The sequence below is a fragment of the Nomascus leucogenys genome, chromosome 8 (assembly GCF_006542625.1).
Source record: "Nomascus leucogenys isolate Asia chromosome 8, Asia_NLE_v1, whole genome shotgun sequence".
NCBI lineage: Eukaryota > Metazoa > Chordata > Mammalia > Primates > Hylobatidae > Nomascus > Nomascus leucogenys.
Window position 1 is genome coordinate 71,050,228 of NC_044388.1, and position 144,179 is coordinate 71,194,406.

The 144,179-nt window shown below is 37.1% G+C and overlaps 1 long non-coding RNA gene across 1 annotated transcript; it reads right to left on the reverse strand.

Moving 5' to 3' along the window:
* Nucleotides 1–43,895: 43,895 nt before the first annotated feature.
* Nucleotides 43,896–108,053, reverse strand: LOC101176245. The gene is made up of 2 exons (XR_178648.3): nucleotides 107,850–108,053; nucleotides 43,896–44,437 (listed from the first exon to the last, which is right to left on the reverse strand). It is a non-coding gene; the product is annotated as an uncharacterized LOC101176245 (long non-coding RNA).
* Between the last annotated feature and the right edge of the window lie 36,126 nt (nucleotides 108,054–144,179).

Here is a 144,179-nt window from a genome sequence, read left to right on the forward strand (position 1 = left end):
TTTTAGTAGGGATGGGGTTTCTCCATGTTGGCCAGGCGGGTCACGAACTCCTAGCCTCAAGTGATCAACCTGCTTCAGCCTCACAAAGTGTTGGGATTACAGGCGTGAGCCACCGCGCCCGGCCCAACACAATGGATATTTATAAAGTCAATTTTGTTATGGGGTTGAGAAAGATAACTTTTAAAAATAATTGGAAAATATTCTATTTGTACACAGAGATAAAGAATATGTACGATGATCTTGAAAAATGACTTGCTTATCAGCCTGGGACAGTACGGATTGATCAGGTAACTAGGAAAAGCATCCAATCTCCAAAAATGTACTAGAGGAGAGATAGGAAGAAAAATTCATTGACTAGTAAATGTTCTGTATTTCAAGTCTATTACATAAAAATTAAGAACTTAAAAATTCAGTGATGTTTCAAATTAAATTAGACTAAGTCCCAATATACAAACATTTAAAATATATACACAAGTCTTTGAGACTATTTGGATATACCTGGATATATTTTCCTTGTGGCAGAATGTGGGTCATGAAAAATAATAATCTTTCATTTTCAAAGTAGAAATATACTAATGCATAAATGTATTGCTTATAATGTATCAGTCTGCAGGGTATTATTTTTCTCATAATAGGAAATGGCAAATGTAGGTAACTATATTCTTCTGGTGTAAAATGGAACAGAACAATCTTTTGCAATTACAATGCATAGACTATACCGGCCCTAGTGTAGGAAGCATAACAATTTGCATATTTTAATTTGGAGGTTAGGGACCCCTGTCAAAGTAACAGCTTGGACCAGGTCAGCATGGAGAAATCGAGAAGAGAGAAATAATTGAAAAGGCAGTTCCCAACAAAATGAAATTTGTCTCGTTGTCACTTAAGGTTGTCTTCTTGTCTTTTTGAGAGAGCAAGGTCAGCTTAAGAATGAAGGGAGAGTAGAGCATGGTAGATCACTGAGGACCAAAGGATAATTTTTTAAATAACAGTGGCAATTGCAATATATATTTATGAAGGGAAGAGGAAAAGAATGCACATCGCTTTCCAGTTAAGAGTCAGCAGGTGTCCTTTGAGTAGAAATATTGCAGATGTGTACATGGCAGCTCTAAAGTTTGTCCTCAAAGACAAGCAGGTTACAAAGGAGATGAAGTACTTAATGAAATAATTTAGTGTGACATATTGATATTGAAGGCTGGAAGGCAGAAAAGGATTTGCAACAAAATTAAGGTATGTCTTTCTTGAAACAGTTGCCCGTTCCTTTCTCCGAGGGCTGATATGAGATTTTCACAAGAAAACAAGCTCGTTTTATTTCTCTCTCCAAGTTTATGCCAAAACATAGATGCCAATGTGAAGCTCAACATCTGCACCACATGAAAATCTCATTGGAATATAGTCCAGAGAAAAGTCAAGTTATGAAATGTTTCTTCGGTTATGTATTGGAGGGGTTTTAATCTCTCCAGTGTCATGTGTTTTCAGTTAGAATGTATATTAGTAAAAAAAACTTAGAGCACTAGCAGTGAAGGGAATTAGGCCTGGGAAATGTTAGTTTTAGATAGAGGGAGTGGGGGTGGCTAGTGCTGTTATCAGGGCATAAAAACAGCAGCCAAACTTCTATTCTGAGTAAGGATAAACAAGGTCACAAGTTTCTGAGTATACTATAAAGTCATTGCTTGAGAAAATGAAGAAATGTATTTCATGTTCATGATATGGTGTCATCATTTACATAAAAAGGAAAGAAAAATACCCGCAAAAAAAGCTATATTCTGTGATTGCCAAGTTATTTTCTGCCTTCACACATCTGAAGGAGACCCATTCCACAGTAATGATGGCTCACTATGTCAGTGACTCTCAACTGGCAGTAAGTAGCGAATGAAAGTTTGCAGGAAGGCAGGTAGGAAGGATGAAATGTAACAGTTCCCTTTTCCCTCCTATGTATAGAATCAAGAGTACAGCATAAATCACCAGGTGAAGAATCAAAATACTGGGCTTAGAGTACTAACTCTCTAGCTGTGCAACCTTGGACAAATCAATTAGCATTAATAACTCCAAGTTTCATTTTTCTCGTGTTGAAACAATACATTGCTCTGCACAGTTTTTGTGAAACTACATACATGAATGTGCTGTTTTAGACTGTAAAGTGTGCTGAAAATTTAAGTTTTTCTTATTAATTGGCAGAGATGAATGTTCCTACTTGGTCTTGAGATTCTTGCAAACCCATTTGTTTAGTCATTTTCCCTAGAGCTGAGTCTCAAACACCTATGTGCGTTCTCTCTGGTCCCAATCAGATAAACAATGTTATGACCTGCTTCTACACACTTACCTGCCCAGGGCATCCCTTCGGGAGGAATGCACTTGTCCTCACAGATGCATTTTTAATATGAAGAACAACTGTTACTCCAAAAACAGTCCTGAAATTTCTGTCACCTAGTGACTCCTAAATTGATTTTTCCCTTTTGAAAAATAATAAGAAAATGTGTCAAACAACATATCTAATCCTGAGGTAATGTGAAACTCATGTAGCTCCTGGTGAGAAGCTGCAAAGTGGCAATTCTGAAGAGAAAGTTTATAGAATATGCTTGGCAATCTTGAGAATTTTCATTAAAAAAAAGCCCACACAACACTTGCTATGAAAAGATATTACATTTTCTCCAGAGAAGTAACACTTCCTCCTTTGTTCTGGAGGTTCTCCAAAGACGTCAAAGCTATTTTGCAGGTTATGTTACCTAAAGTTATTAAAACTCACAAAATATCCATGAAGTAATAAAATGGAAACTATTCGTATGCCAATCAAGCAGATACTGAAACAGTGGTCCTAAGAAAATATGACCTGTCTAAAGCCTCCTAACAAAAAACTGATGGGTCCAGAAATAGAATCTAGGCAGCTGACTCTAGACATTCCAAAACACTTCCTCTCTTCAGAATTATTATTGTTAATTCCCTCTACACATAAACAACCTCCAGCTCCTGGAGGATGGATGAGATCATGCTAACAAGTCATCCATTCTTTCCATAAGAAATACAGCAGTCATAGCCAATGAGCTAATTCATAGAATGTGCATGTGCCATACTGAACACACACACACACACACACACACACACACCCCACACTCCCATTCTACATACAGATTGTTTTTGCTTTCTTCAGCTAAGCTGTAGTTGAGATTTTAATTTCAAGCTTTAGCCCATGATTTTTGCCTAAATTTCACACTATATGCTTTTCTGTTTCTACTTGTTCTTTCCTTCCTGTACCAAATAATAAAGAACTAGACCATGGTAAAACGGATTTTTGACAGATTTTATAATTTAGCTATTGTCACTTCCACAAAGGCCATTCATTAAACTAACATGTATTATGGACATGAAATAGAATTTGAAAAGTTGAAAGTCATTGAACCCTGACCATAAAAAATACTTTCATAATTTAAACTTACCATATCAGAATTAAACTTGATTTGAAGATGTTAAAAAATGAATATATTTGAGAAAGAAATCCTTGCAAATAGCATCTCAATATAATGTAGGCAATTTGCACAATTTATGTATACTTTCTCCCGCCAAGATACTTCTAAGAAAAGACAATGGTAAAGACAATGGTAGTAGGAAACAGGAATTGGGTCTCCAAAGACCAGCTGCAGTTATCGGCAAAAGATACTTTGTCTATGTGTGCAGTTTAAAAAAGACTGGTAGCCTATACTGGATTTTAGGTCAGAATGGAGCATGTGGTGTTGAGGGGGAAAGCATTACCAGCTTTGTCTTCTTCAAATATGAAAGAGGATATTCTGGCTACGTTGTTGGTGATCAGCAGTGTCTGACTCAGCCTCTGCAATTTGTCCATTATAATGCTCATGAAAATAGGGAAAGAGATACAGTTTCAACAGTGGAAACTAGAAATGTGGGTCAAAAATGTGTCATGAAAAAGTTGGAGAGTCAACTAAGGAAAACTTAGCCTGGAGGCAGAGTGAGAAAGGCACATGGGTTAACGAGGTAGGGGATTTCCATCTATGCTGACTCATGGAGGCACAAACCCACCTTTCTGCTTTGTAAAAGCCCCACTCTATTTAATCCAAATACACTGTTTCACCCCTTGGCCCTGCTTCAATCTCTAATGCATCTCTCCACCCCAATATTCCTCAGGAATGAAATGCTAATGAGGTCAAAATGGATGTGAGTAATATTTTAGATTTTCTTCACTATTTGGGATTTTTCTGCAATGCAAGAAATACAGAGAACTTCAGACTAGACAGAATAAGATTCTTCCCTTATGTCTAGACAAGGTCACCTAGTCATAACACCATGAGATTGTTTCTCAGACCAACAAATACTAAATAAAGACAACACGGTACCAGAAATTTGACCGGTGTGAACAGTGATACCTCCTATATCTTAAGATTTGAAAGGATGATTCTAATTAGATTCAGATAAAACTGAATAATACTAAAACAGAATAATCCATTTGTTTCAAGGATGAGGCAATCTCTTTTCAAAACAAGTAAGTACTGTATGAAGTGATTGTATAACTCAAAACACAGACACTAGCACTAGAGAAGGAGCAGAAGGATATTTTTTGAAATCATTTATAATTTTAAAAGCTTATAAATTATTGTATTTGTTTTTTGCTGTAAAAAATGTAAGGAAACAAGGCTTCTATGCAATAAGCCAATAATGGTAAATTTGTTAAAATTACAGACTGACATTTGAATTGGAAAGACAGAAAGTAGCATGATGGTTTCTAGAGGCTGAGAAAAGGAAGGAGGAGAGAATTGTTTAATGAGTACAGAGTTTCAAGTTTGCAAAATGAAAAGAGTTTTGGGGATTGGTTACCCAGCAATTTGTATTTAACACTACTGAACTGTCACTTAAAATAGTTAAGATGGTAAACTTCATATTATATAAATTTTATAATTAAAAATTTTTAGAAAGAAAGATAATAACTGATGTAAAAAACAAAAATAACTTGAATGAGAGGCAAGCTAACTATGTCAGAGAAAAAGAAAGGTCTCTGTGTAGCTTAGTGGATAAGAGCACAGGATTTGGATTAAAAAATGTCTTATTACATACTATAGTTCCACTATTTTCCAACTTTTTTATTTTGGAAAAGTTCCTTAATCTGTGAAAGCCTTATTATCTTCATTTTAGAAGGCACAATAATAGCACATTGTTCATAGGATTTCTGGTAAACATTCATTGAGATAATGCATTCAAAGTGATTGAATGGTGTTTGGCACATAGTTAAGTGCTCAATAAATATTATTGTTAATTTATTCAAAACCCAAAATGTAATCACATAATTAAAATCAATATTAAAAATAATAAAGAGCTATATCAACATTACAAAGATTGAACTATTAATAATTAATAAAAACTTCAGTGATTCTCATAGAACATAGAAGAAATAAATAAGAAAATGAAAACAATTTGAGAAAAGATGATAGATATGGAGGGCAGAGAAAAATCTTCAACATATCTTAACTGGTGGCTTAATAAGGAATTTAAAATCATAAACAAATTATAATAGAAGCCAAAGTTTCTATACTAAATACTTTGGTTTTAAATAAATGAAAAGAAAAACCAGTCAAATAAATGGAGAAAAACAGACACAGGTTTGTAAAATTTTGTTTACTTTTTCATATATTTTTAGTTTCAACTTTTAAAGAAAGTTCTTTAATTCCATCTAGGCAAAGCATTAACAATAATTTTTAAAAGTCACAACACCAAACCAAACAACAAAAGCCAGAATTGTTCCACATTTTTTTTTGAATTTACAAAATTCTAGAACCCTATTGAACAACATCAGGCCTCACAATCTCAATTGCCATCCCAAGTCAGATAGGTAATGCAAAATAATGAAGTAGGGCAAGTAAGTACTATGGCAAATTGGAGACTGCAGGTCCAGCTTAAGGGCAGAAGTCGCGATTCAATTCTAATTCTGAATTGCTGTGTGAGAATGCTCCAGTGTTGCCAACTGCTCTACCTGGTGAGCAAAGCCTACAAGTAGGGATTTTTATGTGAAATCTTCAGATTTGTTTAAAGTCATCAACCAATTCACATTATCAGTTAGTGCTCTGCAGGCCAAGCAAAACAGATCAACACACAATATGGTCTGTAAGCAATACCTTGTCAACAGTTTATAAAGAACAAGGCTGTAACCTAAATAAAAGAGCTCCATTTCTAGTCAAGTTTTTGCTCATGTGTAAAAGAAAAATATATTTCCATGTATTTAAACTGAGTATACATTTTATATATCTATCCTTTGTTAAAAATAAAAACCACAAATGTATATTATTGCTGACAAATCAATGAAACACAATAAAAAATTCAAAATGAATAAGCAGTAAGATAAAGTTGTTGGTAAAAAACATGGTTAATAATGATAAAAATTATAAAATATAGAAGGAAGTCATAATATTTCTTGTAAATTATATATGTTAAATGTATACATTAAGGAAAACAAATGAATATGAATTTATATGGAAAATCAATTTATATAAAGTTTTAAATTGGAGAAATTTAAAGCATTTTGATTTTAAAATTTACCAATAGTCAAATTAGCTCAGAATATGTAATATCCAATTCAACTTCCAAATTTCTCATAAAAGGAGACATTATCCTTAATGGGAAAGACAGTGATAAAGCAAAAGACATAAAAAATGGAAAACCAGAAAACATAAGCAATGCTAAAATGCAGAGTCTCAAATAGATCAATAATATCAAATTACATATGAAGGATACATATCAAAAGTCCAAAAATATTTTAAAAGTAAAATTTGAGATGAAGTTATATTAGAAAAGCAGAAATGATATAGTGGCAGTTGTTTCCTCTGCCTAATCTAGGAGTAAAATTAATGCTCCATAAGAAAAGTCTGAAAACTATAGTTGTGAGCCAAATACTGCCCATTTCCTGTTTTGTAAATAAAGTTTTATTGGACAATATATCATTTATTGATGTATTGTCTATGGTAGAGTTGAGTATTTGTAACAGAGAGCATATGGCTCATGGTACTGAAAATATTTACTTTCTGGCCCTTTATATAGAAAATTTGCTGATCCCCAACTTTACAATATGCATAATGTCATTATTCTGTGGCTTATCGCTCTCCTTGTGTACAGAGGCATAGCATTAGAGATATAAATCCCCCAATTTAATAAATCTGAAATTAATGCATTACTGTCCTTTAATAAATAAATTATTATGCCACAATCAAATTGTTTCCAATACAACCTATATTAAATTGATTTTTAAAATTATTCTACAACTAGGAATTATTTGCACTGGAAGTTGAACATGTCAGCAAAGGTCATAATTTTTGTGTCTCTCATTTGTCATAGTGAAATATTACAAATTATATAAACATTGTAATGCCTGCAATTTTTTGTTTACATTGCTTAGTTTCATAATAATTTTGAATTTTTAAATTTATTTCATTTGATTTTTACAGCCTCCTCCATCTCTTCTGTTTGTAAAGAATAATTCTAGTGTATGTATTATGCATTGATGTTACATAAAGTTCAATAATATTGCACAAAGTAGAAAAACAGTACACAAAGTCCAGGAATAAAGAGTCATCTTAAAATGATAAAGGGATCAATTCATCGAAAAGACATAATGACCCTAAACATTTATTTACCAAATATTTATGTGATATTAATAGAGCCACCCTTTGATTAGTGTTAGCATGGCACATCCTTTCCCATCCTTTTACTTCTAGCTTATCTATTTCTCTATATTTATATAATGGGTTTCTTCTAGGGAGCATATCTTGCTTTAAAAAAAAAAAATCATATGCTCTTTGCCTTTCTAACTGGGAATTAGCCCCTTTATATTTGGTGTGATTATTGACATGGTTGGTATAAATCTATTATTTTGCCATTTATTTTTCATTAATCTCTTTTTTGTTCCTTTTTTATTTTTTCTGCCTTTTTTTGGATTATTTTTTATGATTCCATACTATTTCTTTTGTTGCACAATTAGTAATAACTGATCATTGTGTTAATGTCTACTTTAGTGTTTAAAGTACACATCTGTAACTTATCACAGGCTATCTTCAAGTGATATTATATAAATTAATGTGTACTATAAGAAACTTAAAAATTATATTTCCATTTCTTCCCTCCCAGCCTTTATGCAATGTAATCATATATTTTGCTTTGGTATCTTTTATAACTCATAGTATACATTGTTACTGATTTTTTTAGAGTAGATTATCTTTGAAGAAGATTTAAATAATTTTTAAAGAAAGCTTTGTATGTGCTACATAGTTGTCATTCCTAAAGTTCTTCATTGTTTTCAGATATTTATGTTTGAAAATCCTTCATTTAATCCATGTTTTCTAAAGATATTTTCAGTAGGTAAATAATTTTCTGCTGATTACTTGTTTTTTTTTTTAGTGTAGTTTGCATTATTTCCAATGAGAATTCTGCTGAGATACTTAACTTTTTAAAAACATATATGTACATCTCCACACCCCTGCCAACTGCCCCCAGCCGATGTTATAATTTTTTTTTCTTTATCATCAACTTTAAGTAATTTGAATGAGATGTGACTTGCTAAAGTTTTGGGTGTTTGCTTTTTCCTGGCACTTGCTCTTGAGGTTTGTTGAGTTTCTTGAATCAGGAGATCTGTGGTTTTCAGCAAATTTGAAAAAATTGTGCCCATTATTTCTTTAAATATCCTGTGTATATCCTGATTTCTTGTGTTTCAGGAGCTCCAATCATATAAATATATATGATTATATATATATATATAGAACTTTATATATATATGCTTGTTCCAGAGCTCACTGATGCTCTGTTCAATTTTTAAAAGGCTTTATCTTTTTTTATTTCAGATGGTTTCTATTAATATGTCTTCTTCCTCAATGTTTAATCAGCCATGAATTTCAATCAGTGAATTTTTTAATCTCAGATATTATAGGTTTTATTGGTACAAGTGCAATGTAGGTCTTTTTATATCTTGTGTTTCTACTTAACAAGTTTTAGTTTTCCTCTGGATATTTGAATATATAGAATACAGATAGGATATTAAGGTTGGTGCAAAAGTAATTATGGTTTTTGGCATTACTTTCTTTTTTTTTTTTGAGACGGAGTCTAGCTCTGTCACCCAGGCTGGAGTGCAATGCCGTGATCTCGGCTCACTACAACCTCCGCCTCCTAGGTTTAAGGAATTCTCCTCTCTCAGCCTCCCGAGTAGCTGGGATCACAGGCGCCTGCCACTACACCCAGCTAATTTTTGTATTTTTAGTAGAGACAGAGTTTCACTGTGTTGGCCAGGCTGGTCCCGAACTCCTGACCTTGTGATCTGCCTGCCTCGGCCTCCCAAAATGCTGGGATTACAAGCATGAGCCACCCTGCCCGGCTGCCATTACTTTCAATGGCAAAAAAAACTGCAATTACTTTTGCACCAACCTAGCTGTTTTAATATCCCTGCCTGTTATCATTTGTGTTATTCTGGCTCTCTTCAAATATTAGTTTCGCTCATTTCATTTCCTCTTTCTTTCCTCCTAAGACTCAGTTGTATATATTAGGAGTTGCTAAACTTTTTCTGTAAAATGCAAGATAGTAAGTACTTTAGAAGGTACTCAACTCTGCCAGTGTAGTGGCATAGAAAGCAGCCACAGACAATATCTATGTGAGACATGAATTATGATAAATATACCTTCTTGTCCTAATGTTTCTTTTAGCAGCAGATAAGATTCTTCCTGGCATTAAATTATATTTTTCGTATAATAAGATTACTATGTCACTTCTCTTTTGCTTTATATTTGCCTGATACATCTTAGGTTGGTTTTTTTTAGACAACTTACCGTTGAATTAAAAAAAATGCATCATTAGAGTCTCCACCGTTTAACTCATATGTTTAATCAAATTTTATAGTTAACAACGGTGATATTGGAAAGTATTTTTCATGTAAACTTCACATTTTGTTTTTCCTTTTTCTCCACCTGTGCTTTCTATTTAAGAGAGAGTGATTTGTTCTGCTGCTGAAAATTTACTGATGGCATTTTTTTCTCATTATGGCAGGTGTCTTTCTCCAAAGACCCATTATCATGATTATTTTCCTGTAATCAATTCTTAAACTTATATATGTAAACATACACACACACACACACACATATATGTGTATGCATTTAAGAATTTTATATATATTTCTGCTAACAACATAAGTAATATAATTTTCCCAAGAGGACATTTTTCTTGAGGAGACAAATAACGTAATTCACTCTCATTCCTCATGTTCCCTACCTTATCAAATTGAATCATGTTGAATTTTAGTTCTGGCTATTGTAAATATACTTCTCCATTTGGTCTAAAATTTTTCCCCTTTCCTTCTCTTTCCCCCCACCCACCTCATTCTCAGTCTTTGCCAAACTATGATCAAATATGTAGCAACTTATCATACCTCTTCCATCATTTCCTGGCATTGTTCTTTTCTAATTTGATTTCTTCTAAAATTATATTCAACTGGGGTATTTGTTCCTTTCTTTGCTTTCTATTTAGCAGTATTCAAATTTTTCTGTTTTTGATAATTTTAAGTTTAATTATAGTCTAAGTGTGAATTTTTTCTTATCAATACTATTTGACATTCGATGATCTTTCTAAATCCAAGATCTTTAATCTTTCTTTAATTATGAGAAACATACGTAAATTTTTATGTATAATATTCCCATGTGGAACTTAATAATTCATTGTTTCTCTTTCATATGGTTAAACTTTCTAATATCTTCATAACTATATTTATTATTCTATTTATAATTCTTAATCTGTCAGTTCTAGTATTTATACTTAAGATAGTGTATGTTGTCCAGTTGGTGCATTTTCTTTTGGTAATTATAGTCCTTTGCATCTAGTCATTTTGGTGAGTAAGTTCTCCCCTGTATATCAGCTGCTCTGTTTCAGCAGGATCTCTGAATAGAAAAGATGTCTGCATTTCTGAAAATGTGTTTTGGGTAAGGGCCAATATCCAGGCTGCAATTTATATGAATTTCGGGGAGGTTAAAAATAGAGACGAGGATAAGCCCCTAGGCAGAGAGTCAGAGAGTCCCAGGCACTGCAGAACCTCTGTGGATTCCAGGCTGTAACAGTCAGTCCTCCAACAGTTTCATCTGGTCAGGAATTCATGTCTCATCTTTAATGGTAATACAACAATGGGGGTGGTGGTGGGGGAGGGCAGTTTCCTTAGATTATTATTTATCAGTGAATGCGTATTTGGAGGGAAAGGAGGAGGAAGGGTCAATGCCCAAGGGCAGCTGGTCAGTCTTCTCTTATTTTTAAAGATTTGTCACCCAAAGAGGGCCTTCCTGCTACCCAAATATTACTCCAGAGACACCACACAAGCGATCTAAGCTGCTGTAGCAGATTTTTGGGTAAATGGGAAGAAGATAATTGTCCAAAGACAATGTAGGGGAAAGGCAAGTGCAAAATTGAAAAGGCTCTTCTCTGCTTTATCTTGTCAAGGCCATCTGTGGAGCACTTCCACAGGAAAATGCAAATTCCTATCCTTTCCACACCCAGAAATTACAATTTTCAATCTTCTCAAGGTCTTCTGTTCATTGCTTTGGTTAGTATCTCAGAGATGTTTTCCGGTAATGAATATTATAAAGTAAACTTTAAGGTTAAGTTGAGGAAGCTGAGTCTAGCACAAGCCAGTTCACAGTTCTACCAGGGACTAGAACTCTCCAGTCTGTCCTTTGTTAATTTTACAGGTAGGCCAGGCGCGGTGGCTCATGCCTGTAATCCGAGCACTTTGGGAGGCCGAGGTGGGTGGATCACTTGAGGTCGGGAGTTTCAGACCAGCCTGACCAACATGGTGAAACCCCATCTCTACTAAAAGTACAAAAATTAGCCTGGCATGGTGGCAGGTGCCTGTAATCCCAGCTGCTCGGGAGGCTGAGGCATGAGAATTGGTTGAACCCAGGAGGCAGAGATTGCAGTGAGCCGGGATCATATCACTGAACTACAGCCTGGATGACAGAGTGAAACTCCGTCTCAAAAAAAAAAAAAAAAAAAATTTGCTTTTGTTTCATTTTCTTTGTGTAGTTCAAAAGCCCTTCTCCCAACCTGAGTCAATTTGCATAGTTTTCTGCTCAAGGGCTCTAATATACTCACGGGTATATGCACACCCCGTTATAACTTTAAAAGAGTTCTGTTCCAAAAAGTGGTCAATAAGAACTATACCAGCTTTAAATTCTGATTTTTTTAAAGTGAAGGAAAATAGGAGAGCTTGAGATGATTTCCTGTTCCTGAATCTCTAATTTAGTATAGTGCTCTCCTGCTAGTAGTTTGAGCTGACAAAAGAATTGACTATGGTGTGAAAGAAGTTGAATTACATCTTTGCCTCCCCCCACCTTCAATTTAGGAGCATTTTCAAAATTAGGCATCAAAATGCAAAAACATCATAAAATAAATTTGAAATGCAGAAATTACTACTTGCACAGTGTCTGTACAATTTTAATTCTAAACATTTCTAAAAACTCAGTTCTAAGATAGCATTTTCATGTGTGTGAAGGGAGGTGGAATGGATAATTTGAATTACAAAAAAGACTTGATAACCCCCCACACATCAATTTACCTGTGAACAAAAAGACTCACACTGAGAAAATGGGACTTGGGACTATTTGATAAATTACTACAGACTACTTGAATATTCCATTAGCAAAATAATAGCTCGTTATGGAATCTCAGAAGAATGTAGTATAATTACAATAGTACTATCCTCCCTTGGAGATTGGGAGGAATGCAAATGTTAAAAATGATAGCTATTTAACCAATGTTAGAGAAAAATGCCTCAAAACAAACTCGGAGGGTATATGATTTATGGACTTAGGGAAATTATTATAGTTTCCACCAGCTTTAATTAGTTGAATGTGTTTCTACTAAATGAAGGTTATTCACATTATTGGACCATATAAATGTATATATGCACACCCCACATGTGAGTAATGATAGAATTGCCTTAGTCTCTGTTAAAATTTTCTGTAAACTGCACCTGGATGTATTTGAGAAGTGATGACATGTTCACATTTTCAGTACCAGGTGAGAACATTTTGAGAAGTTGATTATTGGACAGAAGTGCTAAAGTATAAGATTAGAAAGGGTATATGTTGGAGGGAAAGAATGGAGGGTGGGAATGAAGGATGAAAGAGAAAGAAAAAATGGAATAATGAAAAGAAGTCTAATGTCTAACTTATAAATATGATGACCTCTATCACAAACTAAAGTACAAAATAACAAAATTGCCCAAGTTTTTGAACTAATTAATATGTATCGAGTGCCCTTCTCTTGCTACTGGACCCAAATGATATATAAATGGATAAACAAAACTAATTTTTCTTTAACAATTTAGCTTTTTCAGCCATAAGATGTTGTGACATCCAATAAACGAATCAAGCCATTTAATTTTTAATCAAGCCATTTAATCTCTTAAAATTAAAAAGTTGCTTTAGGAAAATAAAAGGTATAATAATTACTGATGTCGGCCATGAGAGCACATTCAACACATGGCTTTTATTCCTTTTGTAAAGCTGGCATGTCCCAAATTTAGGAAATTTGCAAAATATTTCTAGGCAAGAATTTTACAGTGAGTGTTATGCTCAATGAGCAGGGATATTCATACCTAAACCACGTTGGTATGTTTAATGTCACTTAGTTGAAAATGAAGTTTACAATGGCTCAAATTTCCCCATGTGAAGTAGATATTTGTCTAGGTTCCCATCCTTTTGTAAAGATCACCAGAGACAAAGTCAACTTAGAGAATATTTAAGGAAAAACATTTCCATATTAAAAGCAATAATATAGAATAGTTGTGCTTATCGGAATGCCCAGAATCTTTTATTCAAATGTCTTAATATTATTCAAATACTTAATAGTATGAACACAGGACTTTACCCAATGTATTCACTACCAGACTGTCAAGGCTAGAACTTGGCAAATAAACACTCAATATTTGCAGAATGAATATAATAAAGAAAACATAAAATAACATGTTAAGTAAGACTGTATATGTTTTCCCAACATACAGCCAACTTTTAATTATTTGTTGATAATCAGTGGCATTGATAGCCCAAAATCATGATGAAATTTGGAAAGTTTATATGTTTAGAGGAAAATGCTTTAACTTTCTAAATGAAGATTCTTTTGGGCACAAAATATCCTTCTAGTTCTTCTACACATACGCAGTGTTATGGGAAACAGTGACTAGGAATATAACTAAAGAAATAAGATTCCTTTGAGTAACCTATAAACAGAAAACCAAATGTAACTTATTTAGCATTAGTCTGTGACAATAGTATTCAGTGATTCGACAAGTAACATTCTGTAATATTTAGTAATTATTCCAAAATTTTTTCTTAACCTTGGTTGGTTCTGGGTAACATGGAGTAAGCATTCCTCCTCCCTCCTATTGAAACTAACTACAAAGCCTAGGGAGACTGCATGGAGCAGCTATTTGTGGACTCTGTAAATACCAGCAAGAGGACTGGAGAAGTTCAGAATTCCAAATTCACCAAACCCAAACCAGTAGTGACGTTTTTCTTTCTTCCCTTCTGACGTCCTTGTCGTGGATTTAACACAGCCAGAAACTTGGAAGTGAGCACTCCTATAGAGACAGAAAATTCCAGCAGGAGCCAAAAAAGGGGAACCTATCACCCCTGAGAGAGATGTCCAGGCCCCACCCTCCCTTCCTATGCCAGGCCCTAGGCCAACCTTGTCCAACCTGCCGCCTATGGACCGCATACGGCCCAGGATGGCTTTGAATGTGGCCCAACACAAATTTGCAAACTTTCTTAAAACATAATGGGATTTTTTTTTTGGCTTTTTTTTTTTTTCGCCCAGCTCATAGGCTATCATTAGTGTTAGTGTATTTTACGTGTGGCCCAGGATATTTCTTCTTCTTTTAATGTGGCCCAGGGAAGCCAAAAAATTGGACATCCCCGCCTAGGCTATCCCATGGCAGCCCTGGCAGTTATAGTATGGAAACCCAGAAGAGACAAACTAACTCCAAGCAAGGAGAACCTTTCTGCGCCTTCCCAGCAGCTGCAATTTCAAGAAGGTGGGGCTAATTCCCATCACTTGTTTTCTCTTTCTCCTGCTCCTTTTGCTTGGCCCAGGTTGGAGGCAGAATCTTCTGTAGACACTCTTCACCAAATTTAGGGTGTTTTCAGCCATGATTCCTTCAAATATTTTTTCAACTTCACTCTTTTTTTCCCTGCCCGCCCTGACACTCTAATGATATAAATGTTAGACCTTTTGGTATTACTCTACAAGTTTGTGATGTTCATTAGTTGTTTTCTTTATGTGATTTTTCTCGGTTGTACAGATTGAATGGTATCTACTTATCAATTGTCAAGTTTACTGACTCTTTCCTCTGCCATCTCCACTGTTATTAATACCACCCTATGAGATTCTTATTTCTCATAGTGTAGTTTTCAATTCTAAAATTTCCATTTGTATCTTCTTTGTCTTCTGTTTGTTTGCTGAGATTTTTCTGTGTTTTCATTTGTTGGAAGGATGTTTCTGTCATCCTTTTTTATTGGAGAAGTCATAAAACTGCTTTCAAATTTCTATGAGATAATTCTAACATCTGTGCCATCTCAGTGGTGACCACTGTTGATTGTCTTTTTCTAAGCAAGTTGGTATTTTTTGGGTTTCTATGTATGCTAACTAACTTCAAATTATGTGGTGGGCATTTTGAGTCTCTGGGTTTTTTTTGTTTTTGGTTTTTTGTTTTTTTTTTTAGACGAAGTCTTGCTTTGTAGCCCAGGCTGGAGTGCGATGATGTGATCTTGGCTCACTGCAACCCCCACCTCCCAGGTTCAAGCGATTCTCCTACCTCAGCCTCCCAAGTAGCTGGGACTACAGGTGTGCACCACCACACCCAGCTAATTTTTGTATGTTTAGTAGGGACGGGGTTTCACCATGTTGGCCAGGATGGAGTCTCTGGATTTTGTTGAAATTCTATGAAGAATGTGGATATTTTTGCTTTAATAGCAAGCAACCTGCTTGGGTCAGGTCACAAGTTCTGACCAGGCTTCTTTGGTCAATTTGACTTTCAAGGTCTTTGCAGTGTGATTCCAATCTGTCCTCCAAGTCCTGCATGCAGCCAGTCTAGGACTTGAGCAGTGGTCTATCCCCTAGTTCAATTCTCAAAGTCTATGCATTCTATTCAGGTTTACATCCGTGCACACACAGCTCGGGGTTAGTAGTTAGGAGTTCATGTGCAACTAAAAGGAATTGTTTTCCCAAGCTCTTACCTCTTTGAAATCTTGGTACTTTCTGGTTTCTTGAGGGTCCTCTTTTTAGTCATCTGGCCAGAAATCTAAAGCATCCTGTTTCCGCTCTGCTTCACACTGTACTTGATTGTAGCCACGTCAGAAACAAGTGTGGGCAGTGGGAGCTGGGTAGGGGAAGTAACACCATTGCTCTAAGATTATGTGATGGCTGAGGCACCAGAAAACAGAGCAAAGAAAACAAAACAAAGCAAAAAGCAAACATGGACTTCCACACTTTCTCTGAGCATTAGGAGGTCCTTTTAGCTTTCCTTGAGCCGGAACCAGAGTGATTTTCCTGAATTTCTATCTGTGCCAGTGATTCCTTCTGGTCCTCAGGCTACCTTGAGTTCAGGCAACGGAATTCCAGAGAGGAAAAAATTTGGTGAATTCACTGTAGTTTTGATGGTTCTTGACTTCTGGACTTCTGATTCAATCCACCTGCCCCTATTTTCTTTATTCTTTTCTTTTTTTTTAACTTTTAAGTTCAGGTGTACAAGTTCAGGCTTGTTACACAGGTAAACTTGCGTGATGGGGGTTTTTTGTACAGATTATTTTATCACCCAGATATTAAGCCTACTTATTTTTCCTGATCCTCTCCCTCTTCCCATCCTCCACCCTCTGATAGGTCCCAGTGTGTGTTGTTCCCCTTTATCTGTCCATTTGTTCTCATCATTTAGCTCCCACTTGTAAGCGAGAACATGCAGTATTTGGTTTTCTGTTCCGGCATTAGTTTGCTAAGGATAATGACCTCCAGCACCATCCATGTCCCTGCAAAGGACGTGAGCTAATTCTTTGTTATGGCTGCATAATATTCCAAGGTGAATATGTATCGCATTTCCTTTAGTAGTTTCTCTTCAGATCGTATAAATCTTTCACCTGCCCCTATTTTCTTTTCAGAGTCATCTGCTTCATCCACATTCTTTCTAGGTACATTGTTTTACACCTACATTCAGTGAAAGAGATGGTTGGAGTGGAGTGTGCTTCATCCATCTTAGCTAGAAATAAATCTTTCTCTCTCTTGTATCTATATCTGCATTTATATTTACCTGTATCTTTCCATGTCTCTCACTCTCTAATTTCTTATATATGTATTATCTACCTATCTATCTAATCTATCTACCCATCCATATATTTGACTGGCTTAGATGCTAGAGTGTAAATCTGTGAGTTGTTAACATTTTGTTTTTGCAGTGTTTTTAACTGTTTAGATTAAAGCTTCTTAATCCAAAAGCTAGCTTCAGAATTAGTAAATATAAGGTATTAAAGCTTTAATGGGGAGGTTTAGGAAATTGAGTTAGTCAAATATAATGCATAAATGTTCAGTTGTATGTTTTTCATCCTGCTGTAGAGACAAAAGATTTAGACCTGTGGTACGGTTCATTATTCTGAATGAATCTGTGTTCAGATTCTGTGTGTCCAGGAACATAACAAATTGAACCATCTATTCACCACATGCTTGAATCCCCATGATCTTATCTATGCTAAGTGGCAATCGTTCTAGGATGAATTTAGAACTACTGCTTTATAATGCTGTCCAGTCTGACTGCTAGAAAATTCTCCTCTAAATTTGAAGCCAATTCTATTTTTTTCTGCAATTTTAACCCAGTTTCCATTTTTCTTCCTCTTTGGGTCTTAAAGAAGAGGGTTTTTAAAAAATCTATTTACTTTTTTTCCCCCAACCAGGAAAGCCCTTTAAATATTTGAACACAGTTTAGCTTTCTCCTCCTAAACATTCCTGGTTTTTCTGAAAGGTTTTCCTATAACAGTCTATGACCATGTTTCTCTGGGTGGTCTGCAGGCCATCTGTTGCAGAATATTCTGAGGTTCCTATTAAAAAATGCCGACCTGTAGGTTTCACCTCAGATGTACTGAATCAGACTGTCAGATTGGAGAGTCATTGCTCTCTGCTGTTGGAGTTGGGCCCCAGCTGGGCTCAGTGTCAGCCTGCTCTGTTCTCCTTTTAACTGAGTTTTCTCTGCCCATCAAGTGAATACCAGTGGGGAACTTACCCTTAGAATCTCAAAAGTACTGTACTTTGAAAATGTTTCCAGAAATTGGCAAGGGCATATGCCTTGGGATTCCTGTATTCTCTGATGGATAATATAATTTATAGCAAGCAATGTAGTGAGAGCCAGGATCTCTGAGAGTGTAAGACACTGAAGTTACAAGTTTAAGGGGCCATTTGTGGGTCAAAAAGACTAATTAGGGAGAAAGAGAGCTAGAGATGTGGAGCTTGGTAAAGTGATTTTTATTGTTATTGCTGCTGTTATATTCCACGGGCGCTTACACACTATGTTGGTGGAGTCCATTCCTCCAAAGGAGAGAGTCAGTAAAAGTTTAGTTCAAATTCTTTCTTTGGGTCCTAATGGAAATCCTTTTGTATAAATGTTGATCCTCAACCACGAAGAAGTGGCAACTCCCTGTGAGAAGAAATTTGCAGCCGACTTTCCCATGAAATTCAATTGAAAGTTGAAAAACAAAATAGCAATGCCGAGGTTCTATGTCTAGAGATTCTGATCTGGGAGGCCTGCAATAAGGCCCAAACGCCTATTTACTTTAAGCTTTCCAGTGATTTGCATATGCATCTAGGGCTGAGAACGGCTCTCCTAAATATTTATGTAGACATTCCTTTTGCTATTATCAAAAGTGATGTGGACACTTCCAGCTAATTCATAACAGAATCATAAAAAATCCTGGTAACTATTTGGGAACAAAACTCCTCTCTTCTAGTCCATTTATTTTGAAAGAAAAAAATCCGATTTAAATTTCTAGAGAAGAGAGAGACATGTTTGCATTAATTGGGGAGAAAATCTCTTTGCAACAGGGAATAAATAAAAGCAAATAAGTTGAATTCAGGGAGGAAAATTCTTTATTTTGCTTCAGAATCAGTAGCATATAATGAAAATCTGTCACTTTAAAAAATAATAAGTTTGTTTCACTAACCTGTATAACATTTAGCCCCCTCCTCCTACTAGTCAGGCCCATGAGATAAAAAGAAAACTAAAAGCGGTGAGTGTTTTTGGAGCTATAAGCTAAAACGTATTCTAGAGCATCTCAAAGACAAGTAGCTATTATTCATTCTGCTTCTAGAAGCATATATGTAATTGGGACTGTGAGCCCCAATCACTTTAACTTGAAATACAACTAACATGTTTTTTTTTTCACTCTCTTCATATTCATACATAGTGTTTTTTCCCCTTTCCCTCTTCTGAAAACAATACACTTTAGCAAAACCACATTATAACCAGTCTTGACCTTATTTATTCCCACCCTCCTACCTCCCTACCCCCTACCCCCCTACCCCCCTACTCCTGCTACAAGATTCAACTTTCACAGCTGTCGTGATCTGTGGGCCAAATCAAAGCTAAGAGAAGCTTTGTAGTTTCTGAAATTTTCCCTTCTTTCCAGAAAGGAACAAGAAGTCTTGGAATGACTGAGCCACTGCCAGCCAGCAACAGATCTCGCAAACCCAGCCTCCCCTCTCATCTCTCAGGAACTCAGCTGACTGAAGAAAGCCACCTGTTCCTAGGCCACCCGACTTTCTCTGTAATCAAGAAATAATGACCACATTTGAGAGAAGAACCTCTTTGTTGGTTCTGATAAGTGCCCTAGGAATTTGTGGGGCAACCAAACTGAGCAAACTTCAGCTGAAATGAATGCCAAGGGCAGAACAGAGGCATGCTAATGGCCAGTTTTCATTTTTCTGTTTTTAATACCGTCTGCATCTCTTTTGATATTTGAGTTACTACTTCATGTTACGTAGCTATATTTTTAAAAAGGATTTTTTCTTCCCCTTTGGAGTTTCAGCTTTTTATTAAGAAAGTCTTTTAAGGGAGGATGTTCTAGTAGTATTAGGTTGGTGCAAAAGTCATTGTGGTTTTTGCCTCTCCTTTCAAAAACCATAATGACTTTTGCACCAACTTTAATAACTTGTGTAAGGGGTTTGTGTGAGGAGTCAGCAGCAGACTGGACACTAGGGCATGACCTAGGTTTGGCCAATTAGATGTTTCAGCCTGGGAATTTTTATCTGGAGCCAGTGATGCAGAGAGAGAGAGAGAGAGAGAGATTTAAAATGTGTTTATAGCTCTCAAGGTGTCCAGTGAGGGTGCAGCATCGAGCAACATCAGTGTTCCATGGCTGCAGAAGTGACAGCTCAGCAGGGTATCTCTGCTAAAAAGCAGTTGTTCTCGCTTCTTTTGCTACCAAGTTCTCATTCTTTCCATCTATTTCCTAAGTCTGAGTGCCTAGCCTGCTGTAGATTCTGTGAGCCCCGTTATCTTTCCAGTAAGTATTTTTCTATTTAAATTAGCCAGAATCACTTTCTGCTGCCTGCGACCAAGGATCCTGTCTGATACATGTAAGATGAGAAGGGTGTGGTCATTAGAATGAGAAGTGATCATTTTAATTCCAAGGCTGGGAATATTCCTTTGGAAAATTTCTGCAGTTTTACAGTGTATGTGGAATTATCATCTGGAGCATAGATACAAGACTGGAGATAAATATTAGAAGACTCAACTCTAGGGTACTGTAAAAAGTTTATGGGGTTTTTTAGTTGTAAGAGTAAATATACTTTTCTAGAGCTTCTTAAAATTAAATAAATGCTCATTTTTTTCTAAAGTAAGGTGGATGCAATCCTCCTTTGAAGCCAAAGCTCCTGTTTGCAATCTTTCATGCATTACGTGTGTTAGAGGCTCTTAACAATAATGCTTAATATGAGAATTACTGCTATTTTTTTGTCTTAATATTGGATTGAAAGTCTTATCTTCTTCTGATTATTTGAATCTGGGTCAGGTATTCTCCACTATTGTGGGATTGAGGGAAGCAAGTAATAGCCACTCTATCTTTGGAATGTTCTGGCCCCTTTATCAATCACTTAGGCGACCTAGTTACAAAGGATTCCTCTCTGGGACACCTAGACTTTGAGGAACCCCAAAGGAAAGAAAATAAAAGCATCTAAAGCAGGCTTTTTTGTTGTGTGAGAGCTGTAGCAAGTGAATGGGGGGAGTCTTAAGCAGTTGTCTGGTTAGACAGAGCTAGTTAAATAAGAAGAGTTGGTGAAGCCCGTGGGAGTCAAACCCTTCTCTCTATAGTTTTCCTTTGTAAAGGATAAAGATAGGGTTGAGTGAACCCAGAAGCTTTTTCCTGTCAGGAGGGAATTAGAACAAAGATTTTCTTTAAAGACAGTGTGCTTAGTACTGTCTAGTAACAGATGAATCTCAAAAGACTCAGTTGTGATGAAGCCCCGATGTGTAGATTCTCAGTGGAAGCACAGAGTAACTTCCTAAACTTTTCTCTACTTGTCCTTTGTTCCGCTGACACCTAATTTCCTGTTTCTGGCTCTGTTCCCTCATCTTAATCCCATCCGGCCCTTTACCTGGAAGTATTCTTAGGAAAAAAAAAATCCAAGTTGTCCTCCTTCTGAAAATAAATTTAAGTACAAGTTGTCAAACAACCATCACTTCACAATAGTGGCACTGTGTTGAAATGGTCAGAAGATTTGGAGTTCTTATTCAGCATTAGACTTTCTGCTTGATTGAAACGTTCTGAGTTCGTTTTTCTGAGATACTAATATTTACTTACATTACAGGAATTCTGGGGCAAATAAATAATAGGAGCTAGAAAATCATTTAAAATATCCATTGCTCCAAGAATGGTAAATGTGATGAAAACTTTTCTGTACACTTGCAAGGAAAAACTCTCTTCACTTGTCTATAGTTTCTCCATTGATTCCAGCTTATCCTCAGCACCAGGCTACCAGGTTCCATGCAGTTCTATTTTGCCACCTGTTTCCCTATAGATCCTGAGTTGTTTTGTTGACTTCTTGTTATGACTTGTGTTTGACATGAAATTTTACTCAGTGCAAATAAATTTTTATTACCTTATTCTAATATACAATTCTGAGGTATTATATATACATGATAAGCTGGATATATCTATATGAGATAATTGCTGAAAAAATGTTTGATTATGGTGGCCTGATTCTGTAAAACCAGTGAAGTTATATAGTCCCCATTTTCAGCATTTTGATACGGTGTTTCTATCATGATTCACATTTCTCCTTAGGGAATGTCTTTCAAATATGTACGGAAGCAAACATTAAGAAATGTTTTGCCGGCCGCATGTGGCAGCTCACACCTGTAATCCCAGAACTCTGGGAGGCTGAGGTGGCTGGATCACTTCAGGTCAGGAGTTCGAGACCAGCCTGGCCAACATGGTGAAACTCCATCTCTACTAAAAATAAAAAAAAATAGCCAGGAGTGGTGGTGTGCACCTGTAATCCCAGCTACTAGAGAGGCTGAGGCAGGAGAATGGCTTGAACCCGGGAGGCGTAAGTTGCAGTGAGTTGAGATTGTGCCACTGCATTCCAGCCTGGGCAACAGAGCGAGACTCTGTCTTGAAAAAAAAAAAAAAGACAAAAGAAATGTTTTGCCAACACATGCCCCTGCTATCAGTAGTTGTGCAGTTACGCATTGCACAAATTTAAGGGAAACCATTCTCACAATAGTTGATCTGTGTGACTGCCAGAATGCATCCCTCTTACTATATTTTCTCCTCTTCTTTAAGACAGTACTTATTAAATAATACAAATTATTGCAATATCCATTAGATCACTGAGTCAAGTATAAGCAATGCCGACTTTGTCAATTACTCATGATTTTGTTGGAGTTGGCTCCTGTCTATTTCCAGTTTCATTACATAGTGATTTCCTTCTATTCATGTATGCTACATAGAATAGTCCTCCCTTATCCGTGGGGGATATATCTCAAGACCCCCAATGGTTGCCTGAAACCTAGAATAAACCCTAAATACACTATATTTTTTCCTAAGTCAAAAACTTTCACCTTTTCACTTAAAGGGAACACTTTATGGCTTCTCTTTGGCATATCCCACTTACTAGCATCACTGCTCTTGCACATTGGGGATGATTATTTTTAAAAATTTCAACATTTCAATAGCTTTAGGTGTGCAAGTGGCTTTTGGTTATGTGGGTGAATTTTGTAGTGTAGAAGTCTGGGTTTTCAGTGCACCCATCACCTAAATACTGTACATTACATCCAAGAGGTAATTTTCATCCCTCACTCTCCTCCCACCCTCTCCCTTCTGAGTCTTCCATTGTGTCCATTTAGAATCAATGCCTCCTCCCACCCTGTGGAAACCAGTGATTTGTTTTCTCTCCCTATGTTTTTGCCTTTTCCAGTATGCTATATAAATAGAATCATACATTACCAATGTATTGGGTCTAGCTTCTTTCACTTAGCATACTCTACTTCAGATTCATTCACATTATTTTGTGTATCAATAATTCATTCATTTTTATTGCTGACTAGTATCCATTGAGAGAATGTATCACAGGTTGTCTATTGATGTAATGAGGATATTTGAGTTGTTTTCAGTTTTTGGACATTATGAATAAACTTACTATAAAAGTTCAAGAAAGTTTTTTTTATGAACATACTTTTTCATTTCACTGGGGAAAATTCCTAGGATTGGGATTGTGTCATCTGTGAAGTACATGTTTAATTTCATGAGAAATTGATAAACTATGTTTCAAAATAAGCTATACCATTTTGCATTCTCACTAGCAATGTATGAAAAAATCTAGTTGCTCAATAACCTTGCCAGTACTTGGAATTGTAGTTGTTATTTATTTATTTATTTATTTATTTATTTATTTATTATTTTAGCCATCCAATAGTTGTGTAGTGGTGTCTGGTAGGGGTTTTAATGGCTAATAATGTTTTATACATAATTATACATAATTTTATTAGTTAATTTATCTATATTCTTCTCTGATTTTCTTTTTGGATTCTCTCTTCTACGTGGATTTTGAAAACAGGGCAAATGTCACCTTCTCTGTAGCAGCTTTTCAGACTGCTAAGAGAAACTCTTCCTCCTTGGTGTTAGAGTGGCAGTAGGAACTTGCCTTTGGTGGTTCATTTCTTACTTGACTCTACCTGCCTGCTTCTCTGTAAGAATGTTGAATTCCAGGTGAATAGGGACTCTGTTGTTGTCATGTTTGTATCTTGGGTTCCTATTTCAGAGCCTGGTGCTTAGCTTATGTTGAACTAAATTGTAATTAAATATATGAATTTAGATCAACTTAGTTTCCTCGCATGTCCAATAATAGAGTTAGACCCTATATAATTACAGTGGTTCTGTCTGTACAGGTGCTGCATGATTTTATCATTTCGTCTGGCTGCAGGGAATAAGTTCTACTAAATGTGTCAAGAGTAGAGAGGAGGGAAAATACATATATGCATGGCAGCTAATGCTATGATAATTATCTATAATAATAATTACATGTATTGAGTACAGAATAGGTGGCAGGAATTGTACCAAACCAAATATTTAATACACTATTTAATTTGTTTCTCATAACAATCTTGTGAAGTAGGTATTATTAACTAATATCCTCATTTTATAAATCAGGAAATGGAATATCAAAGAGGTTGAAGTAACCCATCCAAAGCCACCCAGCTGTTAAATTGCAGAGCTGGGATATGAACTCGGATCTGCTGCTCTCTAAATCCTTTGCCATTCCCCACTGGGCAGCATATTTCTACCCTATGCGTGCACTATCCCAAATTCATTGCATTGCCCATCTGTTCTAAAAATCATAGTTGAAAGTCCCAGGAAATAAAGGGATTTCCTGCCTTTGAATAAAACAAATAAAAAGTGTTTTATAAATAACCTCTTTAAACAGTTACTGAGGGAAACCCAGAAATAATAGGTGGAATTTAATGAGCCGAGCCATTTGAATGTCTAAGGTACTTTATCATAGTTGAAAATATCGCATCTTCCTTTGAGAAATCAAAATTCCATACACTAGATGAATGAATGAGGAGGCTGATGTTCCTGCTGACCAGAGTTCTGCAGCTGTTAGTACTAGCAGTGTGTGTAAGTTATTTTGGGGATATGGAGGTTCTATTTCTTCCGTCACTCCTGTCACTCAGCCCAAGATCCTGTTGCTTCTCTTAATTGCATGTGCTTTATTTGGTAGTACCTGACAGTTTATTAAAGCAAAAAGAAACTGTTGTGGTTTATCATTAAACTTCCACTGTAATTACATTTCCACACGTGTAGGCTCTTGTCAGCCTTACAATTCAGCTCAATATTGCATACGTTAATGCTATTAGGATATTAACAACTATTAGATGCTAGGCAGAGCAATCTGTTTTTTCATTAAGCAATAAGTGACGTTATTTATTGCTTAATAGGGATATGCTATAGGGGATATTGACAAGTGAGCAAAGCCCTGAGGCTTGGAAAGAGCCTCCATGTTGAAGCTGAACCCTGTGCTGCCACTCCCCCGAGTTCAGAGACAGGCTCTCAGTCACCCCAGTGTCCTGTATGTGCCTAGTCATGACAGGGCCTTGGAGGTTTAGAGTGGGAGAAAAACAGCTCAATCATTAAAAAAAACTTAAATAGCCTTATCCTCATATCCTTCATAGGATAAATTCCTAAGGTAAGAGGGATGCTGTTCTAACACATAGTGAGTCCTGCAGGCAATAAGCTTGCTTCCTCTCCTCACTTTTCCCTCTCTGTCAGGCTCAGAGACCTCTCTTTTATTCTTCACTAGACAAGGTAGAACAGCAGTGCCCTTCTCTCCAATATGGTTCCCTTAGCCAGCATACAGGGTCTAACCATTTTGAGATGTACTCTGGCCAGATTTGAAATCCTGTTTTAATCAGTGAACTATGTGGTAGCAACGATTTCTTTAAATTCATAAAATGGTGGATGGAAAGAATCAGGCAGCAGGTGGTAGGATAACAAATATCTACATCACTTTCTTCCAAGCAAATGGAACACATTAGTCCCCCCTTATAAACGGGGGTACATTCCAAGACCCCCACTGGAGGCCTGAAACTGCGGATAGCACCAAATCCCATATACACTATGCTTTTTCCGATACATACGTACTATGATAAAGTTTAATTTATAAATTTGTCACAGTAATAGATTAACAACAATACTTGATAATAAAATACAACAATTATCATAATATAGTATAGTAAGAGTTATATGAATGTGATTGCTCTCTCGAAATATCTCTATTGGCCTCATCTTTCTCGTGTTGATGCACGGTGATATCATTTGTACATGCTGAGATAGGAAGTGAGTTGAATAACGCAGGCGTTATGATGGAGCATTAGGCTACTAATGACATAAATCACAGCACTGTGATAATCTTACAGTTGATGTGTTAGCCAAGACAGCTACTAAGTGACTAATGAGCAGGGAGCATCTACAGTGTAGATACCCTGGACAAAGGGATGATCCATGTCCTGGGTGGGACACAGTGGGGTGGCGTGAGATTTCATCACACTACCCTGCAGCACATGCAACTGAAAACTTATTATTTCTGGGCCGGGCATGGTGGTTCATGCCTGTAATCCCAGCACTTTGGGAGGCCGAGGCGGGTGGATCATGAGGTCAGAAGTTCGAGACCATCCTGGCCAACATGGTGAAACCCTGTCTCTACTAAAAAGACAAAAAAAAAAAAAAAAAATCAGCTGGGCGTGGTGGCGCATACCTGAAATCCCAGCTACTTGGGAGACTGAGGCAGGAAAATCGCTTGAACCAGGGAGTTGGAGGTTTCTGTGAGCCGAGATCGCACCACTGCACTCCAGCCTGGGTGACAGAACAAGACTCCGTCTCAAAAAAAAACAAAACAAATTATTTCCGAAATTTTCCATTTCATACTTTTGGACCATGATTGACTACTGATAACTGACACCTCAGAAAATGAAACTGCAGATAAGGAAGGACTACTAGACTCTTGTTAAGTATTCAGAAAGGAGGGGTACTGATGAATTGTTTGATCTTCTGAATGAAAATGTGCTCTTGCTCTTTGAAACTATTTTTATTACTACCTATATTATGGTTCACAGGCAGCAACAGTTGTACAAAATTGGAAGTACTGTATAAGATAATAGAGAAAGAAATGTAAAAAAATATATCTGGAAAGAAACAAAGCAAAATGAACCCATAAGAAATTGTTTATAAATTATGTGAAGTGCCATAATTTCATGGGTTGACTTTGAAAGCAATGGTGCTAGTTACCATTTGAACATGGTTCATATATTATAATAATATTTGCATTATTGCCAGGCTTCCTTCAGAATGTACTGATGAACAATGTATTAGATTTTGGATATCCTTACTCATTTCTCCCAAATTAGCAGTATCTATTAACTACTTGTATTCGTTATAAGTAGTTTTCTAAATTTGTTATACTAGACAAAGATTTAACATATATCATGAGAATCACATGCTATTACATGTGGTGGTTTGAAAATCTCCCACTTCACTCACTCTCCTCACCTCACTGTGTTCCCTTCACCCTCCCAAAGAGGAGTTGCTATTTTAATTGAGTTCAATGTATCTGGACTTTTCTTTGGACGGTTTTATGTCACCATATCATGATGAAAAATTTTTTAAACAAGCAAAGGACTGTGGAAACTTGGCATCACTTGCTAAAACGAGGAGGATAACAGAATTTGAGGAAAGTTCTTTCTTCTCTATAGAGCCATTCTTTACCCTCATCACATTGCTTCTGCTTATCCACCACACCTACGAATTGCTACTTTGGCCAGATTTAAAGACACAAATTAGGCCCAATTTATAGTTTGGGGTTAAATCTGTCACAAAGTATTACACATGAATGAAGCTCTATCATTTTTGTTTCTTGCTTCCATGTCATAATTTGACATGACAGCCCCACTCTCTGTCTCTTTCAATCTCTTACTTACATTGTAAAAAGAACAAATGGAGTTGGCCTAACTTTTTGCAGCACGATGAGCTCTCTTGACTGCACACCATTGCTTTCATACATTGGATTTCTCATTAATTTGGGCTCAGCAGCCTGTTAGGGGGGAAATGAGAACTTAAACTTAAGGTCAAAGAAGGGTATTTCCTTTCCTCTAAATTAATCATTTCAATCCAGATTTATTTTAGGGTTTAATTAGGAGTTATGGACAGTGGAATAATTATAGTAACATGGTAATTAAACTTCTGATTTGTTACTCTCTCATGTTTGTGTAGCTCCTTTGGAATCTCATATCTTAGGAATGATGGGAACTTGTATGAATGATGGGACCACAATCAATCACATGCTGTAAATCAATACAATAAAGAACTTCAACTTAATTCCTAATATTTTGATTATTGTCTATTTTTCAGTGGATTAAGTTTAATTATTCACTTTCAGACCTCTAGAAAGATGATAGAATATACAATCCTTTCCCAAATTTGGCCACTGGTAAACTATAAGAAAAGTTGTATTAGCGGATGTTATTTGTGTAATTTGTTTTCTGAAGAATCAATGCATGTATTTTTCCCAACTGTGTTATAAACACCTTAAAAAGAAAAATGACATATTATTCAAAATTTTGGACCCTAACACAATGTACAGAACCTAGGGGGTACTCAATAAGTATTTGCTGAGTGTAATAGATAACTGTGCTATGTTAGTTGTCAAAAAGGCTAATTTTCTACCTATAATTTTGTGTTTCTCTCCATTTTTCACATTTTAGGAAAACAGTATGAGGAGTTATTTATAGATTTTACATTTGACCTTTCCAAATGAATTAAAAATAAGTGTAGATTATTGTGCATTTGATTTAGAAATTATAATTACATTCTCATGTAAGAGAGCCTGGAAATAGCAAAACTCTGCTCTTAGAGGCTGTCAGTCAGCTCATCCTGTCCATCATCCTATCCCATATATTGTTGAATGAATAAATATATAAGTTAATCTGTTGCATTAAGAACTCAATAACAATTTTATTTGGTTTACAGTTTTAGGGAGGTTCAGTTTACTTAGCAATATACGTAGAAAAATCCTGTCAGGGTATTTTGTATACAGAACATAGGGAAAGGGATTGCCATTGTCTTTCTCGTTTGTGTACATTTTCGTTTTAGAATCTCTGCAGGCCTCCATTGCTGCTGGACACTGGAAGGTCAGTTATTTTTCTTTTGTGTATTTTTTTTTTTGCTCTGGTGAGCTTAGACATGATCAATAGAAACGTATTCATAGAGGGCAGTTACCTCCAATACTAAAATTTCATACAGAACTTGCCTCTGTGGAATTTTATATTTGAAAAGCTTGTAGTAAGACAAACAGTTCTGTTTCAGGCCGCTCATAACGCTATTAAATGAGACTGATAGAGCAAAGAGATAAAGTAAAATTGAATAATATTTGACTTGGCAAACTGTACGTTTAGATTCTTTTCTCTACTGAAACACCATAGGTGCTGAAAACTGTAGCCTTTGAATATGGAAAATGATGTTTTTTTTTTTTTTTTTTTTGAGACGGAGTCTCGCTCTGTCACCCAGGCTGGAGTGCAGTGGCACAATCTCAGCTCACTGCAAGCTCCCGGGTTCACGCCATTCTCCTGCCTCAGCCTCTCTGAGTAGCTGGGACTACAGGCGCCTGCCACCACGCCTGGCTAATTTTTTGTATTTTTAGTAGAGACGGGGTTTCACCGTGGTCTTGATCTCCTGACCTCGTGATCCGCCCGCCTCGGCCTCCCAAAGTGCTGGGATTACAAGCGTGAGCCACCACGCCCGGCCAAAATGATGTCTTTTTGTGACTCCATTCAAATCCTTGAACATAACTACTGTGATGGTTAATACTAAGTGTCAACTTGATTGGATTGGAGGATACAAAGTATTGATCCTGGGTGTGTCTGTGACGGTATCGCAAAGGAGATTAACATTTGAGTCAGTGGGCTGGGAAAGGCAGACCCACACTTAGTTTGGGTGGGCACAATCTAATCAGCTACTAGCATGGCTAGAATATAAGCAGGCAGAAAAATGTGAAAGGAGAGACTGGCGAAGCCTCCCAGCCTACATCTTTCTTCCATGCTGGATGCTTCCTGCCCTCAAACATTGGACAAATTTTTCAGTTTTGGAATTTGGACTGGCTCTCCTTGCCCCTCGGCCTCAAGATGGCCTACTGTGGGACCTAGTGATCCTGTGAGTTAATACTTAATAAATTCCTATATATATATATATTATTCCATTAGTTCTGTCCCTCTAGAGAACTCTGACTAATACAACTACCCGCCATCTCATAAGTTCTCCAGAACTTTTTTTTTTTTTTTGAGTTGGAGTCTTGCTGTGTTGCCCAGGCTGGAGTGCAGTGGCACCATCTTGGCTCACTGCAAGCTCCGCCTCCTGGGTTCACGCCATTCTCCTGCCTCAGCCTCCTGAGTAGCAGTGACTACAGGCACCTGCCACCACGCCTGGCTAATTTTTTGTATTTTTAGTAGAGACGGAGTTTCACTGTGTTAGCTAGGATGGTGTCGATCTCCTCACCTTGTGATCTGCCTGCCTCAGCCTCCCAAAGTGCTGGGATTACAGGCATGAGCCACGGCTCCCGGCCAAGTTCTCCAGAACTTCTTGGTGGCAGAATTTTTTTTTTTTTTTTGAGACAGAGTCTCGCTCTGTTGCCCAGACTGGAGTGCAGTGGCGCGATCTCGGCTCACTGCAACCTCCGCCTCCCGGGTCAAGCAACTCTTCTGCCTCAGCCTCCCGAGTAGCTGGGACTACAGGTGCGCACCACAATGCCTGGCTAATTTTTTTTCTGTATTTTTAGTAGACACGGGGTTTCACCATATTGGCCAGGCTGGTCTCGAACTCTGACCTTATGATCCGCCCCCCTTGGCTTCCCAAAGTGCTGGGATTACAGGCGTGAGCCACTGCGCCCAGCCCTTGATGGCAGAATTTTAGAAAGTAATGAGGCTCTTTGTAGAATGCCATGAAATATACATTGTTGTAGCTTCACTATACTATACTATACACAGTCAGAACCACAAATGCTTACGTGCAGGGCAGTAGAGGAGCCCATGAACCATAAGCCGTCTTTTCAGAAGCATGGCATTGTGAGTGGGAGCTCAAATCTGGATTCAGAGGTGAGTTCAAATTCCACTTTTACTACTTACTATAGGGGGCTCTTAGGAAAGTAGCTCATTCTCTGTCTGGCAGAAATGGCCAACTGTTCATCAAAATTTGTATTATCACCCATTGTGTGGAGATGTTGCTAAGCACAGGCTTCCCAGTCATGGACTCAATTTGCTAATCATCTTTGCATCTCTAGGGAGCTATGTGACCAGCTCTCACTAATGGAAGGTGAGCAGGAATAAAATGTGTTATTTCTTGGTTCACATGATTAAGAAGTAAGTGTGCCTCCTGTCATCTTTCTTCCTCTTCCGCAGTGACCTTGGAGACCAAATGCTAAAGATAGTGGAGCTATGACAATAAAGAGCTTGAGTCTTGAATCATTACATGGCAGACCATCCAGTCAGCACTCTCATTGAACTGTTATGTGTAAGAAAAAGAAATAAATGTATATTTTAGCTGCTAAGATATCAGGGCTTATCTGTTCTAGCAGCTAGTGTTACTTTAACTACTGTAGTCATTAAACCAGTTTTTCTCACTGATATAATGAAGATAAATGTGTTTATACTTTCTATATATGTTGAATGATTATGAGTGTTCTAGAAGAGCTAATGCATGTAGAGCATGGAAAAGAGAAAGTTCTCAAGAAATGTTAGAATTAATATTATGAGGGTTTGCTATTGTTATTTTTATATGATCTCTGTGAATTTTACTAACACCAATGTTTCCTGGAGGATAAGCAGTAACAGACACCAAGGGATTAACGATAAATATATGTGGAAAATAATTAACACTGAGAATGTAGTCAATGGTGCCGTTTCTTTCCCTATGGGTCAGGAAAAGGTTTCTATTTATTTGGTTTTGCTGAATTCAGCAAGCTGCGAGCAACATTACCTTGAAATTAGGTTGAGCAACCAGTGTAGCTTTGCTCTATACATAAAAATACAGGATCAGAGCACGGTGCCTCTATCCGTGCCTCATTCCATCTTCACGTCACTTCTCTTGTTTTAAAAGATTCATTTTAGAGAATCTATTTTCTTCAGGGGTTACGTTGGTTGATTTTACTTGCACATCTTTAAAACAGGAGAGATGACATTCATTGGTAAAACTCCTAGGGAATAGAGGCACATGATCAGTCATGAGCTGCAGCCTCAGGCACTGCAAAGCATGGAGCAAAAGATAGTATAAAGGGAGATGAGTAAACCAGTGACAGAAATGGTACAGCTGGTGCAACCAGTCCTCTGGGGATATACAAGAAATGAGGACACCGTTCTCAAATCTGCTCAAAATTGCACGCATTTCCATTTATTCCCAGGACCACGGTCTCATGTCCTCTGAATTTCACTATTCACACAGTCCTTGGTATATTATTTTGTTAGTAAAGCCTTCCTGACTCTTTGAAGAGAAGGGATAATTGCTTTCTCACAAAGAACAGGCTGACATTCAAGTGGTATTCGTCGCTTCAAAGTTTATTCCACATAAAATATCTACACTTTAGTTTATCAAGTACATCGATGTGTTACTTCTATGCAGACACTTTCAGGTTTGTGCCTATATTGGCTGTTGTTATTTTAGACTATTTTTATTTGGTGCAGTATCATATGTGTAAGGTTCTTGTGCTGGTTCGAATCCCAAGAGTGCGCCAACAGACAACATGAGGTGGTGGGAGCAACATGCTGTTTTAATGAGCGCCTGGGTGCAGGCAGTCTGAGGCCTAAAATGGTGTCAGCCCCTAGTGAGGACAGGTCAAAGGTTTTATAGTCTCCTATAAACAGGAAGTGTCTTAATCTGACATAACTGCTACGTTGTACCTGGATGGCCTCTTCCTCGATCTTCAGGGGTACGTGTCTTCCGGCCAGGGTAGGTGTCTTCTGCTGGCTCTCTTCTTGCTACTGCTATTTTGCTGGTGCAGGCTGCTAGCGCGGGCTGCTGGCGCAAGTTGCGCCTTGGGACTGGGCCTGAGAAGGGAGGAGTATTCATCTTCTTAAGCTTTCTGGCCCTGGGGAGAATTTACAGTATGATATTAAGATTGTTATACACTAAGTTGGGGTGATGAAATTGATATAAACAAATAGAGTTAAAAGCTACTTTAGAAATATTATTTGCACTTTATGTCCCTTCTTTTTTATCCAAGATAGAAATGTTTTTGGAGAAAATAACAGAAGGTAAGATATACATTCTACAGAACAACAAAATATAAACATTCTCATTCTGCGGGTCCTCATATAGCCTTATATAGAGGACTAAGTAGTTATTCAATACGATTTTGTTAAATCAAAGTTTGGTGTTGATATATGCAACAAAATCTGACCCCATGTTTATTTTCAGAGTTCAAATAGGTTTACAGTGTGAGAAGACTGGGTTCAGGTCATTAAAACTGTAGGTGGATATCTCACTAATGTGCTGTATGCCTATTAGTAGAGAAGCTTCTATTGACTGAGCACTTCTATCATGTAAGAGTGTTTTCTGAGCTGCTCAGTCTCTGTCAGTTAATGTCTGGGTGAAGAACTGAGGGCCTCAGGCAAGACCAAGGGCCCTTGATCCAAACAGCCATTAAATACACCTGACCTGGAAGGTATTAACACTGCAGACATCTCAGAACGCCAAAAACATCTGCTTAATGAAGTTTCCTTATATTTGAAGGTTCAGTTTGTGTTCCTATTTTTCCCTTGTAGAGTTTTATTCTTGTGCTAGCATGTGACCAATAGAAAACAACACGTGACTTATTCCATTAGGATTTATATATATATAAAATATAAATTATACATAAATCGATAATTCTCTGTAAAAAATACATTACCTATAAATCTACAGTTATATATAAAATACTTATATACATACAAACTATCATATATACATTTATGTATATAAATATATGTAAATTTTTATATATTAATTTATAAATACTTAGATATATACATAAAAACTATTGTCTTAAGTTGATCAAAACATCTTTTAAATTTAACGCAGAGAAGCAACATCAAAAGGTATAATTTAGCAGAGCTTCTATATGGAACCTAAAGTCCCGAATGTTCCTCTTGATTTGGTGATTTACGACTTCTGTTACTCTAAGTAAGTTAGTTTGTTCTCTTGGATATTCAGTTTCTTTACTGGTAAAATGAAAAGCATAATTTTTTTTTATCATGTGTCAGTACAGTTGTGAAAATTTAAGAAAGTATAAAATAGAGGCTTTTGTATTATTGCACAATTTACACTGTTTATATATTAAATTGACTATTATAAGTTCAATGAAAACAAATCTCTGTTTTATCAACTAGTAATTTTTTCACAGATTTTATTAGCTAATTAAAGTGTATGTCCACCTGGTTATATCTTCTCACATACAATATTTGAAATTTAAGTTACCATCCTGACTTCTTTGAAAATACTCACAAATCTTTTTTCTTGATACATTATATAGATATTATTGCACATGCATATTATTTATATTTATATTATTCATGATTTTACCAGACATTTAATAGAATTTAAATAAACTGCAGTGCTTTGGAAAATTTCTGTTTCTTCAGAAAACTGGAGAAACCTCTGAGAATGCTGCATTCGTAATAAATTACTGATTTTTCCTTCCCCGAGAAGAGAAATGAATATATAAATAGTTTAAGGAACATCCTTTCCATTGGATAATCTTTACCTTTCTACTTGTTCTCTTCCAAGTATTCTAAGTAGTAGGCTCTTAGACACGACCTTGACGTCAGCAAATGATATTATTCCTTGTGTGAATATGCTCCAGATTCCTCTCTCTGCTATTACAATGTGATTTTCTCACATTTTAAGGCAAAGAGACATTTTGAATGTGCTCAGACACATTTGCCCGATTCAGAGGGCAGAAATTGTTGAGCTTGAGGGAAATCTTTTTTTTCCCATATAGCCTGCCCAATACAGAAATGTTCAGCTGCAGATCCTGGCCTCTCCACACTTAATTCACAAGCCCAGAAGTGCAAATGCTTCTTTAACAAGGGAATGCGACCCTGCTGCTAAACTGAAATATGAGAACACTTCTACTCTTTTTATAAATTTCCTGGTTAGTTGATATCTATGCCCTCAGTGTTTTTTGTTTGTTTGTTTGTTTGTTTTGTTTTATTTGTTTGTTGTTTTTGAGACGGAGTCTCACTCTTTTTGCCCATGCTGGAGTGCAGTGGCACAACCTCGGCTCACTGCAACTTCTGCCTCCCAGGTTCAAGCCATTCTCCTGCCTCAGCCTCCCGAGTACAGTAGCTGGGATTACAGGCTCCTGCCACCACGCCCGACTAATTTTTGTATTTTTAGTAGAGACGGGGTTTCACCTTGTTGGCCAGGCTGGTCTCGATATGATAACTGACCTCGGGTGATCCGGCCCGCCTTGGCTTCCCAAAGTGCTGGGATTACAGGCGTGGTCCACTGCGCTCAGCCGGCCCTCTGTGTTTTTATTTCAGATATTTAATAAGACATTTTGGTTAATTATTCTATAGCTAAATAAATTCTCCTTTAATTTGCCCATCCCTGTTAACTTAAGCAGTTTTTCTTTTCCCTTCAATAAATGATAGCTTTCTTTCATCTTTGTTCATATTTGGTGTTGAAGCCTGTTTTCCAAAATATTGATGAAAGTGAGTAAAATGCAGAGATGCTGCAGGTTTAATTTAGTTTGGCTTTAAGAGTAAGAGTAAGAGGTGGAAGGGGGTTCAAAGCTTTTCATTTTATGGTACTGGTTTGTAAAATGGACCTTGCCTGTCATGCAATGTCATAATGGCATGATTGGCCTGCTTCTGTTTTCCTATAGACATGGCAGGAGAAATGATTGAGAGCTTTTCCAGTTTGGCATGGAAACAAAGCAAAGCAATTTCAGTGTGGTAACAAGACTAAGGAGGAGACAGATGCTGTGCGGGCACCAGTACCAGAGCTAAGGGATGAGAAACTTCTCCGTAAGATGTCCCTTTGTTGCTCCAGCAGCTATTATGGGCTGTGTCTCCCCAAGCATGGCAGCTCACCACTGTGGAAACGCAAGGCCTCTGGTCATAAATAAGATAAGCCGAAAAACATTTGATAGTTATCACAGAAATGGACTTTCCTTCCTTGGAATTTTCCTGCCTTAACATCCACAGGGAAAAGCTACGTGGTCGGATTTCATAATTCCTTTCAAGAATTTTGTTTGCAAATCTCAAAGCTTTTTTTTCTAAGTTTTCTAAGTTTGTAGGTACTTCAATATTTGTATTTGCTTTCAGATTTTTAAAATTCATTGCTTTAAAGAACTACATCTGAAGAGCAATGTTTAGCTCTTTATTTATTATTGTATTTTATTTATCTAAAGACCAATATGTTGCTTCCTACTGATAACGTCAGATGAATATCATCATGAAGTTAAATGAGCTTCTTCAACAGTGAGCCCTGTGGAATAGACGCACCTTTCCTTCTAGTGTGACCATTTGAGACGGAACAGACCAGAGGATTTTCCATCCCATTACTAGAATATGTTTCTGTGACAAAGTTCTAGCAAGTTTTAGTCCATAATCCATTTCAAGGGAAATTCTCATTTCTGTTTTTTTTTCAGTTATGTCTTTTAACTTATGTTTTCTGGATCTTATTCCATTTGAGTGAAATATGAATAGATGAAGAGATGTGGTATCAGAGCTCATTAAACAAAACTTTTCTGGTAACATGCTTCATCCTATCTAGTTATTTGAATTAAGATAAGCTTAAAGGAAAAGAACAAAACAAAGCTATAAAGAAAATTGGAAGTTATTCATTGTCATTCGTCATGAACAAGCTCAGAGGCTGGGATATTTGGCATGATGACAATGAAACTGCAGGAAATTGAGCACACTCCAATGTTGGTGAGGACGGTCCATCCATTCTGCATATGTCTGCGTCTTTGGGACTTAGAGTCTGGCAAGTGGAAGAGGGATTTCATCTTGTTGGAAAATATAAGTTGGAAAATCAACCTACATGAAATTGCAGAAGCCAAGGGGTGAGTGTTCTAGAAACTGTCTAATTCTTTCTTTTCTTTTAGCTAGACTGCATTACATGATTCTATGTGTTCATTATTTTTGGACACTTTCTAAAGAGTAGCTAGAATTGTAAAGACACTACTAAGGTGATAATTTAAAAACTCTGCTGTCATTCGTATCAATTAATAAACTCAAATTAGGTAGAAGACTTGGCCCAACTTTCTATTTTTTTGCTGAAATTGGTTATTAATTTCATTTTTGTTAGTTGAATGTTTGGGTTTCTCTATGGTGCGTCTAATAAGATTTTGTGTCTACATTTTGAGCCTTTATGGCCTTTCTCCTCTCAGTATTTCAGTGTGTTTGTGGTTGCTGCTCATGTTTAACCTGCTACTCTTAACTTTTAGCAGTGGGAATTAAGAGTTCAGGCATCTGGATCTATTTAAATATCAAAACTCTGGGAAGCTTCTCTGATAACCAAATCACAGTTATCCATGTACTTGCTCTGAGCAGCAGTTGAAGTTAGGTGGTATTTTACTTAGTGATCCTTGTATAGCATTTATTATTTATTAAGCTCAGTTTTCAGTTTTTTTACAAGTGTTTGTTTATTTAATCTGCGTAACAAAGTCATTAGAAGGTATTATTTGTATTCATAATTTTCAGATGAGGTAATTTAGATGCAGAGAAGTTTGAGCACTTGTTCACATTCACACAAGAGCAAGTGTTAGAGTAAGGATTTAAGCTTAACCAGGATAGTTCTGGGGGGTACTGGGTTGACCACTACACCAATGCCTGTTAACCTTGATTTGCTGACCATTATGATAATTATGAAGTCAAAACAAGGAATAAACTTAGTAGTTTAGTCAATAGACTTTAATGAGGAAGCAGGTTTAAAAGAAATGGTCAGTAAACACTTTTTGGGCACATAATATACACCAAGCAATATGCCTCCTAGCAGCCTGGCATTGAATGGCAAAGCTAGGTCCTCAGGAAGAGTGGCTGTCCAGGAATGGACTAGGTGGAATTAATCATATTAAATCCTATATTTAAAATTACTCTGTTCGCTGTATTTTGTTGATTAACAATCAATACAAGAAACATGGATCTAATCTTTCCAAATTGTAATTTGGAAGAATTTTATAAGAAGTGCCGCTCTAATTTTGATTCTGGTAGCATTAGCAACTGAGGTTTTAGAAATAAATTGAGATTCCAATGCTATAAAACAGCACTCTCAAATGTTTTGGTCTCAGGATTTCTTTACATGCTAGGAAATTTTTGAGAATAACCCCCCACCCCCTCAGCCAAAAAAGAAAGCTTTTGTTAATGTGGGTCATATCTCTCAATATTTATATTAGAAATTAAAATAGAAAAATTTTTAACTAATTACTAATTCATTTTAAAGTGACAGTAATAATCCCATTACATCTTGACACAAATGGCATATTTTAATAAGAAATAACTATCTTTTTCAAAACAACAAAAAATGAATGACATTTGCTATGGTTTGGATATAATTTGTTTGTCCCCACCAAAACTCATGTTGAAATTTGATCCTCAATGTACCAGTGTTGGGAAGTGGGGCCTAGTGGGAGGTATTTGGGTTATGGAGGTGGATCCCCCATGAACGGCTCTGTGCTGCTCTGGTAGTAGTGCATTCTCACTCTTCTTTTTTTTTTTTTTTTTAAACACACGGTCTCACTCTCTCATCCACGCTGGAGCATGGGGGTACAATCATAGCTCACCACAACCTTGAACTCCTGGGCTCAAAGGATCCTTCCAGTTCATCCTCTTGAGTAGCTCGGATTACAGGCATACACCACCGCGCCTGGCTAAGTTCTCAATCTTGAAAGATTGAATTAGTTCTCATGAGAATGAATTAGTTCCTGTGGTACTAGGTTGTTATAAAGCCAGGATGCCCTTAGGTTTTCTTCTCTTCTCACATGTCTACTTTCCCATTGCCCTTCTCGGCCACGTTGTGATGTGGCATGAAAGTCCCGTCCAGAAGCCAGGACCATGCCCTCGAACTTCACAGTCTGTGGAACAATGAGCTAAATAAGCTTCCTTTAAAATAAATTTTTAGGTATTCTGCTTTAAGCAACACAAAAGGTACTAATACATCATTGTTTTAAATTTGTACAAATTTCTTTATTGTGTGGCTTAATAGAAAGCTAGATTCTTAGGTTTGCTTCTCTAAACATTCTGGTATAATCTTACACATTAAACTCTGGAAAACTCTGTTGTACACTTGTGAGAGAATGAGAGTGAAATAGAGAAATTAGCATCTTGGTTTATTATAAAAATAGTTTGGATCTTTTGAAACCTTTAAAGAGTCTTAGGAAACCCTGTGGTTCTCTGGCCATGCTTTGAGAACGACTGCTATAGGATAAATCCACTGCCAAGTTAATCTTTTGTTATGCTATATGTTTTAGCTTGTTTTCATTTACTACTCTCTGAAGTTGAGCTTCAGCAATTCAACATACTGATTATGATTTTCGCTTTTTTTTTTTTTTTGAGACAAAGTTTTGCTCTTGTTGCCCAGGCTGGAGTGCAGTGGTGTGATCTCGGCTCACTGCCAATCTCCGCCTCCCGGGTTCAAGTGATTCTCCTGCCTCAGCCTCCTGAGTAGCTGGGATTACAGGCACACGCCACCACGCCTGGCTAATTTTTGTATTTTTGGCAGAGACAGGGTATCACCATGTTGGCCAGATGGTATCGAACTCCTTACTTCAGGTGACCTGCCCACCTCGACCTCCCAAAGTGCTGGGATTACAGATATGAGCCACCACGCCTAGTTGATTATGATTTTCAAATACTAGGTGACTCCTTCTTAGCATTGGTATAATTTACGTATATTAAATGTCCATGAATTTAAAAAAATTTAAATGAAAGCACGTGACAGTTTCAAGTACTCCAACACTTGAGAAGCTACAATATGGTGTACAGTGCACACAAGGTGATTTGAGCATCAGATAAATTGAGACAGACAGATAGAAAGTGTTAGGTGTATATGTAACTATAGGCATCTATGTTTGGCTTAATAAAAACACAATGTTTCTTATGTATTGTCCTGTAATGGAAATTAACAGTTTAATGCTTTTCTATTAACCTATCTACCTGGACTTGTTTTTTGTTTTTTTTTAATAATCTGCAGAGGTGGGTATTTTGATCAAATTAGTAATGGCAACACTACTCTTTCACAATTTTGAAAATAGTGTCTAGGTTGGAATAGCCAACGAAATATTAGATATTTATAATTTTTGCAATGCTTTTAAATGTGTTAATTGTTAATACTCATTTGACTAGTTTACTTTATTGTGGCTGAAATGCAGGCTCACAAGTAGTAAGACGCACTTACTGTTTCTAAGTTCTATTATGGGATGTGAAGTTCCTTTAGTTTTCCCAAGGTCTGATAGGCATGGGGGCTTTTAATTTCACATGGGATGCTTACAAATTGTCTTCTGTTTACACACAGCTTTTGAAGTAATTATTTTCCTTTTTAGTGTCCAAATCTGTCAAGCAAAGAGCCTTTTTAGTAAAAATTGTGATTTAAAGAGAATAATTGCTGCAGAAGAGTAGTGAAAAATGTTCAAATTGAATTTTGAAGGAAAGCACAAACAAAAGAAATTAATTTTATTTCAAGAAAAGAGAAAAAGTTTTTTCCCATAACATAGTAAACATTTTGGCAAAGAAAATAGCAAGTATGAGTACATGCGTGTGTGTGTGTGCCCTTTTCAAGAGAAGTTGACACTAAAATGATGCTTCAGATGCCAGAGTGAAGAGGTTTCTAGTTGAAACATTTAATTATTATCCAAATAGGGTAGAGAAACAAAGTCTAATTTCTTTCCTGTATTTGGAAGTGCTTGGTGTGGATAAGAAGTCTGAGTGACAGCTGCAACTGCCAGGCAACCTCACACAATGGGAGTATTCTGCTTCTCAGTTACAGAAGGAGACTCTAAGGCCTTCTCCCACATTTGGAGGCAAGGAGTCCTCCTCTTCTTTGGCATCTTCCATTAGCAGTTTTAAGAGAGTTTGTTACCCATTTTCAAAAGTGTGTTCGTAAAGATGGTGAATGCTAAAGGATGACTTAAAATGTATATACATAAACATAGAGCAAACTATAACAAAGAAGGGTAAATAAATGCATTTTAAATTAATAAGACTTTTTCTTTTTTTCTTCTTTTTTTGATCAGGTGCATTTATTCTGGTTTTTTTTGTTATTACTTTTGCTTTTGTTTTTGAGACAGGTTCTCATTCTCTCACCCAGGCTGGAGTGCAGTGGCGTGATCTTGGCTCACTGCAGCCTGGACCCCCCGGGCTCAAGTGACCCTCCTACCTCAGGCCCTTGACTAGCTGGGACTACAGATAGATGCCACCACACCCGGCTAATTTTTTGTATTTTTGGTAGACATGAGGTTTCACTATGTTGCCCAGGGTGGTCTCGAACTCCCAAGCTCAAGTGGTCCACCTGCCTCGGCCTCCTAAAGTGCTGGAATTATAGGCCTGAGGCACCATGCCTGGTTTATTTCCTGTGTTTAGACATGGATCTGAAGTTTCTACAGTCTGAAGTTTTTCTTTAAAATTAGCAGTAGGTTTGAGCTTGTAGAAATAAACCCCTTTCCAGAAAAAGGAACACTTTTACACTGTTGGTGGGACTGTAAACTAGTTCAACCATTGTGGAAGTCAGTGTGGTGATTCCTCAGGGATCTAGAACTAGAAATACCATTTGACCCAGCCATCCCATTACTGGGTATATACCCAAAGGACTATAAATCATGCTGCTATAAAGACACATGCACACGTATGTTTATTGCGGCACTATTCACAATAGCAAAGAGTTGGAACCAACCCAAATGTCCAACAACGATAGACTGGATTAAGAAAATGTGGCACATATACACCATGGAATACTATGCAGCCATAAAAAATGATGAGTTCATGTCCTTTGTAGGGACATGGATGAAACTGGAAAACATCATTCTCAGTAAACTATCGCAAGGACAAAAAACCAAACACCGCATGTTCTCATAAGTGGGAATTGAACAATGAGAACTCATGGACACAGGAAGGGGAACATCACACTCCGGGGACTGTTGTGACTGTTGTGGGGTGGGGGGAGGGGGGAGGGACAGCATTAGGAGAGATACCTAATGCTAAATGATGAGTTAATGGGTGCAGCAAAACAACACCGCACATGGATACATATGTAACAAACCTGCACATTGTGCACATGTACCCTAAAACCTAAGGTATAATAATAAAAAATAAATAAAAATAAAAGAAATAAACCCCTTTCCGGCCAATTGCTAAAATGCAATATTTAATAATTAAGTCAAATTGTGATCCAAAGTAGATGTTAACTATACTCTGTTGATGAGTTGGAACACAATGTGAGCTTGAGACATTCATTCTGGCCAGTCAATAACAATCAATTATGGAAGCCAAATCAATCACACAGCAGAACACACCAATGGTTAGGGTTAGGATGGTCAGAATGAAGAAAGAGGCAATGGTGGGGTTGATTTCACATGTATAAACATAGTCAAAAGTAATAAGGAACTACCATGCATCGGGACACAATACATATATCTTGATGAGGAGTATAGTTTGTAAAAATAGTATTTCTACTTGAGTTTCGGAGTTAGATTTTTATACAAACATTCTATCCTGACAAGGAATCATATCTGAAAGTTAATGTAAAAAGGAGTCCCTGAACTAATGAGACCTGTCAAAGTGAGGCAAATACATACTTCTGCTTATTTTGAAACGTTATTATGAAGTAATGATTTTTTTTTTTTTTTTTGAGGCAGAGTTTCACTCTTGTTGCCCAGGCTGGAGTGCAATGGTGCGATCTCAGCTCACCACAACCTCTGCCTCCCGGGTTCAAGTGATTCTTCTGCCTCAGCCTCCCGAGTAGTTGGAATTACAGGCATGTGCCACCACACCCAGCTAATTTTGTATTTTTAGTAGATGGGGTTTCTCCATGTTGGTCAGGCTGGTCTCAAACTCTCTACCTGAGGTGATCTGCCTGCCTTGGCCTCCCAAAGTGCTGCAATTACAGGCATGAGCCACTGCGCCCGGCCAGTAATGATGTTTTGTAATGTAACATCTCAGGTAAGCATACATATAAAATTATAAAATACTTTTATTAATCAAAGAATATATTTATATGTAATTGCTTTCCACTCTAACCAAAACTGTAGCAATGCCCCAAAAGCCTCCAAAGAGGAGCACAATAGTGATTCTTGAGGATGTAAAATCAAATCATTTATTATTCAGAAGGGTGGCAGATTTACTAACACAGAAAGTTTCTGTCCCAAAATGTCCATTCTTTTGTGGCACTTGTTCTAATATTTAAATTTTTTTCTATTGCTTATAGTAAGTTAAATGTTGTCACTTAAGATTTGAAGAACTCACCTTCAGATATTTTGGTTTCTCCAAGTAAAATTATGCCATGGTACAGAACGTTAGGTTTGCTCTTACATTCTTATGATTCTGAATTTATTTTAGGTTTCACTGATGGAAAAATGGAGAAGGAAGATCTGATGAAACAGCAAGTCCTTAAGAGTGGGAGCCAGAAGTTTAAGTTGTAACAGGTTTCAGATATGACTCAGAACTTAGAGGATAACGAACTGCAGAAAAATTCTTTGGAAGATAATGACTAGAGAAAAATTCTGGGTCAAAGGCAGCTATTGTGGTGCATAGTTATTCAGATTTCAAATTTGAAAAGAAATCATTGTTTCATAGGCCGAAAGGTGAGCCACTGGTATCTGTCATCAGCAAACAGGAAACATGAAGAAGAAGTACATTTATTCTATAGGTTGCAACACACAGTACAAATATACCATTAGAATACCTAAAATGCAAGATGAATGAGTCCCGTGAATTGAAACTTTGATTTTGTTCTTGAGCTAGTAAAGTTTACAGAGTTCTATGAGGAAGGACGTCTGTGAAATATCTTATAATACGTAGTCTCCTATTTTGAGAGAAAGGGAAAGTATCTTTGCACTGTGAATATACCCTTTGTGTTGTTAACTGTGAGGACATGACAAGGCTAAACAATTGCTTCTTTCTTCTGTCAAAATTTCATTTGCTTTAGTTAGTGCCATTGTTTGAGAAAATTAAACAAGTTTCCATGTTTTAGGCTTCTTGACGTTTTTTGGTGTTCCATGTAACTGCAACGGAATAACTCGATGAAACAATTCAAGGCAGCTTTGCTCTGATCCTCAGTTGCCTTCCAAGGATAAGATGACACATTTGATAAACACATTTCCTTTAACGCCAAGTTCTCCAGGTCGGGCAGGCATATCATATAGATGAAACTTCTCCCTCATCCTGAGGGAGAAGAGGGTTAGAGATGAAGGTAAACCTGGATCCCGGTTTTAACCCTGCAACATACTAGTCTCCTGAACTTGAGTATTTGTAAATACTGAATCTGAGATTAGCTTTGCCCATGGCTTTCCAAACATTGATATTTGATGGGACCTGACCCTTAAATAATCCCAAGTCATAGAAAAACAGTTTTGTGGAATAGTTGTACAGAGCATTTGCTCACTCAGTTCTGTTGCCCAGGAGCCCAAATGGTAGAGGGAGGAGAATGTGGATTCTGGAATTAGGAAGACTTGAGCTCGATTTCACCTTCTACCACTGAACAGCTGCTGGGGTTAGTTTCCTATACTCTTTGAGTCCCAGACCCTTATCTCTAAAATTTAGAATAGTAATATCTACCTCACAGGATCGTTAAGAATGCTAATTGAGATTAAATATGTGAAGTACATGGCACAAAACATTCAATAAATATTAGTACTATTTAATTTAGCCTAAGGGTCTTGCTAGGTTTTTAGAGATGCTTTCCTGCCTCTTGTTGGCTCTACTGTTTACATAATTGTCTCTTTATTTTTCCTTTTCTCTAAAATGTTATTAATGTTTCAGTAAATTTTTTTTATATTGAAAACAATTTTTTATATAAAGTGGAACATATTGGGGGGAACTTTTCAATAGCCATCCCATAGGCTAAAGAAATAAACAAAAAAGATAGATGTTTTACATGTTTTTATTCTGTTGATGAGCCCCTGAGAAGATTGTTCCAGGTTCTGACACAGTCTCATCCAGGACCAAGATGGTTTTCTTCACTTTCCAACCCAATGATCTTTTAGTTTTAATATGAGTAAATCTAAGCATTGAAATACAGCATTTCCCACGTAGTTTTTTTTATACATTTAACATTTTAGCTCATGCAGAAAGGGGAGTTTCTGGAAAGCCATGCCTAAAGTGACCATCTATTGTAATCCTTGGAGAGTGTAACAAAAAAAATTGTCTTGAACATTTATGTAAAGCTTCTGGAAGGAGGCAGGAAAGACATCCTTAACCAACTAATAGAACTTTCACTTTTAAGGATGTGCAGTGCAGGTGATTAATTAGTAAAAATGGGCCCTGATACAAAATCAACTTAGGGTCCACTAGATACTGCAACAAAGGACTTTTATTGTTTCTTCTTGTGTAGGGAAACAGATTTGCCTAATCAAAGACCAGGTTCTTTCTTAGCAGTAAGGGAAAGAAAGTAGGTAATACTTTTTGTTTGTTTTTCCCTTCAGTAGTGGAGAAAGCTCACCAAAGAAGAGAAGGGACATACTTCACTCAGGTAGGCAATATTGCTTCTTTAACCCCAGGTGCAGCTATAGGGGCTTCCAGGCATATTAAGGGAAGAAGGCATTTGAGAATGGAGTTTACACTGCAAGTACCCATGTCTTCCTACATACGCCAGAGACTAAATTTGGGTTTGAATTGATTCTGTGGCTTTCTTTTACAAATTTCACTCCAGCTTAACATTGTCTCAACATTGTCCTCACCCACTACCAATAATTTCCACTTTAGTAACAACATTCAACTATTCTCAAGAATAGCTGAGGCTCAAATTGGGTAACACCACCTCATAGTGTCATAGAACTGAGATCCCGTGACCCTACCAACCTATAGGTGTGCAGTGCATCAGCTGCCGCGACTTGTTACCCAACTGCTGCCTCTGGTCAATTAACAAAAATAACCTTCTTTCATGAAGGAAACTTGTTGGCAAAGATTTTCTTACTTAGTAAGTCTTTCCACCTCTGGTATTATAACAGAGAGGCCAAAACAAAATTAAAATTCAGATTGTCATCAGTAAGGTCTCAGGGTTAAGTATGTATATCCCTTTTGAGTTATCTTTAAAACAACTTAAGCCAAATCCTCCCTTAAAAATCATGATTTGAATTAAATTTCATATCTCCCAACCTGCAATACATGATGAACGAACTGAACTATAGCCTTAAACAACAGAGAAATCCTTGGAACCAACATTTAATTAAAAAGACCATTAGACGGTGCCTCATTGGAAACGCAGAACATGCTTAAATGAATTTTTCAGTATGTAGATAAATGTTTTACCATTAGGGTTTCTTAAAGGAAGTAAAAATTGGCAACTCATTAAGAGTGTACATAGGTACTATAAACAGACAACAAAGCCTCTGGCATGTTTCATGATTTAGACATCAAAAGAAAAAGTCATAAAATCTACTTGCAGTAAAACAAAGTCCATTTTCCCCCCAACAAGGCTGGTATCTATTAGCTACCTCATATGTGGAGAAAGAAAAGTTACTAGTCCTTTAATCAGATATATCTGAAATGTTTTGGGAATAAATATGAAATAGTGAAGAGTGTATGTATTTGATGTTTTCTATTTTTTACACTATACAAATCAGAATGACCTTCGTGGTTTAAAACATTCATCCTCTCTGTTTCTAATAATACCTACAATCAGTTGTGTGTATTAAAAGCTTTGTTAATAATCTGCAAGTGATAGGTGACCTCAGCTATTTAGTTCTGTGGTTTAAAGCATGACCAAGATTGTGTTTTTGTTTTCCGCATTTTGTAGCTAAAATGTATGGTGTTAAAAATACTGACAAAAACGAGTTGTTGCTATAAATATGCGAATCAAATGGGAATTTTCTGGACTTTGTTATTATGAACATTGCACACAGAAAAAGCCAATGCATCACACCAGAATGTCAATGGGGTAGGGTACTGAGCCAAAGAAAAAGGGCAAAGAGCCCACTTTGGTACACCTGGAGTAGATTACACACATGGGGTTGATCTTTCCCTTGAAGCCAAAAAGCTCTGGTAATGTGCTCTCCACAGTACATGATAGAGCAGGGTAAAGCTGGAAATTAATCACCCAGTGCTACCAAGGCAGTTCATTACATGCAATTGACAGCTTCCTCTCTGTATTTTCAGATGGCTAAGAATCAAGTAGTTGCACATCAAAATGTGATTTTTTTCTTGCTTCTTGGCACAGGACCCGTATCTGTCATCATTTCATGTCCTCAAAGGCCTGAGAGAAGCTGCCATCCTTGGGCAACAAAGGATGCCATGCAAAGCAGCTCAGAACTTGAGTTGTTTCAACAGATGCTGTTTTATGTTTTGCCAAAGAATGGCCCCTTTTATTTCTGTCATGAATGCAGTCTTTCTTTCAGTTTCTAAATGTTTTCCAGTATTAACCCTAATCCTTATCTATCATTCTTTTAGGATGATGGGCTGTCCCTTTTCCTTTGGAACCAGCATAATATCTTCACCTTGTAAATATGGATTACAAAGAAATGGAAACTTGGTGCTGTTCACCTTACAGCTCCTGATGATTTCTTATAGTGGGGGAGAGAGATTGCACTTCAAGGTCAGAGTAGCTGAGCCAAGTTATTCCAGTGTAAGAAAAAATGCTAACATTGAAATGAACAATTTTCCCCCGTAAAGATTCTCTGCCTAGGGGAATAGAAAGATCAGAAAAGGGAGCTGGTGGAGGAAAGAACTAGAATAAACAAAGCAAGCTCAGAACAATTTATTCCTACGTTTGGTTATTGAAATAGAACCAGGAAGGACCAATGAAGGTCTGAATTAATGTAATTTATAAGAAGAGAGGCTCCCCTCCAAGGCAATGAAATGATCTCTTCCCAAATATATAACCAGGAGTGGCTCCCCGTAAACCCAAGGCATGTCAGGGCAAAGATGGTATTCTAGATCTTTACAGCCTCCCCAGTTTTTGCCTCAGAGAGATTTCCTAATTCACCATTTAGGGATTCAGAATTGTTAATCAAAGTTGCTCTGATGAAATTTTGAGGGTTGTTCTATTTCTTGTCACAAGTTGAATTGTTCGAAAGCACTGCCTCACAGATCTGATTTTCCACATTGAGCTAGCATTTTCTTACCTTGGGGCAGGCAAAGGGCTAGTCAAACTTTAAAATTGGAACTTCTTCTATTTTTTTCCCTCAGAACATTTGAAGTTTGTTTGTTTGGTGTGTTTGTTTTGTGTCTGTTACAGTTCTCTGTTTTGCTTTTCAAGTGCAAAGCTACTGTGCTGGTGATGATAGAGGAGATACATAAAGGAGGGAAAATACTTGCTCAAGGAAGTTCACAGAGTGGATACTCTATATCCAATAATAACAGTGAGGAAAGAAAGAATGCAGTTGAAGATATGAGGGGCAAAGTAATACAGAGATTTTCACAGATTTAGAAGATTGCTGCCCAAATCCTTCTGTTTCTCTCTTTTTGTTCCTAGTGAGAGTTATTAAAATAGCTAACATCTACATGCCTATTCCGCACACAGGAAGGATATATGAAGAAAGCAAGAAACCACTAGCCTATGTGTAGGGTGATATGTCTTACAGCCATGCTCAGTTACTATTTTTGATTGCAGGCCTAGAAATAACCATCTGGGCAATCAGACTTTTGCATTGACATGCAATGTTGGCTAAATCCACAGGCAGCTGGCTGAGTACTATTTAAACTCAGTGCTGAGATAGGAGTAGGCCCTGACAGGCAGTAGTTAGGGGACACTCATCTATTCTACCCATGTCAACAGTAATGATGCTGTAATTCTTTCCAAAATGTGGTCCTTTTTGCTATGTTTTGACAAGCTGGCTGTTATTCTAACTTTCTGTATTATTGGAAACACATAGACTAGACATTGATACACATATATGCATATGCATGTGTTTATATGGCTGTATATAGTTATGGAAGAATCCGTGAGAGTCAATCATCCATATTTATTATGTACACTATGCAAAGCACTTTATTGTGTGATATAGAAAAATATGGAAAAATTATAAGCACACTAAGTCCAGGAGAGGTTGATTCACCTATTTTCCAGAACCTCACTTTGTGTTTCTATTAAGTGACTTATAGGGATCAGGCAGTATCCAATATCATTTCTAGGTCTTTAATCCTATGATTCCATCATTTTGGATAGAAATTAAGTATACTGTTAAAGACACATGGACTGGATTAGTGGTTACAAGCATAAGCTTTGGTGTCAGATCCATTTTAAATACAAGTGCGGCTTCTGCCACTTAAAAGTTCTATGACCCTGTGGCATTTATTAAATTGGGCTTTAGTATCCCCAACTATAAAATAGGAAATTGTAATTGTGATCTATCTCATAGGGTTGTTTTATAGATTGAATGTGATAAAGCATGTAAAGCATTTTTCAGAAATCGTGGTAAAGGACAATTATTACAAAAATGTTAGCGCTTTTATGCTATCATGATGGTAGTTATGGAAGCATTGAAAACTGGGAAAAGTAAGTCAGCAGAACTCAATAAAGTTGATTCCTTTGCACTGCCTTTTTTGTTGGAAAACTGTTGACTGGATAGATTTTTTTCCTCTCCTGGGAGAACAGTGAAGTTGTGAATTTCTTTGTACAGTTCAGAAGTAAATGAGACGATCCCATGTATAAATCACTGAATTTATATTAGTTCTAATCATTCCCAGAAATAGATCCAGGCTTTACGTGAGGCAAACACATGCATTTATTGAATCAGTTCATTAGCAGTGAAGATATATGTGTATGCATATGTGTATAAACACAGAAAATCATTTTGGCATTTGTATGTTCATAGGAAAGAGCCAGGACCTATGGATAGATTAGAAGTCAGAAAATGCAGGTTTAAGCAGAGCTCTGATACTAACTTGCAGTGTCATTGTGGATAAGTTACTTAATCTTTCTAATCTCAGTTTACTTCTTTGTGCAACTAGGGCTTTACCTATTAAATGGTCTCAGCTCTAACACTGCCCTGAAATCTCGTGACTCTTTGTCAACAATAGCTCCCTGAATGATAACCTAAGATAACTAGAATGAACTTCATTCTTGTATAGTTCAATGTTTCTCAAATTAGAATGGGAAATCTCAAGAGTCCAGACAATCTCAGCTCAATCAGCAATCTCAAGACCTCCTGACCAAAAGTTGTCCTGTTCATATGGCCCTGTCTCCTCCACCCCGTGCAGCCAAAAATCCAATAGACATTCACTGGGAACCAGCTATTGTCAAGCACTGCACTTGATGGTAGAAATTTAAGATATAAAATACATTTTCTAATGAGGAAGACATGTAATATTTACATTGTCTTAAATGCTAGGCAAGCACACAGAAAAACTACTAAATATTTCTGGTAAGGTCTGATAAATTGACACACGGGTTTCTTTGGAGATGCGTCTTAAAGGATGTCAAAGAATTGATCTGGTGGATAAAGTAATGAGGAGACAGTGGAAGTTCTCATGCAAAGGAAAAAAAATTGTAAAGATACAAAGTTGTGAGAAATCTTGATATAGTCAGAGAATAGAAATTACTGTGGATGTGAAATAAAGAGCATTGGTTAAGAGGCCAGATACCAAAGTCAAATGGTCTAGGTTCAAATACCAGCTCCATCACTTAGGTGCAAATGCTGGGCTAATTAGTTGACCTCTCTGCTTCAGTTTCTTCATTTGCAGTATGAGAATGATAAGGTATTGTAAAGATATATTTTTGAAACATACTCAGTCAATGTGAGCTATTTTTTTGAGTATCAAGTAGAGGGGCTTAGTGAGACAATAGAGCGAGGAGACACTGAAGAGATAGATTGTAATCTGATGACAGCCAGAGGCTGTCTTATGCCTTGTCAAAAAGGTCTTCTAGATGTGCTGATGGGGATTTATGCTGGAGAGTCCAGTGGCCATATTAATGGCATTGTGGCAGGAAGGAAAAGGGAAAATTGGAAGAGTCTTTTCATAAAAAAATAAGAGTGGAGGAATAATCCAATATTTTGCCTTAGGTAACCAGATGAATTGCAGCCATTAACATCTGAGGCAACATCTGAAGAGGAAGTGCAAGTCATTGGGAAATATGATAAATTTAATTTCATTGCATTTACAGTGTCTGTGGGACATCAGCTGGAGGTATTCAATGAATGTTTGTATATACAGCAATGTCTCAGAAGAAAGTCTAGAATAGTGCTGTCCAATAGAAACCTACTGTGACCCTCAAATGCAAATTATTTAGTACATTAATTACATGTTTTATTTAACACAATATAACTAAAATGTTATTTCATCTTATAATCAATACGAAATTATTAAGATGTTTTCTTGCCAGGTCTTAAACGTGGTGTGTATTTTATACTTAGCACATCTCAAGCCATATGTCAGGTACTCGGTAGCCACATGTGGCTTGGGGACTACCGTATGGGACAGTGCGGTTCCAGAACATGGCAATGGGGAGGATTTATACATTTAGCAATGGTCAGTTGAAAAACTCCAGGCACTGTGCTAAGAGTGAGAATTCAGTGATGTATAACACAGACACAGCTTCTCCTTCACAAACTTTCAAGTTATTAGGGAATAGCAGTTCTGCTGGCCTTAATGTTCTTTCTGTGCAAATTAAATAACAGTGAAGTCACTGAGCAGAGTTGTCCCAAACCAGGGATCACAGAGCACACATGAGATTTCTATGCCTGTTTGTTTGTTTGTTTGTTTGTTTGGAGATGCAGTCTGTCTCTGTTGTCCAGTCTGCAGTAGCATGATCTCGGCTCACTGCAACCTCCACCTCCCTGTTCAAGCGGTTCTGCTGCCTCAGCCTCCCAAGTAGCTGGGATTACAGGTGCACACCACCATGCCTGCCTAATTTTTGTATTTTTAGTAGCGATGGGGGTTTCACCATGTTGGCCAGGCTGGCCTCGAACTCCTGACCTTGTGATCCACCCTCCTTGGCTTCCCAAAGTGCTGGGATTACAGGTGTGAGCCACTGCGCCCGGTCGAGATTTCTATGCCTCTTTACCCTCTCTGCCCTGAAACTTTTGTAGTACAAATTGTACAAAGTCATAAGTGGGGATGCCCCAATTTACCCCATCAGGGAATGCAGACATTTACAAGTAATTAAAAGAAAATGAGAGTGTTATAAGGGAGGAAACTCATGTGAGGGGACTTGGTTACTTAAAGATCAGGAATGTCTCTGTAGTAATGACATCTAAGCTGGGAACTGAAGGATCACCAGGAATTAGACCAATGGGAATGTGGGTGGGTATTCCAGGCAGAAATTTGGATACATTTGAAAGTACAGAGGCAAGGCCCTCAGGGAAAGTCATGGAGCTAAGAGAGATTTGGACCATGTGTGGAGAGGAAGAGAGGAAGGACATGAAGTTAGAGGGTCTAGGGGCTTCTCTGCAGGGTGGATTAAGGGAGCAAGGGACACACAGAGCCAGGGATACTAATGATGTTAGTAGACAGCAAGAGATCTTGGAAAGAACCTGGGAAGGGGCAGTCAGAAATGCAGAATAAAAACCAGAAATGAGTAATGACATACAAGGCAACTAGTGAGAGGGAAAATTCACTTTGTGAAAAGGGCCAACAATGTGTCAACTACAGCAAGGAAGTCAAGGCTGAAAAGGCTAAAAAGTGGCTGTGGGATCAATTAATGAAGGCAGCGTTGAGGCCTTGGTGAGCACAGTTGTGAGAAAAGAGGTAGAAACCAAATCGTAGCAGTGGAAAAACAAATGGAGCTTGAAGAACAGAAGGTATTTTAAAGAAAGCTGACTGTTGGGAAGTGAAGGAAGGTGACGTTCCTACAAAAAGAGAAGTACACTGTAGCGTTGGTGAGAGTTGTTTGCTCTTTTATTTTATTTTTGTTTTTAATCATGGGATACTAGCACATCTCTAAACTTCATATTCCCACTGTTCTCTCTCTAACTCTGTTACAGAAAACAGATACATCTGGTATTTTTTTTTTTTTTTGAGACAGAGTCTCACTCTGTCACCCAGGCTGGAGTGCAGTGGTGTGATCTCAGCTCACTACAGCCTCCACCTCCCAGGTTCAAGTGATTCTCATGCCTCAGCCTGGTACTATAGGTGTGTGCCAGCACACCCAGCTGATTTTTTGTATTTTTAGTAGAGACAAGGTTTCACCATGTTGGCCAGGCTGGTCTCGAACTCCTGATCTCTGGTGATCTGCCTGCCTTGGCCTCCCAAAGTGCTGGGATTACAGGCATGAGCCACCATGCCCAGCCCATCTGATACCCTTTAGAAATGGACACAAGAGTCAGAAGGTGTTATTGGATTCTCCCTGTTAATTTATTGCACAACCTGGGGCCTTGTGATTGAATGGGTGTTGAATTTGGATACACGGGATTGAGTCGTCAAGGGACCATCAGAGGAAGGGCCTAGTAACCACTCTCTCTTCCCTCTGTCCATCATTGTCCTCCCAGGTATGAATGAAATCATTCATTTTTCGCTGAACGCTTACTTCATGCTGGGACCTAAGCAACAACTGTGGCAACAATGGACTTATTGGTAATATACTATGTGCAGACACTCTTCTCACCTTTTGACAGGTATTGTCTCACTTAATCTGTCTCAAATCTTCATTGGACATATACTATTATTTCTTTGGCTGAGCAATAAGAAAAATTGAGAGAGATTAAAAATGCCAACTAGAGGTGCATGGCTGCATCCATCAGGCCCACAGACTCTAAAACATGCTCATAACCACCATGCTACCTACTCAATAGGAATACATCATAAAACAGCGGATGTGCCTTACTCCATTATCATTTCATGGTGGAACCTTAACCAACACTGTTTCCTTGAAATTGTTCCCAGATTAACTCCAACCATCCCAAGGCTCTGGTTTACCATGCCATTATGCTTCCTTTTGGTCATATATATTGTTTTTGTTCGATATTGCTATATAGTGTTTTTAGTTTTTCACGTGGATATCCTGCTAAATGTTTATTATCCTTGTTTGCGTACCTGGTGGACATAAGGCCTCTCTCAAATTTCTCTCTCTTTTTTTTTTTTCCTTAACATTCTCAGGTTTTAAAAAATCATTTAAATGGAAGGGTCACATGAAATTAGCTTCTCTACTAATTTGGTCTTCTTTTTCTTTTTTTTTTGAGACGGAGTCTTGCTCTGTCACCCAGGCTGGAGTGCAGTGGCGCCATCTCGGCTCACTGCAAGCTCCACCTCCTGGGTTCACGCCATTCTCCTGCCTCAGCCTCTCCGAGTAGCTGGGACTACAGGCGCCTGCCACCGCGCCCGGCTAATTTTTTGTATTTTTAGTAGAGATGGGGTTTCACCGTGGTCTCGATCGCCTGACCTCATGATCCGCCCGCCTCGGCCCCCCAAAGTGCTGGGATTACAAGCGTGAGCCACCGCGCCCGGCCTTTGTCTTCTTTTTCTAATCATGGTTGGGTGGAGCGTCCTGTCTCCTGAATCCTCTTCCCTTTTTCAGAGAACGTTGATTAGATGACCAAAAGTTCCTGGCCCTTTGCCAAGTGTGATAGAAAACAGGGAGAAGGTATCATCAATGTTTCACAGATGCATACATTCCAAAGGATCTCATCAGAGCATAAGAGCTCTTCCAGATAATTAGTAATTGGTCCTCACAGCACCCTTGGGAAGTACTGGGTATGCAGCAAATCTACACAGAGCATAAATGAGCCTTTCCAGAGTGCAAGACAATTTCCTCCTCAGTGATGGGGACAATTATAGTGATCCACCTTACAGGGGTGTCAATTATTCACAATCTAAAAGCCCTGAGAATTACGAACCTCACTAGGAATATGTATACACAGCACATTTGTATTGTACTTAATTGGCATTCTTCTTTCCCCTGCCCTGCTACCTGCAAATCACACCACAATGACACCCTTGGGTTTGCCTTTGGTCCTGGTTATTGACATGGAGCCTGCCTCCCTGCATCAAAGATCTGCCTGGGTCACACAAGAGGATAGAAGAACAAACCTGCCGGGTGTTGATGAGCTCATGACAAGCAACCTAAATGGAATTCTGACAGGCCTTCCTAGCCTTCTACATAAACATAATGAATCAACACAGAATACACACTCAATAAGCTACAAGTACAGCAGAAAGCAGTGTATGAGGATAAAGGGAAAAACAACAGATTGATCCAGCTCAATGAAAGGAATTGCAAAAATCATTCTGAATGGTGCAGGGTGCAAGTGAAATATTCCAAATAAGCTTCTGTTAACAGTTGCCACCAATGACCTATTCACCTTTGGATTCTTTTTACTTGAGCCTTTTTTATCTCCTCCCTCTCTCCTATACCCTACCTACCTTATTTTCATCTTTTTATGTGTAACTATCCAATATCTCTGACGAAATTGTGAGCTTCAGGCAAGGAATATATCTCTCATGTTATTTTGATTCAATTAAATTAGAAACACAGTCACAAAAACAAAACCACCATTTCTGCTTCACCACTCTTCACCTGTGGAATTGCTTATGCATTTGATTATTGGCACATTCACCATTCAATTCTTTCCATCTTCTTTGTTTCAGCACTTCTTCTTTATTCAACTCTTCATTTCATGCAACAGCTATTACTGGATGTGTTCACACACAGACTAGGAAATTGTTTGCTACAGAGACAGTTGCAGGAGTAGCCTCAATAAAATAAATGGAAATAGCATTTCTGGATGAAAGAACTATTCTATTAGATATTACTGACTCTGTCTAAATATCTGAGTTCCTTAAAGACTTCTGGGACAGGTCTGTGTAGAAGGGTGGCTGAGTATAAAGGAAGAGGAGAGTAAACTGAATGATCATCAGAGGCAGAGCCAGAAGTAAGGTGAGAATTGATAAATGAACTATTCACAGAAATGTCTTTCAAAATGTAATTTTAAACCATTGTTTAGAACATAAGGTTTTTACACAAAAGCACCACTACCTAGTACCTTCTCTCCCAAATGTATGCAGTGACATCGTCTCAACCTGGAACCCTTTAGAGAGGAGTCATGCTAATACTATTACCTCTATAATTTCCAGATGTGATGCAATAACAAAAATAGATCATCCCTTACCAAAGAAGAGAGGCAGAAAGACAGAATCAGGTAAATTAGAGCTGATAGGTCTTGGGACAATTGCACAAACTCTTCAAACCTAAGTGATTAGAAAGTGTCCATGTTTTTCATTAGTCAAATACTTGCCACATGATCATAAACCTGACCTCTGGTTGATTGCCTGCATAAAGGATTCAATGACCAAGATGGAAGTTGTTATATTTGTCTTAGGAAAATAAGGAGTGAGCTCACACATTTTAATTTTAAAGCTGCATTGAATTAAAAACTCTGAAAACACAGAGCAAGTTATAAATTCAGGAAGAAATGATTTCCAGGACTCTCTTTCTAAACAGAATGCCTTAAAGTAGCTGGAAAATTGTCCATTGTAGAGCTAAACAAAGATGCTTCATTTCTCATCCCTTTCCATTAAGTGAGAAAATAGAGCACGCCAACCAAAGAAATCAAAAATAACTCTCCTCAGCAAGCTTAAGGAACATTTTCCACAGCTCAGGTCATTGGTCATTGAGATCAAACGAGAGGAAATTTTGAGCATTCCACCCAGAGCTCATGATGGGGCCCACAGTGTGTGTGGATATAGACAGCATGCATTTGTGAGAAATCAGCCTCAGAATGTGCCTGTCAAAGCCAATTTAAAAATATTCTATCACACTCTTAGGAAACACCTCATTATGAGAAGGAACTCTGCTTTGGGGTGGTTGGTATAAACAAACACAACGTTTTAACTTTATAGATTAATGCATACCTGATATTTTGTATAATACTTTAAAGACCAGGTATCATAGGAGATTTGAGAACATAGAAACCAAGAAACATATTAACTCCTGTAATGGAAATGCATAAAACATAAACCTAATGAGCACCAAGCTACAATGTATTTTTGTGCCTGGATTGTCCAATTGAGATATTTATATATATTAAAGTTACTGTCAGTTCTCCATATCACTTTTGTGCTTATAAATCTGGTGAAAAAGGGGCCCAGGGCATTAATATATTATTTTTTCATTTATTTGCAAGATGTATCTAGCATATAGCCTTTAAATAGCTAACAGCATCGTGTCTGGGTACTCTGCACTTGCAATATTTAACATTAGGCCCTGGTAACAAGCAAGTAAGTGGGGGATTGTTCTGACTTTTTTGAGTATTGTGGTCATGTGGAGGGATAAAATAATTTGGATTTATTGGAATGAATTCCAGTTAGAAAATAAAAGAGTAAATCATGACATGGTTCAAACATTTTAAATTAATATTCTGATGAACGATAATTCTGTGTTCCTAAAGATACTAAATTCATGTTAATATTGGATATAACAGCCCATTGAGACACTATCCTTGGGTGGAATTGACACTGATCACATTTCGAGGTAGGTTTATGGCCGGGTAACAAAATGTTTGTGCACTCATACACAGCAATAGCAGAACAATTCTACTGTCTTTTTTTTTTTTTTTTTCTGATAAGAAGAAACTTCCCAGGACTTATCTGTGGCCTCTTGAGAGCTTCTGGTTGTTTTTCACATCTGCCTGTATTCACTTGTTCCCTCCATTGCTTCTCTGAAAGATCTGTAAGTAAATACCTCAAAATTATTCATAGCATTGTAGTCTAAGTACTGTATTGCTATAGGATGTCATGCTGGATTGAAGGGTGAGATTTTTGAGGCACAGGAGAAGGAAACAAGGTGGCCAATATCACATAGGCAGTTAGTGAGTGGAGGAACCCTCTCAGTTCCTTCCTTCTTGTGGTCATTAGGGAGTGAATATGGACTTGGTTTCAATTAAGGCTTGTGCTGACATCCAATGTCTGTTGAAGGACTTTGTGCATATTGCACAATGCTGTTCCGGTTGGGATAGCTTCCTCTGGGTTAGGTGACCCCATATCCTACTGGAGTCTTTCCTCCAAAATGGGTGGGAAGCAGAGGGTTTTTTTGTTTGTTTGTTTGTTTTTTCAAGTATATAAGGGAAGAAATCCACTGTTCCAAAAGGAGAAGAGAATTCCTATTCCCAAGTATGTCTTGCAGAGAGAAACACATGTCCACTGGGCTGCCGAGCTCAGGTGCTCCGTGAAAGGGAGCTGGGAGTTTGGGCCTTATCCTCAAAGAATAATCGAAAATACTTGCACTCTGCACCGGGTGATCTCACAGGCCTCTCTATCGGTACCTCTGTGAATATGGCTCTTCAGAAACTGCCAGCACCTTGGAAAGACTTCAAACCACATCTTTTCAGCAATGACCTGAGTTTACATGGTCTCTCTGTGACAGCAGCCAAGTGATCTGGCCCGGATTTTTGTTCCATGCCTGAACTCATTCTTTGCTGATAAAGTTAAACCTATTCTGATTGCCTATTTTTGAACCTTGTGCATTCCACAGGGAATTCCACAAGTTCAGGGTAGCTCTCACTCAGTACTGCTCTATTTGAAAGTGCTACATGGAATCCTGGTTACCACCACCAAGGCTTGTACATCTCTGCCTGATTTCGTGAAAATTGGTCTCCCAACTCATTTAGCCAGGTCATCTAGTTTTGTTCTGAGGTTAAATGTACTTAAAGTAGGAAGAGATATTTTCTCTCTGTATTTATTAGATGAAAGTATTGTGGCCGAAGACATGTTCCGGGGACACACTTTCCTGCTACCCCTTCCCCTTCCTGGTGCACGTTTGCTCTGAAGCGCACAGCACACTGTAACACTGCAACATGGCAGAAGGAAGCTGTAATGAGGGGTGATAAGGCCTAGTTCCAATCCTGTATTTAACTCCCCGTTTGCATTTAGGCAAATCTTTAAAATCTCTTTAAACTGCAGGTTCCTCATATCAAGCTCAAGGAGATGTCCAGTGTACTGTGTGGGCAACATATATAAGAGTGTTTAAAAACATTTTAAAAGGCAGATTAGTACAAGTATAGAGTGGTTTTTGACATAGAGTGGTATATGGCAGTTATAGAACAGTCATTGCTTTTCATTTTGTCTGTCTTTCCTCCCCTTCTTTTTATTTATGCTGGCTCATCCCTTTTGTCAACTTGCTTGAATTAGTGACATCCAGCTATATATCAGGTATATGGCAAGTCCTGGGAACTGAAGATTAATAACACAGCTCTCTATTCTTCAATAGCTTATAATCCCATTGTAGAGACCCACCAAACCAGTGATTACCCTATGAACACCCTGACAAGGGCATCTAAATGAGCTGTTAGCATCAGACAAATCTTCCTGGATGAGTTGATATTTCAAATGAGGTTTGAAGGAAGGGATGCAGGAGATAACAAGTTGAAGAAGTAAGAAATTGCTCCATTAAAAGAGAATGGTGCATACAAATGCTCATGGATAATGTAGCATTAAGTATTTGGGAACCTAAGTCAGCTGGCATTGCAGCAGCACAATGTATTAGAGAGACAGGGCCGGGAATGAGGCTAGAATGATGGTCAGGGCCCTGACCAATGATATTAAGAATCTTAGTCTTTATCCAAGGCTTAAACAAACAATGACTTGTTGTTTAAGGAGAGATCAAATCTGTGTCTTGCATGTGTGCATACCTGTGGGTTGTGGGGACCAATTGCCATATAATATTTTTCATTTTGAGATGATCCATTTGTACTCTCTATCCTCAAATATATAAATTAACTGGTTGGGTAATATCCTTCAAGGTGATTTAAGTTTTAATCCATCATAAAATGAGGGTAATTTGAATTTCTTAAAATTGGTAGGTGTTTCAGTGGCCTGGCTTGAATTACTGATTTGACTAAAATCCAAATGTGAGGAAATAGAACTTCACCTCCCAAACCACAAGCACAATAGCCATTCAATTGGACTCATTAGGGCAGTTGTAGTCATTATGTCGTGGGAAAAATAGGTATGGTGACTAACTTAAATGACCATTCATGGTGTTTATTTTAAAAGAACAGAATTTGAAAAACACTTGTAATGGCTCACTCAGTCATGAATAAAGACACATTAATTTTCACTTAACAAAATACTAAATTCTCTTAAATAATTTCAAAATAAAATGCAGCCATCATGATGAAAAATGGCCCTCCAAAAATAATGAAGATTATGATTAGACATTAATCATGATAGAGATTATGGACCATCACATTACTTTGCTCAATATATTGACTCTGCTCTGTCAATTTCTAGGCTTTCCATATTTTTTAGCTATTCTGATGGTAAAAATTAATTTATGGAAATTAATTTATATCTAAATGAAATAAACCAGTTAACAATAGGAAGCTTTTAAGAGAAAGGTTTTTAATTATTGCCAGTGTTATTTTTAAAGGCTTGTGATTTCTATTAAATTTTTCCAATCCCTGTTTCTGTAATTTATTGGTGCTAAAGACAGTATTTTATTAACTCAGCAATGAAGATTCTTTGTATGTTCTGTACTCACAAATTATTTGGTTTTCTTTCTCATTTTCCTTCCCTTCCTCTTTTTCTACCTCTTTCTTCTTTTACTATTCATTACATGTAATCTTTTTTTACCCCCATACAATCTTTGGCACTGATTTTTGTCAAGCTTTTGGAAATCATTTCAAAGCCTCTTCTTGCTTATTTTTGGATACAGAGTTTCACCCCATGGGAATTAATTTCCTGACCTCTCCCGACTCTTAATAACTAACACACCCACTCTAACCGACATCTATCCAATTACAGTCTATTCATAATCTTGGAAATTAGTTGAGATTACTTAAAAATATTTGTCTACTATTAACGTAGGAATAGCAACTTAGGTTCATTTCCAGGTATTTCCTTTTTCATGTCAAATTGAACAAGTTCTGTGCCTTATGCTCCAAGAGACCCACGATAAATAACTTCATAATTTTTCAAACCAGATACCCATGTAGAGGTACATAATGATTCTTCATTTGAAACCAGTACACATGTAGTTATAAGAATCTTTTACTTCTCAGTAAAGCAACTAGTAGCAACATTAAATCCAAGGACTTTTTATTTTTGTTTTTTAATGACAAGCATTTTTACCATGTATTTCCAACTTTTTGGCTGGAACTATGCTCAGTGCTCTGCAATTTATATTTTAGCCTCTATAACGTTAGTGAGATATTAATATATGCATGAAGAGTTGTAGTGAATGTAATTACAGTGGCAAAATGATAAACACATAGCTATTTTGCCTGGTAATATTATGTATTTTAACAGGTTTATTTGTTCAACAGTTCTAACTTTAATTACATTTTGCCATTTGGGATTTTTAGACATACAACAATCATAGCTCTTCTCTGGCTATTAGTCTAAGAAGATTGCATTCATTATAAAAATAATCCATATTTGTTTATTTAATTTTTTTCTTAATGCTATGCAAGTGAACTAAGAAATGATAACTTTCTGTGCTGTTGGTATTATGTGACTCATTTGAATGCTAAACAAATCATTCCCCATCCCTACCTGTGGCAGTGAAAGATGCCCAACAGGGTTTTGGCCCCAGGACTGCTCAGTCTTAGGGACTGTGCTGTATACTCTCACACAGACATGGAGCTAGTCCTCAAAACCTTGGTTCTAGATCACTCTGAAAATATCAAATGCTTTGGGAAGCAAGCCAACAAAAAATAAACAGGGAATGGGTACTGAAGCTAACAAATAGGTGCAGAGGGCCAGTCTCCGTAACAGCCAGGCTCAGTCCTTTTGTGCTCAACCACAGCAAAAAAAACCTCTGAAATTATTCCCTGCCGTGGAGTGAACCAAAGACCTGGGTAAATCTCAAGAAGGTGAGAGTGTGAGCATGGGGTGAGCTCATGTTACATTAGTGAAGATTCCAGAAAGCATACTGATAGCTCTTCTGCAAAGTGACTATTATATGATGTGTTCATTATGTTCATGCTTATGCAGAATGCAATTAAGCTTTTAGTTCCAAAAGTCTTTTTCTGCTTTCCATCCCCAGATACTTATTTGGGGATCTACCTCTGCAATATTCTTTCAGCGAAGCCAAATTATTCCTGCAGTGAATTCTTTTGATAAAAGCAGATTTTTTTCCCAGGTTTGGCCAAAAGATACGTTCTATTTGGTTTACACAATGTTATTGTTGGAAGTATGACTTACATGCAGTCAAATGCGCAGATCTGGTGTTTGACCTGATGAATTGTACTTATCTGTATACCCATGTAACGACCTCTCAGATCAAGAAGTAGAATATTTCTGACTCCCCAGATGGCTTTCTCATATCTCTCTTCAGCATTCCCCCATTCCACAGGATAACTTGTATAGAATTCTTTAATTTATGAAAGTAGATTTAAGGTTAAAAAGATGGTGATGACTTTTGACAATATTGCAATCAATTTTTAGTATTTTGACATCCAGGTGTTTAAGTACAACTCTTTATCCCTGATAAATAGAACTGCAAAACACATTTTAATGAAAGACACAAAAGTTCTTCCTCATTCTTTTGTTAAACATATATTGTAATATATAAAATGTGTTAGAGGCTAGAAATATAAAGATTAAAAACAGCAACAACACACACTGCAGACTCTGGCCTGAAGGGGTTTGCACTTAGGTGCCCTTGGGCTATGATTTTAGCTATGGTTGCAAATATGCATATGTGTGTTTGTGCACATGCTACACATACACACACATGCACAGCTTCTATTTATTTTATTCTGTTTTCCCACATATGTAAAACTAAAATACAATCAGATGATGTGTTCATCATGTTGGATGAACCAGAGTGGCCTTAATAAACTACCTCCCCACCCAGGCTTGAAGTTAAAAGCAGCCTATAAAAGCCACCAGATCAGCAAGCATGTTCTGAACCTGATAGTTGTATTCTAGTTTCTTTAGTTTGCACCCTACTGTCTTGGGACTGGAGCCTGCCTTTGTGCCTGCCTTTTTAGTCTGATGTTCATTTGACCATCTTCTTGGTTCTTGATAACACCTTTTCTTTGTACATCGTGTTTTTGTTCTCTCTTGGCCCATGCTCTAAAGCCCATGGCCATCCCCTCAGACAGCTTTGGCTGCTGGCACCCCGTTGTGGATTGCACTCTTAACTGTTACTTAAACAAAAATAGAGTTTTGATGGCAGGCTTGTGTTCTAAGTAACAAGATTCTCTTGGCATAAATACTTGCATTTACAATAATTTTTTTAGTTCTCTTGGTTCTTCCAGAAAATATAACATTTTCCTGGGGAATTGTCTTTCCAAGGAAATTTCCTTGGAATTCTCTTAGAGAATTTCTTTCTGATTTAACAAGTGGGCACGTCTGATTCTCTTTTCTTGGCTAGGTTTTCTTCATACCTTTGCATTACGGTGCGTTGTAGTGAAATTCCTGTTTGTAATAACATGGGCTTTTAATGTGGCCAACAATTCCCAATTACTAAAACACACACACTCCCACACTCATATACTCACAATATCTTAATGTTTTTTGCAGCTGTTGTTTATCCATGAATTATTATTGCAATGCTTAACCAGAGATAGAAACTCACCATGAACTTATCAAGTTTTCCTCTTCAGAAGTTTCACTGCAGTTTGAAAGAAAATGCAACTGATGAAACAATCGCTGTGTGTCATAAATTATAGGTATCTGACATTCATTACAAGGAAAGAAACAGTCAAATATCATGGGACTCATATTTATTTATGTCTATATTATCTATAGGTATTATAGATAATATATATGTATATTTTGACAGAGAAGGAAGAATACCACTCTGGAGTGTTTAATCTACCATAGTTTGATATTGTCTTTCTTGTTTGTGCTTGTGCCAATTTGAATTACTTGGTTCTGTTTTCTGGTTATCTGCAATTAGTGTGCTATTTATTTACAGAATAGAGGAAACTGAAGCTTACTCTATGTACACAAAAGAATACTGTACCCATTCAATCATGTAGAAATAGAAAGAATTATCTCATGGAAAATTCATTTTTTTTCTTGTTCTGGTACTTTTCCTGAAGTTCTAGAATATGTTCTACTTTTGTCTGTGACACAAATTTTGGATCTTTTGATACTCTGGAGGACGCACTGCAGTTGAGCCTGCAAACTGGTAACTATCTTTTTGGTGGCACCCTGTCTTGGTCCTTACTGACATCAAAGCACATTCTTCCTCCATCCTGATAGGTACATAACATATGGGGTGCAGCTTGCAGTGTATAAAATATACCATGCAGATATGGACATAAAAATAGACACATTAATCAATGGAACAGGATAGAGAACCTAGAAACAAACCTGTGCATTTATGGCCGATTGATTCTCAACAAAGATGCCAAAAACATACAATAAAAAAGGACAGTTTGTTTGATAAGTGGTGTTGGAAAACTAGATACCCACAAGCAGAAAAATGAAATAGGATTCTTATCTAACACCATATGCAAATATCAACACAAAACAAATTAAACACTTAAATGTAAGACCTGAACTGTAAAACTACTAAAAGAAAACAAAGAGGATATACTTTACTACATTCATCTGAGCAAAGATTTCTTAGATACAATCACAAAACCATAGTCAACAAAGAAAAATAAACAAATCAGATTGCGTCAAACTAAACAGCTTCCGCACAGCAAAGGAAACAATAGAGCTAAGCGATAGTTCGTGGAGTGGGAGAAAATATTTGCAAACCATATAAGTGGCTAATACCCAAAACATATAAGGAACTCGATGCAATAGCAAGAAAACAAATAATCCAATAAAAATTGGGCAAAGGACCTCAATAGATACTTACCAAAAGAAGACATACGTGGCTGCCAGATGTATTAAAAAATGTTCATCATCACTAATCATCAAGAAAATGCAAATTAATACCACAATGAGATATCACCCCACACCTGTTAGAATGGCTATCATCAAAAAGGCAAAAGATAAATGTTGGCGAGGGAGTGCCGACAAGGGAACCCTTATGCAATGTTGGTGGAAATGTTAATTAATACAGCCATTTCGGAAAATGGTATGGAGACTCCTCGGAAAACTAAAAGTATATCTACCACATGATCCTTCAATCCCACTACTGGTATATGGTCAAAGGAATTGAAATCCATATTCCAAAGATACCTGCACTCTCATGTTCACTGAAGCATTATTCGTAATGGGTAAGATATGGAAGCATTCTGTGTCCATCAAGGAACGAATGGATCAGGAAAATGTAGTATATATGAACAATGAAATACTATCCAGCCTAAAAACAAGGGAAAATCCCTTTGATCCCAGCACCTTGGGAGGCCAAGGAGGGCGGATCATGGGGTCAGGAGATCAAGACCACCCTGGCTAACAAGGTGAAACCCTGTCTCTACTAAAACTGCAAAAAATTAGCCGGGCGTGGTGGCGGGCGCCTGTAGTCCCAGCTACTAGGGAGGCTGAGGCAGGAGAATGGTGTGAACCTGGGAAGGCAGAGTTTGCAGTGAGCAGAGATCGGGCCACTGCACTCCAGGGTGGGGGACAGAGGGAGACTCGGTCTCAAAAAAAAAAAAGAAAAGGGAAAATCCTCTCATTTTTAACAACATGGATAAACCTGGAGGACATTATGCTAAGTGAAATAAGCCAGGCACAGAAAGGCAAATACTGCATCATCTCACATGTATGAGGAATCTAAAAACGTTGAAATTGTAGAAGTAGAGAGTAGAATGGTGTTGCTAGAAGCTGGGGAAAAGGAGTGGTTGAGAAAAAGGGAGTTGTTGATCAGAGGGTACAAAGTTTCAGTTAGACAGGAGGAATAAGCTTTAGAGATCTATCACATAGAATTGTGACTATAATAATAATAGAGTTGTTAAAAGAATGCATTTTAAATGTTTCAGCACACACAAAAATGACAAGTATGTGAAGTGATGGATTTGTTAATTAGCCTGATTGTAAACATATATCAAAACATCACATTGTACCTCATAAATACATAGTTAGTATTTATCCACAAAAATAAAATTCAAAAAAATAACCAAAAAGAAAAAAATACCAGGCTAGTCGTTTTTTCATCTTACCATTAAACTGGTGAGTTTTTTTTGAAAATAGGTATTTTATGAGGAATCAAATCAGATAGAATTTGAAACATTAATGACATAATTTAAAATAATTCTTTAGGAAAAATTAAGTTTTTGAGAAAAGCGCATTGTTGCTTAATTTTGTCAAGTTGATTCACTGAATTTGGTTTTGAGTTTTGTATTTTACAGAGCATAACAAGAAGTCAATATTCTATTTGTGTGTTCTTAAAATCTTTTAGAAACTGAATGCTATTCTTTCATAAATGTATTTTGAATCTAGTCATTTCAAATTGCTGTGAGGTATAGATAATTAACCCCTGGTTTCTGACATTCTCTTCTATATAATTTAGTTGTTTGAGCCGTTATTTCTCATGTTTGCTTTACACATTTGTGACTTTATCGATTTCATTTTTTTTTCAACATTTTGATACACCAGACTTTATTACCTGGGAATAAGCTGAATTTTTCCCATATTTGCTAGAGTGAAATAAGAGTAAATTGGTGCAATATTCCCATTTCAAGATGAGTATGTCCTTATGTTTTTTCAGTATGTTTAAATATTTCCTTAAACGTTTTAACCAGAGCTCTCTTTGGAGCATCTTTGATATACCGATATGTAGGAATCATTTTTGTTTTCAAGTTATATGTAACAGTTTAAAATAATACACATATATATGTAAAATTAACATTTTTCTTCAAAGGCAAAATTAGTAAGAGTGCACATGAGCAGAAATGAGAAGGAAAGGAGAAAGATACAATAATTCCACCTAAAATTATTTTCTGATATTATTAGAACTTTTTAAAAATGTGAAGCCGGCCAATTTGGCCTAGTATATGCTACAATCTGTGAATTTAATCAGGGCATTTAGTCCCCTGATTAAATACAGGGATAAAGGGCTATGCTACCATAGTTCTGCATAGACCACAAGGACTACCATGGACCACAGAACATTGAAGGAGAAATAGGTGAAGAGAGGCAGTGAAGAGATAAGTTCCCTACCTTGCACCCTCTAAGAGTTCTCTTTGGACTTGTGGAAGAGAACAGCTCATACACATGCTGTGTGTAAATAACAAAAACATAAAAATGAAGAAAGGTCCTTGTAAGAAACCATTTTCATATGTCATCATTTTTCTGCTTTGCACAGGCCAACACTTATAATGAGTATATTTCTGGGTAAAGCAAGCATGAAGAAAGACTACAATACAAATTCCATAAAAGGCTATAGAGTGTATGAAATTCATGACCAATATCGACTACACAAAAATCTTTAGTTTTGCGCCCAGATAATTTTTAGCATTTTAACTAAATACAGCTTAGCTCACGCTAAGTGATTCTGCATGTCCTAGTTAAAATTAGGAACAACATGAAAACTAGTTAAGTGGGTTCCTACAAAACAGTGTAAAGAGAAAGTCCTCTCACTGATAACCAATTAATATATACACAAAACCCATATTTGTGCTATCAAAATTACAAGTGATATTCAACAATCATTTTTTGCTGGGTGACGTTTCAATCACTGGCTAACTTCAAAATTTTAGTTTAAAGAAGGAGAAAGAGTTGTTTGGTCTAAAGAGGAGAGAGATTGTTTTATCAAAAGCCCAAGTCACGCCTGTGAATAAAATGAGTAAATAAAATAAAATTTCTTGCTATACCCAGAATCTAGCAGATCTTAATAATACGGTTATTAGTAATTAGCTGATAAATATTATATATTTATTCATACCTATTGTCTTAAGCAAAAGTATCAGATTTCTTTTCAGATAAAAAAATGAATTCATTGTTTGCATTTTGAAACAGCAACGTGGCATAGCCTATAATTAATAAAGATGTTGAAAATTATAAGCAGATTCCAACATAAGCCATCCCTGTAACAAATGCAAAAACACATACATACTTTATAAATTATTCTATGTTCTTAAGTTCAAAAAATTAATACAAATTTATATTGTAGAATCAACACACATTTGTATTGTAGAATTTAATTTTTTTTGAATAATGTATTTAAAGTAACATATTCTCAGAAATTTATACATTATGAAAAATAGCCACTGACTGACTTGTTTTAAGCTATTCCAGTGATTACTGTACTTAAGAATTTATCCAAATGTTTTTTCGTATTACCATTTTCTGCTTAGGCATTGAATTACTGGTGCAATTATATGAAAAAATATACGCATATATGTATACATATATGAAAAAATTATATGAAAAAATATACAACTGGACTCTTGAAAGAAGTAACCATAGAATTTATACAGATAGCTAAAAGTAAAGATGGCCTTCTGGAATCTTCAAATAATCTCAACACTCTCCTGTTTCCTGTGTAGGACTGGGGACACTCGGAGGTCCTCGGGTTAGTGGCTTGTGTTTGTAGTGGGCGTGTCTAGATTCACAAAGCCCTGGTTGTCAGTCTGGGATGTCAGTGTTTAGAACGCAGCAAGTTTATAGAAAGACAAGCAGGAGGTGGGGTGGTTAGGGCATGAGGGTAATCAGAAGTTACACCACTATCTCCAAACCCCTGGCTTTACGTAGTGAGAGGGATTGGTGATAGCACAACCCTATGGAAAATGTTTCTGGAAACAGAACCCTCAACTTGAGTCCCAATCCTATCTTTTATGTCACCCTATTCCTTACAGGTTCTGTAACTTTGGATAAGACTCTTAACCGCTCTAAATCTTATTTTACTTACTGTTAAAACAGGAATAACAGTTGTTGCCTTTTAGGGTTGTTGTAAGAATAATATAAAATTATAAATGTTTAGTTCAGTGTCAGTTGTAGAGTACGGACTCAATAAATGGTAGCTATTACGTTATAGCTATTTTATTTCCCTTTGTAGGCTACGTAAAGCATCTATTTACTTATTCAGAGGTATCTATGTCCAAAGTTTGGCTTGACATGATTTTCCGTGATTATCAGATAGCAGCATATTCACTATGGAGGGATTAACCAATAAATAACACCCAATTGACATTTGGGAAAATGTTGTGAAAATCACTGGAGGCTGAAATTTAGGGAAACATACCGAACACCACATTAACCATTATATATAAAATCATGTCATTAGGCTTTCAGGAAGGAGGAATGCTGCTGGTGTTGGACTTGAAGTGCAATTTTGATGCCATAAATACTAGGAACCTCCCTACAGGTGTATGATCAATTGAGTGGTGTAAGATGGGGCTTGAGGAAGACTTTCTTGATGGTTGGTTGATGGTCAGCAGAATCTAGGAGACTAAGAAATAAGAATCTCAAATTAAGAAGTTTACACAAGTAATAGAGTCTTATTTTCTGACATTATGGACCAAATTTTCCTGTAGGCTAGGCCAATTTAGGTCCTTAGAGATATTGACTTACAGAGATAATGGCCCTCTTGTAGATGCCAGGTATTAACAATGTGAATCTTTTGGGATTCTTCTGCATACCATGTATGGTCTCAGAGAAAGTCATGAACTACCAACAATTTTATAATTTTCTTGTGTATTTCTTTCCTTTTTTTATTATACTTTAAGTTCTGGGATACAAGTGCAGAACATGCAGGTTTGTTACATAGGTATATACGTGCCATTGTGGTTTGCTGCACCCATCAACCCATCACCTACATTAGGTATTCCTCCTAATGCTATCCCTCCCCTAACCCCCACCCCATGACAGGCCCCAGTGTGTGATGTTCTTGTGTATTTCTAAAGCACTAAACTTTTTTTTCTTGAGAAACCTGTTAGCTAGAATTTGTAAATTTTGCCAATGAAAGAACCAGGGAACCAAAGTATCCACACAGATTTACAAAGCAAATCTTTGCAAAGCTAAGCCTCATAACTTTTGAGCCACTACTTTAATTCCCACGCTCATCACTTTGGTCATACAGACCCTTTTGAACAAAATGGAGCATACTCATATTTATAACCCATCACACCAACTTCTTGGAAATCCAAATAGAATTTGATGTACCTGTGTGTTTCCCAGAATTGCTTAGTGAGGCAGTTTCTGGCTATGACCAAAATTGAAAACATATAAGTATTCAAACAGGACCAAATGCTATTTCCACCCAACTTAGAGCAGAAATGTTGGAAAGAATAGAAGACTCCTTTTGGATGTTTTCCCACTGGCTTCCAAAGACAGTGGATAAGCAATGTATGAATACCCAAACATTTGGATTTTTATCTTCATTAATCCTTATCCAAACTTTTAAATCCTGTCCACCACTCATTTATCTACACAATGTATTTGGAAACAATAAAGGAAAATCAATGAGGCATTTAGTTGGCAGGAGCCTAGAACCTGAATTCAATGGTTGGCTTTGAAAAGCATGACTATAGCTGTGCTGCTGAGACATTCCACTGGGAAAGGAAACCTGATGATATTCCAGGAGAGTGTGTTGCATTTGGTGTCAGTGGAAATGGAAGGACTAAAGTTTGTGAGTGAATCTCTAGCAACACACCATTTCTCATCTTGAACTCACTCATCTGAGCTGATAAAACGGATGCCACACAAGCAATACAGGATGCTACGATTTGAGATTTACTTTGGGTACTCCATAACACATAGGGACCTGCCAACAGTATTTGGGGTAATTATGAAGCCCAGTCTCTCTAATAACAGCATAGACATGTAAATAAAGTGACAGTGTAAAGCCTGTGGCAGTAATTTATTCAATTCACAAGTATGGTGAGAGAGACGAGAGAAAGAGAGAGCTCTTGGTGTTGGATGCTAACATAAGAGAGCCCAGAAGTAGACCCACAAGAAATGTACCTGATATTTTTCACACAGGTTCATAAGAAATTCAATGGAGGAAAGACTACTTTTTCAACCAATAGTGCTAAAGCAGGTGGAGTTCAGAAAAAAGAAAAAAAAAAGATCTCAAATTAAACTCATACCTTATAAAAGGTTGATTCAAAATGGGTCATAGGCTTAAATTAAAAATGTAAAACTGTAATTTTTTTTAAGACAGGGTCTGGCTCCGTCCCCCAGGTTGCAGTGCAGTGGCGCGATCTCAGCTCACTGTTACCTCTGCCTCCCGGGCTCAAGCAGTCCTCCTGGCTCAGCCTCCTGAGTAGCTGGGACTACAGGTGCCTGCCACCATGCCCAACTATTTTTTTTTTTTTTGTATCCTTTTGTAGAGGTGGAATTTTGCTATGTTGCCCAGGCTGGTCTGGAAATTCTGAGCTCAAGTGATCTTCCCACCTTGGCTTCCCAAAGTGTGTAAGACTTTTAGAGAAAAACAGAAGAAAATCTTTCAGACCTAGAGCTAAGCAATCAGTTTTCAGGCTTGACACCGAAAGTGTGATTCATAAGAGAAAATTTCATTAAATTAGAGATCATCGAATTTTTTGAGAAAAAAAACAAAAAAAAAAACTAAATAACTTTTGGATCGTGAAAGACCTTTTGAACAGGATGCAGTAAAAGAATGGGTGGAAATATTTGGAAACCACATATACTACAAATGACTGCATATCTAGAATATACAAAGAACTCTCAGATCTAAATAGTAATGAACAAAAAATGTAATTAGAAAACATTTAAAAGGCATGAATAGATTATTTCACCTGAGAGGATGTATAATCTGCAACCAAGCACATGAGAAGATATTCAACATCATTAGACATTAGAAAAATGCAATCTAAAACCACAATGAAATATAACCATGAGATATCAACATGACTAAAATTAAGAAAAATAGTGAAAATAGTAAATGCTGGTGAGGATGCAGAGAATCTCTCATGCATGGCTAATAGAAATGTCAAATGGTATAGTCACTTTAAAAGGAATATGAAAGTTTCTTACAAAACTACATATGTAACTACCATGTGACCAAGCAGTTGCATGCCTGGGCATTTCTCCCAGATAAATGAAAACTTATGTTCCACAAAAAACCTTTATGCAAATGTTTGAAGTGGCTCTATTCAAAATAACTCCAAACTGGAAACAACACAATTGTCCTGCCATGGGTGAATGGTTAAACAAACTGTGGTACTGTACCATGGAAAGATACCACCTTGCAGCCATGTGATAGGTGTCAGTCCAGCCTACACTGAAAGAGATAGATGAAATCAGCACATTCTTTTGGAAATCAATCTGGCTGCATCATGTAAGTTCACAATACACACACCACATAACTGTACTATTCTACTGGTAGGTGTTCTTTCTGTTCAAACTCTAACACATGTTCATAGAAAGTCATACAATAATGCTTATTGCAGTGTCGTGTGTGATAGCAAACAAAAACTAAAACCGATTTTAAAAAGGAAATGAATGAACTAGATCTACGAGTGTTATCATGTAAAAATTTCAAGAACACAAAATTGAATAAGAAAAGTCAATTGCCAAAAGAGATGTACAATAAGATGCCAAATGCGTATAATGATCAACACTCAGAATCATGTGGCTAGATAAATAGATGCTAGATTGACTGAGTAAAAGATAGAGTCTGAGCACAGAAAAATGGATGGGAATGATACACAGCAACTTCAAAATAGTTTGTCTAGGGAACAAGAGATTAGAAAAATAGGGAGTAAGGCTGTAGCTAATTCTATAATGTTTTATGTCTTTTAAGAAAGATCTAAAGCAAATAATTCAAACCATGTTAATATCTGCATAATCTCAGTGGTAGGTACATAGATATCTGTGACTTTGTTTTTATGTATTGAAAATATTTAACAATTTTAAAAGAAAGAAATAAAAAGCAGGCAAGCAGGAAAGAAAGAGGCAATTTGCTGGTAGAAGTTTTATAAGTAGTAAACCTGTACCTTCCCCATCGCAGTTTTATTTTATCCTTCTATCTCCTGAAGCAGTAATCTGGAGAATAAAATGTTTCTCTGTGAGATTTCAATGAAGGAGGAGGAAGGCGACAAGTCTTCAAAGTGACAGGTTGGGGTGGGGTAGGGGGAGGCGACATCTCTCAAGCCTCCTTCGTTGTGGCTGCACCCCTAGGTCAGGACAGCTGGGATATTGCTGGCATTTTTAGCAGAAGTCACCTTGGCAGGCTCGTAAGAACAGTTCCCTCTGATTGGCAAACATATTCAAGAGTGCTCACACCTGCCCGTTCAGGTCTTTTCCTTATGGGCTTGTGAAGGTCAGCAGGATGGGCGAGTACTCATCTCTTCCCAACCTTGACAGCTTGTAGAAACATGCCAAGTGTGGTCATCAACATGTTCTTTAAACCACCACAAAGTCCTGACACAAATGATAGCTTTTTCTTCTCCTTGGTGATTACTCATCAAAATATTGTATATAAAATAATTAAGTTCTCACATAATTTCCAGACTATTTTGTGAACTTAGGCCCTGGTTGCCTTTTTTTTTTTCTTTTTTGCCTTCCAAACTGTTCTTACTGTTCTTGTTTCCATTGCCCACTTCTATTCCCAAACAGCAAACAGAGACTTTAGCTGGGTTGTAGAACATTTCCTTTTGGAATACATGAGAAAACATTTCTAAATCTGCCACTAGGTCTCTCAGCTTAGGCAGATCCTCAAATTAATTAACCCTTACTTGTTCCATCTATATAATTCATTATAAAATAGATCTATAAAACAGACTATAAATGCAATTGTTTTCAATGAAGGTTAAACAAAGTAAGTTAATACCAAATACCGAAATTATGTACCTATCTATATATTTGTCATTAATTATGAGAGTAATTACAATCCTATCTCTCAGAAACGTCATGACCTTAAATAAAAACAACATTGCAAACAAAGGAGTCAGAATGTCTACTGGAGTAAGAGAAATTTTGATTTAAAAAAGCAATTTTACACTAAAAAAACAGCACGAACATTCTAGAAAGTATTTTGAAATGCACTTGAGAAGCTTGAATCCAAAGAAAATCGGTAAAATCATGGTTGAAGCATAATCTCTGGAACCAGACCAATTGGGCTGGGATGCTCGTTCAATATTTATTTGTTACACAATCTTGAGCCTCAGTTTACTATCCTGTGCCTCAGTTTCCTCATAGAGTTGTTGAGAGGCTTAAATACATGAAGTCCTTAGAATAGCACCTGGCACATACACAATGTATTGGTCTTTTTGATATGTCAGCTTGACTAAGCTGCAATCTCTAGTTGTTCGATCAAACACTAATCTAGGTGTTGCTGTGAAGGGCCTTTGTAGATGTGATTAAAGTCCATAATAAGTTGATTTTTAAGTAAGGGAGATAGTCCTAGACAACCTGGTGAGTTTGATTTGATCAGTTGAAAGGCCTTAGAAGCAGAACCGACGATTCTCTGAAACAGAAGAAATTCTACCTGTGGATAGCAAATTCTGCTCATGGCTGAGTTCCAGCCTGCCCTCCCTGATGGCCTGCCCTGTGGATTTTTGAAATTGCCGCCATCACATAAGCCAGTATTTTGCAACAAATCTCTCACTCTATATGTCTTCTTTGCTTCTCTGGTTGAATGCTGACTGACACACGCATATAGCACTGTAAAATGCAGCACTAAAAAAATTATGATTGTTTTAGGTGAGCACTTCACCTGGGTTAACAGCAGAGCAGATAAGGCCTAAAGTCTGCTCAGGAATAGGAAGGTGCACACAAACATATTTGAAGGGAAGCAAGTTCCTAGTTACTGAGAGAGCCAATGAGCAGTTTCTTAAATTCTTATCCCACCATGAGACCAAGGGTTGGGCATCTTCCTCCCTCAGTCAGTACTGGCCTCACCCCGACCCATCCTTCCCATATGACAAGAAACTCTGGGGGCAATGAATCATTCCTCACAAGACCTCAGGAGTTATCTTTGTGACTTTAAAAATTGTAGTATAGTTTTCAACAAACTACAAAATGTTTTTTTTTTCTATTTAACACACCTGATTTAATTGTAAAGGCCTTGATTTTTTTTTTTTTTTAGACATAGTCTTGCTCTCTTGTCCAGGCTGGAGGGCAGTTGTGCGATCTTGGCTCACTACAACCTCCACCTCCTGGGTTCAAGCAATTCTTCTGCCTCAGTTTCCCAAGTAGCTGGGATTACAGGCACCCACCACCAGCCTGGCTAATTTTTATATTTTTAGTACAGACGGGGTTTCTCCATGTTGGCCAGGCTGGTCTCGACCTCCTGACCTCAGGTGATCCGCCCGCCTCGGCCTCCCGAAGTGCTAGGATTACAGGCATGAGCCACCCATGCCCAGCCATTTGAAATTCTTGAGAAAAAATTCCATCTTATCTCCTCATACAGAGTGGATTTTTCTTTTTTTATGATTGGGGCATGGTCATAAAACCCGGTTGGTGTGGGGCTCTGTCTGCCAGGGTATGCTTGATTACTTAGAATTTGAAGAGTGGATAATTCTTGAATCCACCAGGATGGTTGAAAAATGTACTCTACGATTACAGAAAAGAGGATTCTTCTAATATGGGGTCATTTTCTAAGTTGGTCACAAATGTGACAGCGTGGAACTATGGTTTGACAGCTGGCTTAATTTTGCTCAGCACTGTGTGTGTGTGTGTGTGTGTGTGTGTGTAGTAAGCATATTCTGTTCTCTGTTAAGGATCATTTCCTTTCTTTCCACTTGATTTTCTTTGACCTGCTCAGAACATCTTTACATTAATGTATTTTTCCCATTAATAGCAGTTGCTGACAATTGACTCAAAGCAATTCCTCCATAGAGGGCAAGTGGGGAAAGAAGGTGAACTCTTGAGCTTTCCCCAAGGCCTACACTTAGATTTGTGCAAATGGATTAATGAAATACATGAATACTTTCTCCTTTGTGCCTATATTTTACTCACATTGTTAAACTCTATTTTGAATGAAAGAGATTGAACTACAATGAAGTATTAAAGATAGCAACATTCAATGGTATAGATTACACCTAGAAATAAAGTAAATCTGTACTTGTAAGTATTATCATTTGCATCAATCTTAGGCCAAATGATAAAATCCTACTCTTTCTGGGATCAATCCTTCGAGGTTCTCCACCCTTCCAGTCTTACAAATTTTCTCATCTATGGACACTTTACCCCAGGAAATGATCTGAAATAATCAGTTCCAAGGCATTTATGCAATACTGTCAATTAATCACTGTTAAGAGTTGGGGAGAAGCAATTTTTAAGTCTTCCCTTTGATTGTATAAAGAGTTTCACAACATTAGTTTAAGTGTATAGTATAAGGAGGTAGTCGGAAGAGAAGCCCTTTACTTTTCAGGCAGGGAAGATTATTCCCAGCCCCTTGGGTGCAGCAGCTATATTGACACAGAGAAACACAAAGCGAGGATGAATAGCCTGGATTCAAGTCATGTATTGACAATAAATGTATGCCTCTGAGTAAGTCATTTCACTCTCTGAGCTTCAGGTTCAGGTTCACGATCTGTAAAATAGTTGTCATGTACCTACTTTACAAGGTTATGTTGAAATTTAAAAATAATTGCTTACTTTACAATTCTTTGTAAGTTGTAAGCTCTCTGTAAATACAAAGACCTATTTTTCTATCTGTAAACACATTGACATCTCCTCCCAGGATGCCTCTGCTTCCAGCCAAGAGCTCACTATCCAAAAGACTAGAAATCAGAAAAGCTGTGGCTTATCAAGTCCTTACTAAGTGCCAGGTTCTGGACTGAACACTTCGGTGGAATAACTCATTTAATCAGCACAACAACCCTACCAGGTAGGTAATATCAGTATCATCATCATCTGCATTTTTCAGAGAAGGAAACAGAAGCATGGAAAGATTAAGTAATATACCTATGTTTACATAGCTTGGAAGTTATGGCACTGGAATTTGAATCCAGGTGTGCTGGTGTGAGAGCAGAGCTGTAACAACTCCACTCTACCATGATAAGTATAAATCAAATAATCCTATGATTTAATAATTCTGCTGTAGAAAATAAGAAAAGTAAGAAGGATAGATAAAACTAGATAAAGGTGGAAGTAACTTGGGAGATAGGCTGGGCATAAAGTGAGCAGATCCTATGGGTTCAGAAGATGGAGAGGTTGGAATGGAAGGGCCAAGTGGGCAATGAATATTCCTGAGGTTTACCTGAGCCATTCGTGGGTGACACCCATTCTGGCCCATATATCCTCTGTCTGGAAATACAGATAAAACTGTAGCTGCTCATCAGGCTAACTGGCAAGCTACAGGTATTGGCCAGATAGAGTTACCCTGTGTGCTTCAGAGAGTGCAACTGTGTGTTGACTCCAGGTGTCTTCCATCTGCTGAGACCCCTGGCTCAAATTTCTGCTCTGACAATTCCAACACCCACAGGGAATTCTGATATGGTACAGAGATGGGACATATGAACATTGTGTACCCCAGGTTTCAGGAAATGTTGTCCTCCCACCCCACTAGAATGTTACCCCTAGATTACTAGCACCCTATTTCTTCTCCTTACTGTTACTGTATTTTAAAAATTAATTTAATAACCAGTGTGATAACTTGCTCTGTGAACCTGTCTGTTCTGTGACCTCTGGGATAGCTTAAATGTTGGCACACTTGGCAGTTACTTAGAAGTTCATTTTCCTCAGGATGCCCTAAATTTCACTGTACTCAATAATTTCAAATTCTACTACTACCAAGCTACTAATAAGTAATAAAAAATATTTAATTTTTATAACCTCCATTCCTTTAGCCACTTTAGTGACATTGAAAGTGAAGCTAGTAATGATTGTGATGACCATGAAAGTCATCATAATGGTGTGATGGTTTTTCATGTTTTTTGCATATATGGTACCCCAGAACATTGCTGGGTTGTTTGCGTGCCCCATTTCATTTTATCCTTGCAGCAATCTCCTTAGCTGCTTATCATTAGTATCCTGATTTTGAAGATGGAGAACATCAAAATAGTTGAGTAGTTGGCCCAATGCCATACATGCATTTCATAGCTGAACAGGAAGTCAAACCTGGTCTGACTCCAGAGTTGCCCATTTAGTCATTGGTCAGCGGTATTAATACATCTAAACTCCCCATATCAAGTGCACACTTACAGAAAAAGATCAATATGAGAAGGACTTGGAGACCCCACAAGTTGAAACAATGGCCTTTGGTAAACAACAGTTGACAGTATACATGTACGCATCTGAGCACTTGAAAATATATGTACCTGAAAACCTAGAAAGAAAATAAATTTTAAGTAACTCTTTGAAAGCACCATTTAAAAACGGGTACATTTTGTCTACTCGCTGCTGAAAGCAACGACCTCCAGAAGGGAAAACAAGGGACCATGAAAAAGATCTTTCAATTTTTATTTTCACAATTCTGCATTATATACAAGGCTATATAATTTGATGTCCTTTTAGAAACAATAAACAGAAGGAAAGAAATATCATTTATATCTCCAAATATGTTGCTGGTGGACCAGGGCAGATTTTCCTGTATCTGAGGAAGCTTAAGCTTCAGAGATCCTTCCAAGAACTTGTACTTATTATAATTTTGGATTTGTCATTTTGTATAAGCTTCTGGCCCCACAAAAAAATGTAATTGCCCTATGAAGACATAGTTGGTAACAAAAAATTACCAAAATATAAACAATTCAGTTACAGTATCTTGCTTAGTATTGCCATCAAACAGTGCTATGAGACAATGCCAGCACATTTAAAATTCTTTTAAAATATCTTGAAATATAGCTGAAAATAACTTTAAAAATGATTTTTAAACATTTAATTTATTTTTGTAATTTTAGATAAATATTAAAGGTGGCATATTTCCTATTCTTTGTTTTCTTTCTCTGCTCTTTTGGTTCCTTTTTCCTCCAAATGCATCTGCTTTTTCATAGAAGGCAGAAAAGATAGCAAGGCAATTTCAGCAGGGAATTTTATGCAGATGCAGTATTTATGATGGTTGTCCTGGGGAGAGTCTGTGATTAATGATCACATATAACCTGGTTCAATATATATATTTTTAAAGTGGGCTTCCTTATTGGCAGCAATGTACTGCAAAGTGGACTAGATATCGAAAGATCTCTTAATTTGAGGACATAGACCAGTTGGGTACTGTTTATAACCTTTAAGATCAATGGTTTTGAAGGTCATGTGTAGTACACATTTATTTAGCCTGCCAGTAGTAAGTCTACTTCCTGGATATGTTAACAAAATTGCTAACATTAACTATTTTATTTACCCGGCATTTGGAAGCTACTTATTTTTCCAAACAATGAGTTTTAAGACAGATTCATCATACCTACCTAGATTGTAGGGACACACAATCACAGTAGTCCACTGGCTTTCAGTTTCTTCACTCTAGAAATTAGCCAGGAACTCATGTAATTGAGAAGATAATTACGCGTAAGAAGCAGCAACAGGAACAACCATAGCAATAGGAGACCCTCCAAAGTGAGGTTATTAGAGAAGTGCATTAGACTCACACCTCCTCGGAATATCTTTTAATTTTATGTTTTGTTTGATTTTTGTTTCAGATTCCTTCCACTGCAGGTTTTTTGCCTGCCTTTGGGAGGCCTCAAGCTAGTGGTTCTATACTCTGGTTGCACTTTACAAATACCTGGGGGAGCTTTTAAAAAATGCTTTAGCAGGGCCATGTGTCTAGAGATTTTGTCCAATTGGTAGAGTCCAAGCATTAGTATTTCTAAATGGCTTTGCAGAGGATTATGATGTGTAGCAGGGTTGAGGTCACTCCTCTGAGCCATGACTAACATTACACTGCTCTTCCAACAATGTTCTGCAGTGTATTTCTCCCCTTGGGTGGCCCTTATCCTCTCCTCTCCCTTCACTCTTCCTTTCAGTAACCCTCTCTTACGCTCTATTTCATCATCATTCAAGAAACATTTATTACATGCACACATATGTTTATTGCAGCACTGTTCACAATAGCAAAGACTTGGAACCAACCCCAAAGCCCATCAATGATAGACTAGATAAAGAAAATGTGGCACATATACACCATGGAATACTATGCAGCCATATAAAAGGATGAGTTCATGTCCTTTGCAGGGACATGGATGAAGCTGGAAACCATCATTCTCAGCAAATTAACACAAGAACAGAAAACCAAACACTGCATGTTCTCACTCATAAGTGGGAGTTGAACAATGAGAACCTGTGGACACAGAGAGGGGAACATCACACACCAGGGCCTGTCAGAGGGTAGGGGGCTAGGGGAGGGATAGCATTAGGAGAAGTACCTAATGTAGATGACAGGTTGATGGGTGCAGCAAACCACCATGACACGTGTACACCTAGGTAACAAACCTGCACGTTCTGCACATGTACCCCAGAACTTAAAGTATAATTTAAAAAAATTTCCAAAAGTGAAAACAATAATAATAACAATAATAATAATAATAATAATAGGCCTAGAGAACAACAACAACAAAAGAAACATTTATTACGTATTTTAAAACTATCTGACACTGGACTAACATTGGGGATATAAATAAATAAATAAAAATAATGATAATGGAAATACAGGCACTGTCTTTGAAGAGTCAGAGTTCATCAAGTAGATGATTAGAAGCCAACCATCCTGATTTGTGTGGGGCTGGGAGTGCATTTGTGGGGAGTACCGTAGATGTGGAACTTTCAGGGCTAAAACCAGGAAAGCCCTGGGAACACGGGGCCAAGTTGCCCACCCTAACTAGGAAACAATGAATGGAAGAACTCTGTCTGGAGGGCTGAGGAAAGATTATGAATGTGGCTGTACAAACCCAGTTGAGCTCCTGTCTTGAAACATGAATAGGTACAGTATTTGCTTTGTTCATTAGAGTGGAAGAATGAAAGGCATTAAAAATGCCCATAGTGGCAATGGCAGCATTGAAGATGTTCATATTTTTATAATTACTTAAATTTTTCCCGGTTGAGAAGTCGAACTTTTTAACTCAGTATTTTTGAAACCTCTGTGTTGTCATAGAATTTGTTCACCCAACATTTTTAAATATCTCCCAGACCCACTATTTTGGGAAATGCTGGAGAAGGGTAGTTCGTAGAAACAAGAATGGAGAAACGACAGGGATAGGCTGGGGACAGGAGTTAGAAGGACATACTAAGAAGTTTGACATTTTTCTTATGGGTAATGAGGAGTTTTGAGTTTTTAAATGGGAAAACAGCCTCGAAAGTGTTTAGTTTTAAAAACTAAAACTCTTTCTTCAAAGTTGTTTTTTTTTTTTAACTTCCCTTAAGATGCCTGTTCACTGTGGGCCTCATATAGACGGTTAGCCTTGAGTGGGGTTTACCACGGCTTTGGGTTGGATTCTCAAGCAACCTGAGCCTGGGAAGAAGCAGTTTTGGAAAGGTCCTTCCTGTGGCTTTCTGCACAGGGAACTGGAGGAGAAAGAGACTGGGGCAAAAATAAAGAAGTTAGTAGGTGGTCAGTTTACCTGTGTGAAAAATGATAAGGGATGAAATAAGATACTGGTTGCAAATAGAAAGGAAATAAAGTTTCAGAGATTTATATCAAGGGTACTATTAATAATAAAAGGGAAGTAATAATGCTTGTTTTTAAATCCCCTGGCTTCAAAGTAGAAGGTAGAAGAGAAGATTTGAAATTTTCCCAACACAAAGATACAACAAATATTTGAGGTGAGGGATATCCTAATTACCCCAATTTGATCATTACACATTGTATACATGTAGGAAATATCACATGTACCCCATTAATGTCTACAACAATTATGTATAAATTTAAAAATAATAACAAAGAAAAGATTTATAAATAGGCATGTATTAGTAGTCAATTTATTTCTATTGCTGAGTAGTATTCCATTATGAGAATTTACTACAATTTGTTTATCCATTCACCAGCTGATGGATATTTGGATGTTCCCAGGTTTCAGCAATTATGCATAAGGCTACAATACATATTTAAAAAAAGATGAATAAATTCTCTGTCTTCAAATTCATAGAGGGTAGGAGTCCAAATAAAAACCCAACAGCCAGTTAAATTTAATTTCAAATGGACAACAAAATGTTTGAGTATGTAAGCATGTCTTAGGCAATATTTTTTTCTAAATCCTAAAAGAGGATGAATTCACATTTTAAATTTCCATCTCATCTGATGGAGAGATAACGACTCTCCAGAAAGATATGCTTCCCCCCTAAAAAAGGGTTGTGTCAACATGAGATACAGTGCAGTCCACTCTCTGAGTAACAGGTGCTTCAAATGAGCTACACAGGCCTCTGCTGGTGGACAGAGATAATAAACTGAACTTAGTAGTTGCTATAATCATTTATGAGGTTTTTGCTATGAACAGTCTTGTAGATCCAAACTTTTATTAGTTGCATCAAACAGGAGAATCACCTCATCCCAGACATATTATTCCAACAGTGGTATGCTATAAATAATACGCTAACATGGAGACCTGGCAATTGCATGTATACTTAGTGAAATCTGGGGGGAAATTCAGAAAACATTACTTTTGCTGAATTTTCAAGTATTGGCTGTTTGTAATTCAGGCTATTTTAAATTAAAACTATGGCCAAGGAATGTACGGGTACTCGGTGATTATTTTAGAGTTGGAGTCTGCTCCTAGCATGTCTATTTTCCTTTCAATTGATGATTCCCCTCCGAGTACATACGCTGGGGCATGCAGTTAGGGGAGGCTGAGTCCCTGGCATGCTGATGACTAGACCATGATAGGGACACAATATTCTGACATAGATCTTTGTGGTAGTTTGCTAACAGCCTCTCGTTCTTCTCGTGTCCCTGTGTATTAGACTTTATTCCCTTACCCATCCGGGAGGGAACCTATTAATTTACCCTTTGAATATGAAGTACCTGTGACTGGCTTCCATTGATAGACTGTATGGAGAGTGAAATTGCATGAGTTCTAGAGCTTAGGCCTGAAGACCCCATGTGGCTTCTGCCCTTATCCTTCCATACCTGTGGCTGAGTTGTCAAAAATACCTGTTCTGCAAAGGGACAGGCCCATGGCTGGGAACTTTCTGTTTGGAAAACCTATAGTGGGAGGGCTCCAAGGATACAATATGGGAAAATGTGACTGTTAAACTCAGAAGTTTAGGCTACAGGGTGAAACACCACTTATATAGAAGGAGACCAGCCTTCTAAGTGGTTTTATTGAATACACTAAAATAATCTTTCTCAAACATAGTATTGAGATGCTATTCCTTTGCTTTAGATATTTCAATAACCAGATCCACCCCTAATATTTGCAAGGGTTTGGGCCAAGAGAACAAATGTAAATCCACATAGATATGGATAAAAATAGAAAAGTTATACAACAATTTAACAAACTCTAAATAGAATAAATCGTTTTGTAAGAAAGATGCCTTCCTGTTGACAAAATCTAAACATACATGTAAAGCTAAGGTTTTTATATGAAGTCAGGGGAATAATAAAAACAGCTAAAGTGTGTTTTCTTCATGCATGTCTGAGTATCTGATATAGTTCAATTATTTTAGGCTAAGAAAATGAAAACACAAAATGTATAGCTTGTTAGATATTAATTCTGTAATATTAATCTTAGGAAAATCACTAATTGTGGTAGGTATTCTAATCAAAACGTTCACATATTAATAATTTGTTCAACTGACAACAATGATATAAATTATAAATACTAAAAATGTACAAAATTAATTTTGAATACATTTTCATTAAAGATTTATGCTAAAGTAAATGTAAAAAGTGAAAATTATTTTTCATATGTCTTTTCAAAGAAGACTTTTCTCCAAAAATATTAAAGTTATCTATTATAATTAAAAGGCAAATAAATAAATTCTAATAAGGGAATATCACAATATTAAATAAGATATTTTTAAATAAAGCCTGTACTCTCATAAAACAGTTTTAGAGCTGGGAAGCCATGAGGAAGAGAAGCAAGTCACTGGGCCAAAAGGCCCACTCAACTGTCACACACCCAGAATAAGGTCCAGGTGAGCCCAGCTATGCCCAGGTGGGCCCAGCCCCCGGGGACCCCCCCAGCTGAACATAGCCTCCAGAAAGAGCACAGGCAAGATGAGCAAAAGAATCAATTGGCCAATATACAGAACTGAAAGAAATACTCATATATTATTTGGAATCTGAGACAGTATCATTCCCATGTACACATGCAGAAAGGATGCTGAGCATAAATGGCTTGCCCAGCATAATACAGTCACTACAGGCAGGCACCATATTTTAAACAAAATCTCTGTAATTCTTTGCCTTTTCTGCTGTATCTTAGGAAGCTGCAGAGAATCTTCAGAACATTAAGGAAAACTGTAATTGGATTGAGATGAACCCTTTGGCCCAAAGATTTTATCTGTCAGGTAAAGTCAATCCTTATTTTTAGATTCTCTGACTCTTGTAGAAAATTAAATGCAAATTTTTATTTGGCACTGAGTGTAAGAATGAATGTGTGTCAAATGAACTAAATCAGATGACATTGAGAAGTATTTAGCAAAAGGCTTGGAACTAACATAAATATTATTTCACTTTCTAGCTGCACACATATAGACCTGGCCAAAAATTAAAATTCATTACATTCAGTGAAACCATATGTATCTGGTTTATAAAACTTATTATCCAAGGCATAATTAATCAAGCATATTAAATTAACAGACAGATATTTGTTGAGCTCATACTGTGCAAGAGGCTTTGTGTTGGATGCTGTATCACATGTTCCATCTGAAAAAACAGTGGATAACTTCTTTTCACTGGCTTAGATTTCTGAAACTATGTGGATATTTTACTTAGGTGGTAATAATAACGAATGAGAGCCCTAGATTAAATGTTGTGCACACTTGAAGGTATGTGAATCATTGGCCATCCATGTATCAAACAAAACATATTCCTGCTTTATATATTTTGCCCAGAAATATATTGATAATACTGTTTATCCATTTCAAATAGGACTTAAGAGGGACCTACATTTTATTTTATACTCTTTAGTTATGTGAATATTCTTTATTCTGTACACTTATTTATATTAAAAAATAAGTTTAAAAAGTGTATGTTTTCAGAAGCTAACATATTTAAGATCTGTGTATATCTTTTAAAATTATTATTGTATGAGTGTTTATTTATATTATATAATATACTTTTATTTTTGTATTGATTTTCTAGGGCTGCCATAAAATGTCACAGACTGGAGAGCTTTTAACAATAGAGATTTAATTTCTCACAGTTCTGGAGGTTGAGTGCCCAAGATCAAGGTGTTGGCAGGTTTGGTTTCTCCTGAGGCCTCTCTTTTTGGCTTGCAGATAGCTGCCATCTCTCTGTGTCCTCACATGGTGCGTGCACATCCCTAGTGGTTGTTCATGTGTCCAAATTTCCTCTTCTTATAAGGACATCAGTCGGATAGGATTTGCGCCAACTCTTAACAACCTCACTTAGCCTGACTCACCTCTTTAAAGTCTATCTGTCCACATGCAGTCACATTCTGAGGTTCTGAGGGTTAGGACTTCAACATATAAATTGGGAGGTAACACAAAAACTTGGGAGGGACATAATATAACCTGTAGCAATTTTTATTATCTTATTTACAACAGAATATGTATATCCTTTTATATTATTATTAAAAGACACTTTATATATTCCTCTTTACATTATTCTAACATTTTACACTTACTTATTTGATTGTAACAATAACTAGCAGTTAATATTTAAAGCTTACCATCTGGTGTAACAATAATGATTTTATGTTAATTATGGCATTTAAGCCTCATAGTGACCATAAGAGCCAGCTACTGCTATTATTCCTATTGCACTGGTGAGAAAACTGAGATTAAGAGTTGTTTGTTGACTTGTAGTTACATGACTGCTTAGTGGAGAGACCAGATTGTAGTCCAGGCCCTTTGCCTGCAAGGCAGCCCTGTGAAATCGGTATTGCAGGTACTATGTAATTTCTTGGGGGTTGCAGGGTATGAATTGTTCCCTTATCATATTTTGAATTCTTATATGGCAGGTCCATTTATTCATCTTTGATGCTAAAATTCTAGCATTTTAGATCTGTGCCTGGCAAAGAGTTGGTGTTCAATACACTATTGACTTGAACTGATTAGTTTTAATCATCGTTATTTTCTTTTGAGAAATAAAGAGATACTAGATAAGAAACCGCGACGTATTCGACCTAGCATCCCAAAGTAGTTTAGCTACAGGGAGCATATAGCATATCAGTAAACATTTTGTTGAACTTGAAAGCAGGGTGCTTCATAGATGTTTGAATCAAGCCAAATTAAGAGATTGAACTGTTTGCCTAAAGCGACCCAGTTAACTGGTGACAAATTTAAAAGCAAAACAAAACAAAAACACTAGGACTTTATTCCATTTCTGGTCCAGTTACTTTACTTTTACATCTAAATGCTCCATTTACGAGTGAAGTCACCTACTAAAGTTTGTAGGATAGAGAAACCGATAGTGTGTACTATTTTTTAAAATGCTTGTGAGGGTTCCTTCAAAAAGAGAATCACAACTCGTAGTTTTCCTTTTCTGGCAATTGGATATTTATTTAATTAACTCAGAGCCAGCTTGAGATGAAAGCAATTTAGTGCTGTCTTTAGAATGGCCACAGCAGCATATTCTTTATTTTATAAGAAAAAAATACTTGATTGGAAAAGCAATGAATACTATATATTCCTGCATACTGTAAGACAGCGAATACACCTGTGCATTGAAGGCTATTTCACTGTAACACCTACCCATTGTGCTTTCACGTTTTGGCCAGTTTCAGATTTAGCTTTGAATGGAAAGCCCTGGGGTCTCAGTGTGCTTTCCATTAGAATCCAATTCATCTTTGTTTCCCTCCTTCAGCCATCTGGTTACTACTGTGAGTAAATGGGAATTGGGATGCTTTATCAAAGCACAGAATGATGAAATCCCAAGCACCTCAAATGGTTCCTAGCTTTTCCACTTAGAAATCACAAGCAGTCCATTCCTTCTTTTTGACCCTTTCCTCATAGCCGTGCCACATGTTGTCTTAACAGGCTTTCTTTGACTTTCTATCTTATGAAAATAAGATAGAGGTAATTTCTTAAACACTCCTCATACTCAAATAATCACAGAGATGTTTCACCTAATTCTATGTAGGTAGCTTCAGTGCACATATCTGTGTAAGATGTACACATTTATTCCTTTTTATTAAGTTTTATGCTCCATGCAATACTAACTGATTCTGCCACTCACCGTGTACATCTTTTTAAATAAAAAATTTTATTTCTTTACCACTTAATTTGCTTATCTGCAATGTGGAGACAGTAAGTCTGAAGTATTTCAGTGGTAACCTGGGAAAATAAATTAGTTTGGAAAGAATTTTGAGTTTTCCTGCTGAAAGATTGTATAATTGATATTACTTTTATTTTCATCAACAGAATGCTGAAAGTTATAAGTAAAAAAAATTTAAGTGAACAAGGTCCGAGCCTCATGCTCACCTCTTCAAGCATAATTCTGTTTCATCAAACTTGCCTCACATTCACTTCTGTATGTGATTGGACCCACAGAAAGCAGAGACTCCACAAAATCATTACAATCAAATGGGACTTGAATTCTCTTGTCTAATGTCATAATAAGCAATTATGAGCATCTTCTCAGCATTCAAATCGGGTAATGGTGAAGCCCTAGAGAGGCATTAGATGCTGGCAGACTCTGGCTGATGGAATGTGCATATGCTCAATGGTTCCCTAAAGGCAGAATGGGGAGCTAGATGCCAGGGCAGATTGCCCTCAGTATTTAGGGTAGACACTACCTTCAATTATGACTTGTGTTTTATAATCAGGGCAGTTATAATAATATGCGTGTTCATTCTGGAGAACTCATTGTGGCAACAGAATGAACAGCATTTTCTGTCTATTCCCCATTTTCATTGGAGAATAGAAAATGAATTTCTTCTTTCAACTTCACATTTTCCTGATGAAGTCTGGGAAAATATTGGTTGCTACTATATGTTATTATTTCATTTTAAGTTAAATCTCCTTTTGTCGACTCTGGGAAAGGTAGCAGATTTTATATTATCAGTGGAACACTTTGCAGTGATAATTAGATAAATAAACACTTGCCATCCTAAGGAAGTAGTGCCTCTTAATTATTAGAAATTTTCCCTCCAAACAAATTAGCTACGAAATTGTAGTACTCTCTTCTGCTGAGCCTTTGCAGCAAAAATGTGATGCCCTCCGTCTTTTTTTCACAAAACCAGGTGACTGTTGAGGGATATTACTGCTTGACAATATATGATTCAGTAAAATAATTATCAAGTGACATTTATACATATTGTAAAATCTTTACATTGGAGATCTTTGGAAGAAAGTACCTTTCATATGTATCAGCCTTGATGGTACAAGAAACATAGAATGTTGGGCCAAGTTAAAGAGCTCCGAAAAAATATCAGTATTTTTTTTTTTATTTTAACTGTGAAGAAAAACAGAGAGAAATAGGGATTTTCTACAGGAATTATTGACATTATTTTTATATATGCATAATGTTTACCTTTTTTAGTTCCAAAAACGATTTAAAAGCATATAATACACATTGAAAAGTAAACTTTTATAGATACACTAAATGTGTAGACCAAGCCCTAAAGCTTCAATACTTGAAGATGTTACATCTATTATGTGGCCCATTTTTCCCCTGGCAAAATCAATGTAGTTATTTCATTTGTCTCAACAATCAAATTACCCTGATGCATGGTTGATCTGATCCATGATGGGTCAGATTCCAGCATCAATTTTTGGAATGGTCCACATTCTGATGTGGCTATCATCCCATGCAGATGTTGTCAAAGTGACCTGTGAACCAAACCTCAGTGGCATCTCCAATAGATTCCCTTTGATGCATATACATCAGAAATCCTTTCTGACTCTTCAGATCATCAAGGTAAGCTATTTTAAGAATGTTTTACCTAGCAATGACTATTTTCTCATTTTGTATCTTACCTTATTCAGATATTATAGTCTTTCTAGGTTTACAAAGACGGTTGCCAATTAAAGGACTAGAAACTGTTTCTGGCAACATTTCCTTCCTTTATAAAATCAGATGTAGGAAGTTTCATAGCATGTGGACAGAGAAATGAATAAAAATATATAAGCAGTCCCAAACACATTACATTGAAATTATTTTTGAATTACAAAAAAAAAAAGAAGGTTTACTTTAGTTTCAAATGAGCACAGAATTCATGGTAACATTTATTTATGGAATTAGGCTTAAGAATAGGGTGTAAGGATTACAAATAAACTAATCAACAACAAACAATCAAGTAATGACGGGAGATTGGACACAGTTAAAGAGTTGTCTGGAGTTCAGAAGGCCTGCTTCGCACATCAGCTTTCGTAGTTCTGATTCCCTCTGTAATGACTCCGGCCCTCTGTTTCCATCTGATATCGAACGCTAGTAACACTGAGAAAGAAGCAGAAAACAATGCTCCCAAGTGCGAGAAAGAGTGAGTTTTTTCATGCTTTTAGCAATGTGACCTTAGGTATTGATTTATAGCCTGCCGCAGCACCCCAGAGCAAAAGGGAACATTGGTAATTAAGTCAGTATCTGCACTTTCTAAAATAGTGCTGACTTGCCACAAAGAGAGCCCCTTTATTTTTCCTCTCCGTCTCCCAGTGAATGCAGATGCAGGCACTGACCTCTGACCTTTCTCCAAATTTTCTAGCTGCAGCTGTTATTTTTCTTTCTTGGGACCTTCAGCTGCTGATAGATTGGTAAGATTCCTTAAATTGTGTGTGCGACTTTCTTTTAAGCAAGCATGAAACAATGTGTACCTCAAGCTTTACTTATAAAATATATCTTTATTGAGCTCAGAATGAAGGTAAATACTTTTACTTGGGCACCTATTAGAGATTTGCCAGATAAGTACCTATGCCCATTGACCATATTCAGAATGCACAGACATTTTTTGGAAGAATTTTATATTTAAACAGAACTTTCCATTGTAAAACTCCCAAGATTGTAAAGTGTATTGAGTCAGAAATATCGTTGTATTCCATTAGAGTCATTACTGAAATAGGGCCACAAAAGGTAACAGCAATAAAACCAAATACTTTAAGGTATATATGCAAATTATATGCTAATATATGGTAATATGAGTACCATGTTCAGTGGCCATTAAAAATACTAAATGCGGCTAATTAAAGGTAGGTACTTTGCTGTGTTTTATACTTCACAGCAATATGAGAGAGGTAGAATATTATGATAATTATAGCATTGCTTGCTTTGGGAAGCACATCCAGCATTTTAACACTATTTCTTATTCTGGTGTATTTGTCCATTTCACTGAATGGAATCACTTTGTCTGTTCTCTACCCTAGGTCTTAGATTCATGAAATTGGTGAAAAACTAAGTAACAAATTAAGTCTTTAGCCTCAAGGAAAACAAATACTTTTCTCCCTAGAAACTTCGGAAGTATGGTACCCACCTAACGCTCCTCTGAAAATAAGTGCCCCCGACTGGGATGATGGGGTTCAGAAGTCAGCCACACTGAAAATCTGGGTAAAAGGAGTCAAGAATTAGCATACTTGGGAAATGCAAATAATATTTCTCCCAGAAATGCACTTCAATATCAAGGATTTTTTCTTATAGTGAACTCAACAGGATATAATTTTCTTTTTAATTCTAAAAAAAAATCCTAAGGGAATGAAAAAAAGCAACAACATTCATAAAAGGACATAAAGTGAATGTGAAATCTACCTGCCTGAAAAATATCTGATTCTCCTTATTTAACTAAATAAGTCATGTGTGTATATTCAATATGCTAATAGGACTTTAGCCCCCTAAAATGCTTTTGCCCCATTATACTAAATACATACTTTATCAGTAGATACTTGCCTGAAAATTACCCAAATTAGGCGAAAAATCCACCTGAAACCAATTTACCAACTTACTCATGAAATTTATGTTGTAGTTTCCCACAGCTGCTGTAACACATTACTACAAACTTAGTAGCTTCAAACAACACACATTTCTTATCTCAGACACCACTTTGGAGGTCAGAAATTCAACACAGGTCTCATTGGCAAAACTCAAGGTGTCGGCAGGGCTTCAGTCCTTTCTAGAGGCCGTAGCGGATAATTCATGCCCTTGCTTTTTCCACCTTCTAGGATCCACCTGTATTCCTGGGCTTGCAGTCCCTTCCTCTGTCTTCTAAGACAGCAAGAGCCAGTTGAGTTCCTCTCAGGGACTCTGACCTTCTCTTCTGCCTCTCTCTCTCATGTCTAAGGAGCATAGTGATTACATTGTCTCCCCTAGATAATTTTAGATAATCTCCTTATTTTTAAAAATGAGGTGATTAGCAACCTTCATTCTCTCTGCAATTCCCATGTACCATGTGGTACAACATATTCACTTGTTGTGGGGATTAGGATATGGAAATTTTTGGAGGTAGGGGAATGTGCATTATTCTAGCTGCCACCCTGGCATATGTGTATCAGGAGTGGATTCAGATATGATCAAGCCATGTCCTACCTTCCATGATTTCATAGCCTATCCCAGGAAATGGACATGCAAACAAATACCTGTCATACAGTTTAATGAGTAGTAATAATAGAAGCATCTACATGGTCCACTGGTAAAGGAAGAGGTGCCAAATTTAACTTTGCTGAATCATAAACAATTTAAAAGAAAACCAGAGAATTTACTGAAATTTTGAAGAATGATAAAATTTCTGCAAAGATGTCCGGTGGATGGGGATTCAAGGAAAAGGTAAAAGTACAGGGCACAGGACAGTAGTGTGAGGAGCCTAGAGGTTGGAAGGTTGAGCAGAAGCAAGGATTGACAGTTCATTCGTGTTTATATTGTGTTTGATAAGAAACCATGTATAGTTTTTGAACAGTATAGGTATCATATGCAGGATGTGTGTTAGGAAGGTTATATTATACAGACAATGTAGAGGGGAGTTTATAGAGAATCTTACCTGGCATTGGGCACCTTACCAAGGAGATGATTAAAATCCTCCAGGAAAAAAGAATGGTACTGACCTAAACTGAGTCAGGGGCAGTGAGGATGGAGGGGGAGAGATGGATTTGAGAGCAATGGAAGGATTTGCTGAGTGATTGGATATAAAGCCTCAGGGGGAAAATGAGTCAAAGATCCCTTCTGGTTCCTGCCTGGGGTAACTAGTTAGATCGAAATAGCATTAACCAGGATAAGAGTTACAAGAGGGTAAGTAGTGAAGGAGAAAAAGAAAATTTCTTCATCCTGGATATAATGACTTAAAGTGCTTGTGGGAGGATGTTGAGAATCCATCTTTACAACAATGAAAGTGAAGAGATCTGGGCTATTTTGTTGATTTTAAGCTTAGAGAAAATCCCCCAAATTGTAATCTTAGTCCGGTTGAATGAAGAGGTTCTTTGGGAATGGGATGACATGTACAGAAGGGGTCTATGAACAAGGATGGGAAAGGAGACATGGCACAGAGCGCCATGAATAATGTTATGAGGGAGAAAGCCAACGAATGCACAAAAATGTTAAGGATAACTAAAGCACTTTATAATGTATATTTAGAACAAAGAGAAGGTATGTGAAAGGCAGGCTGTATATAATATTTAAAGATGACACTGAGAAAGCGAAGTTTACAGTGGTTTTTCTTCTTTCTTCAAGAGAATGATCCTCAAATTAAAAATGGGTATAACAAACATGGTAAAGAGGAAATTGGATCCAAGGAGATCCAAAGAGAGAGATACTTAAATAACATCTGTTTGTTTTAAATGTGTTCCTGTCTTTAGACTGAGATTAGGGGCTCCAGGATACCAAAATAATTTCCAGATGTTATCACAAGCGTCATTACTCATAATCTCTGAGTAGTTATTGTATTAGGCCATTATTGCATGGCTACAAAGAAACACCTGAGACTGGGCAATTTATAAAGAAAAGAGGCTTAATCGGCTCATGGTTCTGCAGGCTGTGCAGGAAGTATAGTGGCATCTGCTTCTGGGGAGGCTTTAGGAAGCTTCCAATCATGGCAGAAGGCAAAAGGGGAGCAGCCTCTCATGTGGCAAAAGCAGGAGCAAGAGAGAGAGAGAGAATGAGGTGCCACACAGTTTTAAACAGCCAGATCTCATGAGAAGTCACTCACTATGGCAAAGACAGCACCAAAGGGATGAAGCTTAAACATTCATGAGAAATCCTCCCCTATGATCGAGTTACCTACCACCAGGCCCCACCTCCAGTACTGGAGATTGCAATTCAACATGAGATTTGGTTGGGGACACATATTCAAACTATATCAGTTATGAACGGGTGAAGTGCCAGAAAACTGGTGTCTACATGGCAAGGATGCAATCATCAGGAGGTTACAGGTTGATAATCTTCTGCTTGACTCCTGGCAAATTCTAGAACGGATTACTCAATTTTTAGTGTTAAGAAGATGGTCACAAGAAGGGGTTAACAAAAACACATTAATAGGAATTCATTTCCTTTATATTTTCTTTTTTCAGGGAATAAAAGTTTAGGGAAAGCTAACAAATTGGAACAGGAACAAAATGAAATAAATATTTCAGTTTTGAAATAATAGACCCAAATCAACATACTGAAATGTACAGGGCCAAAGGTAAAATCTTATGCTTAGGTTTAAAAGAATCAAATCAACTATACCAGTTGGAAGATGTTGAGGATCCAGCGTTCTAACAGTTAAAGTTAAAAGTTCTAGGCTATTTGGTTAATTGTAAGTTTCAAGAGGATATCTCAAATTGTAACCTAGTATAGACATGTATCACCTTAAACAAGAAAAGTAACAGCTGTAGCTGTCCTGACAAAAGTCCCATTTTGAGTATTGAGTGGTCTTTTTTGTACTGTACTTAAAGGGGACAAAAACTAAAAGAAAGGAAATTTTCAGTATATGGAAATCATGTCAAATGATTAGAAGTTGAAGGAGCTAATTATAATGCTTAGGCCAAAAGAGACATATTATGTCTTTGAGTATTTGAAGACATAATATGGGGTTGGGCTCCTAATTATCTTTAGCTCTAGAAGCTGAAATTACTACAATGAGGTTGTAGGAGAGAAAAAATATCTGTTGCTCTACCTATCCTAGGTTCATGGCTGAGATCCCTGTAATAATAATAATTTATATATATATATTATATATATATTGATATGATAGATATATAATATGATATGTATATCAAGACAGATTAACAAGAGAAAAGCAGACAGATTTATTTACTATAATATTTACATGTCATGGGAACCTTCATAAGGAAATGAAGGCCCAAAGAAACAGTTAAACCTGAGTATACATTATAGCAGGTTTGATGGAGAATAGTGTTGGAGAAATACGATAGGGCAAAGAGTATGGTTTAATAATAACGTATTGGGAGAAGCTTGGAGAGGCCCCTGCATTCAGATTCTTCTGTGTCGTCCGTTCATCTTCAGAGATCAGACATCAGACTATGGTCCTTTTCTCAGAGTATAGGGAGGACACCTCTCGCACAAAGGTCTTATGAACTCCTTCAGGGCAAGAGGAGAAAATCCTTCGTAGGTTTTATGACCCACATGAGGGAAGAAGGATAGGAGGTCAGAGAGTCCATCTGCTTCTGCCATTTTTCAGTATGTCACGGTGCCATATTTTGGCATAGTGTACCCTGAACCCCATTATGGTATAGTTAAACACAACATTAAAATAACTTTAAAAAATAGATCTTCTAATAAAATTAATCAGCTGCCTGATGAGAAATATGGTTCTCAGTAGCAATCCTCAAATACAAACTAAGTGACACTTTGTTAGGGATATTGAAAAGGAAGTGCCAACATCAGGTAGGAGTTTGAAATACATCGTTTTTCCCTACATTTTAAACTGTGAATATCCGTTTTAATTAAGAAAAAAAACAAAGCCGGGAGTGGTGGCTTATGCCTATTGTAATCCCTGTACTTTGGGAGTTCGAGACGAGCCTGGCCAACATGGTGATACCCCATCTCTACTAAAAATGCAAAAATTAGCTGGGAGTGGTGGCAAGCGTCTGTAATCTCAGCTACTCGGGAGTCTGAGGAAGGAGAATAGCTTGAACCTAGGAGGCGGAGGTTGCAGCCAGCCAAAATTGTGCCATTGCACTCCAGCCTGGGCAACAAAAGCAAGACTCCGTTTCAAAATAAAAAAAAAAAAAAGAAAAACACCAAAGTCTCTGTATACTAATACTTCTAGTATCCATTACATAAGAAAATATATAGAGTAATAGTAAAAAAAATTTTTTGGGGGTCCAGAACTATTGTCATATAAGTATGCATTGAAATGATTCAAATATATTTTTATACTTTTACAAAAATAGAATTCTCAAGACATATTTATTCCTCAGAAAACACCTGCTGCTTCTTTGAATTCACAACTCTCTGAAATAACTTTGTATTCTCAAATGTTTCCAGGGTCCACATTGAAAACTGAACAAGATAATAAAATTATGATTCACTAGGCTTGCATAGGGCCTGAGAATCTGCATTTGAACAGACTCCAAGGTGGCGGATGCTGGAGATTAGCATCATATTTTGAGTGGCCAGCAAGTATCTTCTAGGTTTAAAGTCTGTTTTATTGTGTCGTATTTTTATCCAAAGCTAAAGCTGAAATTGTTTCCATTGATAATGTATAGCCTAGTCCCCTGGCCTACTCTGAATCCTAACTATACCATTTACTCAAGCTCTGTGATGTTGAAAACATTCCCTAAAATTTCTGGTTGCTTCATGAGATGGATATACAAGAATTAAATGAAATAATGTATGTACTGTGCTAAGAGTAGTACCTGACATACAACATTCATTCAAAAGTTATGGCTATTGATAATTTCAATGGCAATGTATGTAAAGGTGGTGATGAGAAATTAAATGGAATGAGAATACAGACATTTTCTCCCATAAAGCAATGTGTTTCCTGAGAAATTGCACTTTAAAAATAATAGAGTGTAGGGAAACAGACCACTCCAATTAACCCTTGTAATCAAAGCACTAAAAAACAAACAACAAAAAAGATGATTATGATGTTATGATGACGCATACCTGGAGAGTTAATTTAGATGGCCCAGGCAGACAGTTCAGCATTGTTAAAAGCTGCCTCAGTGGATATTAAAAATCAGCAACAGTGAATACAGTCAAAATATTGACAGTCCTTTAATTAGAGCAGCATAGGTGGATGTGGAGAAGTCTGCAATAGTAAGGCTTCCCTTAAGATGGGCAAAAGAGTGAGCAAGGTGAGATACCTGGAGTTCCCAGCCCTACAGTGTTGGCCTGGCCTCTTACATTCCTTCCAACATAATTGAAGAGACAGCTGAACAGATGCTTTTGTGTTTCCTCCTGAAGAAGGTAATTCTATTCTTGCTATTTTGCACCTTTCCTTGCCTGGGGGTGAGGAGACCAGGAATCAGAATCAAATATAAACCAACCTGACTCCTGCATTTCACCAACATCATTCCCCTTGACATTGCCAAACTACTATTTTTAGTTACCAACACTTGCACTGCAGCAGAACAGAATGTCCTGGGTTTTGTAGTCTACGTCTTATCTGGAAGGCACTGAGAAGGAACATTTCTTCTAACCCTCTTGGATTCTCTGATATCCAGATGAATAGAAGACGATCTAGGTTACCGTGGTAGAGAAAACTTTGCAAACTCTTGAGGAATAAAAGCAAAGGGGCAAAATAGCCAGAAGCAGAAAGTGTTGGTTAAATATCTCCCTTACATCCTCCATCTTACGGTGCTGTCCTCATAGGTGAAGACTGAGCTCAGTTATGAAGCATTTTCTCGTAGTTTAAACCTATTCCTAAGCCACGTCTCCTCATCCCACGATACAGCTTCTGTAGACGATAGCAATGTTAACTGGGCAAGCAAGCATCTTCAAAGAGAGCTGAGAGGATCAGGGGCAACTTTTTGGTTAGCGACCTCATTCCTTTGGGAAGAAATGGATAAAAAAAATCAAAGAGAGGCTGCAGTTCTTGGCCTGGTATTGGGGCTAACTGTAGCTTTGTGGCTCTGCCTTGATGTGTGTTTAAGCAGCAGCAGCCTGCAGTCTGGCACAAGGAGGATTTTTCCTCCACTTGTTTTATTCTAAATAGTTTTCAAAAGCTCCTGTGGAACACAGACTGTGGCTTTGATCTGGCCAACTTCTTCGGTACTGACATTCCCATGAAAAAACCCCAGCTCAGACCAGCTTCAGCCACTTCTAAATTCTCATTTAAATTCAAACTCCCCCTAATCTTAACAGGCGAGAGGTAGACGAAGAGCAAGAAAGCGAGATGCCTCGCATGTGTCCACACGGCCCTCAGATCAAATAGATGCACCTAGGCAGCAGGGAGGGTGTAGAGATCCCAGAAGAAAATAGCAAAATACTTGATGTGGGCTGTGTACCTCCTAGACCAGGGCTTCTGACTGACACTCGGTTCACATCAAACTGCAATGTATTTATGAAAGCTCCCTTTAAGATCTCTGAATGTTTTATGCCATATTTTTGGTTAAAATAGAAATAAAAGGCTTGATGTGGTGTGCAGTGTTTACAGAAAGAAGCATCATTTACTTGGGTTCGTTTTATGGGCATTCCTGAAAGTATATTGGTAGATTTTGCTTTTTCCACCTCTATCCCCACAGCCTCCTCCAAGTTTACAATCAAAGATTGTCCCTTGTTCTTGGTAATTTGAGGAATCTTACCAACCTTAAAAATGTAGGGAGATATTTGGAATTTATATGAACTGACAGAAGATTCACAGTTTTTCAAGGATATTGTGCAGGAAATATACAATCCCTTTTCTGCCTTTCCTCTCTTGCCCCAGGGAAGAGGGCCTGATCTCCCATTTGCCTTCTTTGGTGTACAATATGGTTACTTCTGGTTTTACATTGAGCCCTCCACCACCACCAGCAGCCCTTAACCCACTCCACTCTGAATTTGGTAATTTTTGATCACTCTGTATCCGCAGTAGAAGGCTTCTTAGCTAACCACTCGAGTAGAGTGACCTTGACTTATTCTGTGAACTCCGTTCTGGACTTATTCTGGAATAACTCAGGACTGGACTCAGCTCCAGAATTTCCTCTAGTCTAGGCTCACTGGTCTTTCCACCATGACTGGGGCTGACTTTCATCTACCTTCCAGCTACTTCGTGATTTGCTTTTGGAGGAATAATATGGGATAGACTTTCTTGGTCAAAAATCCGATTTCTCCAGGAGAAAAGTTGACAAAGCACAAACTAACAATAAATAGATTTTATCACTGATCTTTGAGATACGTCAAGGACATATTATGGTTTTTCTAAGTTGCCACTCATTTGATCCAAAATTCATAGCTAAGAAAATATGTATCATCCAGTGGTCTGGGAAAGGACGATTCTACAACCTATTATTTTCTGAAATTATTCTTTACTTTCTGCTTACATTCCCTCTGCCTTAGATAAGGACCTTATTCTTAATTACTAATAACCTCTTAATTAGTCCATTTACTGTCATTAGAAAATGATGTCAAAAATGTCAAAATAGGAGACCGATAAGGCCTCTCTTGCTCCACTGTTTAAAATATTTCACTGCCTATCCAGCACTTAACAGCAGTATTTCCTAAGGGACAGGAACCAGAGAGAAACTTCAGCAAGTTAATAAATGGCAAAATATGATTTAGAAAACTTAGGCAGTGAAACCCCCTCCTGGAGGCTTCAAAGGCATTCATTTGGAGCAGTGATGGCCTGAATAAACTAGTTCAATCCAGAATTCTCTTAATGTATTTAACCATGGAATTTCTTTTTCAAGTTTTGCCTATTCAATATCTATAGTACTAGTTTCCACAGAGACACATTGGGTAATGCTTTCTAGAATAAAAGCCAAGCTGCTTAACTGATAGCCCAGGACACATTGTGACGGGTTATTTTCAGTCTCCTTATTAGCCTGGCTTCCCACCCCTTGATGCCTTTCTCTATTACCTTCTACCTGAACAAGGCACACACCAGAGTGCTGTAGTCCTCTGTGCCTTTGCAGTTGCCCATTCCTTTGCCTAGAGTCATTTTCCTCCCCTTGCTTGCCTGGTAAACTGTTTTCCCCCATCTTTTCAAACCCAGAAGAGATGCCTCTCCCCAAGGAGGATTCTTCACTGACTCTTGTCCAATAAAGGGAATCACTGCCTTCATCATTCTACACTATGCTTTGTTCACCTCATTTGCATTTTGGTTGCACTCATTATACTGGTTTGTAACTGTGTTTGTGGGTCTAATGTGTTTCAAAATTTATGAGAGATTTCATGGAAGGAATCTGTGTAATGAGTTTTGGGTTATGCGTGGAACAGGGTAGGAGCTTAAATGATGTTTGTAGAGCAGGCGAATGGTCACATTTCATATGGTAGGAATATCATCTGGATTCTGAACTTCTGTTGGTGAAAATATCTTAGGTTAGATAACATATATACATCAAGAAAAAGGCAAAAATGTTCTCATAGGAAAATGAGATGTATAAGGTATGTGTATGTATATACATATAAATACATATATACACATATCTGTATATACATCTATAAATACATAATACATACATATATAGTTTCTGTGTATAAAACGACACACACAAATGCACACACACACAAACTTATGCTTATTCTCTCACAAAAATAATTTTCCCCAGCCATGAGACACTTCTATTTAATTAAAGATTATTAGGAAATACAGGAGGAGAAACTTTACCAAGGACACTGAAACACATAGGTGGTTATAGAAACAAAATCTTGATATTTTTATTCTTTACACATAACCTTCGCTTCTACAGTCTCATCCAAACAACACACCTGCAGCATCCTACACAGACTTCTATTTATCTACTTGGGCTGAGCTGACCCCACTGGAAATCGAACATTGCTGCAGGTTATTGATCCAGGCACATGGACACTGGCAAGGCTCCCTTTGTGTGAAATTTACAGAAGGGCCTGCTAGAGAGGGCGTTCTAAGTACAGAAGCATCCACGAGACTGCTGCTTCCCTCATAGGTCTGATAGAAATCTGTGGCCACTTCTATCTGGGCAAGGATATAGCACCACTGTGGTGCCTCACCGTGTATTGTGCTGAGCATGGCTCGGCTGTCCTGCTCACCCCTCTCATTCCTCTAGCTCCTCCATCTTGCTCTGACTCTTAATGTAATGTGACCAGTTAGTCATGACCTTCACATGCTGCACTGGTGCTCTGTTCTCCCTCTGCTCTGTCTCTCTGGCCTTAAGCTGTAGTGAACTCACTAAGCACGAGACTCCCCTTTAAAACATCTAACTGAAAGGAGTGTTGTTTGCTTTCTGGCCTTCAAACACCAAGGCACTGTTGTGCTCCTTAAAATTGTAAATTATGTCTGTTTAAGAAAATGTCAGTGTTTTTTAAAACAGAATAACAGTGCTGGAAAAGACTTGGCTGTGCAATTTGTTACCAAAGTTTCATGCAAGAAAAATGATGCATTCATCATTATGAGCACAGTCAAGGGTTCTAATGACTTGGGCACAATGCCTCTTCAGTTCTTTTAAGGAAAATGATGAACTTTTTTCTTTCTCCTCAGCAAGTTATCTGAGTAATGTAAAAGCTCATAAACTGAGATTCAGGGAGACACTGTCAATGAGGCACTATACTTAACAACAATTAAAACATAAGACACATCTTGTATAATTAAATTGATTTTTTTTTTTTGCCAGAAACAAGACCTTCTCAGGTAATGACTGCTTTGGTTGTCTAAAATTCTATGTATTGGGGCGGCGGCAAAGGAGATCTGTTGTTACATTTATACATCACTTCATGTGTCTTCAAAATCCAATTCCTAAATAGGCCAATAGGATGATTTTTGAGTAGGGAAGGGTAAATAGCTATGGATGATCAGTACAATCGATGTAGAGTCACTGCACTAGGAAACATATTATTTAGCTACTTAGAATTTCAGCTCTGCAAGTGGACTCGCAGGTTTAGGAAGGTGAGGGTGAAAGTGTTAGCAAATGGGGCCAGGCCTCTGATTTTGATGGTTTCTCTGGCCAGCTGGGACCTGGGCAAGGATCTTAACTTATCCGCGCGTTCTCCAGCGTCACACAAGCATGAAGTTGTCACATTTTGTGTGTGTCTGAAATATGTTAAGTTCTGTAAATCAAAATGCTTCACTTTTTATATTAAAAATTGCCTTTTAAGGATAAGTATAACACCACACCCTCAAAAAGCACAGTGTCTTTTTGACCCCTGGGTAATTGTATTAAACTGGAATATTTACCTGAATTTTCCTTACTTGGCCTCCATTCATGCTAAGCAGCTGTTGGAATGAATACAAAGGGACTTGCCTGACTTTCTAGTAATAAGCTTCATTTTTTTTTCCTCATGGCTCGAACACATTATTTAGTGGATTGAGTTTTACGTTTCCCTGCAGTGGGAGTGGCTGCTTTTCTGTTAAATATTACTGGGTTTTATTAAGAGATATTAAGAGAAACCCTTGCCATATGGCAATTTCAAAGAAAGAAGGAAGAAAAAAAGAGAGCGATGTTTGCTTTTATTTTTACCTGATGTTTGAAAAGCCAGAAGTAACCCAGAGGAGAGCAGGCCAGGGGTTTTGTGTCAGTGGGTGGAACATATTTGCTGTGAAATGTGATGGAATGTTTACCGAGCTATTTTCCTCAAAAATCAAAATGTTCCTGCTCTCATATCCAGTTTACACGGCAGTAGCCTTTTTAAAAATGTTGCCTCCGTGATGGGCGGGCAGGCTTCGTGTTGCTCTCTTTGGATGAAGTAATGGCTCAAGGTTGTGCCTGGCTACATTCACACTGTTGGGCAAAAGCACAGACAGATACGCTCCATTTCCAAGCATGTGGGAACTGAGTTCCATCTCTTTCCGGTATTTACTAAAGACATATCTAATGGATGGGAGGAAATCTAATCCTAACAGAATGTTTTTTTGCTGTCTAGGTTAACATGTGTGTTTCTATGCCTGATTCTCAACCTTGGGCCCTTACCTCTGCAATCACGTGGCCCTGGATAGATGAGGGAGGGTGGCATGTGAATAGAAACTGGACCAGGGAGACCACCAAGGAATGGTGTGCCCTCGAGCAAGGTCCTCATTCTCTTTGAGCCTCTAGATTCTGTTAGATGAAAGCAATGATACCATCTAACCTGATTAGGACAGTTATTTATTTGTAATAATTCTATGCATACAGAAAGAGATGGAATTTAATATAATAAAATCATAGCAGTGGTGATGTTAGTGGAGTGGGATTTTAGGAGAATCTGGTCTTCCATGTCTCTGGATTTTCTGTAATTTTCCCTACACACACATGCATACTCGCACACACTAGTGACAACAACAACATTAAAAGGCTTTTGGGCAGGTCTTCACAATGAATAATTCATATTATTTACTCTTCATAGGCACCAATAGTCTTCAGTCAAAAAAATAAAATACATATAAAATACATACAAAGTATATATACTCTATCATACTCCTTCATGGATTGTTTTGAAATTAAATGATTGAGCAAAAGTGCTTAATATCTTCTAGCTTATTTTATAGGTATTAATTTTATTTTGGAAATTATATTACCATTACTATATTGCTATCTGAAGAAACTAGTTTATCACAAACATACATATACACATATATTATATAATTTTTATAGTTATCATGTATCTCTCTCTATCTATCTATCATCTATCACCTATCTATCTATCTATCTATCTATCTATCTATCATCTATCTATCTCCAGTAATTTGAACATTATTTGGAGTATTACATTTTTATTCATTTAGTGAGGGAATGTTAGTTAAAACTTTATTTTGGAAATGTGAAGATGAACTGTTTTGGAGGCTAGTTTTAAAAATTAAAAAGTGTGTTTTTTTAAACAACAGCAACAAAAGATCAGATCTTTATGTTGTCTTAGTTACTACTGTAGTTTTAAAACTGCCATGTTTTCCAAGTCTGCGATTTTCTCTCTTTGAAATTCACTTTAGATATCTGAGTGCCTTTTTTTTTTTTTTTTTTTTTGACAGAGTCTCACTCTATTGCTCAGGTTGGAGTGCAGTGGTGCAGTCTCAGCTCCGTGCAGCCTCCACCTACCGGCTTCAAGTGATTCTCCTGCCTCAGCCTCCCGACTTTTTCTTTTTCTTTTTTTTTTTTTTTACAGTGGATCCTGCATTAGAAAACCACCAACTAATTGTAACTTTTAGTTATTTATAAAAAGATAACTTTGTCATTGTTCAATCTTATAAAACAATGAAACCAAGTATAAACTATTTTAAGTAAATTGCTTTTATGGGATTTCTCTTTTCAGAATTGACTGTGGCTCCATGGTTTGTTGTAATTAATTAAACCATGTTCATTTGGAGTTTTGATCAAATTAGCTAAATATATTTATTTTATTCTATATTTGACCAAAAGTTTGTTAGTATTAGCATAATCTAGATTTTAGAGACAGTAATAAAAACTGGTAAAAATACTAAGTGGGAAAGTGTACTGTTGTAGCTTATCAATGTTAGAGCTTGAAAATACCTAAAAAACTGAATGCAAACAAGTAAACAAACAGAAAGAAAAAGCAACAGCGCTAAATCCAGAGGTATGTGTACAAGCAGTATAAATTATCAGAAAAAACACTAGGTCAGGGTAAGGGGGGCATGAATTCCTATCCCAGCTTTGGAATTCCCGTGTGGATTTAGGTGAGCTGCCCCTAAGCCTCAGTGCCCTTTATTCATAAATAGATTTAATTGGGCCAAAACAGTTCTGTAGGAAGTACCAACAGAAGGGAGTGTATGTCCTGTGCACATTTAATTTTTGAACTATAGAAGCTCTATTTTTGTATGTTTTATATATTCCTGTCTTGTGTACAGTTCAGTTTGGAGTGAGGTAAGTGTTCTCTGTTTAAAAACTGTTAATGTATACATATTCCTCTCTAAGTAATCACTGAGACAGGCTGGCCTCCTCTAATACATGATTTAGGATACTCATCATGTAGAGAAATCCTCATATCTGGAACAATGTGGAGAATAAGAGTATGAATAGTGAAAATGATTCATTTAGTCAAATATTTGTTGGTATCTACTATATGATAGAAAACTGAGGTCATAAAACAGCAAATCTTAAAAGGAAGTTCTGGATTGGAATTAGGAAACCTAGAATTCAGTTGGGTCTAACCACCCTAGCCCTGTCACCTCAACAAGTCAAAGTTCTAGAGTTAGCTTATAATCTGATTTTCTGAACATATACCTTGTCAAATGTTGCTTTGGTTTCTAAATGCCCACCTACCCATTCCCTCTTATAGCACCCCAAATATACTAAAACTTCCTTCCTTTTGTTTTTTTCTGAGCCAGAGTCTCGCTCTTTTGCCCAGGCTAGAATGCGGTGGCGTGATTATGACTCACTGTCACCTTTGATCCTGGGCTCAAGCGATCCTCCCACCTTGGCCTCCCAAAGTGCTGGATTTTCAGGTGTGCACCACCAAGCCCGGCCTCAGACTTACTTCTGATAATGTAACTCTGACTATACTAATTCGATTTCATTACTCTATGATTTTAGGTTTTAGTTTTCTAAAAACTCCTTTCCAGCAAATTTTTTACCCCTCACTTGTGTTCGTTGTGTCTATCATTAAGGTATTATTGCTTTACTCCTAACATGGGAAGCTCTCAGCTCCTTTAAAACACAACTTTGGGAGGGAAATGCTTGCATCCACTTGCATCTACTTTTCCATGAATTACTCGGACAAGTATTTGTCCACGGCAGGAGGGATTGAGCATGGTGGGATGGATTTGCAGAGTGTCTATTAATAACAGTGATGAAGGGACGAAAAGGGAAAAAGAGACTGACAAGTGATGATCACAAAAAGAGAAAAGAGAAATTTCCAAGTAGAAATACAACACGTTTCCTGACCTTCACAGAGGAATTTAAGTTTATGTTGTTATAAAGCTCTGAAGATATTTCAATGACTATGATGGATAAAATGGAGCTCTTTAATCATACAGGTATGTAGCAGTTCATACTTAACATTAATATAGTATTATAGAGTATTATAAAAGTTGAAAGCCTGAGGTCATCTTTGCTAAATGATTTCTATGTCAATGAAAACTTAAATGTATAAGCCAAAAAGATTGCATGCATTGAACTATCATTCTTCTCACATTCTTGTATTTATAAAAACTTGTGCTAAAATTTCATTATCGCCAATGTTTCTATCCTAATAAAAGAAAAATAACTCACACTAGAAAGATACCCATGCCAGTCAGTGGGCCGGAATACACTATGCAATTTCAGGTCTCTAAGACCACAGATCAAAATAAATTACCCCCATTAAGGCAGACAACGGCAGGAGGACCTGACCTGGCCCGTGGTCCTATCCACTCCCTTTTCTGTAGGTTTTTGTTCATTCTAAATATAAGTGATCAGTTCTTACAAGTTTATATTCAAATAAGGGTTCAGAAGTAAATAAATACATCTATTCATTCAGTCAAGTAAAGTAATCCAATTTTCCTAGTGTATGCACATGTGTTAGTGGTTTGCTAATATATATATATATATATATTTTTTTTTTTCTTTTTTAGAAATACATGTGCTGTGGCTTCAAGGGTGGAAAATTTTACACACTTATATAAGTGAGGAGATTTACTTGTAACCCTTTTGCATATGTTTTGGAGAAAACCTCTTTAAGAAAATAAATATTGCTGTAGCACCTAGAAATACATATAAAATACTGTGTTTAAATATCTCTCTTCCAGACCCTCCAAAGAGTAGTATCAGGCCAATGGTTCTTTTGGTCCCTCGTCTTGGCACTGTGTTTATTCTAAAACATATTCTAGAAAACACCAAGTAGGTATGCCAGTTATGACCTTCCAAATACATTCCACTTCTCAGCATGCTAGAATATATTTAAAACAGATTATATTTTCCTTCTGTGTTTCAGTTTTCACAGTTAATAAGACAGGCATTTCCATGGCTGACTTGCCATTTTCATGGATAGCAAATATTCTGATTAGTATTCCAGATGCCAAGTTTACCAGATTTTATTCAGAATAGAAAATGTCATAGAAATTAAAGGTTTTGCCTCTCACTGTTTATAGCTAAAACATCAAAATAATAATATATAGCTAATATTCATGATTGTTCTGCATTTGATCTTAGCCAAAAGGCCGAGAAGCGATCATGATTGTTCTGGTAGCTGCTGTTTCTAATGAAATATCCCTTGAACCAGTGTGCCTTGAAAAATATTCATGTGATGTAGAAGCTGCTGAGTTTAAAAAATATCTCCTAGCACTAATCTTATATTTAAAACTGTAAAATAAAATCTTGCTTTGGATCAGAGAGATGACAAGGAGATTTGGAACAATGACTCTCCTGTCATTTCAGTCCTTACGACCTAAACTTCTTTGCTATTCTATCATATACAACTAACCTTTTAATACCCTCTCTAAGTGGGAAATAGTTGAAGGTAATGTTGTGTAGGTTGCTGGTAAGTTTTTCCAACTATTCTTGGGAAACTAACATAATGAGTTGTGTTTCAGTACAAGATCTACCATAACTTCCTAACCTCTTTTTTTCACAGGGAAAATGGACCCAGTGTTTCAAAAAAAAAAAAAAAAAAAAAGGAAGTTCGGGCATTTTTTTCCCTCATTTTGACTCATCATATGTTTTATGATGTTATGATATTAAACATGGTGTTGTAATAAATAGGATCAATAAAAGTCAATAAGTGATTGGAAGGGAAATGGAGGAAAATGTAGATGTTATGTGGCAGTGATGATGGAAATAGATATTTCCAAGTGGGATGATAGTGCAACTTGTGGGTCACATGAATTGTCATAATTTCCAAAGATCAGCCAAAACTATAAAAGTGATCCTTTTGAATTTTAAATATTGTGTTCTTCATAAAATGTGGGATAATTTCACTGTTACATGGGCTGACAGGTTTATTTATTAAGTCTAGAAGTTTTATTCTTAATTAGCTTAATAATAACATTTTGGGTTGAATGCACTATAAACTTTTTTGAGAGCACCTGCAACTGGAGGAATAACCTGAAATTACATTGATAATGGGTGTGAAAATTGAGCTATTTTTCAGATCTGATGAATTTTTCTTTCTTTATTGAGAATTTTCTAGAAAGAAATATATTTCACTCAGTCTGGCATACAATAGCTTGCACAATTTTCCTGTCTCATATTCAAGGTCAGTTTGATAGAGGATGTGAGAATGCATAGCTGATTGGCCAGCTATACTGCCACCCAGTTAATGTTTAACAATGGGTGCTGGCTTTAGCAGTCTTCATGGGTATTGTTCTGTCTGTATCCTTATCTCAGGCTGGTTTATAGTTAGAAGAGTCTCTAAAACTTTTTGAGAATAATTTATTCATGATCTCTGGTGGCTATAATTTCAGTTTAAATCCAGAGCAAAGAATCAGCATGATGCTATCTTCTTTCTCTAGAAGTTCAATAAATTGAAGAGAAAGTAAATTGCCATTAGCAAGGAAATTCACATTTAAAAAAAAAATGCATGTCTGTTAGAATCCAGTGGCCCAATATGCCTTCAAAAAGTAAGAACTCTCTTCTTAAAGGCAGAATCAGGTTCATGACCTAAGAATCTGCCTTCTTATACTACATTAAAGAGAAGAAAGAAAAGAAGGAAGGAAAAAGGAAAGAATTTTATCAGGCCAAGAATTTCCTTCTTCTTTCCTTCCTTCTCTTTAATGTAGTACAAGAAGGCAGATTCTTAGGAAAGACCAAAAGAAAAACTGAAAGAAGGAAGGAAAGAATGAAGAAAAAAGGAAGAAATAAAGGCAGAGAATAATTAAGAATAAGCTACTTTCTGAAAGTTATCCAAGTAAGTTAATTATAAAAGCAAAATAAATGTCCAGATCTAGTCACATTTACACAAATTAGCATTAAGTTCTTTGTCAGTTGTCATTCATTCATTCTTCTAGGCTTGTGCTAAGAGCTGGAAAAATGATAGAAAAGACTTACCGTATAAGGCAATGGTTTAAAACCATGGGAGAAGCTCTACCCTTGAATACTTGACTGTCAGCAAAGTGACCTCCACAAAGTGCCATCCAATTTCCATTCCCCTTCCAGCTTCTTTGATGTTTCCAGGAACTGACAGAATATGCCTTCTGCATTTAATATTTATAAATTGGTTAAATGTGTCAGGCTTTGGTCTAAGCCATATAACATAGGACAAAGAATGAAAGAGGTTAGTCAGATCAGAGAGAAAAGCAAAGAGAGAAAGGGTGTCAACAGAGCTGTAGTTATTTTCTGTAACCAACTGGCCCTCGAAAACAACTGACATCCTTAGTCAGATGCTAAGCATGTGATGTGGAATGGCCATGGCTGGCACCCTTCACAGAGGATTGTGCGTCTCCACTGTGCAGGTGTTTCTGCTCCTGGAGGCCTGCCAACCAGCAACCTGATTCTCTGAAGGGATCATACACAGTTGCCTCTTAGTTAAAACGGGACACTTATGCAAACACAGGATCCACTGTTGTTAAATTGAGTTGCTCTTGTTACCTTTCATTCGCTGGTTGTAAATGAGAGAAGCAGATGCTGGCAATGCAGGCTTTACAATTCTTGTTTTTCTACTCATTTAAATTGGCACCCACAGCTTCTACATAGAGACTACACAGCTTTGAAACGATGCATGAAATGGAAAAAAATGGGAACAATTTTTGCCCTGAATGCCCAGGTCACAGAAATTACAGATGCAGATTCACACAGCAAATGGTGCTAAGTCTCCATTTAGTTTCAGCAAAGATTTAAGCTGACTGTAGTTGGTTGTACCAATAAGCAGATAACTGAGTCAAAGGAGAGTAGGGTCTTAGGTGTGTCCCCTTCTTTGACACCATCTCATATGAATCTTCTGAAGTCCTCTCCTTTCTTCCTATACCATCTACCAGTTTGTACTTCTCTATCACATTTCTTCCTGATTTTTGCTTTCCTTTTTGCTATGTGCCCTCTCCAAATATTCAAAACTTTATTTTCCTGCACTCTTTTCTTCCCTTCTATTTTATTTTACCTTGAAAGCCCCTTACACATAGCAACTTCTCAGAAAGCATATTAAAGGGAGGCAGAATAAGAATGGGGTCATAGGGTTTAAGTATTTATTAAAAATAGAGACATATTCAAGAAGCAAAGCCACCAAATGACCCCTTTCTGTAGGTGCCAGTCCATGTATTCTAAAGAAACAAAAGCTATGCTATGTCACTAAAGTTATGACTATCAACCAATTGTTTGCTGGAAGTACTTAGGTTAGGATAGGTCACTTTGCTAAGCAATGTACGCTTGTCTGTGAATACCCATAAAACTGGATGGGGTTACTTCCCAGCTTTCTAGCTCTCACTCCAGACATTCACTCTCAGTCAAAGAAGGAGATCAAATACAAGAGTAGAAGTTGTACTGGGAGTATAACAATGAAATTTATTTGAAATAAAGCAAGATCTGAATTCACACTGAATTTTAAAAGTTCTGATTCTCAGCAATCTATTCAGATATATAAATGAGGCTGAGCAGGCTTCCCTTTCTTTGTGGATTGTTACTTGATCTTTGAGAATTTATGGGGTTTCCAGGAAAGGTATAAGATTTGACATCAGGATACTGGCCTTACTGTTCCAGCTGAGGCATCTACCAGTTGCATGAATTATCTACGTTATTTTGCTTCTCTAAGCCTCAGGTTTTATTTCTATTTTTCTTTTTCATAGTGACAAAATTGGAATAAATTCCTTTTGAGAATTGAGTGAGTCAAATGAGATGAAATGTGTTCAAGACCTTTTACAATTAAGCAACTGTGAATAGAGAAGACTATCATCTATTCTACGACAGTAGCCATTACTACAATTTCAGATGGCTAAACTGTAAGAGATTCTTTTAACTTCTTTAGAAATCACCATATTGGCATATACCAAATATTTTCAAAGTGAGAACCTGAGATGAGTATGAAGAGTCGGTTTCGCCTGGTGACTAGAAGCACGAACTTTGTAGCCAGACTGAGTTTAAATCCCAACTTGGCTAATTTGATGTTTTTCCCCCATTGGTGAAATGTGGATAATAATACTGCCTACAACATAAGAATGATATGAAGATTCTGTGACGCATAATGATACGTGCCTCATGTGGTGTGCTCCATAACATTTACTGAATTAAGAGAAATAAAGTAAGATAAACTGTGACCTGCTCCAGGATTTTATTTGCACAACTACTGTCGTTGATAGTCCAATCAAGTGTCGAAGGCTACAAATATCATTTGATTTTAGAACTTTTACACAGAAATCAGCACTACAAGTTTCTTATGCTGCTGATAATATTTGAATCCTTTCTATTTTTACCTTCTCTACCCTAACAAACCGCTTCCCATAATTCATTTTTATTGGCAATCAAACAAGTGCTGCTCTAATGGCATGTAGAATTTAATCAATTAATGGAGTTCAATAGGCCATTTCCAGTTGCAATATTTTGAGAGGTTAATTTTGCAAACACCTGAATACTTTGAAAGATTATAGAACAGCCTGAAATTACTGAGTACATGCCTAATCTCAGTGGGCTGAAAAGAGAGGGATCAATATATAAGTGAAACCTTTTCTCTACCAAATGTCCTTGGACAAGTTGCTAATTCCCTACTGAAGCAGGGTCTTTATCTTAAATATACATTGCCAGGTTGTTTTAAAAAATGATTGTTCTGAAAAATTGTTTGTGCCCTGGCTATATTTATCATGTATGCTAGCTTCCTTCTTTACCGTGCCTGCATTGTTGATTCCTGGAAATAAACAGCTATTCATGACAAAAAAAAATTATCATTCAAACATAACAAAAATACTATCAAAGTGACCATAAAAACAACAATAGCAACAACCAAAGAGCAAAAGAAAGAGAAAAAAGGAGGTGTGTGTGCCTGTGTGTCTGTTTGTGTGGGTGTGTATGTAGACAGATAAGAAAGATAATTGTTAATTGATTCTTGGACATTTCATTTAGGTTTTTGGATTGCTGATTAATTTGACCGATACATTTATTTACTACCTATATTATAAAGAATGGTTTATACCAATAGTCATAGAACATTGTTAGCAAAATTAACCTTTTTATAACTAATATGTTAAAAGTAAGAGTTAACTAATTCATAATAAGAATTAACTGGTTGGCTATGCTTTAACATTTTCCACATAAGACACATTCCTTTGCCCTTGAATTCTCAAACTTTCGTCTACATTGGAATCACCTGGAAGGCTTGACAAACATAGATTTGTAGGTCTGTCCCCAGAGTTTCTCACTGAGTAGGTATGGGGTACAGGTCAAGGATTCATATTTGCAAAAAGTTTCACAGTTACAGCCGGGCGCAGTGGCTCATGCCTGTATTCCCAGCACTTTGGGAGGCTGAGGCAGGCAGATCACGAGGTCAGGAAATCGAGACCACCCTGGCTAACACGGTGAAACCCCATCTCTACTAAAAATACAAAAAAACTTTAGCCGGGCGTGGTGGCGGGTGCCTGTAGTCCCAGCTACTAGGGAGGCTGAGGCAGGAGAATGGCGTGAGCCTGGGAGGCGGAGCTTGCAGTTAGCCGAGATCGCGCCACTGCACTCCAGCCTGGGTGACAGAGCCAGACTCAAAAAAAAAAAAAAAAAAAAAAAAGTTTCACAGTTATGCTGATGCTGCTAGTTTGGGAACCACACTTCAAGAACTGCTGTCCAATAGTTTCTTTTCAATCAATTCATTGTATGGTAATTGATTTTTATTGTGCTAGGCTGTTAAATTATTTGGTTTCCTGTGAATCACATCCTCTTGGTACCAATGCCCTTCGCACGAATATGGGATGGGCTGGTGGCTTGTTTTAAACAATAGAATGAGGCAGAAATGATGCTATCCTGGCTGTGGACCTGAGCTTTGAAATGGTCTGGTAGCTTTTACTTTTGTGCTAGTAGAAAGCAGCCGCCACATGAAAAAAATCTAACTACCTTGAGACCCTCATGTTTGAGAAAGTTCAAGATAAGAGCATGGAGAGGCAACATAGCAGAGAATTGAGGAACCCAGACAGCAGGGAGAACAGGTCCCAGGCAGACAGCCCCTGACTGATGGCTCCCATCATCCAGACAGCATAAATTTATATTATGGGTGAGGCCACTGTAAACCAGCTAGCCATCAGTCAACACCAGGTAAAGCAGAAAAACTACCAGCTCAACCCATGATCATGAGAAATAATCAACTGTGTTTTTGTGTAAGCCATTCAGTTTTTGAGGTGACTTTTTAAGGCAGTGATAGAAAGTAAAAACAAAATTTGTATCTGCAAGTACAATGTGTCTGTAAATGAATCACGTGAAATTAGTGGGTTTGAGGGACTAGGTGGCAGTCCCTGAAGGGCTAAAGGGCCCTGAAGCCTGAAGGGCTTCGGAGAAACTTTTACTGTACACTGGAACAATATTGGAGAAATTATTCTTGGTGGCTAGAGAGAATGGGGCTGGTGGAAAAATGAGTGAGGCTTCCATCTGCAGTAAGGTTGATGATAGAAATGATACTTAATGACCTGGTGGCTCAGGTATTGTGATTTCTGGGCAGAACACTGAAGCTACCTATTTTGACTTTACCTATTTATGACAAAGACAGGAGGAACAAAATAAATTACAAAGGAAATTTTAGTTTTTGAACAAAATTAAGAATCAATGTAAAAAAGCCAGGATTTGCTTCATTCAAATATAAATCTGGTTCTTGGCCAGGGGTGGTGGTTCACACGTTGAATCCCAGCACTTTGGGAGGCCAAGATAGGAGGATTACTTGAGGTCAGGAGTTTGAGACCAGTCTGGGCAACATAGAGAGACTCCCCTCACTACAGAAAATAAAAAATAAATTAGTGGGGTATGGTGGCATGCCTTTAGTCCCAGCTACTCTGAAGGCCAAGGTGGGAGGATCCCTTGAGCAAAGAGTGAGGCTGCAGTGAGCTATGGTTGTACCCTTGCACTTTAGCCCAAGTGACAAAATGAGACCCTGCCTCAAAAATATAAATAAATGAAAATTAACCTGTTTTTCATTCTCAGGTATTCCAACTGTCGATAATTCTCACAGTAACAAATGGCCTGAGGACAAAGATAAAATCTGGTTGTGGCATTTGGGGTAAGGTCAGGTTTTAAAACCCTTTGTTAATTTCTTTGAAACACTTTAGGCAGTACTTCCTAGATTTTCTCTACTAGACTACAGGGTTCCTAAGATCATAAATTCATGACTCATGGAGCTCCTCAGCAAGAAAAAAAAGGACTTCAAAGAATTGTAAGACATTGTTCTACAGCTGAGATTCAAGAGGGTTTTTTTAAATAGATATATTGGTATGACTTTTGTGTATTTTATTTTAATAGGGTAAACTTTCAAAAGATTCACTGGAAACCTACAAAGCCTTTAAGTTAATTGTGTTAGCAGAAGCACTACCAATTTGGATTAAGAGGGGCAGACACAGGTTAAAATAAACAGGGGCCTTTGGATGTTAACTTCCTATTGACAGGAAGTACTAAGAAAGCAACCCATCTGCAAATATGGGTCAATTATTATGGAAAAGGAAGGACAGATCAGAGAATAGAATCAAAAACCACTAAATAAACATTTCCAGACATTAGAATTGAGCCCTAATTGAGGAACTATTTATTTATACCTGGATAAATTTCAGAATTTTTTGGACCAATGATTACTATGTGCCTCTCATATTTTCTGTTTTTGAATGGGAGCGTTTGTTGTAGTTTTCCTGTCCCTGGTTTACAATTGTATGTTGTGGATATGAGGGACAGATTAACTTGCCTCACATGCTCACAGATCTTCAGATCAATAGAAGCCAGGCCTTAAGAATCTCATCTGTAACTGGATATGACCTAGGTGATGAGAATCTGGACTTCAAGCCTAAGACAATGCTCTAATAAGATGAGGTTTTATTGGCCTCAGGAAAGAGTAAATATATTTTCCATATGGAAGTGACTCAAATCATGGAAGGCCAGAGGACAGATAAACTTAACTGCAGGAAGAGGCCATGTGAGGCAGCCCTTGAGCTTCTGGCTGACAACTGGCATTGGACTTGTCAGCCAAGAGAATCAGCCACTGTGGAAGTAGACCCTCCAGCCTGAGTTGAACCACCTTAACTGACACCATTGCAAAGATCATCTCAACCCAAATTGCATAATTATGAACAAATTATTGTTATTTTAACCCATTTAGCCCAGTAAATTTTAGAGTACTTTGTTATGCAACAAGAGATATTTAAAATGTTTTGTCTCTGGCACAAAGACAGATTAGAGTGTTTTCTTAAAACTACCATCTCATCCCTTTTCCATAGCTTGACTCCTGGGATTCCTATTAGGTTTTGCTCATTTATGAGTTTTTCTAGAAAACACAGCCCCAATTTTCTTTCCACATTCGTCTTCTTCCCCCCTCTTCTACTTGGTATTCATCACTTGTTATGGTAACCAGTGGATACATTCACAGTCATTAATTAGTTTTTTTTCTGCTTTCATATACTGTATCTAGCATTCAATTTTAAAATCTTATCCTCACAGAAACCATTGAAATAAATCCTACTGAGTAGTGCTGGAATCTGTTTGGTAGGGATGGGGTTAGGAAATCTTCTCAGCCTCTGAGTTCCCTCTGGTTACTTTCCTAGGCTCAGAGATGCATAAATGGTGCTCACAGGTGATTGTGCAGTGCCTACAGGGTACAAGCACATCTGGACTCTCTCTGTCCAACCTCTAGTCCTGAACAACCAAGAAATTATTTTGCTCAGATTGCTTTATTTTAAAGCCTACCAAACTTCCAGTTTTCCTTTAAAGTCAAGTGGTTGAGTCATTAATATTTTATTTTGGAGGATTAAATTTGATACAGACAGGATTTTATTTTTTGAGAAATTGTAAGATGTTCAAAAGAGTAAGATAAATTCTTCACCTTTGGAAAATGTCAAGGCTAAGTTAATATTCTTCTTGCCTTCCAAATATGGCTCTATTTTATCTTCTAATGATAAATATCAATAAATATTCAATATGTGATATATTGCAGCATTGAACGTTCCTATGGTCTACTTAGTTCTGCTTTATTCATTTATTCACTTATATATATGTCTATCCACCCATCGATTTTTCATGCTCATTTTTTTTTCTGAATAGCTCTGTATTAAGGATTGAAATAAACACACAAAATAAAAAGTAATGTCATGACTTTCATGGATTAAAAGAAATCCAGTTCACTTTAAGGGATCTTGGAGAAATAGATGGTTCTTGAACTTGATTACTTTATATTTAAGTAGTTACTAAAAGCTTTTAAAAAAAGAAACAGACATTTAAATAGTATTTCGACACATTGTAGAGTTCTCTGCAAGTTTGTTGAAACCTCAGTGAATGAATAAATGAGATGAACAAATGAAGTGTCATCTGAGTGCTTACCTAAAACCTAGGATGATCAAAGGATGCCAAGGAAATTCTGTTTTCTAGGTTGGGGCATGTTTTGCCAAGTTCAAGTTCTTTTCTTTTTCTCTCAGCCTCACTTAGGAACTTTTAGAATCTGTATATTGCTCTCCTTCACCAGGAAGTCAAAAATAAGAGAAATATGAAAAAGTGTCTTTGCTTCAAGAAAGAATAGCCAATGCCTTCAGATAATCATATAAAACCCTTCTTTAAAGAAAAAAAAGACCTGAAGCCACTAACAGAGGAAGAGTTCTTTTCTTGGAATTTATACTAACCTGTCTTTTAGTGAGTCTCAATTTGAAAGACTGAGTAGAGGCCAGAACTGCTAGAGAAAAACAGAGTATCAGGATTGGAGAGGGCCCCATGTATTATTAGTTGTGAAAAATGAATTCTATATCATTCTTTAACATGCAAAGACTGTAAAGGGAATAGAAATATTTTGATTACATGAGGCTGTGTAACGAATTACCCTAAAATGTAAGGGCTTGAAAGAACTACTCTTTCATCATTTCTCACGATGTCATAGGGGAGTGGTATGCTGATGTTACAATGTCCAAATGGCTTTTTCACTCACATGCTTCAGACATGTATGTGGCTGAGAATGGCTCAGCCTGGGTCACGTGTCTGGGACTTAAATTTTCTCTTTTAGTTGGGCTCATTGGCTGTCTTCCAGTAGTCTAAGGTTTCTGTTTCTCTGTAGGTTATCTTCGCATGGCCTTAACACACAGTGTCTCTAGCAGGGATGCTAGAGGCTGGGGCTCCCAGGAATGCAAAAGCAGAAGCTGCCAGGGCTTCTTAAGCTTTAGGTCTGAAATAGGGCAGCAATGTTTCCACTGCATTCTATTGATTAAAGCAAGTTTCAGGCCCACCTCATGTTCAAGAAGAGTATACTACACGAAGATGTGAATACCAGCAGGAATGGGCCATTGTGGCATTCCAAAATAACAGATGAGCAAAACACAGTATTTAGACCAGCTAACTGGAGCCTGAAGTCTAAAACCAAAGTTGCAAAACATGCTTTTGACTCCTGCAAAATGTTCAGATGGCAAGAAGAGAAGATCATCATACAGTGATTGATGCTAAGTCTCCCAAGAACGGAATAAGTAGGGAAAAAATGCGCTGGAGAATGAGAGACTATTTCATTTGTCATCTTGAACATTAATTGTTTTGATTGAAATCATCCTTTTCAATATCAAAGAACAGAATGAATTTTACCAGTGTTGTAAATTATACTCTAGAAAAATCAGACTCCATAAAAGTATTCTCTATTTAAGGAATGTGTGTTTTCCTGCAAAATTTTTATTCTTGGTGCTTTGTCATAAAAAATTACAAAATAAGAGAAAGTAAAGAGAACACTACTTTAACTGAATTTTATGTATTTTAGCTGCAGGCTGCAGCTTTACAGGGGCAAACAAGTATCCAAAGAGATCTTATACACGGGAACACCACCATTTACATCTTTTGTCCTGTTTTCTTGCATGTTGTGCAAGGTCCCGCCTAAAAATGAATTAAAGGGCAACTGTCAAGATGATAGCTTAAAAATAATCTTTTCTGCACTGCTTCTGGGATGCTCAACTGTGTAGTTTAAAAAAAGACATGTTTAATCATCTCCTTATCTGGTTAATTTACATTACCTCATTGTAAGATATTAAAAGAAGGACAGGGCAATTCATACTTATTTTTTGGATATTTCACTATCTGTTGCTCTAGGACTAACTCACTTTTACAAATGAAGGTTGGAATAGGTAGCAAAAGACATTGCAGGGGAAAAGAAAGTCTAAAACGTGACTTCAAGTTCCTTACAGAATAATTTGTTTTGTTAACTTTAAATTCTATTTTCTATTTTTTTATATTATTTTAACATTTCAAATTTGTGTCTAACCTCACGTGTAGTAATTTACTCTAGGTTCACTCTAATTATAGTCCCAGTTTCTATTTTCCTGCCATATAGACTCAAAACACATTTTTATGCAGCTCTGCAGCAGTGCATGAGATAAAATATTTGAATAGCAACTGATGTTGTGTGTGCTTTTCACCCCAGGAGATTTCTTTCAAGAAAAAGCAATGGCCAGGATGTCTCAGCATTTCTTTATCAGTATTCACGCAGCTTTTATTTGTGGCTTCATTTTAATCCTCGGGCATAAGAATTGGAGCTCTAAATGTGTACTCTCTGTTTACATTATACAAAATAGCCAAGGAAGAGGAGAAGGGGGGAAAAGAATGTAGAAATAAGATTTTAAAATATGATTGCTGCCCTGATGTGAAGAAATTAGGTGTAAAACAATAGCCAAAATTGACATGTGTGCATGTGTGTGTGTGTACACTTGTGTGTTGCAACCTCTTTGTTGACTCATAACCAATACCATTTTCAAAAAAGCTTATTAGCGAGAATGCCTATTCTACTTTGATACTTCAATTGTGATTTTTTTTTTAATTTGCAGCCTTGGTGCGTATGGGTATATGTACACATGATACACATGATCACTTATCATTAAAAGGAACATATTTGATTATTTGTTTATTAATAAAGTGACTTCTTTGTTTGTCTGAAAACTACAAGATAAGTCAAGAGCTTTCTTCCTGCTTTTACCACCAGCGTTTTGAACTGCTCTGAATAATCTAAAGCTATGTTCAGCTTGCAGCCAGATGTGAACAATCACTGCTTGACACGGAGTACAAATAACACCTACTCCAGCCATTACTCTTAAATTGGAGCTCTGCTCTTGATGGAGGCTGAGATTGCTCTGGCTTGTGTAACTTGCACATGGACAGTAGTAGGCACAGAGTGAGAAGGAGGTCAGAGTGTTTAGGCTGCAAGCTAGAGGCTGCTCTGCTCTGGACGTCTCCCAAATGAAAGTGGTCTGTTTTAAAGTGAAGTGCGGTCACAGGCCACAGTTCAACCTGAAGGACTGAGTAGACTAATGTATTTGGCAGACCCAGACCTGTTAAAACAAAACAAAATAAAAAATAAAGTGAAGAAGCCTATAAGCCTACTTTGAAACCTAAATGGCCATTCACTTTCATTTATGAAAATCTTCGGAAGTCTTCCAACCATCCTAGGCTAAACTGTTTACGGTTCATGGTATTAGAGAAAATGGAGTCTTGGCATTCTGACCTTGCATGAACCTGAGATCTAGAAGAGAATGAAAGAACCTGGAGAGGAGAAGTGCTATTCCCTTAGCAAGCTGCTATGTTTGATGGTCGTGGTCAGAGCTTACCCAGATCCTGGGATTGTGCTTCAAAAATAAAACTACCAACCCTTAATTCCATGTAGTATTGATTGGCTTTGTTTCTGCTGTGTGAGTCTTTTTGTAAATTTTATTTTTAAAGTGAGGTTGCAATCATTGCTTCCTCCTGGATGTTGAGTACTTGTTGTGAAGAATAACAGCATGTTCCACCCGCAGAGAAGGCCCCTACTGAGTTAATGCTCAAGTCCAAGGGATCTGAGCTATACAAACCAGGAAAACAGGTTGTCTTCCATTGTGCTTTATTCCTTTTATTTCTGCTTTATTTACTTTTGCATTTTTCTTAAATGTTGTTTTTGTCAGAAGTGAGATTGTCTTCTTTTAAATCTTCATATTTAATTAATCCTCTCAGAGAAATATATGAAATGTTTGCACCTAACACGGCGAAAATAAACATGGGCCACGAATTGTGGTTTATACTAGTGAAGTTCGTGGTTCAATGATTAGAAAAGGAAAGCAAAAAGGAGAGCAATGTATCCTTTAAAGGAGTCCTAGGTTGCATAAGAAGATGTAAAATGCATAAAAATTTCCTGCCTTTAAAGATCATTTAGAAGTGAAAACTGGAGGAGGGAAAAAATGCTGTCATATTCCTGAAATAGAAAAGAAAAAACTCTCAGTGTGAACTCTGGCTCCATTGAGTACTTGTTGCTGTGATACTGTCAGGCTCTGTTATTGGTGGCCCACATGAAGCCTGCAACTCACTGACTGCCACTAGTTAAATTAAATTAAATCGGGCCACCCTGGCTCCTAGAGCTATGAATAGACCCACCCTCATTTGTTTCACCTTTGGGGAAAATCACCTGTTATAAGTACGCTCTGTGAAAAGAGTACTAGATTTCCCTTGAAAATAATCTTTATGTATTGAAACTTTTCAAAAAAGTAGAGCTGCTGAACATAAATAATTTAAGAAATGATCAGATGAGATATAAACATTAAGAATGCTGATCCAAATGTACATGCATGTTGAAAAAAATCTAAAAACTGAAATTATTGTGTTAATTCAGTTATATATTTGAAGGTGCACAGATCTTAAATGAAGATCTTGAATGTTTACATGTTGTAGAAACATTTTTAACCATGCACAGATCAAGATATAGAACATTTCTTGCCCCTTAGGAGGCTTCCAGCTTACCTTACATCACAAATGTGCACCCCAAAGGGAGCCACTATTCTGTATCACCTGGTTTTGAATTTCACACAAATAAAAGATATGGAGTTCACGTATTTGTACCTAATGTCTTTTACTCATCACGTGTCTGTCATTGTATACAACTGGGATGTATATGAGTAGTTGATTCTTTTATAGATATATAAATTAAATTATGTATCTCTAATTTATTTATCATATCCCCATATTGGAATATATATATATATTCCAGTAGTTCATTCTTTTATATGTATATAAATTTATATATATTTATATTTATATATTCCAGTATGGGGCTATGATAAATAAAGCTGCTATGAACACTATTGTATATACCCTTTGGAGGACAAAACACTCATTTCGGACAGGTACATACCCAACAGTGAAATTACAGGCTATAGAGTATATTGATTTATTAGGTGCTGCCAAAGAGTTTTCTAAAGTCATCATACCAATTGACACTCTCACCAGCAATTCAAGAGTTTCTGTTGCTCCACATTCTACCCAACACTCTATATTCTTAATTGTACCCATGCTGCTACTTGTTAGTATATCTTAATTTGCATTTTTCTTATGAATAATCATGTTGAGCATCTTTTTATATGTTTATTGCCCCAACTGTTTTTAAAATATAAAATTTGGGAGTTTATATGATTTGAATCTGTGTCCTTGCCCAAATCTCATGTCAAATTTTAATCCCCAGTGTTGGAGCTGGGGCCAGGTTGGATCATGAGGGTGGATTTCTCATGAATGGTTTAGCACCATCCCCTTGGTGCTGTTCTCAGGAGAGTGAGTGAGATCTGGCACTTCTCAAAAGAAGACATTTATGCAGCCAAAAAACACATGAAAAAATGCTCATCGTCACTGGCCATCAGAGAAATGCAAATCAAAACCACAGTGAGATACCATCTCACACCAGTTAGAATGGCGATCATTAAAAAGTCAGGAAACAACAGGTGCTGGAGAGGATGTGGAGAAATAGGAACACTTTTACACTGTTGATGGGACTGTAAACTAGTTCAACCATTGTGGAAGTCAGTGTGGCAATTCCTCAGGGATCTAGAACTAGAAATACCATTTGACCCAGCCATCCCATTACTGGGTATATACCCAAAGGACTATAAATCATGCTGCTATAAAGACACATGCACACGTATGTTTGTTGTGACACTATTCACAATAGCAAAGACTTGGAACCAACCCAAATGTCCAACAACGATAGACTGGATTAAGCAAATGTGGTACATATACACCATGGAATACCATGCAGCCATAAAAAATGATGAGTTCATGTCCTTTGTAGGGACATGGATGAAACTGGAAACCATCATTCTCAGTAAACTATCGCAAGGACAAAAAACCAAACACCGCATGTTCTCACTCATAGGTGGGAATTGAACAATGAGAACTCTTGGACACAGGAAGGGGAACATCACACACCGGGGACTGTTGTGAGTTGGGGGGAGGGGGGAGGGACAGCATTAGGAGATATACCTAATGCTAAATGACGAGTTAATGGGTGCAGCAAACCAACACGGCACATGGATACATATGTAACAAACCTGCACATTGTGCACACGTACCCTAAAACCTAAAGTATAAAAAAAATCAATAAGAAAATGAAAAAAAATAAATAAATAAAAGTGCATAGCAACTCCCCACTCACTCTGTCTTGTCCCTGCTTTTGCTGTGTGAACTGCTTGCTCCCGCTTTGACTTCTACCATGAGTAAAAGCCACCTGAAGCCTCCCCAGAAGGAGATGCCACCATGCTTCCTGTACAGCCTGTACGCCTGTGAGCCAGTTAAACCTCTGTTCTTTATGAGTTACCCAGTCTAAGGTATTTCTTTATAGCAGTGCAAGAACGAATGAACATAGAAGTTCAGCTTAAAAATTTACTCCAAGAGGCTTGGGGATCATATCAGTTTCTTGGCCGTGAAAACAAAGTGAGAAAACAAAACTAAAGTTTATTTAGTGCCTATCATGTTGTGAGAACTTTACATATGCCATCTCAATTAATTCTTTTAACAGACATATGTGGTATTTTTAATGGCTCTAAAATTCATAAGTTTATGAATACAGTTCATTCAGTTATCTAATCTCTCTCCTCCTTCTATACCCTGATATGCCTTGATTCTCCATTATCCTCATCTAAGTTGGAGATTAATGTGTTTCCTTATTTATGGAGAATAATGGTTATTGCTATGGCTTCTTGATAATATTTCCTTAACCTATTAGCAATCTAACATCATCAGGTGGGATGGTCTTCTCTATGGTTTTTGGTTTTTGAATTTTCACAATAAATCTCTGTTTCCTTTGTAATTGAAAAAAAAAAAACTGTAGAGTTATTTCCATTTTAGGGAAAAAAATCTCTTCCTTCCTCCTGGCTAAATGAGAAACCAGGTTCTTGCCTTCTCAAATTGTATTAAGAGAGGGTAATCAATGACCTGTTTGCTTTATTACTTATTTTCAAAGGCATCTCGGCTTCCAGCTTTAAATTAATAAATAGTCTACTCCTAACTCTCAAGAAATCAAGTATCTTCACTATTCTTTGTAATTTCAGCAATTCTCCCTTATTTCAGGTTTTCCTTTTACAAAAAAAATTCTCATATTTATACTTAGTCTCATGGACATAATTAGCCTGTTTAAGAAAAAGATAGTGGATATAAAATAACTTGAGAGGAATATCAATCATCTTCCTAATCTCACAAAGAAGTTTATGTGGTACCTTAGGAGGGAGTGTTCAAGTTTGTTGATGAGGTCACTGATGTTATTATTGGGTAAGAAATTTCCTACATCTCTATTTTCTCTTCCTCTCTTGCTCCTATGACCCAAAACAAAACCCCAAAACAAAAAAGAAAAAACTTTACTAAAAAAAGACATTTAAATTTTTTAAAAAATATTAAAAGACACACTGAATATTAACCAAAGACTTTCCTGCATATTTCTAAAGAATGAAGGTGAAGGTAAACTGGCTAGGTCAAGTCAATATATGAAAGATTATGCTTTCAACATTTTACACAAAGCTGGGTACATAACAGATACCCAAACATCCTTGTTTGATTTGTCATATTTTTCCTTGTCCAGATACTTTTAAATATCAGAGTTGTCTCAGTATGCTTGCTTATCTTGCATCTAAACAAAAGCCTGTTCATTTTTGGTATTGGTTCTTTTTACTGCAAAACTAAAAAGATCTTTCTTAAACCATCATGAAAAACCACTTCAACTTCTGAAATGTACCAGGTCCAGATCACTCTTTAATGTCTTCATTAAGGATGAATACATTATTCCTAAGTGTCACCAGGAGCAAATGCATTAACTTCTGAGCCCCCTTGGATAACATCAAATGACATGGCATAACTCCAGCTTGCCCATGTTATGTATTTCAATTTTGATATATTTTGTATCCATTTTTCTATGTGGTATAACGTTCAGTGGTTGGAGGTGTTCATACAATTTTAAACCCACATTTTGCCACACATTTGAGTTGATTATTGCAATTGAGTCAGTTGAGAAAAAGCCTATGGATTTAATATAAATGTGCTATCTTGTATTTGGCAATGGCAATTGTATATTTGGATAGGCAAGAGGGCTGGCTGCCAACTCTCCATGGAGGTTGCAATTTCTGATGCTTTTCCCCTAGTCTGTTTATTTTGACCTTAAAGTAACTTTATTAAGTTAAAGAGTCAGCAATAAATTTCTGTTGTAGAATTCAAAACACTCACATACTTTTTTGGAGTAACAATGTTTGTCTAGTGGAGGTTGGAATAATTCAGCTCAGTTGCCTACAATCCAATCTTATTTGAAAAGATTGAGCTGGATTTTCATTAAGAGTAGGAGCCAGGGGCAGCAGGGGTGGATGGGTGCAGGCGGAAGCAGAACAAAACCAAAAACAAGAGGTCAGGGAGAATGTGGGCGAGACAGTGATCAGGTGTTTGCTTGGAGTTGCTGCTCAGTGCATGGAGAATGATATTTCTCAGCTGTTATTTTAGATATATGTGGGTGGCTATTCTGAGATTTATGTAAGGGCTGGACAGGATATGAGTGGGTGTGACAAAGACGTGGCTTCCCAGGAAAAGCAACCAAACAAGAAAAGGGCATGATAGAAAGGCATGACCTTCATTTAGAGGACAGTTCTTGTATCCCTGTAGATTTGAAATCTTCAGCTGTGAAGGTGTGCATACAAGGCCAAGGGAAAGGATATATGATTTTAACCAGTATATCTTGTTCAGCTTTGAAATTCATTATATCAATGAATGAGATACAATACTTTCCACAGAAGATGCATCTCTCATGGACGCATACTCACAAATGTGACCACAGGCTGCAGAAATCAGAAGGGAGGAAAACCATAAAGGAGTAATCGAAATGAAATACAACTGGAAGGAGAATCATCATGTCTTCCATCTTTTTAGCTTCAACATGAACTAAGGTTGAAAACAAAGTGTGAAGTCTTTGGAATATTTGAGAATCCATCATTGAAAATGAGAGCCAACTACCTAATACATGATAAATAAATATTTCCCTTCTCCCACAACCCACAAAGAAGTTCTGATTTTGAATACTAGAATGGCTCTAGAAGCCCATTTGGAAATACTTTCTTTTCCTTATTTATCCATTGACTCAATAGACATTGTTTGGGAACTTGCTACTGCCAATGTCTGTGCTTAGTATGGAAGTACAGAGACAAGTAAGGTATAGTTTGTTGCGTTTAAGAGTTCACATTCTGCTGGTTGAGATAGATACATGCAATATTAGAGCTATGCACAGGATATTATGGGAATATATATAAGTTTTACTTACAAGACAGAGTAGCAAGAAGAGCAATGTGAAAATTTTATGGCTATTTAAGAGTCATGCCAACGAAAGAACAAAGGAGTAAGGGAGAATATTCCAGGAAACAGGGACTCATTGTGGGAAGGCTAAGAAAAATTTTTTTTTTTAAAAAAAAGGTATAGCACAAGCTGTTTTCTTTAATTCTTATAGAAAGTTTCACATTTGTAAATTTGTTGGGCAGGAAGATAGAAATTAAACTGAAAAGACAGGCAATGGTCAGATAAGGGGATGCCTACCTTTTCCTGCTAAAGACTTGAGAGCTAGAATATAGGACCTAATGGATGGTATAGGCGAAGGGGAGTCACTGAGGGCTTTAACCAGGGAAATTGAATTCAAGCGCTTGATATGATTTGACTGTGTCCCCACCCAAATCTCATCTTGAATTGTAATCCCCATAATCCCCAGGTGTCGTGGGAGGGACCCAGTGGGAGGTAATTGAATCACGGGGGTGGTTTCCCTCATGCTGTTCTCATGATAGTGAGTTCTAATGAGATCCAATGGTTCTATAAGAGCCTGGCATTTCCTCTGCTGGCACTTATTCTCTTTCCTGCCACCCTGTGAAGAGGTGCCTTTCACCATGATTGTAAGTTTCCTGAGGCCTCCCCAGCCATGCGGAACTGCGAGTCAATTCAATCTCTTTCATTTATAAATTACCCAGTCTCAGGTATTTCTTCATAGCAACTTGAGGACAGGCTAATACAGTACTATAATCAACACTGGCTTTTATTCTGCTTTAAGTGATTAGTTTAAGGCAATGTTTCCCAAACTTATCTGCACAGTAGAATCCTCTGGGATCTCTTGAAAATTCCAAATCCCAGACCACATCCCAAGCCAATTAAGTTATGATCTCTGGGGATATATGTTGGGAACCAATGGCTTAATGAACAAAGTTTAAAAGGGAGTGTTATTTGGAGCAGATGGAATTGACGAGAAGGGTGTGCCAGTTCATTTATTTTTCTTGCATATGCGTTTTTCACAACTCTTAAACTTCCTAGTTTTTAAGTGATGGAGAATAGTTGTTGAAACAGGGTCAAGATCTCTTAACAAGATAAGAATCTACTCAGTTTTGTTCACTGCGTGGGCAGTTTCTGTCCAGCTAGTATAAGTAGGAGATTGGGCAGAAAGGATGATTTTCCAGAGACTACATCTTTGGGTCCATAAATTTTTCTTCATTTTTTTCCCATAGAATCATGTCCCTTAGCAACATTTTTACTATAGCACAATATATTTGTACAATATTTATACTTAGAGCATAAATAGTATTCATTTTTATCACTATATGTGTCTAAAGAGGCATTACATACAACATATATCAATTATGGAAATACACTATTTCTTTGCTACTCAATTCAGATAGGGACCACATAAAATGGGCTTTTCTGTTCTGTCCTGGGTCACACCTTTTCCCACTACACTGGATTCAAAACAGAGATTTTTATTTGACCTTTTCTTGGATGTTGAAGAGGCAGGCTTTTTATTTTCCCTTTTAGTTACAAAATTCTATTTAGTTAAAAACAAAATACAACAGTTGCAAACTGTGAACTCTTACTGGTCTAGCTAGTGACAATTACAGAAGCTCATCTGAGATACAGGATAAAGATAGTGATTCCACGTGCCACATCCAGATTTGGTAAATTTAACATGTTGCTCAGAAGTCTTCGTTTTTAAACAAATATCTGTTCATTCTGATATGATTGGTTTGTTGTCACTTTTTTTTTGTTTTTGTTTTTTCGTTTTTTTTTTTTTTTGAGACAGGGTCTAGCTCTGTCAACTCAGGCTGGAGTGCAGAAATGTGGTCATAGCATACTGCAGTCAGTCTAGAACTCCCTGGCTCAGGTGATCCTCTCACTTCAGCCTCCCGAGTACCTGGGACTACAGGTGTGCCCCACCATGCTTGGCTGATTTTTGTATTTTTTTGTAGAGACAGGATTTCACCATGTTGCCCAGGCTGGTCTTGAACTCCTGGGCTCAAGCAATCCTCCCACCTCAGCCTCCTAAAGTGCTGGGATTACAGGTGTGAGCCAATGCACCTGTCTTGTCACTTTTAGACACACTGACTTTGGCAATAAAGATGTAAAGAGAAATAAGGAAGTAAAACATGCCTTGAATGTGTTTTGAACCAAAACAATTTTTTGTAGCTTCCATATTTGTTTGTTATAAGACATTGTGCTAAATTTGAGTGGTTTTCTCCCATCAGAAATCCTAAGAAAAATATTTAAGGTGGTTCTTCTTCTACCTTTTAAGCAGGCTCTCCTTTCCTTTTTTCTACCCTTTCATGAAATGTTTGCTTTTCTCTCATACCCATACTGTATTTGTTGGTGCTATCCATTCTCTTCATTCCTTATCTTTGTTCCCTGTCCTTAATCCAATTTTCTAACTTTTCTTTTTTCCTCCCTCCCTTCCTTTCTTCCTTTTCCTTCCTTCTTCTCTTCCTCCCTTCCTCTTTTCCTCTCTTTCTTTTTTTGATTACTTTCCTGGGGATCAGCCATTAGGGACTCCACCTGGTTGGCCCAGCCGATGCTGTCACTAGAGCCAGGTGAGGCTTCCTGGCTTCTATGTCCATGCAGTAGCAACTCTGTTCCGCAGGCTGCAGACTGCAGTGGAAATGAGTGTTGGACTGGAAACCTCATGATCTAGGCTTGCTTTAACATTTAGCAACAGGATGCTCTTGAACAAACACCGTTTCTAAATTATAGTTTCCTCTACAGAGATTTGGAAAAGGTATTATCTATTCTGCCTACTTAATGAAGTTATAATGTAAAGAAGCGAAACTACCGTATGTCACAGTAAGTTGGAAATCTCGGAAGCCTCAAAAATACCCAAGGCAGTGGTTCTCAGTTTTAGCTTCATCAGACTCACCTGGAGGACTTGTTAAAACGCAGCTTTCTGGACCTCACTCCCAGAATTTCTTCTTCACTGGGTCCGTGGTACCAGGCATTTTTATGTTAATGCTGCTGATGGCAGTATCAGTGGTTGAGAACATTGGTCTAAGGCATTATTATAAAATGGTCTAATCTCTCAGTTTGCATCTGCTCTCTGTGATTCCCTTAGATCTAAAATTCAGAGATGCCATTAGGAACATAAAGGTGCTAAGAGGAATTTGAAATGACCAGGAGCATAGGCCTCGAGAAAGTGCCTACCAAATAGGAGCCAGGAGCAGCTGAAAACAGATTTCACCTGAGGAAGCGCCACAGATTTCTAAGAAATTATATTTTAAACCTCGTGTTTCCTTGGATGATGAGTTAATTTACTTTTCTGGGCTATGAAAGTAGTCAGTATTATCTTTTAATTGAAGCCTAAGAAGGGATAACTGAGAAGGGGCCTCCCGCAGGCCTCTCTGCTGCTGCATGTTTAATGGCGCAGTTGTGGCTTACTCTAATGAAGAGGAACAGGACACCGTCAGCTTCAAAGAAAATTTTCTGTGCTTTAAATGGTAATGTGGAGAGCATATTAGATAATTTTAGCTGGAAAATCAAAATATGCTGTGACACAGCTATAAAACTCTTTGCTACGAAGCCAATATCATTCTGGCTGATGGCCATTAGACCTCACAAAAGGAGGTTAATTAATGAAACAAACCAGTTGTAAAATGGTCTGAAGGAAGTCTGGTGTGTTGCAGCAAGCTTTGAGGTGCCAAATGAGACTACATCTACCTAAAAAGAGGGGAAGCTGGCTGGATGGCAGAGAAACTCAGAACGCCTGTAGATTTGTATCTAAATCTGGCTTCTATGGCATATCTACGTGTAGTATGTGTGCTTGACCAAACATCAGAACAATCAGGCCTTTGAAGAAATGATGGGTCAGCCTAATTGGTCGTTCCCAAACAGTTGCACATACTGTTAAATTAAAAAAGAAAAGATGGGTCAGCTTAAAGCCATTCACATGATTTGAATTAGCTGTCAAGGTCCCATAAAGGCCAAAGCCAGGAATCTTTGCTCACTGTGTCTTCGGGGTGCAAGGATGGGTTCGACTGGCAGCATAGCTCTTGGTTGCCCTCTGCAGGGACAAACATCCGAAGCTTTTTGTCTGGGGAAAAGACTCAAGAAAATTGCAGGCCTTGGAAAGATGGATGGGCTTGAGGCAGTAAATTTCAAGGCATGTCTGGCTCTTTAAGGGCCTATCCAGTGTGGGTGATTTAACAAGCAGGCAATATTTTCAGGAACAGAGTTTAGTGCTTCAGGTGTACACGGGATTTGCTGACTTGAGGAAATGGAGTAATTCAGGTCTGGGGCAAATAGGAGAATATGGGAATTATTTTTTTTCTTCCCCCTTCATTGGAAGGCTACAGCTTGTGTGTGGTGGGGTGGGGGGTGGGGGACAGGGGGTGGTGCTCTTATGATAAAACAAAAAATAATACAACATAACATACACACACAACTCTTGTTTTTATATATTTAGTACTGATGTCAGTGGAACTAATGAAAAGCAGATTGGTCACAGCAACATAGAAAATCAATTCTCAAGCTTTTTCTTATTCAGGTTTTTGATAGTACATTGCTCTCATCTGTTATGTGAGGGTCTCAAAGTGATTTTCAAATGAGTTATTCTTTAGAGAAGAAATGAAGACACTGAAGACACTTGCTCTGGGTCATACACAATAATAAAAAGTAACCTCTTTCTTCCAATGAATGCTTTCTATGGCCTTCAATTTCAAGGCTGACATGAAAGAACTTTTATAATTCTCTTCCATGAAGCTTTTTCCGGCTAATAGAAGTCATCAGCTGAAAAATGAGATATGCACATTATAGGTGCATTCATAAATTAATATTGATCAACTCCTCAGATATTTTATGACTTCATGGTGACCTAATGCTTTGTCATTTCCTCATGTATTAGCAGGACTTGGAACTAGTAAATGTGACTATGTAACTACTTATTCAAAGATGGATGAAAGACTAAGTCTCTAATTCATTACTAAAGAGTATACATTTCTCCTAGACACATTTGCATTAACATGTCTCGAGGAAGTACATGGAGGGGAAAATTAGGGAATAGGATATAAGCCTACACTTTTGCTATTTCTCTTTGTTAAAGGCAGATGAAAGCATGCTCAGTCATTTTGGCTGAAAATGCAATAAGAAATATCAGTGGGGCAAAGGTAGCATAAATGCCCTATAGATAGCTGTTTTCCCCCCTCCACAAACATGAGAAAGAGTATAACATTTGAAAGGAATAAAAATAAAGGGCCTCAGTTTGGCTCTCAGTTTCCTTGTGTACAGTAATAAAGTTGAGTAATAGCAACATTTCAATGTGTATTCCACAGGAATGCAAATTCTATCGCATGTAAGTATGCATCCCCCAAAATAATTCCATCATGATATAGGTTTGAGGAAGACATGTTTGGTCGAATTGAACAGTCTTATTTACTGCTAGACTTCTTAGGCTTTCATAAACCAATGCACATCAGGGGTTCCCAAGAGGTGGACATAACATAGTGTTTCCAGTCTTTTTGACCAAACCACCATTTTCTCCACATTACTATGAAAACATTGATATTGATTCTTGTTAGTATCTTGTCCAGATGTCAAATTATGTGAGTACATGTTCAGAAGATGAGCTATAAAAAGAGACAGTATGAAATAGAAAATAGATGGAATTAACCATGTGCTTTGGGCCATAATAGCTTTGTTTTACGTTTTCACAACATCACAGCAAATAATTTTTTTCCTTGACTTTCCACATGTTGCTTTTCAAGGATAAAGAAACTTAAGGAGGAGAAAAAAAAGTTACTAGTAAGAATAGAAATGACTAGATATTTACATGGCGATGAAAGGGATCTTAGTGTCAAACTGGTAGCATCTAAGAGCTGCCATCAGCAATATATTGCTATCTTTCAAGGCAGCAAAATATCTGACTGGAAAACCCAAGCTCTTCTCTATCTTCATTTTCCACCCTGGCCATTCTCACAATATGACAATGCCAGGTAAGTGCAAGGCACTGAATCTATTTTAACCCTTACAGTTAAGACAGAAAATGTGGAATGTTCAAAAGTGAGCCCTTGAGATTATCAAGGAGTTAAAAAACAAACCCAGTCTGGAAAGGTTAAATGAGATGGGATTTATTTATTTATTTATTTTATAAAGCATGGAGCAGAGTAAGTGGAGTTAACAGCATGGAGTAGAGTAAGTAGGGTTAACAGTCAATTCTCTTGTGTGCAGTGTTGTTCAACAGATAGATGAAGGTGATCAGCTAGTTTCCTTTGCCAGAAAGGAAGGAAGGAGAGAAAGTGTTCTCATGCTGTAGTTGCACGAATTTATTTTAGATATGGGGAATGGTTTTCTTATCCTAATGGTTTTTTTCCATGATTGCAGTTACCATTTAATTAAGTCAAAAAGGTAGTTTCCTAAAAGACACTTTACCAATACATAACTAATAATATTAACCCTTATTAAATTATTATGATGGGCCACTTACCATACTGCAGACTATTTAGGCATCGTGACATTTAATTTTCATATGTGCTTTCTGAGAAATATAATTTTATCAAAAATTTATAGATGTGAAAAATATGGTTTATAGATATTAACTACCATCAGTATTTAGTGGAGTCAGTTTTCAAACTCAGATCTGCCTGACTTCAAAAGCCAAGCACTTGACCACCATAATGTACAATTTCTCTTGTTGCACTGTTTCAATGTAGGTCAGTTAGTGTTTATTTGAGTTTGTCCCTCAATAATAATATGCAATGCAGATTAACTGTACTATAGAGACCAAAAGAAATTTAACCAAGAACTGACTTTGCTCTTTCTTGACACAGGGAGGCAAGTGTGATCTTACTGAAGAATGAAGAGTCTAATGTAGTGGTTCCATGTTGTTTTGGGAGTTGCAGTCTGGGTTCTCAGGGATCTTCACTACCATCCCTCACCTTGCCTTGACTTGTTACACTGATTCTGCTGCTGAAGACAAAAGGTGGAAAGCAGAATATAATATCAAATGCATAGGTCCTGATGGACGGGGTCTGTAATAAAAGGGCCCTGGGGTGCTTTATTAAAGTGTGTAAGAATGGGAAGAAGTTGGCTTAGAAAGATATTATGTATATTAAGTTCCTGAAAGTCGATCTCAGCTAGGTGTGGTGGCTCATGCCTGTGATCCCAACACTTTGGGAGGCCAAGGTAGGAGGATTTCTTGTAATCTCAGCACTTTAGGAGGCCAAAGTGGGAGGATAGCTTGAGCCCAAGAGTTTGAGACCAGCCTAGGCAACAGAGCAAGACCTCGACTCTACAGAAAATTTAAAAAATTAAAAAATTATCTGGGCATGGTGGCATGTGCCTGTAGTTCCAGCTACTTGGCAGGCTGAGGCGAGAGGATCAATTGGGCCCAGGGGGTCAAGGCTGCAGTAATCTATAATTGTGCCACTGCCCTACAGCCTGGGTGACAAAGAAAGACTCTGTTCCAAAAAAAAAAAAAAAGAGAGAGAGAGAAAGTCAATGCCACCTTCTTATACAAGACCTAAGAGGCTAAATTCAAGCTGCCTATAACTTTGCTTGAAGGTTTACATGGATTTGTATAGATGACTATCTGAGAATTTGATTCATGGTAGGTAATTCTGTGATAAAAAGAGAAATGAAGAAGAGATGCAACATCAGAAATGTTGTCTACAAGTTCACTGTTTCACCATAATTTATGTTAGGTAAGTCCTAACCCCTTGAAGTATATGTGTACAAAATGTGGATGACAGCATAAATAATGTTTTGGAATGCATGCACACTAAAATGGCTATTGATAAGTAGCCAGTAGTCGCAGTCATTTACTAATATTCATAATTTTCTTAGCTCTCTCCTGGGAAGAATCCAGCAGGCCTTTCAGGAGACGCCCCAAGAATCTGGGTTTGGCATCAGCTAGGCCTCATGGTGCAATGTGCAGGTGTTTATTCCAAACTCTAAGTCATGATGCTTTTCCACCCTGACCTCATTCCTTGAGTCTGCGGTTGTCCTATGTGGAATCAGAGCAAATCCTACCATAAATCCAAGTTGAAGAATCAGAGCAAATAATGGAGAGCCTCTGGTAAAATTGAATCCAGAGTGTGAGGTCAAGCAGCCAGAGCCAAGAAATGTTATGTGAGGGTATCTGAAAATATATGCATAAAACCGAAAGAAGAGTCTGTAGGAATGACCCAAGAACAAATAAATTCTTCTGAATTCTTGCTGGGCCCATCTCTCCACATCAGGGAGCTTTAGTCAAGTTCCGAAGAACCTGGAATCTTCACACATCTCATTTCCATTGGCTTGCATGTGATTTTTCTAATTTCCCCTGGATCTGCCTCCTGTCTCACTTGAAAGAAAATATACTGAAACATTGAATCTAGTGTCCTAATGTTTATCCTGCTCACTTGGCAACCAGTCTGCTAGGACCTCAAACGTTGCTCTTGATAAGGATTCCAAGTGAAAGATTGATCACCCAAATTATTTCCAAGATCATTAGCATCTTAACATTGCTCAGAACAAGTACTAATTGTACTTGATAGGCTTCCTTTTTAATTGTCCTCAGTGGCTACTGAAAGCTTGCACAACTCTGGTAGCCTTGCCCTGGCTACCCTCTCTCACTAGATAACTGTTTGTATCTCATTTGACCAAAAAAGTAAAATAAAACTGGCTCTCAAGCCTACCCGAAGCCCTTCAACTTTGAGCCTCCAAATTTATATCTGCAAAGGTCTTATCTTTTTTGATCTCCAAAGAGTGACTTGTGTCCTCTCTAAAACTGATCCTTCTGCCTGGACATCGAATTCATAACTGCCTTTTTCCTCAAAGAACTTGTTCCAACAAATAACCCCATTCTTTCCTACATCTTTGACTCCTCAATCTCCATTTCTCTTTTCTCCTGGCATATAAGTATGGTGAAGTATCACTCATATGCTTTTTAAAGACCTCCTTCTTCCACTCTTTGTTTTTCTCTTTTAGCCAAGCTTCCAACTTTTTTATTGTTCCCACTATCTTCTCTTTCATTCACCTGATATCAGTTGAACATAATCTGGATTATTTTCTCATTAATCACTGAAACTATTCTTTATGAGTATCAGTAGATGTCCAATCTAACATCTGCTTTTAAGCCTCAATCTGACATGATTCCTCTCTGGTATTTGACACTCCTTTCTTTTAGAAACATGGTTTCCATGGTTCTATTTTCTCATTTGCTTCCAACATTTCTGGCTGTTCCTTATCTCTAATTTCAGGTCCTTTTCCTCCACTTTCCTCTAGATTTTGGAATTATCTCGAAGTTCTCTCTTTGGTTTCCTTCCTTCTCCTTTCCTTCTTGCAGTGTACTTAATCATCTTTTCCAGTCTTTTGACCTCAGTAACAACATGGTAGCCAATGCTTCTTAAAATTTGATCTGTATTTCTGTTCTCTCTTCTGAGCTCCAGAAAGATGTACCTGATTACCTACCGGATATGATCATTTGGGCATTGTACCCATATTTCAAAACAAATAAACCATGTTCTAAAGTTTGAGGTGTTTCTTACACTTGATCTTAGCCAAAAGGCCGAGAAGCGATTGAGGTGTTTCTTATATGGGAACAATGAGGTGAGGAACAGTGAAGAATTGTGAGAATATGAACATTCCTAGGCCCAAATTAGAAGTTACAGAATATAGATTTGAATTTGTGACGGCTTGATCTTTGTCTTAAATACATCAAATATAATCTGACATAAAATAAGAAAAATCAATTACAAACCGATTGAGTGCATGTTTGTGCAACACTTATTCATCGATTAAAACAAAATGTCAATGCAAGGTCAAAAAATGACTGGTTTACATGATGTGTGAACCCTGTGGGGAATATAAAGGAAGCACTGATTTTCCATTCCTCATATTTCCACAGAAGAAAGAGAAGGTATACTGAACTCTCAGGAGAGGAAAATATGATATAAAGTTTCTTTGTGTCCCTCAACAACAAAGCCTCATGTCTGGAAGAAGAACTAATTTGATCACTGAATTATGGAAAAGAACTGAGCATGATGATCTCTAGAGATCTCTCTCTTGTCTTTTTCTCCCTCTCCTTCCCTCTCTTCCTGTCTCCCTTCTTCTCTTCCTCCCTTTTACTTGCATCTGCCTGCCTGCACAAAGGGCAACATCTAATCTAGATTGTTTCTCTGAACTTCTGGGAGATATATTTTATTTAGGAAAATTATTAGGAGGCATAATCATTGGAGGCATTTCCCCAGTTCCAGGGCATAGTGTTAATTAAACTGATATTTTGACTCCATTTTTTATTTCTTTATGTCTATTCGTTTTTTTTTTAAGTTTGGCAAGGGAATAGTAATGTGTTGGCATTTTGGAAGTGAATAAACAACACCCCGATCCCAGAAATAAAATGTGATAAATATATTCATAAACTTGTGGCCTCAGAAGTCTCTTAAGATGCATTTTCATTTACATCGCTTATTAAAACATAAAAATTGTTTTTAAATTTTTGATTATCTAAAAGGAATAACCATCTAAATTCATTTATATGGTCTTGGTAGAAATTTTATTATGTTTTATGTATTTATTATATACTTACATGCTAATAAAGTATAAAAAGCCAAAATATCTAACATTGTCCTGTGTAAGAAATAATACTATCAGTTCTTGAAATATTTTGAAAATAAACTTCTTTGATGTAACAAAAATGAAAGCGGTGGAAAAAACATTCTATGTTGATAGATTGAAAGACTTAATATTTTTAGGAGGACAATACTTGAAACAATCTATAGATTTAATGCAATAACTATCAAAATTTCAATGGCCTTTTCTGCAGAAATAGAAAAGCTGGTCTTAAAATTTTTATGGAATTTTAAGAAACCCCCCAAAACCTAAATAGTCTTGAACAGAGTTGGTGAACTCCCACTTTGCTTTCTCAAAACTTACAACAAAGCCTTTAGCAATCAAAAGTGTGATAATGCTAAAAGGCTAGACATATAGATCAATGGAATAGAATTGAGAATCTAGAAATCAGCCCATTTATCTTTGGCCAATTCATGTTTAACTTTTGACCAGGGTTCCAAAAGCATTCAATAGTGAAAGAATAGTGTCTTCCACAAATGATGCTGAGACAACTGGGTATGCATACTTAAAAAAATAAAGTTGAGCCCTTATCTCAAAATGGATATGAGACATAAATATAAAAGCCAAAACTATAAAAGTCTTAGAAAAAAACTTAGGGGGAAATATTCATAACCTCGTATTCGGCAATTGTTTCTTAGATATGACACAAAAAGTAGAAGCAACAAAATAAAAAATAGATTGTACTTTATCAAATTAAAACTTTTGTGCATCAATTGTACTTTATCAAATTAAAACTTTCGTGCATCAAGGGAGTGAAAAGACTACCTATAGAATGAGAGAAAATATTTTCAAATCATATATCCAAAAAATGTCTACTATCCAGATTGTATAAAGAACTCTGACAACTCAATAACAAAAAGACAAACAACTGAAGGGAAAAAATGAGCAGAATACTTTAATAGACATTTCTCCAAAGAAGATATACAAATGGCTAACAAGGACATGAAAAGATGTTCAACATAGTTATTAGAGAAATGCAAATCAAAACCACAGGAGAGGCCACTTCACTCTTGCTGGGATGACTAGACTAAAAAAAAAAAGAAAAAAAATAATGAGTGTTGGTTAGGATGTGGAGAAATTGAAATCCTCATATACTTTTGGTGGAATATAAAATTGTGCATCTGCTGTGAAAAACAGTTTGGCAGTTCCTCAAAAACTTAAACAGAATTACCTTATGATTAAACGGTTTCACTCCTAGGTTATACCCCAAATCATTAAATACGGGTGTTCAAACAAGTTCTACATAAATGTTCATAGCAGCACTATTTATAATTACCAAAAGTGGAAACAACCCAAAAGTCCATTAGCAACGAAAGGATAAACAAAATTTGATATATTACTCAGCCATAAAAAGAATGAGTTTCTGATATATCTACATTGAAAAACCTTGAAAACAGTATGGTAACTGAAAGAGGCCAGACACAAGAGGCCACATATTATATCATTCCATTTACGTGAAATATCCAGAATAGGCAAATTGGTGGAGACAGAGAGATTAGTGGTTGCCAGGGACTGGGGGTAGGAGGCATGGAAGTGACTGCTTCACAGATACGGGGCTTCCTTTCAGAATAAAAAATGTGAAATGAATAGGAATGATGGTTTCACAACATTGTGAATTTTTTGATGTCTCTGAATTTATCCTTTAAAATGGTTAAGATGGTAAATGTTATGTTATGTGTGTTTTACCACAATAAAAATTTTAATGTGTATGAAAGGGATTTGATGAGTCATAAGATCAGACAGGCAGGTAACTTTTTTAGCTGGTTAAGGAAATACAATGAAAAGATGCCTAACTCTAATTAGGTAACAATGAACGCTTCTACACTGTGGTTTCTGCTGTGCTATAAGATACTAGTTGCTTACAAATAGCTCTGGAAACAGAGGGAGGACAAGGAATAGAGAATAATAGAAATGTATTCAAGGGTTATATCTTGCAATGACAGAAAACTACATTACTATATAAAAATATGAATTTTCGGACTCTCTTTGAAGTGCTCATTTAGCTAGCTATTGTTTCAATATTTAGGCTGTAGTATTAAAATGAAGCCTTTTGTCATTTCCTAGGACCGGTATTGTATATGTGTGCTTTGAAGAAGAAGGGGGCAAGAACTATTGGGCACAATATGTAAACTTTAAATTATAGATTTATAAGCAAAAATACTTTGTATACATGAAAGAAGTCCTCTATGAAACGAATTTTTAACTTCTTGCAAATGAAAGCTAAAATGCTTTATTCTTTGTAAAACACATTGAGAAAATATTTGTTTCTGACTGACCATTGATTAATGCCTTCACAACATACTATTTTTAGGGAAAGCACCATTTTTAATGAACACAGATTGGGTTAATGTTAATCAGACTTCATTGGTTTGGCTTAACCTCATATCCAATTCTGCTCTTTTAGATTTCTGTAAGGGCAGACTCTTAAGCAGTAACTACATCTTGCAAACTCACAATATGTCACATCCCAGTGACTGGCGTGAATGGAGTTTTTGGGAAGCATTCCACTCTTTCAAAAATGTCTTCAATATTTCCATTTCTACTTAGTAGGCATAAGGCCTTATGTTTTCACATAGAAGTAAGCAATGTTCACCTGTTTAGATACCACTTATGAAACAGGTGGAAGGCAAAGGCTGTTTATGGTATTTGACTGATATAAGCATCAGTATCTTAATCATAGATATCACGTGAACCTCGTGCAGGTATTAATATTTAATAACATGAAATAGATGATAAAATAGAATATGCTCATATTGTATATGATGTTATGTATATTAAATATTCCATATGTGTTTTATGAAGTAGAAAAAAAAGATCTGGTGCCTCTATTTTTGGGCAAAGGGAAGGATTAGTCCAGTAATGGTCATATCACTTGTTTTAATCAATGAAATTTGAGTGGACATAAATTGCTCTAGCAAATGAAATGATGTGAACATCTAAATGGAAATATTTGAGAAACAGTGAGGGATTCTTCATCAGCCTTCCCACTACCATGGCCATCAGAAAAATTTCAGCCAGTGGAGCCTCCATCATTGTGAGTTCTTAAGTGAGGACAACATGGAACTAAGCCTCCCTGAACCAAAATAAACACATTGCATAAGTGTGTTTTCAATGAGTTAGACTCTGGAATTGTTTGTTACAGTAACATAGCCCATCTTATAACAATACAGCATATTATAGACTTAGGCTAAGCAGTATGATTAATACAATATGTAATATATGTAGCATACATGTATTTATAAACGTACACGAAATGTCAAACTATGACATAAAATATAAACATATCCCTGTCATGTTATTTTGATGATAATTTCCTTCTCTCCAAGAAATTAGTGTAACCCTGTACTGGATTTGAGATGTATTTGCTCTAGTTCTTGTCTGAATCCTCATTGTATCATCAAGTTCGAGACAGTCCATGGCTCTGTTTCTGCATATCAGACTCTTCCATACTAGTCAACATTAGACATATTATTTCTTGGTGTAAAAACTGACATATGAATTACAGATTTTTCTCATTTCTTATAAATTTTAGAAATTTAGATCATAAATTACATCTTTAACATTCTTTTTAAATTACCCTAGATGTTTTCTGTTTTTAATTACCAATTTTTTTAGAAATTGAAAGACTCTGGAAATATGACCTTGCCTGTGTTTGTAAAAGTCAGTCAAAGAATGCTTCAAGTGGCCTTTTTACTGTCTCCTAAGGGTTTTGTCATGTTCTTGCAATTTTTGTTGAAAATTTCATCATCACAGAATGTTGCAGTTCTTCTTCATGGAAGCATCATGGTGGTAATTATATATTTACGTGTGCAATCATTTAAAAAACATCTTTTTCAAGTATTAGGCTGTTAGCTCTATGAGCATCTGTTTAGTTTAATACTTTGTCACCTGAAGCCAGTACCAGGCTTGCCGCATAATAGGTTTTCAGTAAATATTTATTGGTAAATGTCTGAAAGACATTTCTGAAGTTGATTTCTTCTTTTCTGGGCTTTATTTGTTTGTTTGTTTTTTTCCCTCCTCCCAAGACCACTTCTGTTTATATGAGACTTCGATGAAAATCTATGGGAGAAATCAAAGCACGGTTAGTTTAAGAGCTATATATTTTTTTCTTCCACTCTACCCGACTTCATCTGGTACATAATAGGAACATAATTAAAGCATGCATGTGATTCTGAACACAAAGCACATAAAACCATTTAAATCACTTGGTTTTTTAACTTTTTTATGATTGTGATTTATAGTGGTAATGATGAAATTGGGTGTCAGGAGGGAGTGTTGGATTTGTACTTAGAAAGTGAAACAGATGTTAAAGCCTTCATTTTAAATGATGTTTTCATTATAATAGTCCTCATTGCTCACTGATCACTTTCTATTTCACGTATTGAAATGCTCACCGAAAATATCTGGGTCTCTAGATAACACCCACCATACGAAGGCTTCACTGCAGTAGAGCACTAAGAAATTTTGGATTCATTACTCTTATAAATGGAGACCCCAAAAGACCCCATGCGTAAAGTCACAGAAACAGAAACAAATTAAACTATTCTTTTTTTTCTTTTTCTTTTTGGCTCCAAAATTCTGGGTGTATAATCATAATCATGTTTACACACTGAATGTTTTATTCTGTTTTATAGAATTTACCCAGCTTATTATCTTGACCAAAATCCATTTTTTCCCCCAGCTGATCAAAGGACGGAAGAAAGGAAACCTGTATCCCAAATCAACCTAACACCGTTCAAAGATAAACACTGCTAGGGTAAACAAGTATATCTCAGCACTCTGGGTTTGGTGGTGAAAAACACCATTTGTGCTCTCCCTATGGTGTCCTTTAATCAGAGGATGGGTCACACAGGTTGCTTTGATGGAGGCTACGAGGCTTGATGTAAGAGGTCTTTGCTGACACTGACACATGGGCAGTAGAAGGAATGTAACACTGTTGATTTTAGTTCAGTTAGGATTAACAGGAGAATGGTGTCATTAAATAGGAAAGGTTATAAAAATAGTAGGGAATATCAGAAATTGCTTTAGGCCTATTGATCTTTTCCTCTGCATCCTTCATGCTGCCCCCATCCCCACCTTGAATGTGGGGCAGTGCACACGTCTGGCTGAAGTCAGAAAAACCTTGAATTATTACTAGTATGTCTAAATGGGGAGATCTGAGAACAAATAGATGCCTGGCTTACTATCTAGAATGAATCATGAGGGCAGGGACTATGTCTACTCTGTTTGTCACTACTTCTGCAGTGTCTAACACAGTAAATGGTATACGGCAGGGGCTCCAATGTTCATTAGTTATTATCACACCATCTAACATGCCAGCAATGTTACTCAATGATAATAATTATTTGCTATTGTAATTGTGAGCATCAAGTCAGGTAGACCCAGACTTTAGGCTCATTCAAAACACTTAAAATCTCTAGATCCAGATCTCAGCTGCCTGGTGAATCTGCAGACAAACTTCTTTTGCCTTGAGGAGGAAACACTTTTCTATCTAGTTTCACTAATGGAAATGATTGTCCACATCTGAATGAGCCAGTCTGTTCCTTCTTCACAAGGAATGCCGCTCTTAGGAAGGAATAAACATCAGCTAGTGAACAAATGGAACTGCATATGAGAAAAGAAAATCAGGTAATGAATTACAGAGATGCATTGAACAAATCTGCTTTGATGTGACATTGAGGTGCTGGTGTCAATAAGATGCTGGTCAACCCCATTTGATAAAGCACATGGAAAGACAAATTTAACTTTCTAGTTTAAGAGCCTGCATAAACGTGTTGTGCGCACACACAGGCCTCTTTGATCCGTTAATGGACTCCCTACTAAAACACATTTTCATCCCCAAGTGGTTGTTAGTCAAGTTTTTCACCTTTTTCTTTACATTCCTTCACAATACCCCTTGACTTCATGAAATCACTCTACATTCTACTTCAAAGAGAGGTGTATGTTTATTAACCCGGTTGTGCATAGAAGAAGAATAAAAAGCTTTTAAATGCAGCATTGCAAATTTACAGAGACTACATATCATTGTATAGAAGACTGATTGTGTACAAGAACAGGCCTGTAAAATCCCATTTGTTTAAAGGCAGGTGCTCTCGATTATAGAAATTTCTCCAGTTCTGTGTCTCTCCTTAGGGATGAGTGCTCTTGTTCTGGGGAGGAGACACTCCAAGTGACATATCCATTTTTAATTAATCAGCACTAAAGGTTTTTAGATAATGAGGCCTTCGTTATATTTCTGTTAATGAACTTGAAGGATAAATGTCTAGTCTATAGGTGACTCAATGCTATAAACAAAATATTACATGAAGCCAACCTTGAACCTGAGAACATATCAAGGCTTCTTCAAAGTAGGGTTCCTATCCTGCTCTCCCCAAGCATTATCACTGTCACTTTGTATTTAGATGTTCTAATTGTAATGTGAGAGCAGAGAATAAGAGTAAAAGACCCAACAGGGCATGGTGATTGTTAGAGCATGGTAAAGCCCGAGGTCCTGGCTTCTAAAACCCTGCCTTTGGATTGTCAGGGTGCAGGTCCAAAGAGGGAAACAGTGACTTGTTATTGGGTTCTGAGGAAAAATGTCATCTTAAATATATATCATCTAGAAAGAAAAAGTAAAATTAAGAGTTATTTATTATTCATGAATTATTTTTTGCTCCTTTTATCCCTACATTCTCATTTGAATTTTTGAATAATCATGACGATCAGATCTGGACAGGCAGTGTCATTTTTGCATGAGACAATCTGGTGTCTGTCTTGTTCATGTCACCTGGTAGATCAGTGCCTCTTAGTATAAAACGCCTGTGCTGCTGTGCAAAGTATAAGAGTACGTCAGCTGGGCATCTGCAGATGATGGCTCCAGGTGTTAGCCCATGAAAATTGCTGAAAGTCAATGCAAATGTCAAAGCTCTAGACATTGAGTTGCAAAAACCATGCAGGCAAGGTCATGTTTTTGGTACTTGTAGCAGGAACCGAAGAGAAATTCTGAAAGCACTGCCCACATTGTCCCCGAGGGAGAGTTGGCAAAAGTTTGCTCCACTGCAGAAAAATATTCAACACACATAAAATGTCCACTGTTCCCCCAGGCAAAAAAAAAAAAAAAGAATTTAAAGTATGTGTCTGAAGGAAAACAAAAACTGCCTCTTGAATGTCTGCACGTGGCAGGTAAATGAGTCTTTTCTAAGCCAAGGCCCCTTTGTCTCTTGGCAACTCAGCATTTATTTCTTCATGCTCAGCGACATGAAATTTCCCCCTTCCAAAATTCAAGCCATCTGGGCTATTAGCAACATAATCAATCCTAGCTAATAAATCACCTCACCCAATGTTCTTGACAACACAAATTCTGTAGTATGTTAAAACATTATAATAAATGACAACATGGTATGATCTATGAGGCCTCTTAGCACTATCCACTTCACCCAGCTGGGAAAATTACAGCCTTCAAAATCTTAATTTTGAGCACTTATGTTTGCTGAGCAGACATCTAAAAATGTGTCAATTTCGTGGGATTTTAAAACCACTTACCCATGGAAGAAGCCCTTGGCTTTTCTTGACAGAAGACATTGTGATCAAAACGTCTTCTTAATGCTTTCTGTGGCCAAGCAATAAAAGAGCTAATGAAAATCAACAATTTGGATGCTGGTTAATAATGCAAATTGGTTTCTTATAGTACCAAGTAAAATGTAATTTTGGCATGGCTTATTTTACATATAGCTCTATTTCTTGGGGTTATGTTTTTACAAATGAGACACACTGTTCTTTGCTGTGAGAATATATAGTGATTTGCAAATATTAAGCCATTAATATCTTCAGTCTCCTCAGGGCCAGCAAGTTGGAAGCATTCTATTTCAAAAACTCAGAGCCAATGTACTAGGACCATGCACGACATTCCCCACAGTGGCTGCCATGATAAAGTACCTTGTGCAGAATTGTACTCAATGACTCATTATGAATCTTCTTGATTGTTTTTTCCACCAGGTAACATTTCTTGAGAATCCAACTAACTTATATAATAAAAATAATGTGTGGTGATTCCAAACACCAGAAATGATATCCTAAGTACACTTATAAAAAGCCCTCAGGAGACTTGTAGATTAACTCTCATCAGTAATAGAGAAGATATGAAATATTTAGAGGGAGATATAAATAGGTGCCTGTAAGCCATCACTAGGCACATGATATTGTAGATGGCTTGAAAATTTGTTTTAGTCCATCTCTGGCTTTTTCCCTGCTGTAGTGACAGTTAGACTGCGAATTATGCTGTACAGTTTTGCTGCATCAAGAAAACATTATTCACAAAAGGGCTAAAGTCCAAGTAGTGTGCAAGACACTGAAATAACAAATTACTTAGGAAAAGAATTTCAAAAATATAAAGTATAGGCAGGTGGTAGAGCTGAGAGGAAGATGTGCTCTTATGCAAGGCTAGCAGGTATTTACATACTAAAATCAAAGTAGTTTATATGTCATATATTATTTATTATCTACTATCTACACACACTTAGGGTCATCTACAAATAAAGCCATTCTGACAGTCCAGAGCACTAAAATTCAGTGCGTCAACCTAGAGGATTTTTTTCTTGAGCGACCCACTAACTTTTAAAATATCTTCAAAGGATGTTTCTCAAAATAGCCTGGCCTGATTCACTCCATCATCCTTCATCACTTGTCAATCAATAAGTTATCCAATCAATCAATCAATCAATCCACCAAAACTAGGTATTCTCATAAACAACCATTCTAGAACTTTTTCATTTCATCAACCAGTGAAATTTAGGGAGGGGGGGAATAGGAATTGACATGTACTTGCAAACATTTTATTTTCCAAACAAGAACTTAAATAACAGAAACTATCAGTACCATATGCTATCACTGTGTTTAAAAAGAGATATTATATTTTAACATCAAAAAGAAATAAAAATATCTTTTAGAACAAAGTATAGCTCTTTTCATAAATAAAGAGCTAGAACCTTCCTCATATATATGTATATCCATACACACAGAGTTACAAACATACATGCATACATATATGTAATTGTCCTTTTATTTTATTCATTTAAACTACAAATTATTCTTTATTTTATCAACATTTGGTAGATTTTGGGCAAAGAGGGAGGCCTTAGCATAACTCCAAACTGGAATAGTCTTTTATATGATCATTGGCAGATAA